General features: G+C 49.3%; 2 protein-coding genes across 3 annotated transcripts; one reads left to right on the plus strand and one right to left on the minus strand.

Annotated features, from left to right (window-relative positions):
* The first annotated feature begins 28,253 nt into the window (after window positions 1-28,253).
* On the plus strand, window positions 28,254-41,635 carry FABP6 (fatty acid binding protein 6). 2 transcript variants are annotated; one of them, XM_032403467.1, is made up of 5 exons: window positions 28,254-28,275; window positions 36,471-36,548; window positions 37,743-37,918; window positions 39,187-39,276; window positions 41,514-41,567. In XM_032403467.1, exons 2-5 carry the CDS (start codon window positions 36,482-36,484, stop codon window positions 41,565-41,567), a joined length of 387 nt encoding a protein of 128 aa, XP_032259358.1. In that variant the 5' UTR covers window positions 28,254-28,275; window positions 36,471-36,481. The 2 variants fall into 2 exon arrangements, with proteins under 2 accessions (XP_032259358.1, XP_032259357.1); XM_032403466.1 differs by lacking the exon at window positions 28,254-28,275 and having other exon boundaries at window positions 36,398-36,548; window positions 41,514-41,635.
* Window positions 41,636-49,097: 7,462 nt separating this feature from the next.
* Window positions 49,098-101,830, minus strand: CCNJL (cyclin J like). Its single transcript, XM_032403468.1, has 6 exons — window positions 101,730-101,830; window positions 101,224-101,338; window positions 74,997-75,210; window positions 54,424-54,726; window positions 52,715-52,874; window positions 49,098-51,229 (listed from the first exon to the last, which is right to left on the minus strand). Exons 2-6 carry the CDS (start codon window positions 101,287-101,289, stop codon window positions 50,806-50,808), a joined length of 1,167 nt encoding a protein of 388 aa, XP_032259359.1. The 5' UTR covers window positions 101,290-101,338; window positions 101,730-101,830; the 3' UTR covers window positions 49,098-50,805.
* Between the last annotated feature and the right edge of the window lie 34,555 nt (window positions 101,831-136,385).

Raw genomic sequence — 136,385 nt, forward strand, 5'->3', positions numbered from 1 at the left:
GCGGGAAGCCTGCTTCTCCTTCTCCCACTCCCCCTTCTTGTGTTCCCTCTCTCGCTGTGTCTCTCTCTGTCAAATAAATAAATAAAATCTTAAAAAAAAAGAAAATGCAAGGTACAGAACCGTGTGCCTAGTATGCTCATATTTCGAGTGGGGGAGAGGTGTTTTTATGTATATTTACACAAGCATCTATTGCTATCCAAATCTATTTGGTTTCTGAATTCAGATAATGAGGGTTCAGATAGCAGGGGATACTGCATTATTGGAATCTTTGACACTTGCATTTCATTTCAGATAGCAAATAGCAAGAGTTTGACAACAAATAGCTTACCCGAGAAGCTATCTGAATCCATTTGGCTCTTGAGTTAGAATAGTATTTGGCTACCCAGAGGAAATGCTGTGGATGTCTGTATCGGTATAGCTCTCATGTCCATGTATGTATGGCCTCTCCCGGGGAAGACACAAAGGAAGTGGATTAGTGGTTGCAACTAGGGAGGGTAATTCAGCCCTGGGGGAATGGGGTGGAAGGGAGACTTATTTTTCAGTTTATATATATATTGTGATGGTTTTAAAAGATGGCCCCAACATTCTTTGAGAGGTGGGGTCTGTGTCCCCTCCTGTTCAATCCCAGTGGGTTTATATCTGCTGAGACCAGTAAAGAATGGTGCAAGTGCCACCCCGTGACATCAAAGGTCAGGCAGCTATATCTGGTCCTCTTTGATTGCTTCCTCTGGGACATTCTTAGCCCCCAGCTACCCATGTTGGGAGAAGCCCAAGCCACAGGGAGAGGCCCCATGTGGGCGCTGTGGTCCACAGCCCCATCTGAGCTCCAGCTGAAAGCTCATATCAAATGCCAGCTACATGAGAAAGCCATCTGAGATGTTCAGCTCCTATCCAGCCTTCAAATGACTGCACCCCTGGCCACCGTGTGACCACGATGTCGCCATGCCAGAGACCCCAGGCGAAAACCACCCATCTGAACCAAGTCACACACACCGATGCAAGAGACAGTAATACCACATTGTTTTAAGCCATTAAGTGTGGGGTGGTTTGTGTGGGGGAGGCGATATTAACTGTAGCATATATATATATTATCATACATATTACTACTCAAAATTAAGAGTGTCTTCCTTGTAAACATACAAAGGATGAGCTAAATGTTTACCCCTCATAGGGAACTGCCACTGTCTCTGTGGCCAGACGAAAAAACTAAAGTGCCCATGGGTTCTTGGATTCCTTGTCCAAGATAACACAGCTCATAAGAGGCAGCCTTGGGACAGGAAACAAGGGGACCCACCAGCCCTAGGGCGCTCACTCCTGGGACCCTGCTCCCATCCCTTGCCCACTGTGGGCCTCACTTTCCTCAGGGAGGGGTTGGAATGGGGGAGGGGTGGAAAAGTCCAAGCCCAGTCCAAGCCTGGGGGGTAACACAAAGGGCCGAGCAGCATGGTGGGCTCTGTGGGAAGCTGCCTCTGCTCAGCTCTGGGAAAATCAGCCCAAAGTTGCCAGATCTTTGAATTTTGTAAGGGGAACTAGGAATCAGATTTTTATGTGCAATCTATTCCTGTTCCAATGTTGGCAACTAACTCTCTTTCTTTCTTTTTTTTTTTTAAACTGTGAAGACTGAAAAGCAAAACAAAAACAAAAGCCTGCCGATTTGCCTCTCTGGACTTAAAGATCTCTAAGGAATTTTCAGTTCAGACATCTTGACTTTCAGCAGAACCTCTCTGGGGAGAGAGTGCAAATCCCAATCCCAAGCGGCTCCTATCTGAGGAAGGAGAGGGAGTGGTGAAGCTGCAGATGCCCCAGCCTCTCCCACCACTCCCCTCCCCACAGGGGTGAGGAAGCAGGGGGTGCTGGGCAGCTGAGCCACAGGGCAGGCCAAGCACTGTGGGAGGGCAGCTGAGCCTGCTTGAATCCTCCCCACACACTGCCCGCCGTCCCAGAGCTGTCAGTCTGGGCACCAGGGGAGGCTGAATTTCAGTTGCAATGGGAAACCACCCCAGCCCCACACCAGCCTTTTCCCCACCTCTTCTGCTCACCCCACTGCTTTTCTTTTTTTTTTTTTTTTTTTTTTTTTTTTTTTTTTTTTTAAAGATTTTATTTATTTATTTGAGAGAGAGAGAATGAGAGACAGAGAGCATGAGAGGGAGGAGGGTCAGAGGGAGAAGCAGACTCCCTGCCGAGCAGGGAGCCCGATGCAGGACTCGATCCTGGGACTCCAGGATCATGACCTGAGCCGAAGGCAGTCGCTTAACCAACTGAGCCACCCAGGCGCCCTCACCCCACTGCTTTTCTAATGGGAACCCTGCCCCTGCCTCCTCTCCCAATCGACCCTCCTTAGCCGAGCCAGGGATTGATCCAGACCTTGGCTCTCTCTGCGGGCCTCCTCCCCGCCTCCCCCACCTCCCCAGTGCCTTCCATTCCCTCCTGAGCCTGAGGCCCATTCCATCTTCAGCTGACTTGTCTTCCTCAGATATAGCTTGGCAGAGCACGGCAGCGTGATTGATGAGCTCAGAAGCTCCGGCTGCCAGGCGGGTGGGCAGCCAGGCAGAGACACGGCTCTCACGAGAGAGCAGAGCTGTCCTGTAAGGCGGGGGGGAAGCCCACAGCTACGAGGATGCTACCCAGGGTGCCCCATTGCCCCGGCTGACATGGCAGCCGCGCTAGGCAGGGCAGAGAACCACGAGGGCCATTGGATACAGTACATAGCCCGCAACGATCCCTCGGTCATTGAGAGTGCTCCCTTCTTTCCCCGCTTCAAAACAGAGACCCGAGGAGTTAAAGATGGTGAGCTTCTGAAAGGGGGGCATGTCTGTCATTCAAGCATGCCACTCTGTCCAGGGGTTTATCATTTGCCCATTCATTCATTCATTCGTTCATTCTTACAACATGACGGTTTGCTATCGGGATCAGCACATCCTTGTAATTGCTAGTGTGGTCTTGGGGGCGGGCAGGGTGGTTTGAAGCCAGGCTCCATGACATCCTCGCTGCGTGACCTCAGGCAGGTCACTTCACCTCTCCAAGCTGCCGCTCCTCTCTAAGGGCTGCCACTGCGAGATTCAATCAGATCCTACGTGCAAAGTGCTTAGAACAGAGCCTGGCATATAAAAGAGATAAATAAATTCTTTCTTTCATCCAATACCCAAAAACTGAAGGCTTCTGATGTGCCAGGTTCTGGGGCCAGAGCAGTGAGTGAGGCAGATGACTTCCCTGTTCTCACGCCGCCCCCGTTTACCTTTGAGAGCGAGAAGACTGACCATAAACAAAGATCCTGCGGCAGGAACAAACCTTGGAATATGCAAGCATCAGGAGAGAGAGAGAGAGTGAGCAGTGTGGCTGAAAAGCGAAGGGGGAGTGTAGGCCAGGAGCTTGGACCCAGGCAAGGCCAGATCAGCACATACTTGTAGGCCGGGATAAAGATTTTATTTTAAGCACAGTGGGAAGTGACTGTGCTTTTGTTTTTGTTTTGCTTTTCAATCTGCACAGTTAAAAAAAAAAATTACTTGCCAACATTTTAAACAGGGGAGTGGTGTGATGGGGAAGCGAAGAGAGGGCAGCAGAGCTGCTCCCACGGTGGCCAGGGCCAGGGTGGTGGCCAGGGCCAGGGTGGCGGCCAGGGCAGACCTGGGATCTATTTCTCAGCAGATCCGGGAAGTAGAAGGGACAGGTCTTTTCCTGGATACCCAGGAGGAGAAAGATCGAAATCAAGCTGTCCGCGATGATTCCTGGGTATTTTGTTTGAGCTGCTGTTTGAATGGTGAAACTGTTAACTGAAATGGGGCCTACTGGAGAGACAGTGTTTGGCAGCTCTACGGATAAGAAGTATTTTGCTTCATGCAGTGAGTCAAAAATAAAGGGTACTGGGGCGCCTGGCTGGCTCAGTCGGTGGAGCGTGCAACTCTTGATCTCAGGGTTGTAAGTTTGAGTCCCATGTTGAGTGTAGATTACTTAAATATATATATATATTTAAGATATATATATCTTAAAAAAAAAAAAAAGAAAGATGGGCACCAGGGAGGTTCAGTCCATTAAGCATCCGACTCTTAATTTCAGCTCAGGTCACGATCTCACGGTTGTGAGATCAAGCCCCGTCTCTGGCTCCCACTCCTCGGGTCAGCTTGGAGTCTGCTTGAGATTCTCTCTCTCCCTCTGCCCCTCCCGCTAGCCCTCTCTCTATCAAAATAAATAAATAAGATCTTAAAAAAAATAAAAAGAGAGAGAATAAAGGGTCCAACACTGTATTACAGGAAGTGGTCTCTGTCCTTAGGAATTTGCGGTCTCTTGGCGGGGGGTGGGGTGGGGTGGGGCGGTGGTGGTCAGAGAAATAAGCAGGCAGTGACGATCCAGTGTGATGTGTGCTGTGATACGGAAAGAAAGGGGGAGCACCTACCCAAACGTGGGGGAGGAGTCTTGGCTTCCCCACGAAGGACCTCCATGCTGATCTGCTCCAGCCAGGCCTTCTCTCCAGCCTCCCCCTTGGCCTCCTCCCTTCCAATGCTCCAGCACACTGGCCTTTCCACTCTCTTTTTTTTTTTTTTTTAAAGATTTTATTTATTTATTTGAGAGAGAGAGAATGAGAGAGAGCACATGAGAGGGGGGAGGGTCAGAGGGAGAAGCAGACTCCCCGCCGAGCAGGGAGCCCGATGCGGGACTCGATCCAGGGACTCCAGGATCATGACCTGAGCCGAAGGCAGTCGCTTAACCAACTGAGCCACCCAGGCGCCCTGGCCTTTCCACTCTCTTAACAAGCAATTTGCCTTCCCGCCTCTGAGCTGTGCACGTGCTGTTGCCTCTTCCAAGAGTGCCCCCACCCCACCTTCTGTCTCAGCCCTGTTTCCGGCCCATCTCATGTTCATTGCGACTTAAATGATTGTATTTTATTTTCTTGTGAAATTGTTTAATTGGCTGTTCCCTCTCCTAAGAATCCGTGAGCTCTTGGAGGACAGAGACAGAGTGTGTGTTGTTCACTCCTGAATCCCAAATTCTTGGCACAGCCTGGCAGATGGTAAGTGCTCTAGAAGTTGGGGGGGGGGGGGGGGGGGGGGGGGGGGGGAGAGAGGAAGGAAGGGAGGGAGGGAGGAAGGGAGGAAAAGGGCAGGCAAGGCCTGAAAAATAAATTGAGTTAGACAGGCTAAGAGCAGGGGAGGTAAGACTATTCCAGGCATAGGGAATGGCTTGTGCAAAGGCTAGGAGGTGAGAGAACATGGTATCATCAGAAAACTTAAAGAAATGGAAAAAAAAAAAGAAGAAAGGGAGCCTGGGTGGTTCAGTCGTTAAGCATCTGCCTTCAGCTCGGGTCATGATCCCAGGGTCCTGGGATGGAGCCCCGCATTGGGCTCCCTGCTTGGCAGGAAGCCTGCTTCTCCCACTCCCACTCCCCCTGCTTGTGTTCCCTCTCTCTCTGTCGAAAAATAAAAATAAAATCTAAAAAAAAAAAAAGAAAGAAAGAAAGAATGAAAAGAAAGAAATGGAAGATCTTCAGCTCTCTGTACTTGCTCTGTGCCCTCAGCCTGGCAGACAGGAGGTCCTCAGGAAGCACGGAGGCCTCTCTGCCCTCCTCCATTTGCAAACAGAAAAGCTGTAGCAGAAAGCACAGGGCCTGGGAGCTCCTGGGGTAGGACGGTGCCTCCTTGGCACACCCCCGCTGCCCGTCCGCAGTGCCTGGCATAGACTGGCACATTGTAGGTGCTCCATAGCTTGTGGATGTTCAATGATGCTGGAAGGACATTCCCTCCTCAGCTGCGGAGTGACAGCACTGGGTAATTCCAGAATGTTAGCTTCAGCAAGGCACAACCTGTTATGGGTTACAAATGAGGAAACTGAGGCCCGGAGAGGGGAATGGATTTGTGCAAGCTCGTGCCGCCCGTCCGTGGCAGCGCTGGGATGAGAGTGCAGATGTCCTGACTGCTGGTTCAGAACGTCCTTCAGCCTGTCCCCACTTCCACCAAGCCACCTCCTTCCCTCTCGAGCCTCTGCCTTTCAAGATGTCAGAAACCAGCGGATTGGAGCCAACAGGAAATCCCTGAGTGCCTTTTACCAGGGGGAAGGCATTATGTTACAGGGAGGGCAGATGGGGCGACCCATTAGTGAGCTAACACTGAGTTCCTGTCGGTTCCATTAGTGCCTCCGATTAACCCGTTCGCACCCAGTGGAAGGAGGAAGCACCAGGGCCCCAGCGGGGATGAGTCACACAGTAAGGCGGCTCTCAGGAGGCTGAGGCAGCAGAGCTGCAGGGATGGCGGAAAAGGGGTCTCTCCTCTTTCCTTGGAAAGCGGGTTTCCTTAGAGAGGGTGCCAGCTAGTGTCAGGGATGACAAAGAGCAGGCGGGACTCAGAATCATGGCACTTCCGAGCTAGACGGAGCCAGCTGAGCTGACTTTGTACAGATGTGCAAACCGAATGGCAGAGAGGAGTCGGTCTCTAAGTCACTAACAGAGAACCCAGGTTCGTGCCCATCACACTGCATTACAGGACTCAGACGTGCTACATTGTTAGCTACGGCTAAAATACGGCCACCCGCTGTTGGGGCCCTGTGCTAACTGCTTTACATGATCCTATTTTATTCTCACATCAACCCTGGGAAGGAGGCACTATTCCCCCAATTCATATGGCAAGACTGAGGCTCAGACTGGTTAAGTCATCTGACCAAAGTCTCGCAGCTCATACACGGAAGAATCAGTATTTGGACCCAGGCAGCCTGCTCGTCAAATCCTTATCTTTGTCATTCTGCCATCCTGCGGAGCAGCAGAAATAGGCAGAACCACCATTTAATAAGTACTCTCTGCAGAGCCCTTCCCACTGGTCTTGCCTTTTGCTTTAACCACCTAGAGATGACACTATCATCCTACCTTCCAGGTGCAAACCCCCAGGCACAGTGAAGCCAAGGAGCCCGCCTAATGTCACCCGTACAAATACTGCCAGAAACAGGATGCAAACCGACTTATCTCACTCCAAAGCCAAGGCTCTGGGCCACTCCACTACATGAGTATGACAATCCCACCCTAGGACAACTGTGTAAACGTGCCTACCTCTATGCTTGGTATCTAAACGATCCTTCTACCTGTTCATCTATTCATTCACTCATTCAACAACTTTAATACTGAGTGGCTGCTCTGCTGGCCAGGCCTTTGTTTCCAAGCCCAATGGGATCCCAGCACTTCAGCTTACATTCTCCTCTGGGGACAGGACAGACAGACAAGCAATTCCACTAGGGGATGGATGAGCATTGGCTGTCACAGCATCATCTAGTCCTAGGGGACAGAGAAGGCCAAACTGAGTCACAGAGTCCAATTATGCATTTGTCCAGACAAAGAGAGCAAATGGGACCTGCCCAGCAGAGGCCGAGTGGTGTAAGACGGCTCCAATCCTCCATCCCAGCCCCAGCTGCGGCCAGAGCTTTAGCTCTGGTAGGGTAGGAAAAGCAAGGTAGAAGTGGAGATTCAAGAAGTAACTGGAACATGGACTTTATCCTCAAGACACTGGGGAACTGTTGCAGGATATTATGCATTTAGAAAGCTCAGGACCTGGAGGAAGGGCGCGGTGGGCTGGGGGCAAGTGCCTGGAGGTTGGCTTGGTGGAGTTGCCAAAGATAAGGAGGGCTTTGGTGCTGGATTAGATCTGTGAGGCCTGTTTCTGGCCGGGATGACAGGCAAATGGAGGCATGGGGGTGGGGGTGAAGAACAATGGATGAGAAGTATGGGGGAGAGTCAAATTCTGTGGACCTGTTGAGTATGAGATGCCTGAGGGGCATCCAGTCGGCTCTGTCCAGAGTCTGGCTGGAATTTCTAGCCTGGATTTTGGGTCTTCCTGGTCTTAAGGTTTAGCAGAGAACTAACTCCAGACCTTCTACCATGTTCCTCAATTTCCTCATCTGTAAAATGGGTAATAACATTATGTCATAGAGTTGTGAAGATTAGATGGATATATACAACTAATGCATATAGCACCTAACAGTCCGAGGCACACGGGGATTGCTTAATAAAAGTTAATTGAATAAATATATGAATGGATGGTTCTTTGGGCTGTGGCTGCAAGAAGTTATTTGGGAAGAAAGAGTTGATTTAAAAACTCAAGGAACATTTCCTCCCTCTTCCCTATGCAGGGCTGGGTTGGAGGGTCAGGGAGAAGTATACGAATGCAAATGTTAAGCCCATCTAGTTAGTATTTACTGAGAACCTATCTCCCAGTGGTCAGACAGAGCTGGGAAAGGAGACAGCCAACTTCACTTACCAGGTCAGGAAACAGACATCAAATACACTAGGTGATAAGTGTCATCAGGGAAATGTGAGAGAAGCTCGGGCTCCTATATAGGGAGGGGGCCTTGACTTTGCAGGGGTGCAGAGCTGGGGGAAGGGAACTGCTGAGCAAAGGCCCTAAGGCTGCAGGGGACTTGGTGTCCCTTATTCTGAAAATACTTCCAAAGTGCCTCATCTTGGCACTGAAAAGGTGACATTGAACCAAATGTGGGAGGTGAGGGAATGAGCTTCCCAGGCAGGGGAGACCACCAGTCAATGGCCCTGTGCAGGGAACGAGCACGTGGAAGGAACAGGGGGAAGGCAGGCCCGAGTGGCTGAGAGGACTAGCAGCAGATGAGTCAGAGAGGGGCTATGGTCTGAATGTGGCGGCCCCTCAAAATGCATATGTTGGGGCGCCTGGGTGGCTCAGTCGTTAAGCATCTGCCTTCGGCTCAGGTCATGATCCCAGGGTCCTGGGATTGAGCCCCGCATCGGGCTCCCTGCTCGGCAGGAAGCCTGCTTCTCCCTCTCCCACTCCCCCTGCTTGTGTTCCTGCTCTCGCTCTCTCTCTCTCTGTCAAATAAATAAATAAAATCTTTAAAAAAAAAAAAAAAATGCATAATGTTGAAATCCTGATCCCCGAGGTGCTGGCATTAGGAGGTGAGGCCTTTGGGAAGTGCTTAGGTCATGGGGCAGAGCCCTCATGAAGGACACTGGTGCCCTAATAAGGGGGCTCCAGAGAGATTCCTGGCCCCCTTCTGCCATGTGAAGACACAGAGACAGGCCTGTGACCCTGAAGAGGACCCTTCCCTGAGCATGCTGCCTCCTTGTTTGGACTTCCAGCCTCCTTTGAGAGAAATACATTTCTGTTGTTGATCAGCAGCCTAGTTTGTAGTATTTTGTTACAGCGGCCCTAACAGACTATGCTAAGAGGTCACAGGGCCCAGGTCATTAGGCCTAGCGGGCCACTGTAGGGACTTCCACTTGGAGGGAAATGGGAGACATGGCCCGGTTTGAGCAGGGGGCATGACAGTCTGACAGGGCACACTGGCTTCTGTGTGAATAGCCTGCCGGGCCCCGAGGAAGAAGCAGAGGATCAGCGATGAGGATATTGTGATCATCTAGGGGGCGAGTGTTCACACTTAGGGGACACAAGGACTCATTTGGAGTTGACAAGGACTCCTGAGAGGCTGGTTGTGGCCACAGAAGGGAGGAGAGGGCTCAAAATGATGCCTCATTTGGGCTTGAGCAACCGTGGTGTGAATGCCATTTACTGCAGTGGGGAAGACTGGGGGGCACAGGATTGGGGACATGGCAAGAGAATCCTATCAACACGAACAGAGCAGAGTCACTACAGTGAATACGTGTTAGCTTTGAGATGACCGCTAGACAGCCACGCGGAGGTGTCAAGTTAGTGGCTGGACCCCAGAGAAGTCAGAACTGAAGAAAGAAATGTGGGTGTGAGCCTATGGGTGCTAGCACAGCATAGGATGAGATCACCTAGATGCGCCTTGATTTAAGAAAGAGTTCAAGGACCACGCGTGAGGAGGGGGTGGGGGGCATGACACTCTGATGCCAAAGTAGAGGAGGACCGTGTTCAGGAGACTGAGGAGGTCAGCCAGTGAAGGACAAGGAAAACCAAGACATTTCTGTGGGAGAACAGAAGCGTTTCAAAAAAGCATTCCACGCAAGAGGAAGTACTACACGCAAAACCATACTAGTGGGGAGTCTGGGAAGGAGAACTGGGTGCCTGGGGATGGCACTGGAAAGAAGGGAGGAAGTGGCTGACAAAGACAATGGGTTGGAGGTCCGGATGAAATTGGAGAGATGCTGGAGGGAAGAGAAGGGAAAAGAAGGGAGAGGAGGTACCGGTTAAAGAGAATGAGCACCCCTAAAATTGTGATGCTGGTGATAGGAATTAAGGCCACCACCCTGGGAGGAAGGGGCTGAGGTGGGCGGAGGGGGACAGGAGTAAGGGAGATGTCTGACCAGTGAGAGTCACTTCTAAGAAGCTTGCAGGAGAGAATAATGTAGGGAGCAAGGGCAGGCTGCCCCAAGATGGGCCACTTTGCCATATTGGTGATTTTAAATAAAAGTTACTGAAGAGAAAGCCTGTGTAAGAAGGATACTCAGACCCTTCTCTGTCCCCCCGAGAGCAGGAAATAAATCTCCCACGTGAGAGGCGCCCTCCCTGTACCAGGTGGAGAGACAACCTTATCCAGAGTCGGGAAATTCTGAGCCCAGAAGGCTATATCAACAACCCCGATACTTTTTACTAATTTACTACACAGCCCAGATTCTGTTTAGCATTCCTTACCAACTGAAGTTCCCAAAGTTAAATTTTCTTTGCCTGTCGATGCGTTACAGATTTATCGTCTCTTTGTCTAAAAAGTATAAAAACTGCCTGCCTTGGTCATTTCTTTGGGTCTCAATTTCACTGCTGGGCCTCTGTGCACACGGTAATAAAACTGTGGTGGGTTTTTTTTTTTCTCCTGCCAATCTGTCCCATGTAAATTTAATTCTTAACCCGGCTGTTGGACCTTGAATGTTTCCTTCCCTATAGTGACAAGTGGGGTTGTGGGCCGCCTAGACTGGTGGTAGTAAGTCCACAGGAAGAAACGACTTTGGAAGGAGAGGGGAAGAGAAATGGGTGGCAAGGCTCCCCAAGGAGCAAGCCAGAGAGTGACCTTACCCCCTGCGCCCTGATCGACGGGAGTGTGTGGGAAAATTAACGGCTTCCCTTGAAGAGACTGTAAGGATGGGGTCCTGGGTGGGGTGGGGTGGGCAGGTTTCGGGGCAGGAGGGTGAAGGCGACATGCTGGGAAGAGGCTGAGTACCCAGCAGTTTGAAGACTGTGGCTCCAGAGGGCCCCAGGGAAGGGTGCTTGCGGAAGGCGGGAGATTTGGGTGAGATCAGGAGTTGTGCAGGGGCTTGGGGCAGCCAGGGTCCAGGTGACGGACGGTGGACGCCGTGGGAGGCTCGGGCTTGGGGAGCTGAAGGATCGAACAGTTGCACAAACGAACTCTGCAAGCAGCGGTTCTGAGCCACGCCCTTAATCAATGTTTGCTCTTCCGTTTCTTATTTCTGCGGGCTGCAACTGAAAGGAGCCTTCGAAACTCCCCCGGGGCGGCCCTCCCGGCTCCCCGCAGGGCACCGGGCTGGGGCGGGGCTGGGATCCCGGGAGCGGCGGGAGGCACCGCGCACCCAGGGCTGCCCCCCCCAGCCCCCCACCGCTCCTGCAGGGTCCGGCACCCGCGCTCCCCCGCCGCGCGCCGGTCCCGCCGCTTTCCGAGCCCGGGCAGCGGGGCGTGTCTACGTGCTTTGCAAAATAGAAAAATAGAAAGACAAAAGACGAAAGACAAAAGAAGGCTGGGTAAATCCCCGGGCCCAGGTAGCCGCAGGCTGAGCGCGGTCTCTCCTTAGGGCCGGGGCGCGCAGTGGAGGCTCTTCCGGCGGTCGCGCCGAGCAGGGAGCGGGGAGCGGCGGAGGCTGAGCCGCGGCGCCTCCCCTTTCCCGCCCGAGAAAGGCCTCCGGGGCTGCCCGCTCTCCCCGCCTTGCGCCCCGCAGCGCCCGGGGGCCCAAGCGCCGCCCACCCGAGCGCTGGCCCGCATCTCCCCGCGGGGAGGGAGGCGGCCCACCCACCCCGACCCTGGCTGCCAGCCACGTGCTCGGTGGCCTCGGGCAGGTTGCCTTGTGTCTCTGGGCCTCAGTTTTTCTCATCTAAAAAGAGGCGGCTGGACTCGATTTCTCCAAGGTCCCTCCAGGTTGGAGCGGTCTACCCAATGACCTGCCTTTTTCGGATTTGAAACTCTTCCTTCCCCGATGGCCTTCAAGTGGACCCTGGGTTATTTCGGATGGCATTTATCTTTTCTGCCTCCTTGGCGCGAGAACTGCCGAAGTACAGCTGTGCCTTCCAGTAGCGCTCTGCGCACTTTCTCTCCCCGCCCCACCTTCCTATAAAGAGCCAGAGTAAATATATTAGGCTCTCTAGGCCCTACCCTGTCACCATTACTCAACTCTGCCCTTGTAGCAAAAGCGGCCATTAAACAAATGAGTCAGGCTGTGTTCCCATAAGACCTTGTTAATGAGAGCTGAAATTTTAATTTTTTTATCATTCTCACATGTCAGCGAAACACCCACTTCAAATCTCAGCTCTGAGCATGCCACCAGTGACCTGTAAAATGGGAATATGTTTATGTCTTATCTCCTAGGCCTGAGATGATTAAATGAGATACATTTTACAGGTAAGGAAACTGAGGCTCAGAGCTGAGGGTTTTGGTTTTGTTTTTTAATTTTTTGTAATTTTTTTTTTTAAGATTTTATTTATTTGACAGAGACACAGGGGTAGAGGGAACACAAACAGGGGGAGTGGGAGAGGGAGAAGCAAGCTCCCCACTGAGCAGAGAGCCCGATGTGGGGCTCGATCCCAGGACCCTGAGATCATGACCTGAGCCAAAGGCAGATGCTTAACGACTGAGTCACCGAGGTGCCCCTGTTTTTTGTAATTCTAACACCCAATGTGGGGCTCAAACTCATGACCCTGAGAACACCAGTTGCATGCTCAGAGCTGAGATTTTAAGTGGGTGTTTTGTTGGCTTCCAGAGCCTCTATTCATCTTGTTTTCCTCTGAGCAAACACTTGGAGGTACTTAGTCTGGCTATGTGACCTTAGGACACCTTATTTTTCTGGACATCTGTAATCTCTTTGGTCAAGGTGTTGCAGGATTTTCCTCCGTTGGTGGCCACGGTTCTTGGTCACACCACTTCTAAGAATGAGAGGTAGACCAGACAGAGTGGTGGGCAGCAAAGCAAGGTTTATTGAGCAATAGCAAAGTGATAATACAGAGCTCCTGAAGAGGGAGAGGACGCAGAGGGGTTGCCACCGGACTTTCGAAGTCTAGGGCTTTTCACGGGCTTGTTGGTGGGCTGTTTCAATCTGATTAACTCTCCCTCTGCCTGTCATCCAATCAGATTTTTATCACCTATCTATCCTATGGGAAAGGGTGGAGGGCTCCTTCCAGGGCGGTGTAAAATCCTTTTAAAGGTAGTTTCCTCTTAGGGCAGGGGGTGGGCGTGGGGTGCTTGTCCCTGCCTGCCTTCCAATTATCCTTCATCAAAAGGGACAAGAATTAACATCCTCTATGTGCAACTGTCGTTTGTCGTCATTTTTCAGAAGAGAAAACCAAGGCTTGAAAAGGTTAAGTGAGGATTGAAGTTTGGGCCTATCTGACCCCCAAACCAAGCTCTTTCTAATGACAACAGTTTAAGTAACTGCTTGCACAGGCCCTAAATCCAGGAGCCCTCTAGGACTCCTCCCTTCCCTCAACCCACGTCCAACATATTGGCGACTTGTTTTCATTCATCCTTGAAAATATATCCCGAATCTTTGGGGCTGCTGTGATCTTTTAAAAGTTCAGATCAAGGGGCACCTGGGTGACTCAGTCGGTTAAGCGTCCAACTCTTGATTTTAGCTCAGGTCATGATCTCAGGGAGGTGAGATCGTCCGGCGTGGGGCTCCGCACTCAGCGGGGAGTCTGTTTGAGATTCTCTCTCTCCCTAAAATAAATCTTTTTTAAAAAGTTAAAAAAGACCAAATAAAAGTGCAGATCAAGTCCCGCCACACCCCTGCTTAAAAACTTGGAAGGTTTCCTCGTTGACTTGGAATAAAATGCAAAATCTTACATGGCCCACAGGGTGCTGAGCCTCCTAGTCCTTCCCTGTCTCTGCCCTGACCTCTCAGGCCCTCATTCCCTTCGCTCTGGCCTCAGGGGCTTTCTTTTTGTTCCTCTGACTCGCCAGGGTGCCGAGTGCCCTGCCCTCCCCTGACCTCTTGCCTTGCCCGCAGGTCTTCATAGGGGAGATGGCCCAGTGATACCTCCCCAGCAAGGCCTCCCTGACCACCCCCACCCCCACTTTATCACAAGCCTCGTGTTGTCCTCTTTCCGGCAGTCCTGCTATCTGATACTCTGCACACAGGGTCCCTCCCCCAGGGGAATGTAAACTCCAGTCCAGCAGGAGACTTGTTTGCTTGACCTCTCCTAAATCCCCAGTGCTTAGGCCGTATCTGACAAAGACTAGGTGCTCAACAAATATCTGATGAGCTAATAACTCATTGTCGCTGGATCTCTGGCCTCTCAGTGGGAGATCATGAACTTGCACCAGAACCATTCAAGAGAAACTGAGCCTGACCGTGTGCCTGGCCCCATGTTAGCCAGTGGGGCAACCACAAAGACCTGCCCAGTCCCAGGTGAGTGACTCCCTGGCTCCCTGGGCAGAGCGATGTGCACACACAGTAAGACCAGACACTGTATATATGCCCAGGTTCTGCTGAAAGCTGGGCTCAGAGGTAGCTGGAGATCATGCTGCATGGCTCCTGAATCCTACCAGAAATCCCCATACTCTCTCTGTCCCAGAGCTGGGCCTCTCACCCAGACTCCCTCTGCACTGCACCCCCAACCCTCCCTGGCTTTGATTCATTCTTTGGACCTCAGTTTCCACAACACTTCCACCAGGAGGCCTTCCTTGGCTCCTCAGACCCCACCTTGATGGTAGCCCGGTAGCAGGTCCCAGTCCCAGCACTTTGCATTGTCTGCCTGTTTCCCGGTCTACACCTCACACACACACCCTAGGGCTATCTGGTCCAGGGAAGCAGGGACCCTGACCAGCACCCAGTGTGGTGCCAAGCACAAAGCCGGAGCTCAAGAAGTATCTGTTTCCTGAATAAACAAATGCACAGATAGGGAATTTCTCGGGAAGGCAGAATTTCATCTTTCTGAGGCCAAGACAAGGGATGAGACCCAGAGCCCCTCCACCTAGCCACAGCCTATTCTCTGTGTTTGCAGTTGGCCCGGCCACCTCCCCATCCAGGGGCTCTAGCATCAAGCCCCAAACTGAGGCTTTCTCTTCTTCCTTTTTTTTTTTTTAAATAAACTTTACCCCCAACGTGGGGCTCAAACTCATGACCCCGAGATCAAGGGTCTCATGCTCCACTGACTGAGCCAGCCAGGTGCCCCATAAATATGATTTGTTTGTTTTGATTTACCAGGTTGTTGTTTTTTTTTAAAGTAAACTATGCCTAGCATGGGGCTTGAACTCATGATCCCAAGATCAAGTCGCATGCTCTACTACTGAGCCAACCAGGCGCCCCTTGATGCTTTCTCTTGTTAATTTTTTCTTGACAATAGGTCCACGATAGTATACATCTCAAGAGGTACAAAAGGGTATGCATGAGGTGTCTCCCCGCCTCTCCTCCCCGGAGGTCAGCTGCTGCTAGCCCTTCCCTGGGCTGTTCTCTTTGTGGTACGTGCCCCAGAGAGGCCTGCAGCCTGCATCTCCTGGCCTCTCTAGCCACAGAGGGAGAACATCACTGTTGGCATTAGTGGCCCGGCTCTGTAGCTGGGACCAGGCAGAGCGATGGAGGGGGTGAAGGCAGAGGGCCAGGATGATTCATCCCAGGCTCCAGGGCAGCTGGGGAACCCCCTGCAGAGAGAACAGACAGGGCTTGCTGTCTTGCATTACAAGGTCTCTGCTGGTCCTCCTGGCCAGACCCTCAGAGATGCCACCCGGCTTGACAAAGGGTGGGAAGAAGCCGAGGCCCTCAGGGGGAAGATCTCACTCCAGTGTGGGACCCGGAGGAGGAGGAGCATCCCCAGTTGGCCACCAAAGGGTAGTGAAGACAGGCAAAAAAACAAAACAAAACAAAACGCAGTGACAGCCCCTCTCTGCCCAAACATAGGACTCTAGGTCAATATTAGGTTAAGACAAATGTAGAAGCACCCAAAAAAGCAAACCTGCCCGGGTTCTGGGAAAGAGGCAGAGCTTCCTAACCCAGGGCGTGCTGGAGGCTCTCGGGGACCCCCATGTAGCCGTGCCTCCAGTCTGGGGCGGGACTATTCAACGCAGGAGTGACGGCTCCGTTTTTGAGTCACCACTGAATTGCAAGGAGTAGAGAGGGGCAAGGTATCATCTAGTAAAATTCAATGTCATATTTCCCATCTCTTAGAACAGGGACGGCAGATCCTCAGCGTTCACAGCTACCCCGCACCCCCTTCTGCTCCTCGTTAGTTAAGCACGACAAACAATGCATGTTCACAGTCAAGATGCCACCTGTTTGCCACCCCTGCCCTAGAGGTAGCTCGCCACAGCCCCACCAGCCCCACAAGTAGCCCCCAGGAATGTGTCCCTGTCTGCAGAGCACAACCTATGCCGCCCCCACAGTGGCCCAGGGTAGAGAGATGGCCTTGGAAATGGGGGGTGGGGCGGGGGGGCTTTGAGAATCGCCCAGGCTGCTTCAACCTAGGCAGTCCTGTTATCTCGTACACACTGGACTTCCCAGTAAGACTTCACTTGAAACAAGGTGTCGCATTGCTCGTAACAGTGACACACCCTGTGAAATCCCTTCCATTCGTGAGAGAGGGGCAGGCTTTGGAGTCTGATGAGCAGCTCGGCCTCTCACTCTCAGGTACACTGTGACCTTGGGCAAATACTACCACCTACCTCACGGTGTGGCTGAGAGCACTAAGGGAGATAATGGAGCCACTGTGCGGCCACATGGCCACCCCCCGATTCATGGCAGCGTGAGGACAGCGGGACCTCGGGGAAGAGGACAGCCTCTTCCATTTTTGATGGCGGTGAGCCCACGGAAGGTTCTCTTGCCTCTGTTGACATCTGGGGGCCAGATCATTCTTTGAGGTGGGGGCTGTCGTGTGCCTTGTAGGAGGTTTAACAGCATCCCTGGCTTCTACCCGCTAGATGCTGATCTCACTCCCTCCCCAGTTAGGATAACCAAAAATGCTTTCAGACGCTGCCAAATGGCCTGAGACAAAATTGCCTCTAGTTGGGAACCGCATCTTCTCTTGCCGCAAGAACCAGAAGGGTATTGCGGAGGCAGCAGGAGGATGGAATGTGGAGGGCAGCAAAGGCTGCCTCCCCCTCCTTGGAAAAGTCCACAGTCAGCGCCTCTCGCTCTGTCCCTGGAGACCCCTTGTTTCTGCTGGAGGCTTCCTTCTGATAAGGCTGCAGTAAACCGGGTGTGTGTGTGTGTGTGTGTGTGAGAGAGAGGGGTGGGGGGAGAGGAAGAGAGGGAGGAGAGCGAGAGAGGAAGGGGGTTGCAGAGAGAGGGACCCAGAGAGGAAAAAGAGAGAGCAGAGGAGGGAGAGAGAGAGAGCTATAGAAGGCTGAGAGCACCTCTGGTCCCCAGGTCCCTAGTCTCTGAACACACCCACCCACGATACAGCCCTGGGGGCCTCTGGCGGTGGAGTCTAAGGTCCTTTGCCCCTGCTGGAAGTGAAATGAGGGAGAGGACTCAGTAGGCCCCAGACCCCGGCTGGAAGGGGCATGGAGTGGGAGGGAAGGCACCCAGCCTGGTCTCGGCTCTCCCGGCCCCTCGCAGACAATCCTCCAGCGGGTCGTGTCAACAACCGCCCACCGCCCACTGTGCCTCTAAGATTCATCAGAACATGACTCTTCCCTGCCCCGTTGCAGAAACCACCTCTGTATCTCGAGACCTGGACTCACCTCCTAGCTGGCCTCCTTGCTTTCACCCTCATCCCTTCTATCCTTTATTCTCCACAAAGCAAAAGGCACGACCTATTAAAAATGCAAATTGGATCATGCTGTCCTCAGGCTCAAAGCCCTCCAGTGACCACCTCAGCCCTCGGAATCAAATCAAACCTTGGAGCATGTGTGGTTCTTGCCCTCACCCTGACCCCAGCTCTTCTTGTTCTTTTACCTCACTCTGCCCTTCCTTCTATTCCTGCCATATGCTGAGCGGGCCCCCCACCCCCACCCCCACCCCCACCCCCACCCCCACCCTTGTACAGCTGAACTTTTGCCACAATCCACAGTCCTGCGTCCTAAGCATTGAAGTGTATATACCGAGTGTTCCTACCAGGCCTTCCCTGCCCACCAGTGTGAAAATGACCTCTTTAGACATTGGCGCGTCACCCTGTTGCATAGTGTCCACAGCACTTTGACCTTGTCCCTTTGTTGTTTGCCTCTCCCAGCCTGGACTCTCGATTGCCAGAAGTCAGGGACCTTGCCTGTTGTTAGCTCCCACATCCCCAGGGCCCACATGTCTGTACATCGTAGGGGATCAAGAAGATTTATTGAATAGACAAGTGAATAAGTGGTAAGATGGTCTCAGGAGCCCCTTTCTACACTATGGCTCTGTGTCTCATTGCAGGCTTTGTCCTCCGGCTCAGCGGGGCTCACAGGCTGAGGCTGGTTCAGCCCCTGGTGATGGGGCAACAGATGCTCACCCAGGCAGCTCTGTGAAGGTGCAGAGACCACATGAGTGCAAATGCTAGGACATCCCCGGTTACAATGCGGAGGACACTTGAGAGATCTGTTACCCTTTCCTGTAACTCTGATGGACCAATCATGGCTTCAAGAGTCCCCTTCCTCCTTCTAACCGTCCCTTCGTGATTCTTTGTGTGAGTGCCTCATTGTTACTATGATTAAGCTGACTTTCCTCCGAGAAAGGACACTCCTGGGTGGAGTGGCAGGCCAGCCAGCCCCCCAGAGATGATAGTGGTCCGAAGGGTCAGCCCCTCTCCCCTGGGCCCAGACCCCCCCCAGACCCCCCCAGACCCCCGGGGTGCCTTCGCAGGCCAGGCTGCAGAGTGTGCCGCCAGAGGGCGCTCCAGGTCACGGCATCTGGGGCAGCCAGAGGCTTGGGGCAGGAGAGGGGAGCGGTGCTGCGGGGCGCTTTGCCGGCCTTAGCCCTGTGTCCTACCTGCTGCGGCTTCTCTGTTCCTACCCAGCTTCTCCCCATCCTTCACCTAAGCTCCTCTCCCTCATCTCCAGCAGCAAACCCACCGTGTACCCTGTTCTGTGGTAAGCCCTAGTGCAGACACCAGGGCGCTCACAGCCTCCACTGAACCGCAAAACCAGCCTGAAAAATAGGGAGACTGCTGAAGATTCAGGCCTTCCTGCGACAAGTGAACTTGACACGGTCTTCTCCGCGGAGGGGGGGCCACGTGCCCACCTGCTCTACCCCAACCAGTTCCTAAGCCCCTCACTGCACCAAGGCCACGTGACTTTGAGATGGAAGCCAAGGCCATGAAACACAGTGTTGTCTGGGATCAAATCCTGACTCTGTGATGTAAGGGCTGGACCACCTCGGGCGGGTTCCCTAACCTCTCTGAACTCAGCCTGCAGAAGTGCCAGCTCAGCACTCTGCCTGGAGGTGGCTGGTATCATTATGAAAGGGCTTGCCCGCAGCCCTTTGTCAAGCGGAGATGGGAGCCTTGAACCCAGAATCCCCATCTCTTAACTCTTAGGCCCCAGCACAGAGGGTGCTGCTGCCTTATCTTGGGGAGAGGTCTGTGTCACCAGCTGATGTCCTAGACCTTCCCCAAGTGCCTGTTTTCCCGCCCTGGGCTTCCCTGGGGATGGCTCCACCCTCCCTCCCGGCCTGGCTCCACCTGACCTCCCTTAAAACCCAGCACAGCGATGGAGCTGGGGGCTGGGGGAGGCGGGGAGGTGCTCTCAACCATGCTGGGGGGCAGTATGGACCCTCACAGGGGACGATCTGCCAGCTTCTAGCACATCCTCTGACCCAGCTGTTCTACTTCAGGGGACTTGATCCTACAGATATAATCTTACAGATGTGAAACAGATTAATGCACATTTTCCACTGCAGCTTTGTTATACCGAAAGGTTGGAAGTAACCTAAATGTTCCTTTAATAGGGGACTGCTCAAATACACTATGATGGAGCCCCAGAAGGAAATACCAGGCCACTGGAATAAAGCATGAGGACCTCTTTGGCACCAACATGGAACATTCTGCAAGTTATATTAAATTTAAAAATCAAAGTGTGACAGGCGAGGGGGAATATATAAACACATATAAGTGTATACGTATTTGTGTATATATGCATCATATTGCTCTGAAGGATACAGAAGAAACTGATCCTTCTGTTGGCTGGGCAGGGCACGGGGAGCAGAATGGCAGAGGGGCCGGGGTGTGGAGGCGGGATTTTCTTTGTAGCCCCTTTTCTTACTCTTGAATATTGAGACATAGGAATATATTACCTGCTCCAAAAATTATTTTTATTTTTATTTATTTATTTATTTTAAGTAGGCTCCATGCCAACATGGGGCTTGAACTCACGACCCTGTGACCAAGAGTCACATGCTTTACTGACTAAACCACCCAGGCGCCCCAGTTTTTAAGACTCTCCTTAATGAAAAGGAATTGGCCAAAGAAAAATGTACCTTCTCTCCCTTCCATCCCCCTCTTCTTCATTCCTGTTTGCTCTTTATAAGGTGTGACTTTAGGATGCCTCAACATCCTTTCCCTTACCTGTAAAAAGACCCACTGAGTCCTTGCTTCAGAGCTCACTGTGGCGACGGAGTAAAATTCCAGAGAGGACGCACAGGGACGGCACAAGGTAGCACTCGACCCATGCCTTTTCCTCCCTGCTCGCTGCCTCACCATCAGATTTTCTTTACTGGGAAATGTGCTGTGAAAGAGAAGCCAAGGGTTCAGCGAGCAGCCTTGACCTTGGGCTTCCCACTGTCTCTGAAATCCCTTCCTGAGGTTTACATCCCCAAAGGCAGGGCTGGGATAGGGGATCACGGAGCCAGTGGTTTTGCAGGTGGAAAACCTCCGGATCTCAGGGAAGCAAAAAAAAAAAAAAAAAAAAGGTAGAGGGTCTCCTCCTCCCTGCTAGCAGTGTGGCTTTAGGGGGTTATGGTAAAGGCTGAGTCTTCTGCCTGGCTTGGGACCCACAGCCTCCTAGTCCAGGATAAAATTCTAGTAATGATTGGATTGTTACCTGGGCCAGGATTTGCAGGCTCAGCGTGCCCACCCAGGAAGTCCACAGCCAGGGCAGGTCAACTCGTCAGCTTTGCCCACTGTGCACGCACACATACCTGTACCCACGTACGCTTCATGCATGCGCATTCCTCCACACGTTCCCACCCGCATGGACATACATGCACATAAACAGGCATGCGGGTAACACATGCACACGGACACAGACTCACACTCCTTCACGCCCACAGACAAAAACGCGCACACTCAGACACACCCACCTTCACATTCAGTACATACTTCTCCTGTTGCAGATCATTTCCAAAGACGGCTGCTGCGGATTCCTTTCTTCTCAGCATGTGCATGCTTTTCCGCCTATCAAATGGTAAATTCTCTCTCTCTCCTCTTGAATATTTGTGGTAGAGGTAACATTCTGAGATTTCTAAATCCAGACTTGAAGAGGATTGGCAGCCTTTGCCTCCTCCTTGTCGGAAGTCAGCTGCCCTGTAAGAAGTTCAGCCTTCCTGAGGCCAGCATGCCGTTAGGAAGCCCAAGCTCGTCATGTGAGAAGAGAGAGGAGCCACGCAGAGAAGCACTAGGTCAAACATGGGAGGGAAGCCTCCGCCTTCCAGCTCAGCCTAGTGACTAGTGGAACGTAGCTTTGTGAGTCACCACAGACAAGGCCATGTGGAGATGGCCACCCAGGCCTACGCTGCCCAAGTTCCTGACCCACAGAATCATGGCAGCTGATGCAGTTTTGTGTCGGGCTGGCCAGCAAACCCCGAGACGGCGAATGAAAAAGATTACTCCAGGCACCAAAGTAGGAGAAACGAGAGGGCCTGGGGACCAGACGCTCTAGTGGCAAAAGGCCTCGAGCCAAGCTCTGTCTCCGCTTTTATTGTGAGTTTAATCAATACACCACGTGCAAGGCAAGGAGTTGGTGAAGTACGTGACCACGACAGGTGCCTGTATTTACTCCCTAGATGAGAACCTTGAGCTGCAGTAAGAATCTGGCTGCTTTCAGCCAAGAAACTTCAAAGGAGGCCCAGCGTTCAGGGCGCTCCTCCTTTGCTCTTCAATTAGTCTCATCCAGGGAGGCATCTACAAGTCACGTTTTATCTGTCCGGGCACTGTGAATCCCCACAGTTTTGTTGTTTTAAGCCACTATGTTTTGGAATGGTTTGTTATGCAACAATAGGTAACTGAAACACGCATACATATTATATAGTCACCCATGTTCACACACACAATGGACACTTACAGACATGCTTGCATACACGCACACACACACCTTTGTAATAGACACTATTGACTGTCTACCCAACATCCATTCCCATTTGTCTTTTTTTTAACATTGTTTTTTATTTTATTTTTAAAAAGATTTTATTTATTTATTTGAGAGAGAGAGCACGAGCGGGGGGAGAGGCAGAAGGAGATGCAGACTCCCTGCTGAGCAGGGAGCCCAACACAGGGCTAGATCCCAGGACCCCAAGATCATGACCTGAGCCCAAGGCAGATGCTTAACCAACTGAGCCACCCACGCGCCCCTGTTTTTTTATTTTTTATCTTTAAAGATTTATTGTTTTTTATTTTTTAAAGTAATCTCTATACCCAACGTGGCACTCAAACTCACTACCCAGAGATAGAGACCGAAGCTCTACCAACTGAGCCCCAGGTGCCCCACCCATTAGTTGTCCTGACAGAACTCTGTCAAATGACTGATATTCCTCTAAGCAGCCCTGTGCTTTTTTTAAGATTTTTTTATTTGAGAGAGTGAGCAAGAAAGAGAGAGCACAAGGGGGAGAGGGGCAGAGGGAGAAGCAGACTCCTCACTGAGCAGGGAGCCCTAGGCGAGGCTGGATCCCAGGACCCTGAGATCATGACTGAGACAAAGGCAGCCACTTAGCTGACTGAGCCACCCAGACACCCCAGCCGTGTGCTTTAAAAAGCTAATTCCATCCGCAGCTCCAGGAAGGGGGTCCTGATTAGTTCAAGTGGAACTTGGTGGTCTCAGTCCTCTTAACAGAGATTGGTTTAGTTTTGACCATGTGACCAAGTTCTAGCCAATGAGACATGGGGGGAATAGGAAAGCTTCCTCCTTCTTAGGAAAGTCACCGCCAAAGCAGAGTTGCATTTATCTGTTACTGGATTCTTTGTGTCTGAGTGTGGGATTTGGAAATGCTGCAGTCACTTTGTGACCAGAAGGATACAGCCTCAAACATAGTCGAGAGGTGCAAAGAACAGGTTCTTAAAGATGTTTTGATCAATGCAATCAGTCAACTTGAGAGTCCTTTCCTTGTCTCTGGAACTCCAATTGTGTGAGATAATAACTTTATTGTTTGAGGGTTTTTATTTGCTTTATTTGTTTTTATTTGTAGTCTAGGCATCCAATTAATATCTCCCTTCCCTTCAGTAAACAAACACTCCCACATGCCTGTATACAAACAGATCCAGAGCTCTTCACAGAAACCACAGCTGAGCATATGTGCACTCTGCTTCATATGTATACCCAAGTACATAATAGTCCACGTGTATACATCCCTTCTACACAGGGAAAGCACACGTTCTCATACACACAGAGATACAGGGATACAGATATGTATATACATACACTTTCTCACACATGCGTGCGATCCCCCTTACAGTATAGTATCGCAGACACACATGCACCTGGGCAATGCACACTTGTACAGAGAGCCAAAGGGCACACATACGGGTCACACTGACATCGACATGAATTTACCCGTTCCTTCCCATGTCTGAACAGCCACGATGAACATACCCACAGCTCCAGGGGTCTGCTTAGATGCGAGCAGGGTGAGAGACCACAGGCAGAGGCCAACAGCACCTCACCCGAGACTGACAGAAAGTTCTGGAAAGAGTTAGGAAAGAGGGACTTGCAGACCAGAACACAGTGCAGGAAGCAGGAGGTCAATCCCAGGGTGGCTTAGGTGTGTATAGCAGCTCCCTGGTCATGGAGGCTAAACTAAACACAGCACCAAGGAAGGCCAGGATGAGTCTGTTTCCACCTCAAAGGGGAAAGAAAACTTTCGCCCACCACCCAGCACTTCCTTCCATATTGACACAAAACCTACTTGGCCCTCCAAGGAACTCTCTTTGTTTACTTCCTAGGCAAACAATCGAATTAGGTATTGCACAAAAGTGAGTTCTCACCATTTATGCCACTGGGCATGAGAGAGAGAGAGAGAGAAGTATGTGTAAAGGCAAGGTGGGAAATGGCAGAGTGAGTGTGGGCGGTTCCAGTGATAATGAGTTTGCAGCAGAGTGAGGGCACAACAGAAAATGAGGCTGGGGAGTTGGGCGAGGGCCACATCAGGCCCCTGGGTTTACCTTTAAACTCCCATGGCCCATCCACTGATCCTGACCCCTGGTGCCATGTGACTTTGCACTCAGACCTTCATCTTCCACCCATTGCTCTTCCCATGCCACTGACGAACGAGATACTGTGGGAGATAAGGTAGCAATAAGTACAGTTCTTTTCCGGCTTGTGTAGGAGGTGATTTGGGCTTTATTCTCTAAATTCCCTTTCTTTTGTATCGTCTCATAACCCAGAGCAGTTACCAAGAATATTCTGAAGTTTGCTTTTATTCTTTGACAATGTAAATTCATCTTTCAGAAATTTCATGTTCCTAAGTTTAAATAAAAAGCAATATCCAGGGGCATCTGGCCGGCTGGCTCGGTCAGTGGAGCGTGTGACTCTTGATCTTGGGGTTGTGAGTTCAGGCCCCACGTTGGGGGTAGAGATGATTTAAAAATAAAATCTTAAAAAAAAAAAGCAATTTCCCAAATAGGACATATACATATAGTGTATACAAATACATAGAGTAGATGCCGTTATGAATAAAATGTTCCTACGTGTGTTTATATGTGTATATCATAAGGGCTGAAAGGATATTTATACCAACTGTTACACAATAGTTATATCTGAGTGATAGGGTTACAGATGATCCTTATGTTCTTTAGACTTTTCTGCATTTTTCTGAATTTTAGGCAAATAGCATGGGTTACTTTTATCTCCAGGAGAAAATGATTTCAAACTTTAAAAAAAGTTTAATCTACATTTTAGCTAAAAGTATAAAGCTGGTTGTGAGAAACCGGGAGAAAATTTCAGGGAGAGGTGGGAAGAGAACTGAATCAGCTTGTGCTTGAGCGAATACTCCAGGTGTCTTCAGGGGGCCCGCCCTGGCAGCCCATCCCTCTGGACCAAGGCCAAACAGGTAAAGGGGTCATAGATACAGCTCCAACCTCAAGGGACATCTGATCTAGGGGGGAGATGTGAGTCACGTGTGCATGAGAAGCATGCCAGGCGGTAAAACGAGAGGTGAGCTGGAGAGAGAGCTCACCTGGGGGTCTGAGGATGCGGGTTCTGTTGCCACCACTCTGGCACCCAGTGACCTTGGGGAAGTGACTTCACCTCTGTGCACTTCAATCTTCTTATCTGTCAAAGGAGTTTAATGACGATAACTGGGATGCCGTGATGTTCAGATAAGATAGCCTATCTGTCACCCTCTGTGAACTCTGAGGTGTGGCATAGGGCACCTTCGACATGCAACCGTGCCTCCAAGGCAAAAATCCACCCCTATGGTGCAAATTCAGACCCAAGCAGTAGACAAGTGGACCATTTGGGGGCAGGGCTACCTTTGGATGGGCCTTAAAGACCCTCCCCCCGCTCCCCGCAGGCTGTAGCCTGCACAGCTCTGACATTACAGAATATGAAGTCAGGGAGGGCACTCTTGCCTCAGCTCAAAGACCTGCACAGCCGGTTCCTCGCACAGAGCATTATACCCCAAGCAGAAAAAAAAATAGGAGTAGCCACTGGTCGGCCTTCTCTGAATGTCCAATCCTTTTCATAATTTAACTGCCTGCTCCAGATAATTACTTTTCTCCTGCTTCTGAGCTTAGAGCAATAGTAGTTCGCAATAACTAGAGACTTAATAAGGCTAAATTATAATGAGCGTCCTGCGGAATTACACACCGCATTAACACCAAATGAGTTCGTTAGAAATTCATTAGGAGCTATTCCTGTGACTGCCATAGGCATTAATCACAGTTAGCCAGAGGCAGGAGACGGGGAGATGAATAATTGCACAGGGAACTGGATGAAGACCTTTTGGCACCTGACCTCTGGCCTGAAGCAATATTTTTTGAGGGTCATGGGCTGCTTTGGTTGTAAGTGTGGAGGTGAGGTTGCTTGGATGTTGTTGGATCTACCTCCTACACTTCCTCCTCCTCCTCCCTGGCCGTGGTCCCAGTCAGGATTAGACCGGCAGATGTGGGGGTGAGCAATCTTCTTTTCCAGTCCTAGGTAGCTAAGGAATCAGAGAGAGGACTTGCAGTTCTTGTAAGAACATGCATTCCCCTTTCTCTGTAAGAGCAGGTGCCGTCCCCTTTCTGAGTGCCTTTATGTATGGAGTTACCCAATCCTGCCTGGAGGGGGGTTTGATTGTTAGCCCCATTCTGCCAATGTGGTAGCCCCATTCTGCCAATGTGGAAACCCAAGCACGGAAATTAAGTCACCTGCCCAAGTGATACAGCCAACAGTTGGCCAAGCTGGGAATTTGAGTCTTAAGTGGAGTGCTGTAAGGATGGAGGATGGCTGAAGGTGATTAAACTCATCTTTCCTTCTTGCTCTCTGGTGCTATGTGCCATCTTGAGATCTGGTGGTTTAGCTTTTCCATCCTTTCTATGAGCTACCCGTACCCTCCCCAGAAATTCCTTTTTTGTTCGTTGATCACTAAGAATCAGTGTCTGTTACTTTATCTGCAGGAGCCCTGACTAATGCCTGAGTGGACCAACAAGTACTGGTTAAGTCCTTACTACAGGTCTTCCCTGGGTCAGCTGTTGTACAGATCACAGAGAGGCCTAAGGCAAACTTCCTGCCCTCCAGCTGCTTCAATCTCAGATAGAAACGCAACAGTAACAATTTTATCCTGTGCCCTCCTATGCAGGTTCTAAGCAGAAGCAAGCCTGACCAGGGTGGACTACAATGGGAGGAGAAAAAGGCTTCTTGGAGAACACAGCACATGAGCTGGGCAGGACCTTGGGGGAGAGGTCACTGTTGTGGACACTTTCTGGGCATCTGCCCATCCCACAGTCCCTTCTTCAAAAATTGTCCCTCTCCACCTGAGCAGTGGGCCCATTGGTGGGACGGAGTGTCTGCACCCTCATCTATGTTTAGAGAACTCCACACTGCATGGGTTCTGGTGGAAGGTGGGGTCCATTTCCTAATACAACGCTGCACAGGCCAGATACTCATATTCTCATCACCCAGTGGCAATGGGGTGTCTGCTCATGACTTCAGCTCAACCAATCAGACACTCCCACTGGGACATTTCCTCTGCAGCTGGGGAGGCACAAGAAGCAGGGGCAAGAGAATCCATTCCAGCGGCGCCTGGGTAGCTCAGTCGGTTAAGCGTCTGCCTTCGGTTCAGGTTGTGATCCCGGGGTTCTGGGATGGAGCCCGGAGTCTGGCTCTCTGCTCAGCGGGAAGCCTGCTTCTCCCTCTGCTTGCCGCTCTGCCGACTTGTGCTCTCTTTCTGCCAAATAAATAAAAATGTATTTTTTAAGATTTTATTTATTTATTTGACAGCCAGCCAGAGAGGGAACATAAACAAGGGGAGAGGGAACATAAACAAGGGGAGAGGGAGAAGCAGGCTTCCCGCCGGGCAGAGAGCCGGATGCGGGGCTCAATCCCAGGACACCAGCACCACGACCCCAGCCGAAGGCAGACGCTTAACGACTGAGCCACCCAGGCACCCCTAAAATCTTTTTTTTTTTTTTTAAAGAGAGAAACTCCATTCTGGCTGGGGGGACTGAGGGGGGCACACCCACTGCCCAGGGGAATGGTGGTTGCAAAGCCAGCGAGCCGTGTCGCCGTTGATAGGGGTGCAAACTGTCCAGTCCAGCAGATCCCAACAAAACCACTGCAGTGATGTCATTGCGACTGTGGTTCCAGCTGCTTATCCTCTCCTGTCCCGGCTTGTTTCCCAAGCCTGAAAGCTCTGTGATCTAATCTACATCTGTTCCGTAAGTTTATTTTCCGCTCACATCTGTTTTCATTGTTTGCACTAAAGACCCCTGCCTCCCTGCCCACAGATGATTGGACCAGGGCAGACACCTGACTCACAACAGACCAATCAGATTATGTCTCCCGACCCAGCTTCTGTTGGTCGCGCGGAAAGCCCGGGGGGGCCTGGGTGCAGGTGGGCAGGAGAGAAAGGACAGCAGGAAGCGAGAATCAAGTAGACACACAGAGAGAAGCTGCACCTGATGCCAGAGAGACTGGCTCCTGACGCTTTCCAGTTCCTGGTCCTAGTTCCTCGTGTCGCCTGACTCCATTTCCACCACTTGGGTTCCCCGAGTTGGCCCTGCATCCATACATTAAGATTGAACCATATGAAATTGTTGTTTTTAAAGGTCAAGAAGAGCAAATATTAGCAATTATGTATGGTTCAACCTAATACGTCCCCCCTTTTGGCCTAGCCTAGCTCAAGTGGGTTTCTTTATTTGCAACCTGAAGTGCTGTGTCTACAACAGTCAGACATTCCATCAACTCAGTAATAGAGCGGAACCGGCAGACACAGCAGAAACAGAAAATAAGGGTTTTCCTGTCTGCCGAATACTGTCTCCAGCGAGGAGGCTGCCCTGCAGACCGAAGGCTATAGGACTCCCCATCTCATCTCCAGTACCCTCTCTGAGGTCACTGTCCTGTGCTGGTTTGTCTGTTTATTTGAGAGAGAGGGAGTGAGCAGGGGGAGGGGCAGAGGGAGAGAATCCTCCCGCAGACTCCCCGCTGAGTGCGGAGCCCGTGTTGCTTTGCATCCCAGGGCCTTGAGATCATGACCTGAGCAGGAATCAAGAGGCAGCTGCTAAACCAACTGAGCCACCCAGGCACCACCTGTACTGGTTTATGACCCATGAATATCTTTTTTTTTTTTTAAAGATTTTATTTATTTTTTAAGTAATCTCAGCATCCACAGTGGGATTCGAATTTACAATCCCAAGATCAAGAATTGCTTGCTCTGCCCAGTGAGCCACCCAGGTGCCACTAAATTCCTATTTTAAAGGCTCAAAAATTTTTAGTAACTTATTCAAAGGTACACAACTGAAATTGAAGAGCGGGGATTTGACCCCAGGTCTTTGTGGGACTTAAACTCACATTTTTACTTCACTGATCTTTTTTTTTCTAAGATTTTATTTATTTATTTGACAGAGAGAGACACAGTGAGAGAGGGAACACAGGAGGGGGAGTGGGAGAGGGAGAAGCAGGCTTCCTGCTGAGCAGGGAGCCCGATGCGGGGCTCGATCCCAGGACCCCAGGATCATGACCTGAGCCGAAGGCAGACGCTTAACGACTAAGCCACCCAGGGGCCCCTTCACTGATCTTTTTAATAAATTCTCCTGGCCTTTCTGATCAGAGCTTATGTTACAAATTATAGACCAGATTAGTGGCCTTTCACTTTTGGGGAGGCCCCCTTGGAACACCTGATGAAAGCCATGGACCCACTCCAGAACATTCATAGATGTGTACAAAATGTTGCCTTCTGGCTTGGTTCACAGACCTCTATGAAGCTCACTTTCTGCCATAAATCTCATGACCCATGAACCTCTCCCAGAACCTCAGCCCCATCCCACCTGCTTCAAATAATACTATTCATATTAACTCATGGTCTTCAATAATGCTTTTGTTTTCTCCACATCATGGAGTCTCCCACTCATTTATGTACTTTTTCCTACCTAACCTAATTGTCCAACAATAAGGACTGGTTGGACAAGTTGTATCACAAAGTGATACATCCATACTGTGGATTATTATATGGTCACTAAAGTGATGGCTGGGGCTGGAGTGGACTTGGGTGGTGGGAAGTGATGAGGGAAGGACTGCTGAGTGTTCAAAACCTAGCTGAGGGACGACCATGATTTTGCTGTGGTGTCGCCCTCCCTTCCCCTGCACTGGGTCTTTTCTTCTGGTTGTAGTCAGCAGTCCTGGAGATGGGAGGTGGAAAGACAATTTGGGGGGCGGGTTTCAAGGATGGGGCCTAGGAAGCCAAAGTAACCAATGAACATTGAGGGTCCTGGTAGAGGAAGTGATGCATTGATGGGCTGGATAAGAAAGGAAGTGAGGCTAAAATTAGGGGGTGGAATGGGGCAAAGGGGATGATCTGGGAGGCTGGAGCTTCATTTATTGGGGTGGGGACTGTTTTCTTTTGCTGTGTATTGCTGCTCCCTAACACATAGCCTGGTGCTCAGGAAATGTATACTGAATGAAATAATTAACGAATGCATGGGTCATGACTCTGACATTAGAACCAAAGACTGACATTCTGCTTTCATCAGAGATCTGGCAGGATCCACAGTGGTGTTAAGCACCCTTCAGGTCAGAGAGAACTGAGTTCAGATCCAAGCGTCATCAACAACAAACTGTGTGACCTTGGACAAGTCATCTAACCTTTCTGAGCCTAGACTTTCTTTTCTGTAAATAGGGATAATAACAGCTCTTTGGGAAGTTCGCGGTGCCATGTGTCAAACACTCAGCATGGTGTCTGGCACTTTGAGATCACTCTCTAAGTACTGCAGGAGCAATAGTGATCTCCAAGAATCGGTTGGTTCTGGAGGCTGCATCCAAACTAAATTGCTGCATTTAGTTAGAAGACATGAGGGAAGGGACCCAAAGCCAGACTGTCATCTCTGCTTACCACCTGAGTGTGACACTTCTGAACCTCCATTTCTTCATCTATGTAGTGGGGGATAATATCAGGACCTATCTAACCAATTGGTTGGGAGAACTGAGTGCTAATTCCTGTAAAACATTTAGCACATTGCAGATTTGGAATAGATGTTGGCCCCTGAGATTCCTTATCAACTGAACTGGAGCAGCCAAGGGAGGAGGAGGCTTTGTTGAGGGCTGAAGACCAGAGGTTTGGGACATGTTAAGTTTGAGATGGCATAAGACGTGAGGTGGAGCTATTGGGTAGTCAGTTGGACATAAGTCTCCAGGGGAGGTCTGAGATGAGAAAACAGTTGGAGAGGCATCCGCATAGAGATGGTCTTTAAAGCCTTGGACAGGGTGAGCTCACCAGGGGAGTGAGCGCTCCGAGAACAGACAAGAATGAAGACCACACTCTGGGGCTTGTGACACTTAGCAAAGAGGGAGGTGATTGTGACTGCAAAGCTGGTGACCAGACACAGCAGTGTTGAAGCTACACAGCTGACCTGCCCTGGTGACATTTACCTAACACTCTTTTATCCACAGGCAACCCTCAGACGTATTGCAGGTTCCGTCCCAGACCACCACGAGTCAAGTGAAGTTTCCGGTTTCCTAGTGCATATAAAAGTTATGTTTACACTATGCTGTCGTCTACCAAGTGTGCAGTAGCGGCTGTCTGAAAAAACAACATTTTATTGCTAAAAATGCTAACCATCATCAGAGCTTCCAGTGAGTCATAATTACTGAACACAGCTCACCATCACAAATATAATGGTCATGAAAAAGTTTGAAATATTGCTAGACTTAATTACCAAAATGTGATACAGAGACACAAAGTGAACAAATGCTGTTGGAAAAATAGGACCAGGGTAGACTTGCTTGACACAGGGTTTTGTAAAAAAAAAAAAGCAGCATCTGCAAAGCAGAATAAAGCAAAGCACAACAAAATGAGGTACTCCAGGCCCTGTGAAAAATGCTTTACAGAAATTAACTTATTTATTTATTTGTTTGAGAGAGAGAGTACAAGCTGGGGGAGTGGCAGGCAGACGGGGGAGCAGGCTTCCCACTGAGCAGGGAGCCCGATGCGGGACTCGATCCCAGGACCCTGGGATCATGACCTGAGCCGAAGGCAGCCACTTAACTGACTGAGCCACCCAGGCGCCCAGAAATTAACTTATTTAATTAACTCATGAGAAAACAGAAACACAGGAAGATAAATGACTTGCCCAAGGTCACCCAGCCAGTGAGTGGCAGATCTGAGATTCAAACTCTGGCCTCCGGGTCTCAGAGTCTCCATCACTTCTGCTTCAAATTGTGGGTTAACAAAGTACTGACTGGGTGTTCCAAGGGAATGCTGAATTTCTTAGCCTCTGACTCCTGAGAGCAGAGCTAGGAAAATCATCAAGAAATAAATTGCCCTCAGAGATCCCATTTAGCCTTGACACTCTAGGATCAACCCCAAGTAGCATTTCAGATTTTTTGTTGAGGAAAGAAGAGGAAGGAGGTTTGGTTAAGGTATGTGTAACCCTGATCAATCACTTACTCCAGGTAAGGTGCTAGAAGGTCCTGGGGTGGGGAGGTTAGGAGGAGGGCTTCTCCTCCAACCGTGGACTAAAGCACCTGCATTTCTCACTCCCTAGGCTAGTTACTCTCAGAATAATGGTGGCTGATTTGAGGCTGGAGCCAGAGTCCAGGTGGGAAGTTGGGGTGGCCCAGGGGCATGCATTAGCCTTGGGGCTCCTCTTGATCTCCACCGGGGTAGAGTCGCTCTGTTAGTTCAATTGCCCCATAAAACCTCACTGTGATATGGAGGCAGTTTGAGTTCATTTACCCCTCTTGGAAGGTCCTCAATGAGTGCCTGAACAAACAGGTGGACCCCAGCTGAAGAGGGAAAGGGGCAGGGCATGGGTGGGAGGAGGGATGGAGGGTCAGATGCGCTCATAAACTCCAGTGAAGGGAAAAGGAGCGCCGCTGAGTCAGGCGTCCCGCTGCCAATGTCGTCCTGTCCCACACCCCCACCACACCTGTCCTGCCTTTGATGCTGACCTTGGATGAGTAGCTATTGAGGAGAAAACAGTTCTGACAACGCAGAAGGAAGTCAATGGGAAAGGAAGTTAAGTGGGGCCCCAGAGAGGCTGTCTGGTCCATCCTGCGGCTCTTTTCCACGTCCCCTGGCCTGGAGCTTCTCAGGGTAACTGCGGCACGAGCACTGGGAGCATAGCAAATGCAGATTCCAGGGCCCCACACCCAAGCCAGAACTTCTGGGGGTCAGAGCCCAGGAATTTCTATTTTTCACAAGCCTTCCTTTCTTGCAACCTCAGCAGCGTATGTTGAAGACCGTGCTGTAAAGAACACAACCTCAGGGCGCCTGGGTGGCTCAGTCGGTTAAGCGTCAGACTCTTGATTTCGGCTCAGGTCATGGTCTTGGGGTCCTGGGATTAAGCCCCTGCCCCATGCTCAGTGGGGAGTCTGCTTCTCTCCTTCTCCCCCTCTCTCTGCCCTTCCCCCCACCTCAAATCAATCAATCTTTAAAAACAAAATGTTCCAGATCCCATAACTTTGTGATTCCATCCTGGGGTTTTAGTTCAAGGAAATGCTTTCTAAAAAATCATATAAGGAAACTCACTGTGGTCTCACATTTAATGGGGTAAGCTGGGCCCCACCAAAGGTCCAACAGTAAACATTATACATCCATTTCTAATAATAAACATGGCAGCTTTATGGAAACATGGGACTGTGTTTTCAAACTAATGCTGAGCAAAGAGAGTGGAGTATTGCATTTACATAGTGATTATAGCTCTTATTTATCTGCCATAATTAGGGTCAGTGAGAAAGAAAACAAGGATGAGAGAGGAGACAGAAGAGCGAAAGAGGGAGGAAGAAAGTAGAAAAAAAATAACACTTACTGAGTTAGGGCGATGGGTTATGGAGGATTTTTGGAAATGTCTTTAAACGCTATTGACAGTTGTTGTGGTACTAAGTAGGAACTCCACACAGGGGCTCTGTGGCTTTGGGCAAGTTACTTCTCTGAAGCCCTGGTTCCTCCTTGGCAAAATGGGGAAAATGACTCTTACTTCATAGAATCTTTTTGAAGAATAAATGAGATAATGTGTGTAACACACTTAGCAGCATGCCCAGTGCATAATAAACACCTGATAAATGTTAGCTTAATTATAGCTGTTGTTCTGCCGTCATTAGCATCAGAGAGGGGAATCCTCACGTGCTCTAGGTAGGAGCGGACAGTGCTGGAGACCCTCGGACAGGCCGCAGAGTAACAGATGTAAACATAAATACAAAACCTCTTTGTTCCAGGGATTTCATGTCTAGAAATTCATCCTTAGTCAATAATCTGACATGTGTACTGAGGTGTGAAAGAGAAGGTTTATCTCAGCTTTCCAACCAGGGCCCAGCAGAATGGCTCCCGCGAAGAAGCGTGGCCGGAAGGGCCGTTCTGCCACCAACGAGGTAGTGACCAGAGAACATACCATCACCATTCACAAGCACATCCTAGCGTGAGTTTCAGGAAGCGTGCCCCTAGGGCACTCAAAGAGATCTGGAAATTTGCCATGAAAGAGATGGGAGCTCCAGATGTGTGTATTCACACCAGGTTCAACAAGACTGTCTGGGCCAAAGGAATAAGGAATGTTCCATTCCGTCTCCATGTGAGGTTGTCCAGAAAACACCGCGAGGATGAAGAATCACCAAACAAGCTCTATATGGTGGTTACCTAAGTACCTGTCACCACTTTTGAAAATCTATGGACAGTTAATGTAGATAAGAACTAATTGCTGATTGTAAAGGTCTAAGACTGAAAAAAAAAATGTTTATCTCAGAGTTATTTGTCATAGAAAAAGTTTAGAAAAATAACCTGAAGATCAAGTTATACTGTTACATAACATGTACATAATGTTTATATAACAATAGTTATGTAAATTACAGCATACAGACAATAGACTATGAACGTTCTGGAGCTATTAAAAGGGGTATGATTTACCTTTATGTCATGATACAGACATGTACCCATATCATTATATAAAAACGAGGTTACAGGGGTGCCTGGGAGGTTCAGTCGGTTAAGCATCTGCTTAATCATCAGGTTATAATCCTGGGGTCCTGGGATCGAGCCCCACACTGGGTTCCTTGCTCAGCGGGGAGTCTGCTTCTCCCTCTCCCTCTGCTTGCGGCTCCGATTGTGCTCTCTCTCAAAATAAATAAATAAAATTTAAAAAAAAACCCTCAGTTACAGAACAATATAGTCTCATTTATAGAAGAAGTATATGTATATGCTTTAAGTTTAGAAGGATAGACACAAACTATTAAGGGCCATCTCTGCCAAGTGACAGGACTGTTACTTGCTCTGAGTTATGAAATGTTAATATATATAACTTATCAGAAAACCCGTGATAATGATAATGATGATGAGGATGTGGGTGTGGGTATGTGTGTGTGTTTATGGTTTTTTAAAAAAATAAGACCCCTGGCAGGAGTAAAGAATTCCAAGACTGGAGACTGAACACTGGCAAAATGGGGCAAAGTGGGTTTCACCTGCTCAGAAATCACTCAGTCCCAGATCTGTGGTGAGTTCTGCTTTAGATAGAAATGATGAGGATTCAAAAAGAAAGAAAGAAATGATCGGGATTCACGAAGAGCTGATTCTGGAAAAGGAGACCGACTTGCAGAAATTTCCATAATTAATAATAAGAAAAAGGAGAGTCCTCAGTCTGATCCGGGGAGCAATCCCACAAGACAGGCGGGACAGGACCTGGATGTCTGGGGTCTGAACGCCCCCCCTCCTGGTTGTGAGCTTCGAACAACACACACTCCACCGAGCTCCTGGCCTGCGCCCGGCCTGTGGTGGGTCTTCAGTGCCCCTGGCAGCCCTGCTCCAAGCTGCCCCCTGGGCCCCCGGACTGCTGCTTCACTTGCTGGCATTATCCACACCCTGCTTCTGTCTCTTCTCCTTCAAGTGCTCTTTGCTGCAGTCAAACTCATTTTTCCTTCCATCATGACCCTTCCCACCTTCATCACACTGTTCCCTCATCCTAGAGTATTGTCTCCCTATATTCCCCGCCTTCTCCAACCTCTGTTTCTCTAAACATACAAGTCCTATGGTTCCTTCCAAACCAGCATCAAATGCCATCTCCTATGCAAAGATATCCCGGCCCCCAGCTGCCCCCCTGCTCCTTCTCTGTGCCCAGGCCACGCATCTGCATTTGTCTAGGAACTTGTCACATCCTGCCTGCACAAGGGTTCTCTGCAGGCCTGTGTTTCATCTCCGGACTAGACTGGAAGCTCTTTGGGGGGAGGGTGTATGTCTCATTCATCCGTGTGGCCTCGGGGCCAGCCCCGCATGCAGCAGGTGCTTGATGCGCTTTGGTCGACGAATGGGGGGGTGAACAAGTAAATAAGGGGTGAGGCGAGCATGGCTGGAGGACAGAGCAAGGACGAAGGGAGGGAGGGAGGGCAGAGGCGGCTGAGACCTCGGACGCTCTGGCATTGCCATCGCCCTTGCTGGGAGTGGCAAAGGGCCTGCAGCCAGCACTCCCCCAGGTGAATAACCTCAGGGCTCTGCTCCGCTGGGTCCTGCCCCCGTCATAAAACAGGCAACGCTTCCTCTTCAGGGCTGGAGGGGGAGGTGGAGTGACTTAGGGGCCGAGCCCCAGCGTGTGGCAGAGTTTATAAGCTGGGGCACCGGGCCCCTCAGCACCACAACCCTTCTTCCTCATCCCCCTGCCCTCCGGCCTCCGGCTCTCCCAGCAGCATGGCCTTCAGTGGCAAGTACGAGTTCGAGAGTGACAAGAATTACAACGAGTTCATGAAGAGCCTTGGTGAGTGAGTGCACGAGGTCCCCTTCCCTGGGCTAGTTTGTCACAGCCAGCTTGGGGCCACCAACCCAAACTCCTTGAGGCCCAGAGAAGCTGAGTTACTAGTCCAGAGTCACACAGCCAGTAGATGGTGAGGTGCAGGCTTGATTGGCTTATTCATTCATTCAAGACATATACTGAACACCTGCTATAGGTAAGGGCCAGCCCGACGTTCCTGATGGGGTGCCTCAGCATGATGTGCCCAAGGTCACACTGTAAATTAGGGGCAGAGATCATTAGCACCCAGGACCCAGTGATGAGATGATGAGTGGTGCCCGGGGAGAGATGACCAAGGGGTTACTATAGAGGCCAGGTTTGACAAGCCATGCACTCATTTGGCCATTCAACAAACGCGGGCCTCTTACTGCGCTAGGAACTGTGGGCCGAGATCAGTGATGCCGCTCCTCTTCACTGCTCCATTTGCAGCACCGATTGTGAGGAACCCATGGGACAGTGGCCCTGACAGTCCCGCAGAAATCTTGGGGCACGCTCTAAGTCGGAGGGAGTGCCATTGTCAAGAGTCAGAGGACGGCCCCGGGGGACCTGAGAGGCCCTGAGAGCAGGGGCCTTGGGGAGACAAGAGCCCTTCTGAGTCCATTATTGGGAGTGGCCCTGAAGGGACAGTGACTTGGCTTCACCTCCAACGGTCTCGTGTGGAATTGGAAGGGCTCCAGTGTCCGTGGTAGATCTGGTTCAGCTGTTAGCCTCCACGGAGGTGCTGGGAGGCCCCTTTCCTGCTCTGGGTCTTGCCTGCCTCATCTGTGAAACAGCAGTGTTCGAAGGCAGGCTCGCTGGTCCCATTCATCCTGGGGCTTGGTGAGCTTGGCCGCGTCCGTCGTGTTTGTGTTTTGGTGCTATCAGAATCAGAAGAGCAGCTAGTACTTAATGTCAGTTACATGCCAGGAGTTTTATGAGACACAACCACTTTAACTTCCTCCTCACAACAGCCTTGTGAAATGGGCCTTATTACCCCCATTTTGTTGATGGGAACACTGGGGCTCAGAGAGGTAGTGACGCATCCCAGCTCATGGTTCATGGTAGAACTGGGATTTGTGCTCCTAACCATCGGGCTAGCCAGCCACCAGGGAGGAAAGGCTTCTCCCAGAGCCACAGGTTGTAAGCAGCTCTTACATGCCGCTCTACTCGTCCCTGGGCCAGGGCTCCCCAGCGATGCTATCGAAAAGGGCCGAAACTTCAAGACTGTCACGGAGGTGCAGCAGGACGGGCAGAACTTCACCTGGTCCCAGCACTACCCGGACGGCCGCTCCATGACCAACAAGTTCACCATCGGCAAGGAGTGTGACATGGAGACCATGGGGGGCAAGAAGTTCAAGGTGAGAGGCCACTGGCCGCCCCGCCCTCCTTCCCCAAGCCTCTGGCTAACTTCTTGGTCTCAAGCATGTCCCCTGGGGCTGCACCCCAAGCTGAGGCTCAGTTCTAGAGTCCAGCCTCCAGCCTTAAGCGCTTGAGTTACTCAGCAAGTTAATCACTCCGGGTTCTTAATGCTACAGTCAATAACAGACACTGTAACGAAACTGTTAAAAATTGTTAACACTTGCACTTAATATATCCCAGACACCTGCTGAATACTTCACACATGTTACTGCAGTGAATCCTACGAAGTCGCAACAGTTACTATCCCATTTTACAGATGAGGGAGTTAGGCTGAGCCATGGGGTTCGGCGGCTTGCCGGGTCACACAGCACAGGCAGACCTCCACACCCAGGCAGCCTGGCTTCAGAGAGCATAACCATTTGCTCGGGCTGCCTTCCAGTGTAGCCTAGAGAAGCTCAGCCCTAGAATCGGACTCGCATGGGTTCGAAACTGCAATCTTACATAAGAAAGAAGTGAAAGGTGACTGTCCTCTCCTACCCAGCCTGTTCCCGCAGATCTTCCACCAATTCTGGGTCCCCTCTATCGCCCCCAGGCATGACCATGACTACTCTGCTCCTTAGGCTGCCACAGTAGAGAATAAGTGGTCCTAATGTTCATCTTCTGTCACTCGTGGATTTTAACAATTTAACAGTTTCTCAGGATCTTGTTCTGTGTCAGCACAGATCGATTTGTCTTATTGTTTTTATTGCTTGCACAGCATCTTTTAGTATGGAAATGCTATCATTCCTTTCACACTCCCTGCTCGATAGATATTGAAGTTACTTACCGGTGGAGAGTCCGGACGGCTATTTAGGTTGTTTACAGTTACAAACAATGCTGCAGTCCACATTCTGCATGACATCATCATCATCCTAACAATGAGGATCATAACCCAATCCACAGTTAACAAGGAGCACTCATCCTGGGCCGGGCACTGTTCTAAGCACTTTCCATATGTCCTAAGAAATCCTTCAATCCTCATAAGAACTCTCAAGGAGGTACAGTTACGACCCTCATTTTAGAGGTGAGAAAGCTGAGGCACAGCAAGGTTGAGTGACTTGTGCGTGTTGTCTGTACCTGTGGATCTATGTCATCTCGTATCTCCAAGGCCAGTTAAATCCCAGAGGGGACTGCTGTGGGGGCTGCGGGTAGCCCTTCCTCCCTCGGGGGCTGGCTTGCGTTTGGGGGCCTCTGCTGGCTCAGGTTCAGTGTTATGCTTCGCTTCCAGGCCACCGTGCACATGGAGGGTGGGAAGATTGCGGTGGAGTTCCCCAACTATCGCCAGACCTCGGAGATCGTGGGCGACAAGCTGGTGGAGGTGAGTGTCCTGCTGGTTCCTGGGACAATGATGAGGACACTTTCCTGCCTCCAGCCCTGGCTCTCGGGGCACTTCCCACGTGCCAGGCTCTGTGCTGAGCGCCTGGGGGACATCGTCTCGTTCGACCTTCACGATCACCTGCTAGGTAGGGCTTTTTCTCTGCATCTTCCAGGTGAGGACACTGAGGTGCTGGGAGCTGAGTGGTTAGCTGGAGGGCACCTAGCTTCTCTGAGAGTGCTGGGGACTGGCGCTCGGCAGGGACTCTGCCGCCTCAGGGGCCCAAGCGTGGAAGCCCCTGGGACCCTCCCCAGAGTTTAAATGAAGGGGGGAGTCCGGGTGGGCCCCGCAAGGGCAGCCACCATGCTGTTCCACCTCCCCAAGGGACTTCAGGCCCTTCCTGCTAGATCTTCTGATTTTTCAAGAGAAGCTGGAACTTTGCACTTCTCTGTGAAACCTCCAGACTACTAAATGCTGGCAGTGAATTAAACCTTTTAAAAAAGGCTGGCAGGGCTAACACACACATCTGCGGCTGGACCCTTCCCACACTTGGTGCTCTATAACCACAGATTGGAGGTGCTGCTCTCACTTCACATCCCTTCTGTTTCTTCCCCTGGGGCTCCAGAATTTTCCCCAGGTGAAAGAAATGGATGTGAAGTTAAAAGCAAAAAGTAGGCTCTTTCACACTTCATTCTCCCTTTGTGAGCCCATGTCCTGGGCCAGAGCTCCCTGGGGTCCAGTCTACCCTCCCCAAGGTTCTCCAGAAGGGAAGTGATGAGGGAGGTAGGGTTTGCCACCTCCTTGCTCCCCTCTTCTCCTCTCTCTCTCCCCCTCTTGTTTCCTTGTTTTCCTCATCCCAAACCCAGTCTAGAGGCCCAAGAGACTCAGTGACCTCCCATTATTCCCATTTTACAGAGAGGCCATTGAGGCTCAGAGAGAACAAGTCACTTGTCCAAAGCCCCACAGCTAGTTCGTGGTGGAGGCAGGTCCCACTGGCTGACTTCTAGACTAGGCTCTCTGCCAGCTCTGCCCAGGCCAGTGGGTCTTTAATTAAAAACAACAACAAACACACACACACACACACAAAACTAAAAATAAAGAGATGCACAGTATTTAAAAAATATATATATAAAAGAACAAAATTGACTATCCATTTTTTCCTGGATAGAAATTGACCTCTTAGAAAATCTGATAAAAGCTCTGGCCACATTTTTACATTAAATGTCAGCCAGTGGGTTCTGACTCCCAGAAGCAAAGCTCACGGCCTGTGAGGTGTGTGGGGAGCACCCAGGGTAGGAGAACCAGAAGCAGGTTTGTGCCCAACAGGAGGATCAATCTTCCCAAACTGAACAATCCTGTTTCCTGATGCCTAGAGGCTCCTGACCAGGGTTGTCAGAATCACCCTGGACACCTCTGTCCTTTTCCACCAACAGGGAGTGCATTAGGTGGGCATGCCTCCTCCCTCTCCAGGCCAACACCAGCACCCCTCGCCATGCTCTCATCATCACCTAGACCAAGGCCTAGCCTCCTCCCTGCTCGCAGCTCTCTCTCTACTCCATCTTGCTCCAGGTGCAAATCACACATCACTTCACACTGCCGCCCTTGACAGAACTGCTCACAAAGATGACATTTGCCACCCACCCACTTCCTGTGAGAAGGCTGCCTCCTCTGCTGGCTATCAGGACCAACTCACGATACTCGCATGCCCCCTGACAGTGGGTCTCGAGGCCCTCGAGCCCAGGACATAGGACAGCACCTTCACTGAACAGCACCCCCTGCCTGCCTTCCCCCGGGGCAGGGACTCTATCACCAAGCACAGGTGTCCCATAAATGCTGTGTGGTGCAGAGGCTGAGTGTGGCCTCTAGATCTTAAAGGGGTTACTTGACTCCTCTAGACTTCAGTGTTCTCATCTGTACAATGGGTACAACCCTACTGTGTCGTTGGGAGAATTAAATGGGGTAACACAAAGGAAGTGCCTGGAGTAGGTGAATTTCAGTGGACAGATGGAAGGTTACAATACGAAGAGCCACATCAGCCCTAACATCTGTTTAGCACTTTTGCCATACTGAGTCTACACAGGGGCTTGCATAACAAATTGGGAAACTGAGGCTCAGAGAACGGGTGCAACCTGCTCACTTCCGCTCAGGGCTGGGACTAGAGGCCTGTCTTCCCCCAGCTGTGCTCCATCTCACTTAGGGGTCCCTGCACTGACTCCCTCTGTTCTGGCTGCTTCTTTCAGATCTCCACCATCGGAGGCGTGACCTATGAGCGTGTGAGCAAGAGGCTGGCCTGAGCAACCAGGCATGGTTCTTGTGGGGGGTGGGGGCACAGAGCCACCAGGAAAGCTGGGATAAGAACAGACATTCTGGGGCACCTGGGTGGCTCAGTCGTTAAGTGTCTGCCTTCGGCTCAGGTCATGATCCCAGGGTCCTGGGATCGAGTCCCACATCGGGCTCCCTCCTTGGGGGGAAGCCTGCTTCTCCCTCTCCCACCCCTGCTGCTTGTGTTCCTGCTCTCGCTATCTCTGTCTCTGTCAAATAAATAAATAAAATCTTAAAAAAAAAAAAAAAGAACATTCTGTTTGTCCAAACCTCTTTGTCTTTGTTTTTATTTTCTGGTGTTTTGGGCAGTTTCTAGCTGGGTAGGGGTGGGAAAGGCCCAAGGATAGCTACACAGGCCAAACCTTGGCCCTGAGACCCCTGTGGGCTCTGCAACATGGCAGAGGGAGGCTTGAATGTGGACTGCAATACTCCCGGCCCCCTGGTGTTCGAGAAGCACGGTGGCCACATTTCCGTGCACCCTTGCCCCACCTTGCCACCCACCTCTCTGTGGGTAGAGACACAGGGCTCCTTTAACACACCGACTCTCATGTGGGCCACCGGACAGGTGTATCAGATGGTGGGTAGGAGGAGTGGCACTTCCAGGAGAGGGCCCTGCGGCTGGGCTCCAAGGCTGGCAGATGAAGGAGGAAGACAGGACTTGGCCAGAAAGGTGTTTTGGCATGGCCGTGGCTCTGCTGTTAATTGGCTGTGGAAGCATCCTTCTGGGCCTCAGTTTAACCACTGGTACAACAGGGGGCCAGGAGGACCAATGAGGGACTGAGGAGAAATGAGAGAGTATTATATGGCAAAGGGGCCATGGGAGTGACAAGAAGGACAAGAAGGGCCTGGGACGTCCCAATTTGGACAGCGATGCCTGGGAGAAACTGTGAGGGGCTTTGGCTGGCCGGGGAAGGTGGCTGGGAGGGTCATTCTGACCTCCTAATGGGTGCCTGGAGCCGAGTCCAGGATCCTGAGGCAGCCTTTGGGTAATCCCTGTGTGATTATTTGTCTCTCCAGGGCATGGGAGTGGGCGGGGTGGGGGGGGGGGGGGGGGGGGGGGGGGTGGCAGCTTGCTCCCTGGCTAGATAATCCCTAACCCAGAGCACCGAACAGTCCTTTTTTCCATTCTCCTTCCTCCTTGGCAAGGACCCCACCCTGCCTTCTTACCCCATATTTTTCTGTCTGACAATTCACTTATTTTTGCTGCAATGGAAACTTTAGACCACTTCTATATTTCAACATCATTTGCCATAAGTAGATGAAAACTATCAAAAAAGCCAAAGCTGAACAACAGCTAGATCCTATTGCCTGCCCAAAGCCCCGAGCCTGTGGCGTCCCTAAGTGAAGACAGAGATGTAACAGACACAGCAGCATTCAATGGGCCACACTGTCCTTGGCAAAACCAAAATTACTGCAAGGCTACTGAAAAGAGAACGTACTGCTATGAGAGCCGATTATCTAAATTACCTTGAATGCCCAAGTCCCAGATACGGGGCATTAGAAATAAGGTTTGCTCAGTGCCTTGCACAGGGTCTAGCACACAGCAGTGCTACCTGACCCAAGGCCCTTCCAGCCCGTGTAATGAACAACCTTTCACTGTCACAGGCCATCCTCAGCCTGAACAGGTGGCACGGGCCAGCTTACAGGCTGCTCCCTCCTGCCTCCTCCCACATTCTGCCCTGAAACTTGTTTATCTTCCCAAGAACAGCACTCAGCCTCCCCCCAACCCCCCACCAAGCCAGGACCCCGTGCATTCCATCGTTTTGCCAAGACTTATTGCTAATTAAGTGAACTAGGTAAGCATTAAATTAAACTAGCAGTGTTGCTGTTTCCCCTCCAGACTGAATAATTACTCATAATGAGCTTGGATAATAAGTCTCTAAATAACAGAGAGTTAACCATAATTAGGCTGAAAATTGAGAGATTGAGAGAAAGAGGGAGGAGGAGGAAGGGAGAGGAGAGAGAAGAGAGGAAAGGGGGAGGGGAGAGAGGGAGGCGGGGAGAGGGTGAAGGAGGAGGAGGGAGAGGAGAGGAGAGGAGAGAGACTGTTTTTACTTTGGCAACTGATTCAAGGACAAATTCAAATTGTTAGCAGGGGAGAAATTCTTAAGCCAGTCTTGTTATAGAGTCACAGACGCATAGAATAGCAGGACCTCGGAGCTCAACTAGTTTGAACTCTCTATTTCACAGATATGGAAACAGCGGCTCAGAGAGGGGAAGACATTTGCCCACGGTCACACGGCAGAGAGGGTCTCTGAGAATAATGTGGGTTTGGGTATCGCCACCTGATGGAGGCCACAGCTTCTCAGTCCAGCTTATGGGGGGTGGATGGAGTAAGGGGAGCTGGAGTAAAGCATCCATTTTGCTGGCATCTTGGCAGGGAGGCTTCCTCAGCTGGTAGAAGGGACAGGGGTTAAGAGCTTTGACGCTGAGGACACGTTGTTGCCAGGGTTTGAATCCCTCTTCCACTGCCTAGAAGCTGTGTCCCCTTGGGGTAAGTTCACCCATTCCTCTGAGCCAGTTTCCTCACCTGAAAGTGGGGATAATAATTGTACTTACCTAGAGAGCTGTGATGCTACAAGCTCACTAAATATTAGCAGCTGCCGCCATGACCAGCCACCATCACCTCCACCATCACCACCATCATTCTCAACCAGCGTGACGAGAGGGTTAGCTGCCTCCTTCACTGACTCAAGGCACGTGCCCAAGCTGCTGGCTTTCTGTGAGTCTTACCTTGTCCGTGTGTAAAATGGACCAAGAAGACCTTTCCTTCCTGGGTCACAAGGGAGTTGCAAGGATAAAGGGTAAAAACCCATGTCCACGGCTTCCTAGAAGTTAGAGGAGCTTCACCACTTTGCTGCATTGTTCGAGATGCTATAGTGACTCCCCACTCCACAGGCCTCAGTTCGGGGGCCCTGTACTCCAGGCTCTTCGTGACTTTCATCCTGACCCTTGCGAGTCATCTCTTTCACTCTGCAGGGCAACTGCTTGCCTCCCACCAAGCTCATCTGGCGAAAGCAGCGGCTTACCAAAGCATCTTTAAAGACCACCACTAGGTGGCGCTCCACCTCCCACCTGCCGCCCTGAGAACGCCAAAGTGGGCGTGTCTGCTGGGGGGCGGGGCGAAGGGCGGGCAGTGAGATCCTGAGTGATTGGGCTTTGGTGGCCGAGTGTATGTGTCATCTAGGGGTAACATGGCATTGGAGGCTACATGGGCTCCTCAGTCAGGCAGTTCTAAATTTGAAGCCAATTCCTACCAGTTGCGCATATTGAGACCTTGACGGAACCCCAGTGTCTTTGTCTGGAAAATGAGTGAGAGAGCATGAGCAAAGTGTCAAATACGGGCCCTGGAACATCGTTAAGTGCTCATTAAACAGTTATAAGGGCCTTTCTTGGAGGTTCTACTGGGGAGAACGGGCACACACAGCGTCAGAGCATTTAGAGCAGGGAGAAGGGTCCAAACCTGGCTGTGCATGAGCATCTCCTGAGGGTCCTCTTAAAAGAATAGCCCCGGCCCTACCACAGTCCTCCTGAACTGTACTCTTAGGGATGAAGACCAGCGACCTGTCACTGTGAAGTTCTCCCCGGCTAGCCACACATGACTTTGGAGACTATTTCGGGTCCCAATCCTCCCATTTTTGCAGAAAGCATGACTTCCTATATATCCTGCCCATTGTGTCCCTGGCCAGGGCAGCAGCCTGAAACACTGGTCAGAGCCGGCCCAGCAGAAGCCAGACCACTCGAGTTCTTCCTTAGAAGCTAGAGCTAGGTCAGAAGTGAAGCCCAGAGACTCTCCTGTGTCCCACTTATTTACACTCTTTCTCATAGAACTCATTGTTGAATAATGATACTGTACATTCCATGCTTAGTTATCATAAACCCAAGCTGATAGCCTTCCTACCTTATAAATGAGGAGACAGAGGCTGAGAGAGGAGAGCTGGCTTTTTCCAAGGTCATCTAGCTAAGAGCAGACAAACTCAGACCTTCCACCTTTGAAGCCCAATGCTCTTGCCTATATACTAGAAGTTTCACGCTTCCAGCCCAAGAACTATTCTGACTTACAATGTATTTTATTGGTCATCTATTGTGTTAAGAATTTTTTAAATTTAATTTTAAATTAAATGAAAAATTAGTAGGTTTCCTAGGAAAGACAGATTTCCAGTTGTTCTGGAAATCTGAAGGTTCAGCACTGCAGAGCTTACACCCCTGAAAGGTAATAATTGACCAGAGCTGAGGAGAAGTCGTATCCATTAGGGAGACACTGGTTTCAATGCAGTAGTCACCACGTCACGCTGTCTCAGTCACCCAGCTGGGTCCACTACGTTACCTGCCTGGTCCTGGTGGGCATCTGGACTTGAGACTCCTGTGAAATGCTATGGCCTTTCTGCTGAAATTCAAGTCACAAAGGTCTTCCCTGAGGAACAGAGAATGAGGTGAATGAGGGCTGGTAAGATTCTTTCCGAGGCTCGTGGGGCCAGGGACTGCCAGAGCCAGCCCAGAGGCAGGGTCCCTCCCAGGGGATGCTCTGGGGAAACCCCAAGTCTGGTCCCAGATCTCCACCTTCAGATGGGGTTCAGGGAACCCCTCCCACATCCGAGCCTGCTGGGGGCAGAGAGATGGAGCCGTAAATCACGTTAGCCTGGGGCAGATGTGCAAGAAGCCGTTTCTGTATTTCTGTCTGTTGGCGAGTGCGCTCCGAGAGCACGCCTGCCACGCTGTAAATCAGGAGTATGAATGCCTGGCAACCCTTTTCTTTTATGAACCCGTATCCATTATGCTGTCATGTCTTCCCCACCAGGTGAGCGAGGTGGCCAGCTGGGACCATCACAGAGCCTTTTACCCATTCAAAGCCCTTGACTGAGGTACTACAAAGCGGCGGGGCAGATTCAGACTGCCGGAGTTTGAGTTGTGGCTCCTGAGGTCCCCACTGCAAATAACCTCTCTATGCCCCCGTTCTCTGATCTGTACAAGCTAATAATAGTTCCTACATTATAGGGTTACTAGGATGATTATCAACAATAGGAGCAAATTCCTTAGCATAGCACTTTGTACACAGTAAATGCTCAATAAATGCCAACAGCTATGATTCATGCCACCCTCACCAAGTGGTAATATTCTTCATGTTCTACTGGGGGAAAGTAGCTGAGGGCACAAACATCAAAGCAAGTAAGCAAACTAACAAGATCATTTCAGATAGCTTTAACAGCTATGAAGAAAATAAAAAGAGTAATGAGTGACTAGGGTTCTTACAGAGACCTCTTTGGGAGGTAACACGTGTTGAGGCTTCTTAATCTTGCTATTTCAGTTATTTGGGGCTCGACAGTTCTTTTTTGGGGGGGCGTCCTGGGCTGTAGGATGTTCAGCAGCGTCCCCGGCCTCTTCCCGCTCTATGCCTGCCATCCCCCCACCCCAGTGGTGACAGACAAAAATGTCTCCAGACATTACCAAATGTCCTCTAGGGGGCAAGAATGAGCCCGGTTGAGAAACGAAGATAGAAAGGCGGAAGGGAGAGGAGCATACGGGTGACAGAACAGGTGGCTCTGGAGGGGTGGACTTTGAACCCCAAGGGCATGAGGAAGTGGAACCTTGACCCCAACCCTAATCCAGGCACTTATGATGTTAAACCTGAGGAAGCAGGCTGTCCCTGGAAAATGGATCTGCATGTCCCAAGCCTTCACATGGCTTGGCTGAAGAAATACTGCATAGAATAAAAAACAGCTAAGTATGGAACAAGGTCTACGTCTAGAACTCAGGTGGCTCAGAAATTCAGACTGGGATGTGGTTTCCTTACTCTGTCCTTTGGGCCGGAAACCAGGTCCTGCATGAAGTCCTCTGCTGGAACGTCAAAGAAAACACGCATCTGAGTCACCCGGAAGCCAGCTAAAAATGCAGACTCCCAGGCCCCACTCCTTTTGGGGAAGACTCCAGGTCATTGTGCAGCTTGCTCATGTTTGAAAATCTCTGGACTGAAATAGCTGTCAGCCCCGGAGGGCCTTTAAAGCCATCTCTGGGCTTTTTCAAGCTTTCTGAACTACTGCCCAGCATGGGCACGAACAAAATCTAACACAGAACACCCATGTGTGGGAGAAGTATGAGCAGATCCCTTGGGCTGAAGGAAGGCAGAAGCCCAGGGCCTCTGTGGCTGTTTCCCTCTTGAGCTCAAAACCACACAACTCAACCATCTCTACATTAACAGGCGGAGAAACCGAGGCCTAAAGACAGAGGGATAGTGAAGTGGGTGTTCTTGATAAATCCATGACTTGCCTTATCATCAAATCCCCCAAATCTAGAGCCTCCTGGCCTGCACATGGCAGATGGGGAGTACTGCCCCAGCTCCGGGGGCCGGACCTCAGCTTCATGCCCTGAACGTGTTTCTCCCCACACCTCCCTGTCCTCACTAAAGGCATCCACGTTTCGCAAGAACCACTCAGCTCCACACTACACCGTGTCCCCAGCATGGTTCTCCTGAAGGAACCCGGGAGAGTGGAGGGTGGGGCTCCTTTTCCTTTCAGGAAGAGTCTGACACTTTCCGTGATAGCTGACACCATATTCCATCGATTCTATGGTACACATATTTTTACTTTTTAACCCTCCTGAAATATTAATCAGCAGTCTCTCAAACCCTGTGCCCTGGTTTAGTTGGCAGGTTTTTCTTTAATTCTTCTTACTGGTACATAAAATAATGGTGCATCCTGAAGGAGAATTTATGTTTGGTTTTGACGTGCATTATGTCGCTTAATCCTCCTGAGACCCCTACGAGGCGTTATCACCCCCATTTCAACAGGTGAGAAGACTGAGGCCCAGAGCAGTTGAGTCAACTGCCTCCCAACAGCTAGTAAGTGGTTGTGGTGAATCGTATGTGGTAGCTTGGCGAGGCTGTGGCGCACGGTGGTTTAGTCAAACACCAGTCCAGATGTTGCCATGAAGGCATTTTGTAGATGCGATTAACATTGACGATCAGTAAGCCTTAAGTACAGGAGACTACTCTGTGTGTGTGTGTTGGGGGGATGTGGCGGGGGTCCTCATGCAGTCAGGTGAGGGCTCTAAGAGCAAAAACAGGTTCCCTGGAGAAGGAATTCTCCCCAAAGGCTGTCACAGAAGTCCTGAGTTTCTGGCTTGCCCTACAGATTTTGGACTCCATTGAAACATCAACTCTTACCTGCATTTCCAGCCTGCTGGCCTGCCCTCCAAATTCCTGACCTGTCAGCCCCAACTGTGTGAGCCAATTCCTTACAATCAATCTCTCTGGCTATGTATATAATGGGTGCTGTTTCTGTGGAGAGAGAACCTTGACCAACAGTGGGTACCAAGAGCTGGATGTTGAGCCTTACTCCTGCCATGGGTGTCCCCAGGGAGGCCCAGCGCCAACTTGGGGGGCAGCACCCAGCTCCACGGGGGCCAGTCTTGTGTTGCCCCCCCCCCCAACCGCAACCTCCCGGCAGGAGTGGAGACATCCCCGGGGTTGGCTGAGAGGACAAGGGCAGGAAGGGAACAGAGACCAAGAGCAGGTGATATGTTATGTTTATTGCAGGACGCCTTTTTCTGGGTGCTGGGCTGGCTGTGAGGTTCTACTGGGGGGCCCCTCACAAGCCCCAGTCCCAGAACAGACACATTAACTTGGAATCCAAACCAGTCTCACATAAATAGAAGGAGGTTGGCAAAGGAAAAAGAGAAAAGCAACAAACAAACATATAGTTTTTCCACACTCGTGGGACAAAGTGGCAGCAGCGCCTTATCCCCATCACCTCCTCTTCTGCTTCTATGCCGAAGCTTCCATTCACTCTGAAAATCACCTTCGGATCCAACTGAGCAGCACACAGCCACCTCCCTGCCAGTCCCCGAGCCAGTCTCCTGGACTGGCACATAAACCAAGAAAACCAAGATGGGTTCTTTTTAAAACGAACAAACAAAAAATGCTTCTGTGGTTCTTTGCACCTCCCAGTTCTGATGGGTGAACAATGTGTCCCCCTGACCCCGAACCAAAAAAAAAAAACAAAAAAAACAACAATGAGCACAAGCCACGAGTCAGAATAAAAACATATTGCACATGGTTACAAGAGTCTTCCTGAGAGCCCATTCGCTGCGGGGACCCAAATACTGGCTTTCGATCTAACCCATCGCTTGCCTGTCAGTGGTTGTGACATACCCACGTACGTGCCCCGCTCCCCAAATCCAGCTGGCATGAAGCCAATATTCCGCATGTTTAGCCTTCCCTGTGAGCCAAACTCAAAGCCAAGGCTGGGTTTAACCTCGCGCACCGTAAGCCCATGGTGGAGGGAGGTGGGGGTTGTTAGTTGTAAACCTTTGTCTACCCTTCAACCACCTTTTCCTCTGGGTGGTTGCTGAAGTTCTACAGGTGAACACAGCATCTAAGACGCAGAATCTTCTGGAACCGAGAGCCTGGAAAGTGGCTCTCCCCAACCATACGCTTTTGAATACGGAGCTCTGCTGTTACAAGCTGGGTTAGAACCTACAGCCCTTGCGTGGGATGGCAATCAACCTTTTTTTTCTCCTAAGGAATTTTCAAGTATCACAAAATCCCTGATACAGTATGTAAACAAGATATGTTACTGAACAGAAAGCTAGGTCACTTCGGGAAGCAGCAGCATGTGAAATATCTAAAAGGCCAAATAAGGTTTTAGGTCGGACAACAAAGGCATGGCAGCCACCCACCGTGCCTCGGGAGGCGGCGCCCAGGCTTAAACACACGCAGGCTCCTCCGTATGGAGCCGGGGAAGGAGCACCCGAGCCGGCCTCTGCTGGGGGTCCTGAGAAGACACCAGGCAGTCCCTTCTTGTTCAGTGTAGCTGCCACTGGCAAGGAATAAAGAAGTCTTTGATGCCAGACGCCAGACGTGCTCGCGGACTGGCGGCCTGCATCCTGTGTCCAGTCTCCTGGCCTCTCACCAGGTCTCTCTCAATCCACCGGGTCCCTCCTCCGGAGGATGGTGGCCGAGCCGTCCCCCTGAACCCCAGCTGCACATGTGGAAGACGTTTTCCAGAGGAATTCTCTCGGGGGAGGGATGTCATTGACCACTTTGCTCTGGGTCGGCTTTGTTTAAAAAGAACATGAACCCTCTGTGTTCAGAGTCCGCGAGGCTCTGCGGGGACGGCCTCCCCACTGCCTCACTCGGCTGAGCTCCCCTCATCTGTGTCCTCTTCCTCTGCCCAGGTGAGTTTCCAAGGCCTCCCTCTGTGGCCCGAAGGTGCCCTATCTGTCGAAACAGCCTGTGGGGAACACGTGGCTTCCGCTGAAGTAGCTGCTTCCGTAGGTGGTGGCGAGGCAGTGTGTGGGCTCAGCTGTGATGGCCATCTGCATGCTGAGGGGCGTGGGGAGGGACACGGGGCACACATCCAGGGGCTGGAGGGTGGGGTACAGGGTGTGGAGGGATGAGCCAGAGCCCGCTGAGAGCAGGCTCCCAGCGCGGTGGGCCTGCAGCGAGTCTCGATAGGCCAAGCAGAGGTCCTGCACGGGGGTCTGGAACTGGGCCAGGCCCGGCGTCGCCGGCTGGCTGAGGGTGGGGTAGGCGGGCGGCTGGAACAGCACTTGGGTGGGGGCGGGGGCTGTGCTGGGCACCATTGCCAAGGCCTGGCTCTTGACCGCGACAGCGTCCTTGAAGACGTTGTCATAAGCTCTGAAAGGAAAGGACCTGGGTGAGACTTGAGGTCAAAGTCCACAGCAGCAGACCCCTGAGTGTGCCCCTGAGTGGGATTCGAGATCTGTGTGCTGTGACCCCAGGGGCGCGCCCAGCCCATGCTCACTGTCTGTAGTGCTGCCCACCTCCCCCCCACCCCCACCGGCTCTCTTCTGACTAAACTCAGACCGCAGACCTTAGCCTGGGTCTGCTTCCTACGGAAACCCCTTCTGGCCCCTCGAGACTAGCCTCGCTGTCCCCCAGGCTGCTACACTGCCCATCTCAGCAGTCAACCCCCCAGCTGATAATTTCTGGGTTACCACCTGCCTCCTGGTGCCGAGTGCAAGCTCCAGGAGGGAGGGGTCCAGCACTTGATGAGCACAACCTCTGCTTTCGAGGCACCCCCAAACAGATCCCAAGCAAGCCGCCCCTGGGGCCTAAGTTTCACCTTCTGAAAAGGGAATCAACATGTTTATTTCCATCTAAAAAAAAAAAAAAAGAAAGCTTCCCATAAAGCTTTTTGAAATAACAAATCCATTAATCCGGTAGAGACTCAGGTTAAGACAGGAGCACAGGGAGGCTGTGGATCTGAGAAGGCGGCCATCCCAGAGCCACCACCCTGGTGAAGAGGCAGGGCTGGCGGCTAAGCATCTGGGGTCACCTATCTGCATTCACACCAGACCATATGCTCTGGCTTTGGGCACCTTCAACAAACACAGATTTTAAAACAAGGTCCAGGGAGCAGGGTGGACAGTTCAGAGCAACGAGACAGAGGCAGCTAGCTACCAGCAAAGCTTCCCGCATCAGGAGGCTGAGAGGCCGCTTTCCAGGGTCCGGCCCCGTGGTGAGTAGGGCCAGCATCTAGCAGGTGCTGCCACCTGTTGGGTGGAAGAGGGAAGGGGTGCAGCCAGCCTGGGGTTCTCTGTCCTCTCTGTCTCCTCCCTGCCGTCACCACTGAACACTTCCTCCTTCAATATCAGTTTCATGGTGTTGGGTCTATGTTGCCCTTATGCATCTTCTCTGATACACTCACCATGTCCTCCCCAGTATTCCCAGGGACCCATGCAAGGAGGCTGTGGCCTCTAATGTTAAGCCACTCTGGGCTGGGCTGGCTAAGAGGTCAACTTTGTGGCCATGTCTGAGAAAAGCAGCTTATCATGAGTGTAATCACTCAGTGTAATCATCCATAAGACTGACTGATACACCGGGCTCAGAGCAAACAGCCCAGACACTCAGAAGGGTGTGCACATAGCCTCTTTTCTCCAACCCCTTGACCTTAAAATTGCAAATCCAAAGCTACCCAAAATAGGAAGGACCACCTCTGCAAACCTCAATTCTATCAGGATTCACCATGGCCCACTTTATGGGAGACACTACCTGGGGGAACCACCACAACCCTCTGACTTTGAGAAACTGCCTGGGTGGGTCTCAAGAGCAAGTGCCTCGATATTCTGGAAACACGGAAAGATCAGGGGTGGAACTTACACCAGTAGGATTTCGATGCATGTGCTGAGATGTTCCAGGGTGTAATTTGAGATCCTCTGTAGGTCTCTGGTCCAGTAGGGAGAAAGCTGAAGGCAAATCCTGGAGGCCCCAACGCAGGCTGCAGCAACCACAGAAGGCTGGAATTTGTAGAAAATATGATCTGAAAGAGAATCAAAGAAGTCAGCATCATAGAGCCTCACTCTGGGGTCCCAGTGCCCCTCCTACCTTGTGCCTCCTGAGCAATGGCAGACAAATGATTCGGTTCAAGCCTGTTCATGGCTGCCATACACACACAGGATGAAAAATTAGAAACAGCGTGAAGTTCCGCTCCTGAATCTTAAACACCTTGGCTCTCAGTCTGGGATTTCTGGTGTCAGCCTAGAGTAATGATTTTCAAAATTTCACCCAGAGCTTCCAGGGGGCTGCCAGGGGTTCACTGAACGGCTACGAAGAGCATCACAAAACACGTGTCCTTTCTTTGGCTGTGAGGGGTGAATGACACACCACTGCAAAAGCTTCTGTTTCGGGCGGGACTACAGGCTACTTGCTAGTAGTAACAAGGCCTGGCCTACAGTAGGCACTCAATAAAAATCCGCTGAATGAGTGAGTGAGTGGTCATAAGCATTTGATGCTCGTAACTAAAACTAGCACTTGACTTAGGTTTACTGAAGAACCTTCCCCTCCCCCCCACTCAGCTTTACTGACATACGACTGGCAAATAAAAACTACACGTATTTGAGGTGTACATGTGATGTTTTGGTACATGTATACGGTGCGAAATGAATCTTAATGTCCTACTAAGATGTCTGGCACCGTGGGGAAACCAGCACTACTTATATGCAAAGGCAAACTTCAGATGCCCAGGATTTTCACGAATGACACTGGTGATCAGTGCATCATTGTTCTGTCTTACATTGCTTATCATTCCTGATAACTTCAACGTTTGCCAGTTAAAGTAGGGGTCAAGCAGAGTGGCATTATGGTTACGAGCGCGGGCACAGAACCACGCTCCTCAGATTCAAATTGTAGCAATGACCTTGGGTAAGTTACCTCACCTCTTGAGCATCCGTTGAGGAAACAGATTTGTAAAACAAGAATAACAGAAGTGATTTTCACGTGGAGTCATTGTGAAATTCCAATGACATCTTATAACTCAAAGCACTAAAATAAGGTGCCTGGTACACGGTAAATGCTCAATTAATGCTCGATATAACTGTTGATCTTGTTACTCAGGACCATTTTGGTTTGTGGTGGGTTATCAGGTGGTTGTATCAACAGTACTTCTGACCTGGTAGTCTACCTAATACCTGGATTTTAAGACAATGGGAAGAGTGGGATTCAAACAAAGGCCCCAAAGAGGGTAACTTTATTGCTAAACTTCATTACTGAAACATAACATGAGGACAGCTCTTCCGGATGACCTACTTGCAAATCTATCCTATTAGATCATTTGTAACGTTCCAGGTTACCGTAAGAAAAATTAGCAGGTGATCAGTAAGTTTGTAGGGGGCCAGCTGCCAGGATCTAAGCAGCTATTTGTCATTACATAGTATTGGTAACACGCTGGGAGAATCGCTGCCCCTTCCTTGTGTATCCCCTGCGAAGTGGGGGTGCTCTGGGTGGATAGACCCCGGTCAGGAAGGACTCTGTGGGCGGACATGCATCTGTGTGGGTGGGGAAGGGTAAGAGGTCCCGCCGTCGGGCCCCACCTTGCAGGGTGACCTCCAGGAAGTAGTGGGCGTACTCCTTGAGGCACTCTTTGGTCTTGCGGGGGCAGGCGGGGGGCCAGCTGTGGCAGTGGTGGTCCTTCTGGCTGACGGAGGCCAAGAGGTAGTAGTCCAGAAAATGGGCGGGCGTGGGCAGGCAGAGGTTCCAGCTGAAGGCCTCCAGGAGCAGCAGTTCTGTGTTGAGCAGCTCCTTCTTGGTGAGGGTGAAGTTCTGGCCACTCAGGATCCTTGTACTGTTTATCTGCTCCAGCTTGGGGACGTGGTCTTCCCTGTCCTCGAACTTACCTGCAGGAGAAGCAGAGGTTATTGGACGATGGCCCTTGCCTGTACCCAGGAGGTAAAGGCCCACCTTAAAGTGCCTGGACAGTGCGGGGAGGGAGGAAAGCCAAAAAGGCCCCACTGCCAAGGGACTAACAGCACACACTCTGGGTCTGACACACCAGAGCTTGGGTCCCCCAAGCCACCGCTTCCAGCTGTGTGATCGTGCACACGTGTCCTACCCTTTCTGTGCCTCAGTTCCCTCCTCTGTAAAATGGAACCTAAACCTCATCAAGTTTGTCAGAGACAATGAGAACATGCACACCCAATGTTCAGGCCAGCACATGGAACACGGGAGGCGCTCAACGGCACTTCGCCACAGCAGTGAGGGCCTGGGGAATAAGGGAGCCCTCTCTCCACCCCCGTCTGGCCCTCACTAGCTCAATCTCAGGACTGGTCAGGGGTCAGACAGCCAGAGTCAGAATGACCTTGCAAATTTGATCCTGTCCCCCCCTGCAATGGCTCCCCACTGCCCTCAGCATTGGGTTTAAACCCCGGCAATAGGTTTTTAGCTTGGATTCCCTCAGAAACCGTCTGCTTGGGAGGTGAGCCTAGGAAAGACCCGTAAGTGGGAGACGTGGGAGAAGACAGGAAAGGGAGGAAAGGCAAAAAGAGAACATTATCTTGAAGTTATCCGTACCCCTATGTTCACTGCAGTATTAATTACAATAGCCACAACAGGGAAATAACCCAAGTGTCCACTGGGGTATGAATGGGTAAAGAAAATGCGGTTATTTATATACAATAGAATAATATTCAGCCGTACGAAGAAGAAGGAAATCCTGCCATTTGTGACAACATGGATAAACCTTGAGGGTATTATGCTAAGTGAAATAAACCGGAAGAGAAAGACAAATACTGTATGATCTCACTTATATGTGGAATCTAAAAAAGCCAAACACATAGACACAAAGAACAGACTGGTGGTTACCAGAGGCAGGGGTGGGGGAAACTTGTGAAGGTGGTCAAAAAGTAAAAACTTCCAGGCGTGCATTGGTGGCTCAGTCAGCTAAGCGTCTGACTTCAGCTCAGGTCATTATCTCAGGGCCCTGGGATAGAGCCCAGCATCGGGCTCCCTGCTCAGCGGGGAGTCTGCTTCTCCCTCTCCTTCTGCCTCTCCCCCAGCCTGCGCTCTCATGCACACGTTCTCTCAAATAAATAATAAAATCTTTTTTAAAAAAAATTCTCATCACCAGAAAAAAAACTGTAACTATGTGAGGTGATGGATGTTAACTAAACTTACTGTGGTGATCATTTCACAATATGTACATATATCAAATGATTTTTATATACTTGAAACTAATACAATGATGGGCTCGCTTCGGAGGCACATATACTAAACTAATAAAACGTTGCATGTCAATTACATGTCAACGAAACTGGGTGTGTGTGTGGGTGACATTATGGACTTCCATCTTCCTCCCTTGGAGTGCCATGCTGGGACCGCCATGTAAGGAAGCAGGTCTAGCCTGTTGGTGGTGGAGAGGCCACAAGGAGGACAGAGGTACCCAGGCGACAGCCAGCACCAACTCTCAGACATGCGAATGAGACCATCCCGGACCTTCCAGCCCCGTCCCTCCAGCAGCTGGATGAATGAGCGCAGGTGAAACCAGCAGAGGAAACGCCGTGCGACCCACATCACTGCTGTTTACATCACCAAGTGTGGGCATGATTTGTTTGGCAGGAAGAGATAACTGCGATACATTCCTATCAATGGCGGTGGCGAAAAAGATGTGAAACCCCACCAACAGGTAAGTCACACGGCTCAGAAGGTACTGAAGGAACAACGAATACATACTGGAAGGTTCTGGAAATAAACAGCATGAAATAGAGCCGCACGGAGCTAGATAACAAACACAAATTAAACATGAGCCTCGATTATCCCACTCGAGGGTCAAGGGAACTGACTTACACCGCAATCCCTGGCAGTCAGCAATGGGGGAGAGCTCCAGGAGCGGCCTCCACGGTGGGAGGCTCTGCAGGTGCGGCGGCCACGGGCTTCCCAGCCTTAACCCACCTGGCCCTGTGGAAACCACACACACCTGGCTGTGGCCTCTGTCCCTGCAGTTCTCTGAAGGCCCCGCGCCCCCCTCGCCCACGAGCCTTCATCTACACAGCCCTCTGCCTGGGGCACCCTTCCCCTTCCCCTCTTCGCTCCGCCAACCTCTCCCTGTCCTTCACCCTCCAAGTTCCTGCCCCTTGGAAGCCTTCCCCCGACCACAGTCCCCGTCCCGCCTGACCTGCACATCACACGGTGAGTCCTGAGGCCTGGCCTCGGCGCCCAAGCTCACTGGGGGCAGAACGCTGCTGAGTGAGTGTCAGAAGAGACAGGGCGGCCAGCCGAGCTCAGAAAGCACGCGTCTGTCTGCGCCGACTGAAAGAACGACAAAGCATCCACACACCTGTGCACAACTGCGAGCTCGTGACCCAGTTCCCATCAGACTTTCACCCTTCTTAGGAGACGGAAGAAGTAACCACTTCAGGCTGCCTTACGGCGGATGCAATGCATTCCCCAGGCAGGCCTCCAAAATTGTCCCTGAGATCTTCTCAGCCAGCCGTAAAGAACCCACTAAGCGGGCAAAGATGGTGTGACATGAACCTCTGGTCCTTGCCGGGCAGGAGTGAGCAGGTAGAAATGTCCAGAAGAGCGAGGAGCGGAGACTGCTGGCCGAGCGGCCCCCACGCAGCTTACAGCAAGCCCAGACCCTCTCCGTCAGGACCGAAGCCTGGCGTGGCGCCACCTTCAGGGCACACACCTTCCCTTGTCTTGCGAGCAGGGCCAACTCCGGCAGGAACAGCAAGGTCAATGCTGCCCAAGGGGGAAGAGCCTCTTGTATGGCTGGAAATCCTGGGGTGGGGCCTGGCTGACGAGGCCTTGCCAGCCCCCCACACCCTCCCTGAGCAGGGGACCCCTCCTCCAGCTGGGCGTGCTCATCCCTTCACTCACCTTATCACGTGTCCTCTGGCGCTCGGTTCAGAGGCCACTGGATGTCATCAAGGCACTTCTCACGCTCAGGTCGCTTAATATCAACTATTAATATTAACGGCTAGCACCTGACCAATAGGTCATTAATAGGTCGAAGCCCATGAGGACAAGAACCACGTCTGACCCCCCTGCAGCTGGGCCCCCAGCTCCCAGCACCCTGCCTGGTACAGAGTAACTGCCCAATGAATATTTGTTGAAAGGATGAATGGTACTCTCTTGATAGCTGAATTTTAGGCCATTTGAATTGTTCTCTGATTATCTCTGATTACCTGCATTCCCTAATTTTTTCTCCAATGATCGTATCTTTGTGCAATTTAAAAAGAAAGATATTTTTGCAAAATTGTGAAGTTTTCCCTGAACCTTGTGCTGAGCGAAGCCAACACTGTTCACAGACACTCAGTGGATACAAGTGCTCTTTTCTTCCCCCAGAGCAGAGGGTGCCGTGGCGAAGGTCACAGCCCCGGGGGTGGCACTAAGACCCTAGCACAGCAATCTGTTCTGACCGGCAGATGGGCTCAATGCGATTAGTTTTCTCTCTGCCCTCAGAGCTTTTCAAACCTTTCAGACCTCTGCCTCTTCCCTAGTCACCAGGCCCAAGGGGATTACCCCCCAGTGGAAGGGGCCACGGGTTACTAAGCAATCTGAATTCACCTGCTCCCCAGGCTGGAGAAGCTTCTGTAGGCCAGGGCCAGGCAGGGTGGGGTCTGAATCCTCAAGGACTTTGCTCTGGACCTAACGGCTCTAAACGCCACAGGCCGCTTGTTTCCTATTTAGGAAGATGCCCCCGTGGAGATGAAAGGGCCACGAAGGATGGAAAATGTTTCTGGAGTGCCCAGCGCACAGAAAGGGACAGAGTCCTCCTGCTGGGCCGGGCACTGGGTCCTCCCAGGCAGGTTCTGTTCAGATCCCCCAAGGCTCGGAGAACTTCGCTCCACATCTAGGAGCGACCTTATAGCCCCAGCTCTTGGTTGCTGGCCGGCAGACCCCAGCTCAGCAACTATTCCCCAGCACAATACAGTTCGCAGCCAGAAAAGATTTTATGAGTTTCCTGGTGTTGCACGTGCCTGGCAGACACTTCCTCCCCTCCTCCCATGGCTGTGAGCGGCCAGCCCTTTGTCCCCGGTGCCGCCACCACCAAGTGCCGCCACTCAGCTGCTTACTCCTTATCGACAAACTGCATTGACACCAGATGCCTGGAAGTCTTCAGGCGGGTCCCCCGGGATGTGTGGGGGACAGAAGTCTGAGTCTTTCCAAAGCAGACCAGAGCCACAGACTCACAGACTCTGACTCCTTCAATGTACGTTTTATTTGGAAAACGTTCAAATCCACAGAAAAGATGAAATGATGTAAACAATGAACACAGATGATCCTTCGGCCAGATTCACCAACTGCTGACTTTGAGCCACATTTGTTGTGTGTGTGCATGTGTGTGTGTGTATACATACTGGTTTTGCGGGACCATTTCTAATTAAGTTGCAGACGTGACATGCCACCCCTAGACAGCGTCCATCCCTGAAGTCATTTTCCTACATAATCATAATGCTATTACCAATCCTAAGAACAACAGCATTAATGCAATAACATTTTCTTTTCTTTCCTTCCTTTTTTTTTTTGTAAGTAGGCTCCACACCCAACATGGAGCTTAAACACATGACCCTGAGATCAAGAGCTGCTCACTCCACCCACTGAGCCAGCTAGGCGCCCCTGCATTTTCTAATATTCAATCCACATTTGACTTTCCCCCAGGGGTCCCCAAAATGTCTTTTTTTTTTTTTTTAAAGATTTTATTTATTTATTTGACAGTCCAAATGTCTTTTATAACTTTTGTTTTTTTGGATCCAGATTCGACAAGGCTCACACACGGTGTCTGTTCTATCTCTCTAGTCCCATTCTTTGTTTTTCGAGACACTGACTCTGGATGAATCCACGCCCGTTTTCTTCTAAAATGTCCGATATTCTGGGGGTGCCTGGCTGGCTCAGTTGGTAAGGCATGCAATTCTTGATCTCAGGGTCATGAGTTCAAGCTCCACGTTGGGCGTAGAGCTTACTTAAAATATATATATATATATGCCCCATATTCTGGATTGTCTCCTCAGGATCAAACAGTTTGGGTAAGAAAACCACAGAAGCGATGTTTTGTCCTTCTTACCGGATCACATCAGGAGTTATATAACGTCAGTTTGTCCCGGCAAAAGCGATGCTACGTTTGATCGCTTGGTTAAGGTGGTGGTGACACCAGATCTCTCCATTCTAAAGGTACCATTTTCCTGTGAAATTAATAAGTAATCTGTGAGGTGACACCTTCAGACTCTGAATATCCTGTCTCCCAACAACCTTTAACTCAATGCTTTAGCATCCACGAATGAATCTTTCCTGAATAAACAAAACTACATTGGGGTTGAAATGAATTTTTAATAATTCTATCATTCTATCTACATTTTTCTTTCTGGATGTTCACACTGTCCCAAATTTGAGCAGGGGGAACCATATGGATCTACTTATAAGATTTAAGAAAAAAAATCCTAAAATTACTAAAGCACTCACCCCGGGTCTGGAGCTCAGGGAGAGGCGCGTGGGCCCTCAGTGCAGGGGGCAGTGGTGGGACCTCCAAATAATGCCCTTGAGGACCCTCTGCACACCCTCTGCACACTCCTGCTCCTCCCGGGGGCTGGTGCACAGACAACCTGGAGGGCCCCGGCCATTCCCAGCAGGTCACACAGTTATTGGACCGACGACCATAAGTCCAGCCAAGTGGCCCAACTCAACCACAGAGGCAAGACGCTGTCAATCCAGCAAGCCTCAGGAGGGACTCTCACAGGCCGGCTTTTTTTTTTTTCCCCATTTCTTTTTTTAATAGCATTTTTGTTTGTTGTGGTAAAATGCACATGACATAAAATTTAACATTTTAACCGTACAGTTCGGCGGCCTTCAGTACATTCACACGGTTGTGCAACCAATCACCAGCACTCCTTTCATCTTGCAAAACTGAAACTGTATCCCCATGAAACAGTAACTCACTGTCCCTGCTTCCCCCCTCTCCTGGTAACCACCATTCTATTTTCTGTCTCTATGAACTGACTCCTTCTAAAGCCTGGCTTTTCTTCTCCCACCCAAGGTCCTAGCGAACAAGCTTCAAGCAGGCCAAATAGGATTCCTGACTTTTCTGAATGAGGGCCAAGAGAAATAATATTTTTAATTGCTGAAAGAATGTTTTATTTTGGAAAAAGAGAGAAATGTTATAATGAACCCCCAAGAAGATATTACCCATCTCCAACAATCATCAACATTTAGATGACCTTTAGAAAAATTCCGAAACGAAAAGGTGCACATGCAGAGTAGAATTCTGTAAAAAGTCAGTGCGGCCCCGTCTGTGATGTCCAGGTCCACGGCTGCTCACACGCTACTAAGCAGGCTGCTTTACACCCTGCTCCCTGTGAAAACTCCCCCACCCTCAGTCCTCAGGCCCAGCAAGACGCCTGTCTATGGACTCATTCAGGGTTACCTGCTGCCCATTCAGGAGCTAGACCTAGGCTCTGATCTGAGGCCACAGATTCCTGGCCAAGGAGAACCAGGTTTTTTTTTTTTTTTTTTAAGATTTTATTTATTTATTTGACAGAGAGAGAGAGAGCACAAGCAGGGGGAGGGGCAGAGGGAGAAGGAAAAGCAGGCTTCCCGCTGAGCAAGGTGCCCGATGTGGATGTGGGGCTGGATCCCAGGACCCTGGGATCATGACCTGAGTGGAAGGCAGACACTTAACCAACTGAGCTACCCAGGCGCCCCAAGAAATGCAATGCTTTAAAAAAAAATTTTAAGTAGGCTCCACACCCAGCATGGAGCCCAAAGCAGGGCTTAAACTCAGGACCCTGGGCGCCTGGGTGGCTCAGTCGTTAAGCGTCTGCCTTCGGCTCAGGTCATGGTCCCAGGGTCCTGGGATCGAGTCCCGCATCGGGCTCCCTGCTCTGCGGAAGCCTGCTTCTCCCTCTCCCACTCCCCCTGCTTGTGTTCCTGCTCTCGCTATGTCTCTCTCTGTCAAAAAAATAAATAAAATCTTTAAAAAAAAAAAAAAAAAAAACTCAGGACCCTGAGATCAAGACCTGAGCTGAGATCAAGATTCAGACGCTTAACGGACTAAAGCACCCAGGCGCCCTGAAATGCAATGCTTTTAAAAAAACAGGCAAAGCTACTGTTCCCCAAGAAGGGCCACTCTCCTCTATTTTTAAAGTTTTCCCCCCTCTTGTCGTCTGAGAACAAGAACAAAATCAGATTAGGAACTGAGACCCCCATGGCTGCCCCACACCCCTCAGAAGCCCCTCTGTCCTGCTCTGTAAGGTGCTGATGTTAAGGGAGAGGGAGGGAAGCAGGTCTGGGGGATAGCTCCAGCGGCTTCACAGTCTTGCCTGGCCCTCTGGGTGGGCCGGACAGCTTCGGAGGTGATTGTGGGAAGGGCTAGGCAGCAGAGGTAGCGAGCGGGAGCCCAAGGGGAATGAGGAAGCTCTGGTGGGGAGCTTTCCCCTGTACCCAGGGGTGGAAGCATGGGCCCATGAGTTCCAGGCAGGGCCAGGCTGAATGCAGACCTTTCCGATGCTAATTCTTTCTTCCACAGATTCTTCCTTCTTCCGAAGACAGAGAAGTGGCCATCAGGAGGGGCAAATATTTAATGTGAGCTGAGTGTGTCTACTGAGGGCTGAGCATTCTGTGACCTGGGGAGCCCAGATTCTGGGGGAGGTCCTGACTGGAAACAGGTTTGGAATGCCCTTTCCAAAAGCCTCAATCAAGTTCAGGCTCAGGCTCCAGTTTTCCATCCTCGCCCCAGTAATATATATATATATATAACTTGTGGGATTTCGGGCCATCACCTGGAAACCCAGACCTCCAATGGTGGTAGGGAGGCTCAGGAGACAGCACCGGGCCTCGGGCACAGACAGCACCCCATAAACGGCAGCAGCTGCTGCTCTATGAGTTACGGAACACAGTATTTATCCTTTGCACCCAAACCTGGGATCTTCTAGAGTCCTGTTAGTTAGGTACAGATGAACCAAAGCTGGTAGCCAGCGCTGCCACACATTTTCTTACAGGCTCTGAAAAAGGGGTAGAAATAAGCTCAATAAAAGGTTCCCCTACCCCCTGCCGGGCTGCGCTGGACGCTAGAGTGGCTCCAGCTTCCTTCCCCTGGACTGTGACCTTGAACACCACGCTGGGGCTGGAGGTCCCAAGGTTCACGTAGAGGGAGGCAAAGGGGAGTTTGGGGTCCACAGCCTTTCCCGGATGGGTCCTCCCCACAGGGGTGGGACTTCCCCGGTCACCGAGCTGGTCAGCAAGAGGCAGAACGTGCGCGCACCAGGATGTGAGCTCCAGGGGCACCGGGACTCCCACGCTCGGGTCTGTGCTGCATGCTGGCTTCCGCCACAGCACCACGGGCATCAAGAAACACAGGCAGCCCCGGGGGGCGGGGGGTCTCCCTGTCGCCACATTCTCAGTGGTTCTGGTAACAAGCCTGGAGGCTGGGAGTGTCTCCCACTTGGAATCAGAAGCTCAGAAGGATTGAGTGAGTTGCTCCCATCACGCAGCTGGTCAGGGACAAAGGAAAATTGGAAATCTGGTTATCTGCTCCAGGAGGGCAGGGCTCACGTGTGTTTTGAGTCACAGAGCCCCTTCACCCAGCACGGCATTTGGCATAAACTCAATACAGATTTATTTGCTAAAATGATGAATAAATGGCTCCAAAGTCCAGAGCCTCTCAGAGTCACCAGGGTCCCTGCAATCCCAGAAAGTCTCCACAGCTGCCTGGGCGCATGGATTCCCACCAATGTGGGTACGAGCCCAGCTATGCCCCCTGCCCACCTAATGGCTCTGTTCTGCACACATACTCTCGTCGTCATCCTCCCCTCTGCTTATACTAGTTAGCACTTTAATCCCAGAGCCTTTCCAACAAAGATCTGTACGACAGCAAGACCTACTTTTTTTCTTCCAATGACAGGACTGAAGTGGAAGAGCATATCTCTAAGGGAATACTTTCTGTAATAAAGGACCACACCCCCACCCACCCACCCACACCAGCTTTTCCATTAAAAAATTTCTTTGGCTTTTTGTAGTTACTGGAGGCCAGAAGGGGGCTTCCTACTTGTCTCCCTAGGGGACACTGTTCGTACGTCCGGCAAGGAGTGTCTTTCTGAGGAGCCATGGGAGACAGATTTTGAGCAATGTGACGGAGAAGCCAGGAAAACTGCTCTGAGGACAACACCCTCTCAAAGGCCGTTTTACTTGGCGATGCAGCACAGAGGGCAGGATGATGACTGATGATGACACCCCCCAGGGTTCTACAAAGGCCCAGCCACTTGCTGGCTGTGAGGGCGAAGTCTCAACATCTTGGCCCCTGCGACTGGGACAACAGAAGTAGACCTGTGGCAAAGGGGGCGCGAGAGCTCAGCGTTCTGGAATGGTGCCCGGCGCCCCACCAACACTGGACCTTGCTCTTGCAGGTGCACTCCTGTCGATTCAGGGCCAACTGTGCAATTTCTGTCACAAGCACAATGGCAGCTTAGTTTCTGGACAGGATGTGATACGGGGAGAGAGACAGCCAGGGACGGGCACGAAACCCCTCCAGCTAAAGGCAGTGTGCTGGCACTCTTCCAGGAAGGGAGGAAGCTGTGAGGCCCACAGTGCAGGGGGAGGGGGTGCAGCAGGGAGCGCCCTCTCCCTCTCTGCCTTTGACCTGCTGCAGGGGTCTGGAGGTTGGGAAATGTCCTGGAGAAAAAGCCTCTGATCTCAGGGGCCAGCTGGGGAGACCTGGCGTGAAGGGGGACCTGGGACCTTCCCTGGGTGACTTTCATCCTTCCTCAGGACACAAAGAAAGGTCCTTACAGTGGCTGACAACCCCAGGGAGATGGCAGGAGGGGCAGCAATGTCGACAGTCCCTGTCCCCGAAGAGAACTCATCCCACACAGATATACCCCCTAGGCGCCGGGCCTCGGACACAGTGGAGCACAAAACAGATCAAGTCCCCGTCCACACACTGCCTTACAGTGCGTCCCTCCTCCCAGCGCCTGTCCCCTTCCTCCCTTAAAGCGGGCGGCTCCACCCATGGCGGCATCCCCAGTCTGGCCCAGAGTAGAGCTCAATGAATACTGGAAGAATGAAGGAATGAACGAACGAAGGAATGAATGAAAGTACATTTCCGGCAGGCTGAGCCAATTCCTGAGTCCAAGTTTGGAAACAGAGACAAGAGGTGAGGTTTCGGGTGGTTGTTTTCTTCAGGAAGAAATTGTAAAAAGGCCTCCCAGGTCAGAGGTGGCATCTGGCCAGCTGGGTCACACAGTGGCTTCCCCTCTGGCTGCGAGGACTTCCCCGTCTCAGAATGGAGCCGCTGGTGCAAGGACGTCACACGCCGGCCCCGGCAAATCCTGGGCTCCTTTGTGCTCCGCTTTACAAACTATTTCACTGACTACCTAAAAGCAGGGGCGGTGGGGGGGGGCCTTGTCAGGTGCACGGCTGGCATCTGGGGCCAGGGCTGAGCAAGGGCTCCCTGCGGGGGAAACAGAGTTCTCTCCGGTAACAGAGGTCACTGCTCTGCAGAATGCTTACTCCCAGCTCGCCAGGGGCTGCTCGGGACCAGGCCTGATGGGGCCTCGGCTGCAGGGAGAGCAGGGAGCCAGTCCTTCTGGACTGCAGGGCTAGAGGTGTGGACATCAGGGGTCCCGGCACCTCCGCTGGAGCAGGGGAAAGGAGGGGGAGAGGCCGCTTTGGCCACTCCTCTCAAGGTTAGAAGGGGAGCGGGCTTCCAGACACGAGACCTGGTCCTGCAGACCTGGTCCTCCCTGGGCCCCATCCACGTACCCTTGGGCAAGTCACCTAACTTAGTGGGCCTCGGCTTCCTCCTCTATCAAGTGGGGAAAATAATACTGCCTATTTTATAGGATTGTTCTGAGGATCAAATGAGTAAATCCATGCAAAGAACTCAAAGAACTGCCTGGCGTATAAACAACATATTAGCCATTCCCTGATCACTGGGGCCAGGATTTGCCCTCTACCCCCAAATTTTGATTACAGAAAAAAATAATGTAGTGAATTTATAAGTAATTTTTATTTTATTCTTTATTATTATTATTTTTTAAATTAAGTAGGCTCCACACCCAACGTGGGGCTCAGACTCACGACTCTGAGATCAATAGTTGTGTGTTCTACTGACTTAGCCAGCTAGGTGCTCCTTGTTTTGTTCTTTATAGTTTTCTCTATTTTCTAATTTTCTACAAGGAAGAAATATCACTCTCCCACTGAAGAAAAACAGTTTAAAAATCTCAGAAAATGACACTGAGGGGACCCTAGGAGCCAGAACCAGCAGAGTAACTGCCAAAGAAGGTTCCAGAACACGGGTCTGCCTTAGTCCAAGACTATCTCAGTGTGAATCTGCTTTACAAATGCCCACAAATCAGACTTTCCTAGAGGATTTCCAGGAACCCCAACATGTCAGTGACAAAGACGACACTTTTCCTGTCTAGACACTGAAATGCTTATAATTAAAATGAAGACTCAGGAGGCAGGGAGAGGCAACAGATACTCCCTTAAGACAATCTTGAAAATCCAGGCAAACACACCTAACATAAAAATCATCTCTAATCTCCCCACGCAAGGGTGTAACAGGCTGGGTCTGAAAGTCATTTTAAAACCAACCGAAGTTGCCCTGCTGGTAGTATCCCGAGTCGCGCTGATTAGGTGGGGTGTGCCCAGCGAAGGGCAGGCTGCTGGGACCAGGGCAGCAAACGTTCTCCACCACTTAGAACCTGAGTCTCTGAGGCAAGACAAGGAAGAGGTATAATCTGATAAACTCGGCGGTGGCTCTCCCGGGGGGAAGGGGTCCAATGAATAAGAACTCGCTAGCTCTGCCCTCTTCCCTTCAGCATTAACAGGAGAATGTGCATAACGCAATCCTGGATGTAACAGAGGACAGGGTACGGTAAGACACAATTCTTCACTCCAGAGAGGGTTCAAGGTTAAAGTAAATAAAAAGAAAGATGAACGCCTAGCTCCCAGCAGCCAAGCTGCAGATAAGTGTGAAGATCAGACAGGGTGCCTGATATCAATGTCTTGGTCATCCTCCCACTAAGATGTGGGCCAGCCTATTCTCCTGACAGTAAAGACACTTAGATTTTCTTAGAAGGGCCACTAGCTTACGCTGGGCAGGTGCCCGGAGCCCTGCTGGTAATCCCTGGCTTGAAGGCTGCTTCTTTGGGAGATGCCTCCAGACCATAAGCAACATGAGGACGGGGACTTGATCTGTTTTGTGCCCCCCCCCCATCTCCCAGGCTCAGCGCATGTAGGTACGTGTGTGTGGAATGAATTATCTTCAGTGACAAGGACTGTAGATGTTCCTTCTGTTTGCCACCACCTCCCCAGGTGTCCAGTAGAGGTCAAATGAATGTTTTTTTTGAGTGACTCACCCGTGGGGGTCAAGGACTCCTGAACACTGCATCTCCAACTAACCCATGCATCTTAAGATTCCTCCCTTATTCTCCCCAGCCACACACACACACACACACACACACACACACACACACACAACCCCCAAAACCCCACTTGGATCCCAGAACCCCAGGCCCTGGACCAACAGGCTTGAGCACTAGACTTGCTATAAAGCAAACTACACTTCTGAGTTTCTGGCCCAGCCAGCTTCCTGACCGACACGTCACCCAAAATCCTTTCCCTGAAAATAGCTCTAAGCCTGCCATTCTGCAGAGATGGGAACAGGAAATGGAAAATCACCATGGCCTCGCTCACTGCACTACAACATCAGAGCCCCGAGCCCGGATGTACTTGGTGTGGCCCTCATGAGACAGACCACTTTTTCCAGTCCGCCCCGTGCTGTGTGGCCACCACCAAAATGCCACTGATTAGAAGAGGCACCATTGATGTTGCAGCAGCTTTCTGGAGAAAATAATCAACGACTGTCATGTGAAGTGCACACATCGAACGCAAGACCCATCCCGATTTCTGAAATGGAAGGCCACGGCAGGGAGGAAATGGTAGTACTCCTCCTAGCCACCTTTTTTTAAGTTTTTTTTTTTTTTATTTTTAAATTTATTTTGTATTTCTTAAAAGATTTTATTTATTTATTTGAGAGAGAGAGCACAAGCAGGGGGAGCGGCAGAGGGAGAGGGAGAAGCAGGCTCTTTGCTGAGCAGGGAGCCCGATGCAGGGCTCGATCCCAGGACCCCGAGATCATGACCTGAGCCGAAGGCAGACGCTTAGCCCACTGAGCCACCCAGGAGCCCCTCTCCTAGCCCCCCTTACACAAATTACCTCCTGCATGGGGGCAGCCATATTTCTGTCCTTGCAGATCTGGGTTTAATCCTGTAAATAAATCTCATGCTTTGTCCAAAGTACACCCCTAAAAAAAGGCCACCTGGGAAAATGCCCCCTTCGCATCTGCTGGCTAAATTAGTGCCCTAGAGGCATCTCAAGCATTCTCAGTTTGGGGGATAGCTGGTGTGCTTAACTTCCCCAGGCCTTCCTTCACTCCTGTCTACCAGGAGGGATTAAGACTGCTTTCAAGTTTCCAGATCTCCAACAGACAGACCCCATCCTACCCCCTGCCCTGCTGTCAGAGAAGCTGCTTCTCAGAAGCAGCAGTTGCTAAGTAATCAAAGCAGGGGGGTGCGGAAAGGAAGGGATGCAGGGGTGACTGAAGGGGAGTGAAGGTGTTTTACTGGGAAAGAGATGGGCTGGGCCTCTCCTAGAATTTCCTGAGGTCCAGAGCTAAGCTCTAGACAGACAACGGCTTCTACCTGTACCTTCACTAAGAGACGAGGCTATTGATTTCTGACTTAAAGAGTCTTCAAATCAATTGGGTCTGGGAAACTCATTTCTCATCTGGGCATCCTGGACAGGACAAGTCAGAAAGGTGGGATGCAAATGCACTCCGGGCTGGGAGCACAGAAGAAAAGTCACAAGGAGACACCCATGGGGAGCCGGCATGGGGGAGGGACACTGCTCCTCGTTTATTTAGGTAGAGAAGCGTGGTTCCAAAGGCTCCCACAAATTAAGCTCAATTTAAGAAAAAAAGGGATCTCGTCATCTGTTGGTTAAAGCCTCTGCAAAGAAATTTAATGCTATCTATCAAAATCTTAAATGCACACAATGCACACACCTTTGACCAAAGCAATTGCATGGCGGGGCATTTTTCTCACAGACACACGTACATGGGCAAAGTTATAGGGAAAATGATAGTTGTTGTCATACTGTTTATTTACAGTAGTGAAAAAAATGGATGGCAATCTAAATGAGTCATCACAGAGACGGCAGTGTTTATGATACGGAGAACTCTGTAATCGATAAAGCGTAAGGCAAACCCTGCAGACTGACAGGAAAGATGTTCCCTGATGCACTACGAAGAAAGCATTTTTGGTATTAACCCACTTGTATAAACACACAGTTGATTCTGGTTATTCACAGAAGCTGTGTTCGATAAAGTCACTGGGGACACTGCCCTAGTAAACACAGAACCACGCTCCTAGGGGAAGTTCAGGGTTAGGTTCCTGTGAGCCTCTGGTCACGTTTTCATCAATCGATCAATACAGAACCTGTGTATTTCTGGTCAATATACTGTTGGATTCAATATCACCGAACTCAACAGCCAGCACGTTACAACTCACACCTGCACAAACCTTATCTAGCACACAGATTTCCTTTGTTTGGCACGTCACAGCCTTGTGTTCAGGAACGCTAGACAGCATGATGCTTGAGGGCCCTTTTATTTATTTATTTATTTATTTATTTTAAAAAGATCTACTTATTTATTTTAGAGGGGGGCAGGGAGGGGGAGAGAGGGAGAGCACATGAGCACTCGTGCAGGGGGAGGGCAGAGGAAGAGAGAGGAGAGAAGCAGACTCCTCGCTAAGGATGGAGCCAAGGGGGGCTCGATCCCACAACCCTGAGATCATGACCTGAGCTGAAATCAACAGTCGTACACTCAACTGACTGAGCCACCCAGGAGCCCCTTGAGGGCCGTTTTATTTTTTTTTATTTTTTAAAGATTTATTTATTTGACAGGGAGCACACAAGTAGGCAAAGCGGCAGGCAGATGGAGAGGGAGAAGCAGGCTCCCCACTGAGCAGGGAGCCCGACGGGGGACTCGATCCCAGGACCCTGGGATCATGACCTGAGCCAAAGGCAGATGCTCAACCCACTGAGCTACCCAGGTGGCCCTTGAGGGCCGTTTTAAACAGTAAAACCACCAACAAGCAGAAAAACGAGAAAATGTGGCACTAAACAGACTGAGAAAAAGACCCTTGTTTGTAAGTATGAGAGCTGAAAACAAGAAGGCAGACCGTTGCGTTGTTCGACCTCAGCTGGGAATGTGCACATGGGGTGACTGCACGTGTCCATGAATGACCACCAGAGTTCTGTGAATACCGATTTTGAGGTTACAAATAAATTTTAGTGGATAGGAAAATTTGCAAGTACAGAATCTTTTAATCGTGAGGGTTAACCCTATATCTCTATATGCACAGAACATTTCTAGAAAATACACCAGCTCAATTTTGGGAAAAGAAGAAAGTACTGCCAGAAGCTATCTTTGGCGAGTGGGATGGGCAACAGGTTTTTTACTTTATTCTTTGAATCTCACTGTTAAAATATCTGTAGGGGAGGGGCACCTGGGTGGCTCAGAAGGTTAAGCGTCTGACTCTTGGTTTCTGCTCGGGTCATGATCTCAGGGTCGTGGGAATAGAGCCCCGTGCTGAGTTCTGCGCTCAGTGTGTGGGGTCTGCTGGAGATTCTCTCTCCCTCTCCCTCTGCTCCTCCCCCTGCTCGTGTGCACGCTTTCTCTCTCTCTCAAATAATAAAGTCTTCAAAAAATAAAATAAAATAAAATAAAAACGTACAGTAGGAAAAGGAGCCTTTCTCCAGGTACGTGCAGCACTGCATGGCAGATTCAGTCTGGGCTAAAGGATCCAGCCCTGCATGGGGACCAGTGCCTTGCAGAAAGGCCACGTGACCACCCTCCTGCTTGATGCTTCCCTCTCCTGGGGAGGAGGATGAAAGCTGAGATGAAGGGTAGCAGAAGACTTGGCCTCACCTACAAAAACCTGAAAGTCAGAACTCTACCCCAAGAAACAGACTTGTCATCCTTAGCTTTTCCTGCCTTTCATGTACCAGAAGCAGTCAGCGAGGGGCAGGATGGGGCTCACGGTCCAGAAGAGAAACTATGATGGAATTGGGGTTATATATAGAGAGAGAAAAAAATGAAAAAGGGGGAAAAGAGGGGAATCCTGCAATTTTGTTTACTGGGCAGTTCATATGGGTGTAATCTAGGATTCATTTTTTTCTCCCTTGTAAATAAAAATAGATTTATTTTCCCAATTATGAAAACACATAAATAAGTCTGGGTCTGGAAGTATACACACTAAACTGTGGCAACAGGACTACAGGTTTTGGGAAACCAATTTTTTTTGTATACAAATTTTTTTTTAGCAATAAAAATGTATCTCATAATTTTTTTTTTTTTTTTTAATCGTCATAGTAATGTCTTACGTTGAAGGCCACGCTGCCCTAGCAAAAAGGCCACCCTGGTCATGCCTCTGGCCTTTCTGGTTTTCTTTCCCACCCTCTCTCCTTTTTAAAATTTTTTAGAGAGAGAGAGCACACATGGGAGGGGGAGGGGAGCAGAGGGAGAGAGAGAATCCCAAGCAGGCTCCACGCTCAGCGCGTAGCCCTGGCAGGGCTCCATCCCACGACCCTGAGATCATGACCTGGGCCGAAATCAAGAGTCAGACGCTTAACCGACTTAACCCAGGCGCCCCTCCCTCCCTATCCCCTGCCTCCGGCCGCTCCAGGCCCCGGGGCCAAGGACTCAACACCCGGTCATCTCTGAGCAGCAATAGCTGGGCTAAAGCAAAACTCTATAGAGTTTCCTTCAACAGTTCAGCACCGAAGAGCCCATTCCAACCAGCCATTCCACTCTTAGGTTTATACCTAAAAGAACTGAGAGCAGATGCTCTCACGAAGCCAGCAGTGAATGTTCACAGCAGCACCAATCCTCATGGCCAAAAGGCGGAAACCACCTGAATGTCCAACAACCGATAAAAGGACCAACAACTTGTGGCATATCCACACAACAGCCGTTAACAAGGAATGCCCTACTGACGTGTGCCACCACGTGGATGATCCTTGAAAACGGTAAGGGAAAGAAACCAGACACAAAAGCTCACATGCTGTGTCTCTTTCATACGAAATATCCGGAATAGGCAAATCCATAGAGACGGGAAACAGACGAGTGGTTGCCAGGGGCTGGGAGTGGGAAGGGGCGGGAAGCGGTTGCTTAATGGATACAAGAGTGCCTTTTGGGGTGATGAAAATGTTCTGGAACTAGAGGGAGGGGACGGTTGCACAACAGTGTGAATGTATTAAACACCATGAAGCTGTACGCTGTACATTGGTTAAAGTGGTAAATTTCACGTTGTGATATGAATTTTACCCCAATTAAAAATAAACAAAACCGTGAGCTGTGTGACCCTAGGCCAGTTGCTCAGCCTCTCTGAGCCTCTGGACTGGGCAGATGACAGCACAACCATGTAAGCTGGTTGGGAGGATTCCGCGTGATGTGACTGTTAAGTGCTCGGCGCAGGGCTGGGCGCACAGAGAGGGACCGGTCAGCAGCAAAGCTGCCCCCGCTGGGACGTCAGTAAAGGCATGCTGTCACAGCATGCTCACCTGGAAGGGGTGCGGTCTCCATGTTGTCAAGTTACCCTTTTAATTAAGCCCCTACAGCAACAACCACAAAAAGACAGGGGGAGGGAAGCTGTAGAAGACGAAGAAGAGAGCGGAGAGCGCGGCCCTACTATACTCCTATCTAGACTATATTTAGATTAGGATGCTCTCCTGTATGTATAGGAAATGCAGGTAACCCCGTCACAGGAAGCCCACGGGGTGGCTTTGCGCACGTCCGCCACGGAACAACCTCTAAGCTCCTGCTCTTTCCACCTCCTTCCACTGGCCTGTAGCCGAGGAGCCCCCGACCGACCCCTGATTTACGCATGGGGGCGTGGCGGCTGTATGGGGCTGAGAAGGTCCCATCTGTACCAAGGCCCTTATCTGGAAGCAGCTCTAAAACCTGAAGAACCGGAAGGTGGGGGCAAGAACTGTAGCTCTTACTGAGGAATTACTTGGTACTGAATTCGCAGAACTCAAAGCTTCCTGAGGCAAGGTGACCCCCCCTTGTGGCCGACAGTCAGCCTGGGGAGAGGGGAAGGAACAATGGATAGGATTTCAGGCTGTCATGGAAACTTTTCTTTCCTGAGGCCTCTGAGCATATGGCAGGTGTCCTGAAAACTCCGTTCCTGCCCCCCAGGCTGGTTGCTGCCCTCAGACTTGTGGGTGGGGGCGTCTGCCTCTCCGTCTGAAATGCCCCCTTCCCTTCCCTCCACCATGGCGGCAGCAGCACAAAGGAGTCTCCAGTGTGCGCCTCACGTCCCAGCTCCCCAGACAGACGCTGGGGGACAGCCTCCATGGCCCCATGGAAATCTAAGTCCCCTGCCCCCATGCGGCCTCAATGCAGCCCACAGATCACAGACAGCTGCGGGCCAAAGGCCACGGCGCAGACTCCTCCTGGGCTGCCTGAAACGCGATGCCCATTCTGCCCTCGGCTGAGGCTGATGGGGATGTCTTGTAAGCCCAAGATGGAAGAGAGCGGCATGTCGCTTTGGGACTTTGAAGTCACAGACAGGCGGGATTCCCACCCAGCAAGACTGCCTTCTCTGTAGAACACGGCAAATCCAGCTGGCCCAAGGTAGAGCAAATCACAAACTGGGAGGCTGTAAACTCAAAGCCCTGAAAGGGATTACAAATAACAGCAGGTGGATGGTGCCATGGCGGAAAACAATACAGAGTGTTTAAAACTCGAAAGCCATGCTTCTAGAACTGGGTGATTGTTCTAGAAGGGTTCACGGCAGCATGCCAAGAGCAGACAAAGCCACAGGAGAAAATGGGTACTATCTTCTTGAGGCACCCGTGGGACTCAAGGACTGGGGAGGGGCCGACATAATAAAACAGGACGATAACATATTGTGGAGGGGAATGTCAAATCTGACTGAATTCTAAGGAGAAAACACTAGATGTCAAGGAAAGGTCATGACCACAGCTGACCACTTTGCATATCACCCCTCTTTGGCAGGGCACCTTGGAGAAGCGCAGGGCCCAGCGCGGAAGGAACCCCTAGCTCCATTCATTCCTTTACTTCTCCAATATATATATATATATTTTTGATGTCTTATGATGTACTGGGCTCCCTACCCTCCTGAAACTCACTGTTTCGTAGGGGAGGTGGGTGTTAATTAAAAGTACACAATGCCATGGAAACGTGTATCAGGGATATCTCACCTGCCCAGGGCAGTGGGGGAAGGTTTCTCAGGGATGCAGGGCCCGAGTGACATTTAACGAGGACCACACAGGCGGGGTGGGGTAAGGAAGCTCGCCAGGCAGAAAAGACAGCATGTGCGAAGTTCTATGACAGCAGGGGGCTTGGCCGAAGATGCTTGAGGTCAGAGAGACAGGACCTTGACAGCTGATCCCTATCCTCAGACTGCTGGTAAACCAGGGCGCGATTCTAAGAGGCAGGATGGCAGGACAGAACCGCATTTTAAGCGCACGACTCGAGCAGCATAGTCATGCGGTCGTCTCTACCAAGGCAGACGGACGGATGGTCAAAGCCACGCTGCGTGTTTTGTGAGGCCTCGCTGGAAGATGCAAACCCTAGGAGGCCAGTGCTCAGGACTGGTGACCACACAGTGGGTCCTGCTAGGCCCCAATCAAGCAGTCCCATTTCTAAACAGCTCTAAGAACAGTGGTTGCTCAGGTTTCCCTTCTAGCACACTCTCAGAGGCCCAATGCCAGGAAGTAGGTGACACGGACTTCAGAGCACAGGTTTTGGCACCATGCCTTGCTGGGCTCAAATCTTGGCTGCTATCTACTAAGCTAGATGACCCAAGGCAAGCTTCTTAATCTCTGTGCGTCGGTAAAATGGGGGGGGACTACGGTATCCATCTCCTGGGGTCACTGTGTGGATTAAGATCAAGCCGCGAAAATCCTTATCGCTTAGCCTGGTACATTACAGACGCTAAAGAAAATGTTGATTATTATTACTACAGTTCGCTCTCAGCAAAGGACGGACACAGAAGACGTGCAAAGACCTCGGAAACATGAAATGACTCGGGAGCACCTGGGCTCCAGGGAGGGGGCGGCGTGAAGCGGTGAGTGCACATACTTGCGAGCAGGAGGCAGGAGACCGCCACGGTGTACAGCTGCTTGGAGGCGGTGATGTTATAGCGATCGAGGAAGTGGTCCAGCAGGTAGACGGCCAGGTGCCGGGCCGCGGGACAGAGCTGGCAGTGGCCGCTCAGCAGGCTCAGGATGTCAACAAAGAACCGGCGGCTCTTCAAGAGCGGGGAGTGGGCTCGGAAGGCCGGCAGCTTCAGCTCCTGGAGGACAGGCAGGACAGAAGGGGGTTGGGGGTCAGGGCCGCCTCCTGAGAGCCTCGGATCCCCCAGGGAAGCCGAGACACAGGGGCCCACCTGCTGGCTGGTTAGGGGCAGCGATTCCCTCCATACCCTGGCCGTTTTCCTTCAAGTCCCAGGATGGCAGCCCCCCCCACCCCGCCCACCGCCCCATTCCAGAAACTCCTGCACTGTCCTCCGTCTGCCCTCGGTGAGCACAGGCTCGTGATGTGCCAAGGATATGATGACAGAGGCAGGTGATGGAGATAACAGGCCCCCAAGATGCCAGTCCTTCCCTGGGGAAAGGATGAATATGTACAGGCCTGGAGGGTGGGGACCAGTGTCCAAATTCTGGTTGTACTACTCCACCAAGTTGTGCCGGCCTGGTCACCTGCCTTCACTTTTGTCACCTCCTCAACAGCTGAGGATTAGACGGAAAATGAATGTAAACGCCCAGCACACAGGCACCTCTCAGGGTCCCTGGCTTAATTCCCTCTGTGGGTGGGACGGTGAGAGATGACTTTAAAAAATACTTAATGTACAAAAAGCTGTTTAAAATAATAGTACAAAGAACTCCTAAAATACCCTTCCCCAGATTCCTTAGTTTTCATTTTTATCTGCTTGCACATACACATTTTTCTTCTAGAAGTAAATTCCAAACATACTTCCCCGCCAGGAGGCAACTTTTACTTTGTCATTCGGACACTGCCATGTTATCTGAATGTATTTCTCTGACACAAGAAAAGCCCACAAGAGAAATATCAAACCCACCAAGACTTTTATGACAGGAAAAATCTTCTTATATACCTACCCTATTGGCAATTTAACCAAAGTAGGCCAGACACGATTTATTTAGGAAATGCCGTAGCTACATTTTGTCAAGTGGAGAAACTAAAGAGAAGCAAAACTGAGGGAAAACGGGCAAGAAGGAGATGGCAGAAAAGGAACTGTGGGAGCTCACTCCTGGCAGGTTCACTGGGGGTGAGATTCAAACAAACTGGAGCCCCTGGGCGGTATACTGCCACTTTCTTAGCCCTGGGGCTCTACGCAGGTAGCAACAGTCCTGGGACAAGAGATATCTGTTCATTCATTCATTCAAGAGATACTTCTTTAAATGTTTATTTTTTAAAAGATTTTATTTATTTGACAGAGAGTGAGCAGGACAGAGTGTGTGTGTGAGCCAGAGGAGGGGCAGAGAAGCAGAATCCCCGCTGAGCGGAGAGCCCGGGGAGATGTGAGACCCTGGGATCATGACCTAAGCCAAAGGGAAGACACTTAACTGACTGAGCCACCTCGGCACCCTCATTCAAGATATATTAATTCATTCATTTGACTCAGTAAGTATCGAGTACCTTCTATATATCAGACATTATTCCAGGCACTGGAGATATAATCTAGAGTAAGATAGACACGGACCTAAAGGTAAGATTTTAAGACTCTTAGAAGAAAACAGAAGCAAATCTTTATGACGTAGGCAATGGTTTCTTTGATATGACACCAAAAGCAGAAGCAACAAAAGAAAAAAATACCTAAATTGGACTTCAAAATTTAAAACTTTCATGCTTCAAAAGACAACATTGAGAAAGTGAAAAGACAACCCACAGACTAGGAGAAAATGTTTGGAAATCATGCATCAGTAAGAGGCTGTATCCAGAATATATAAAGAACTCTTACAACTCAACAATAAAAAGACAACCCAATTTAAAAACGGGCAAAGGACTGAACAGATATAATTTCTGCAAAGATGACAGAAATGGCCAATAAGCACATGAAAAGATGTGCAACACTTAATCACTAGGGAAATGCAAATCAGAACCACCTTGAGATACCACCTCACACCCGTACAATGGCCATTATATAAACAAAAATCAGAAAATAAACCAGTGTTGGTGAGGATGTGAAGAAACTAAAAACATACGGCCACACAAAAACATGTATAGGAATGTTTCTCGCAGCATTATCCAACACGAGATAGGGAAACTGAAGGGACCCTAAGAAAAACTACTTTTTTTTCCTGCCTCTCTTCTTGCTAGGACCTATCCCCCACCCCACACCTTATGGTACAGTAACGTCCTCCTTGTAAAGGTCAAGGAGTTAATGATTTCTTTGGAGTCTTTCAGCACAACAGATAACATCTCAGGAGTGATGGGGCAGGATCATCATGAACGTTTTCCAAGACCAATGAGTCACCAAGACCCCTGGCTCCGGGCATAAGTGACTTACGGAGGACACCTAAATACTCCTCTTTGTTCCTGGATGCCTGAGAAGACACTGCATGAGACCACCATCCTCAATAAAAACCCCAGGCCCCAAGCAAAGAGGAGACTCACTCTTCTTTCCTTTCTGAGTCTTCCAGATGCTCTGTATCTGCTCTGTCTTCAACAAACTGCTCTCACTTCCTCTTGGCTCATGTTTGATTTCTATCCTGCGAGAAGCCCAGGACCCTCTTGGCTGGCCCTGCGGGACCTCCTCTGGGTCCTCGGACCCAGCTAGCTTGAATCAATAATAGCCTCCAAATGGAAACAACCCAAATGTGCATCAGCTGATGAATGGATAAAGAAAATGTAGTATATCCATACCACGCAATATTATTTGGCCATAAAGAAGAAAGAACATGAACATGACCCTTAAAAACATGCTATGCAAAGAAAAGCCAGTCATAAAAGGCCACATATTGTGAGGGTCCTATTTATATGAAATGTCCAGTATAGGCAAATCCATACAAACACATGAAGTACATTAGTGGCTGCTGGGAGCTAGGGGTGGGTGGAGGTTAACGGGGGGTAACTGCTAATGGATATGGGCTTTCTCTTTGGGATCATGAAAATATTCTGAAATTAGATAGTGTTGATGGTTGCACAACTCTGCATGCACTAAAGGCAACTGAATTGTATACTTGAAAAGGGTGAATTTTATGGCATATGAATTAGATCTCAATAAAGCTGTTGTAGGGGCGCCTGGGTGGCTCAGTTGGTTAAGCGACTGTCTTCGGCCCAGGTCATGATCCTGGAGTCCCAGGATCGAGTCCCGCATCGGGCTCCCTGCTCGGCAGGGAGTCTGCTTCTCCCTCTGACCCTCCTCCCTCTCATTCTCTCTGTCTCTCATTCTCTCTCTCAAATAAATAAATAAAATCTTTAAAAAAAAAAAAAAAAAGCTGTTGTAAAAAGAATAAGATGGACACATCACCCATTCTCACGGAGTTTATGGCCCAGTAAGAGAGAGCTAGAAATCAAATGATAAGGCAATCACACAAGTCCAAACTGTGATCAACACTACAAAGGAAAGCCAGGGGATCTCTTCCCGTCTGGCTCCTTCCCTCATAGAGACCCGAGGCCGGGACAGCTCTCTTGGTAACCCTAGAGTTTGGCTCATGGAAGGTGCTCCTAGGTGAGTAAGTTATTGCCTCTCCCTTATGTTTAGAAACTGAGAAAAGAAAAGAAACTGAGTTTGAAAAAGTCCTGAGACCCCAGGCTTTACTTAACCTGCAACAGACCTGAGACCACAAGACTTTCAACGTATCTTTTTTTTCAACCCTTCATTTTAAGTAATCTCTATGCCCAATGTGGGGCTCAAACTCACAACCCGGACATCAAGAGTCGAAAGGTCCACCAACCGAACCAGCCAGGCTCCCTAATTTTTTTGTTTGTTTAAATCATGGAAAAGATTTACCATTAGTTTAATTTCCTTAAAAAAAAGACTTGACTTCTTTGTGTATTATTCATCTTCGTTGATGAATTTATGTGGCCAACATGGGATTTCAAACTCCTTGAGGGCAGGGTTTGGGTCTGCTTTGGCTCCTCACTGTTTTGTCACCACCCTAGGATGATAGGGAACATCATCAGGTGCCCAATAACCAGTTGTGGAAGGAATGAAGGCAGGGAGGGGGAGAACCAGGGCAGAAGGAGGGACTGAACTGTAGTGGTGAGTAGCAAATGCCCTGAGCCCATCGGCATTAAGGAGCAGTCAGTGGGGACTTCAAGGAGGAGAGATGTATCCAGCCAAGATTTGGAAGGACATCTAGGAATTGACCTGTTGAAGATGCAGGAAGGAAGGAAGCTCAGCAGCAAAAACAGCACTTAGAAAGCTACACGTGTTCCGCCCAGGGAATCTGCAGCACTTGGAACAGACAGACAGGTAGGGTGTGCCTGGACAGAGCAGGTGGGGATGGGTGGGCACAGTCCCATCCTGTGTGCCATGCTAAGATATCTAGCCTGCCCTGAGGGCACCAGAGAACCACGGAAGGGCTCGGAGCTGGGCATCAAGATGGGCAGGATGGCCACACGTGAAGACCTCTCAGCCAGGCTCCTCCAGGACTGTGGCCAGACAGCTCCAACAGCAGCCTCCCTCTCACCCCCCAGCAGCCCCCACAAGCTTGCAGGCTACTTGGGTATTTCCTCTCAACCGAGGGCTAGGAGGCTCTTGACAAGAAGCAACGACAATCACAGATCTTTGCTTCCGTCGGCAGCCGCTGCTGGAAATCAGACAACTGACCCTTGGCAGCACGGCCCTCCTCGAGGCAGTTCAAAGTCCCAAAACACAACAAGGAAGAGATGCAAAGTCCTGACTTCCCTCCCTGCTCAACTCAGCCAAACTTAACGGCTTCTGGAATTTTCTCTTGGGTGAACTGGGAGAAGAGAGCTCAGAGCAACATACTGTAGGTCCTCCCTTGTATACTTTCCTGGGAAAAGGGTCCAGCGGCTTGAGCAGATTCTCAAAGGAAGCCATTCGTGCATAAAAGAGAAAAAGAAAAGAAAGAAAAAGCTATGGACCTTTGGAACAGGCAACAATACACGCCAAGGAGGAATTAGCAGATAGGGCTTCCCAGAAGAGGCTGGTGCCAAAAGCGGGCAGGATTCTGAAAGCTAGGCCTGTGAGGCTCTTTATCCCCACTTGTGCTCATTCCTCACATCCTGCTTTAAATGTCCTTTCCTGGGGCGCCCGGGTGGCTCCTTCGGTTAAACGTCTGCCTTCGGCTTGGGTCATGATCCTGGGGTCCTGGGATCGAGTCCTGAGTCGGGCTCCCTGCTCAGTGGGGAGCCCGCTTCTCCCTCTGCCTGCTGCTCCCCCTGCTTGTGCTCGCTCTCTGACAGATAAAATAAATAAAATCTTTTAAACTAACTAAATAAATAAATGTCCTTTCCTAAGAGAGGTTTCCTCTGACCCCTCACCATTCCAAATCAGGTCCCCCCTGGTTCTCAGAGCATGCTATTCTTCGTGGCCAAATATTTACTTATTTATGTGTCTTCCTGCTAAGCTCTTGCTCCTGAGGGTGGGGGCCAGGTCTGTCGGGCCTGTACCATTTGCCGGCGTCCAGGGCGTCCCTGGCCCAGAGGCAGCTGCTCTGCAACTATGGGCATGAGTTCAGAAGAACGAACAGTCAGGAAGAGGCAGGCGAAAACTTAAATGCACATTACTGTGGGGAAGACGCCGATCCGAAAAGGCTGTATATCATAGGATTCCAACTATATGACATTCTGGAAAAGGCAGAACTATGGAGAGGGTAAGAAGAGCAGTGGTTGCTGGGGGCTGGGGGGGTGAGGGACAGAACAGGCCAAGCACAGAGGGTTTTCAGGGCAACGAAACTACTCTGTATCATATTATGATGGTGGATACATGTCATTATACATTTGTCCAAACCCACAGGATGTACAACACCAAGACGGAACCCGAATGTGGACCATAAACTTTAAGTGACAATGGTGTGTCACTGAGGTTCACCGACTATAACAAATGTACCCCTCTGGTGGGGCCTGTGGGTATGGGGGAGGCTGTGCCTGTCTGGGGGCAGGTGGTACATGGAACACCTCTGCACCTTCTGCTCAATACTGCTGTGAACCTCACACTGCTCTAACCAATAGTCTTAAAAAAAAAGAATGAATACAGTAATACGCTTCCCTGCACCAAATACACTTCTCTCCCCACATATTGGGGAGCAGCCTGGCACAGACTACAGTCAGCAGCTCTGGGGTGGAATCCCAACTCCACTACTTATTAACCTTGGGCATGTGAGTTCTGAACCCCAGTGCCCTCATCCTAAAAAATGGGGGGGGCGGGCACACTGCCACAACTGTGAAGTATGTGGCACTTAACAGCAATCCGCAAGCTTTAGTGGCCTCTTCCTCAAGCTAGGCAATCAAACTTCAGATAAACGGAGCTTATCTGCCTCTGTGAAAAGCTCTTTGGACTCTCCAAGGAACCTGCTCTGTCGGGTGGAATGCAGCTTTCGACCTGAGGGTTTACAGCTGGGCCTGAGGGCCTCTGCAGGAAAGGAAACCAACCCGCCCATCCCAGGTCTTCCAGAGAACCCCCAAGCCAAGTGGAATCAGGGCTCTCAGCCTCAGCTTCTGGTGCCGAGAAGGGCGATTCCTTGGCAGATGAACAACAGTGTGGGACGCCAGCATGCCTCCCCTGTTTAGTTTGAGAGCCCAGCTGATTCCTTCCCTAACCCAATTAGGGGGGGAAGGCCTTCATTCCAAGGGCTTTGCTCTAAAGATCCGCATTCCTCCCCAAGCACTTTTGACCTAAGTCAGCTTAAAGGCCACGGCAGCCGGCAGCAGGGGTGCCTGAAGCCAGCCCCTCCTATCGAGGGGCCTGGATTCCAGAAACAAAAGAGCAGCCTGTGAGGGGCGGCCTGTAAAGCCCTCCCGGATCAGGCAGGCACTCGGCTGCCAGTGTGGGAGGAAAGGGGCAGGAACCGGGCCAGGCAGAGTGACCTTGCGCTCAGGAGGGCAGGGGCAACATCACTGTGGCCAGCAGATAGGGTGGGGGCAGGGCACAGATGAAGAGGGGCATCGGGACAGGCAGAGGCTTCCAGAAACTCTCCCTCCCAAGCCGCGGGCCCTCTATCCCCTGAGCCCAATAGGAGAGCACGTGTTCCTCAGCTACACCTAGAAATGAGCAGGCTGGGGCCAGGGACAGGTGGCCGTGAGGAGTTCAGGTGCGGGGGTGGAATCCACCTTACAAAAAACTGCCTCTGTTACCAAAATACTTTATTTTGGTTTTTAAAAATAGTAATAATGAAAAAAATAAAAATAGTAACAAAGAACAAGAAAAAACTTAGATATACAACAAAATGTTCACAGCGGTATCTTGGACGGCTCAGATCTTGTGTGATTTTTATTTTCATGCTTTCAACACTGGATTTTTAAAAAACACTCGAAGTAAAAAAAAAAAACCCAAACTCAGAATAGATTGGTGGTTGCCACAGGCGAGGGGGTGGGAGATGGGCGAAATGGGTGAAGACGGTCAAAAGGTACAAACTTATAAGTATAAAGTAAATAAATCCTGGAGATGTAATGTACAGCATGGTGACTACAGTTAGTAATTCTGTCTTGTACATTTGAAAGTTGCTAAGAGAGTCAATCTTAAAAGTCCTCATCACAAGAAAAAAAAGTAACTATGTTAAGTGACAAATGCTAACGACACTTATTGTGGTGATCATTTCCCAATATATACAAATATTCGATCCTTATGTTGTACACCTGAAACTAATATAATGTTACGTCAATAAAAGAAGATTGTAGGCGCCTGGGTGGCTTATTCGTTAAGCGTCTGCCTTCGGCTCGGGTCATGATCCCAGAGTCCTGGGATCAGCCCCGCATCGGGCTCCCTGCTCAGCTGGGAGTCTGCTTCTCCCTCTCCCACTCCCCCTGCTTGTGTTCCCTCTCTCGCCGTGTCTCTGTCAAATAAATAAAATCTTAAAAAAAAAAAAAAGATTGTTTCGAGGCTGAAAAGTACAGCATGGGGAATATAGTCAATATACTATAATAACGTTGTATGGTGACAGATGGTAACTATCATGGTGAGCATAGCTTAATGTACAGAACTGTCGAGTGACCATGTTGTACACCTGAAACCTAACATAACATATTGTATGTCCAACAACCTTTAAAAACAAATTAAAAAATAACTTCCAAAAAAAAGACTGAAATTAAAAAAAAACATTCAATGTGTAATCAGTTTGAATTCCAATTACTGTATTTCCAGTTTGAAAAGAAAAAGAGGGAGGGACTAGATACCCACTGTATTAAGGCCCAGCTCAAAATGTATCCCCAAGGATTCTCTGGCAATCCCACATCATGACTGTGAGAAAATCAGCCCTTTCATAAGAACATGCCCCATGCCAGCACTATGCTAAATATCCCACTTCGTCCTCACAAGATGCAACATCCCACCCAAGTCCAACCCACAAGTAGTGATCTTTTTCTTTTTCTTTCCTTTTTACTAGTTATAAATTATATATTCACTGACAAATTTTCAAAAGTAGAAAAAAATAACAAATATCACTTCTGATCCCTCGCGCAGAGAAGTCGTGTTAAGTTTTACATGGATTCTTCAGATGTTTTTCTCTGTGCAAACCTCCACAACAGGGGACCATAATCTGCAATTGTACCCCACTTCCCCTTCAAGATGGCACTGGAAACCATGTTTTCAATGGTCGCCGAGCGTTTCGTCATTGTGCGGTTGTGTCGTGACTCCATCAGACCCCCATTCTGGATGTTTGGGCCGTTTCTCTTCCTTGCGGTGTCCGTGCCGGTCCTTCCCTGGCCGCCCTCCCTGCCACAGCAGCCTGTCCCACACTGTGCAGTGGCTGTCGAATAAAGGGTTTGCTTGCTTATTAACTGTCCTCCTCCTTCCATCCTGCAGAATGTGACCTCTGTCAGAGAGAGGGAGTCCTCTTCCCTCCAGGTCTTAGATGTACCCCTGGTACCTGGCACACAGCAAGGGCTAATGAGTATCTGCTGAATGAGTGAATGAATGTTTGAATGAATGGAGTGTTTTTCGTGATGAACACAGATGTGACCTCAGCCAACACCAGCTGGGGGAATGCTTTCTCTGCCCGTGGCCATCCCTGCCTCACCCCAGTCTCCTTATCCAGCCCTGCATCCTTCCTTGGTAACCAATGGGGGTGTGGGGACTGCCCCCTGAGCGGGAAACTCTGCTATGACATGGGACACTTCTGTGACTAGAGGCACCATTCTGGGGAAAAGGAAGGTGGTACACGTTCGGAAAAGGCTGAGTCCTTTAATAACCACTCTGCTTGCTGACCAAGAGCTCTGTCTGGGGGTTCCAAAGCAGAAAGAGGATTATCTGAGAGGGACAGTGCTCTGAGAAAGGCCACGGACAAGTGAATCACAACGCATACAGGACCCAAACTGGGATGCATGCAGAGGGAGCAGGGCTGCCTGGACAGGCTTCTGAAGATTCCAGGCACGTGGCTCGCAGCCACTGCTCTCCCCTCCCCCAAAGGCACTGACCTCGGCAGAGGTGGCAAACACTCTACACCTGTGCTGGGCTCAGATGTGCCTGGGAGAATGGGTGAGGCCAGGCTGAAGTGCAGCTAAACAGGCCCGAGCCCACAGCCAGGACAGCTGGGCAGGGACCCTGGCCTGTCACTGCTGCAGGACAGATGGGGGAGAAAATTCAGCCTGTGTTCTTCACACACAGGCTCTGCCGGCATTTTGAGGCTAACCTCAGAGAAGTTTGAAGGTCACATGCGCTGTAAAAGTTCAGCCAGTCACCCCTGGTTTCTCCTATTAAGGGAGGAAGGGAAGTCTTCATTTTAACCCTTGGTGTCCTGCACTGAGTTGTTTTCTAATTGCCTTATGGTTTTACTTCTCAACATTAACCTACTCTTCCTTCAGATCTTAGCTTAAAAGTCACTTCTGAAAAGTGTTTCCTGGTCATGCCTCTATCAGATATTCCCCAAGCATCTAGAACTTTTCTCCAACCATCCATCCATCCATCTGTCCATCCGTCCTTCCACCCATTTACTTTTAGTGTCTTTCTTCACTCCTCGACTGTAAACATCACGAGGAAAGGGATGGGTTCATCTTGTTCAGCTCTGTGACCTCAATTCTTGACACAAAAAAGATACTTAATAATTAACAAAACATTCAAACTTGGACAAAGGCAAATACTTGAAATGAAAAGGTAAGTAAAAATGATCTGCTCCTGATCTTAGATTGAATGAAACGATCATAATGTGCAATTCCAAATGCTCTTGAAGACCAGAGAGGTGGTGTAAGATCCTAAGGATGCTGAATTCTAGGAGAAAGAGAAAGCTCTGTCCTTGCCTTAGGGTGGCACGTGCCTCAGTCTACCCAATAGCAGCAGAGGGTGAACACAAAGGAAGCAGGCAGTGTTTTACAGGGGACTGGGAACTTCAAGAATGATAAATTATGCACACTCCACACTCAGTCATTTCCAAGGCAGTGTTTCCCAATGTGTGTTCCGTGACATCCCAGACCCAAGGTTCACTCCCTGAAGAAGAGGGATCTGTGGGCCATACTATACACTGCATACTACTTTGTTCCTTCCTAAAAGCTCACTGGAAGCCCTGAAACATTTGTTCAGGGAAAAACTTAACATAGTTTTAGGAAACTCTAGGTTCAATCTGTTTATCCACAGATCACCATTACCACCATCCCTTTCGGGGCGGGGGCGGGGGTGGGGGGTGGCGGGCAGAGTAACAACATCCCAGAGAGCTCGTTCTGGGAGATGGTGCTTTAGGGTGCTGGCAGCTGCGCATGGGTGTGCTGGGGAAATTAAACCCCAACGCATCTGCAAGGTGAGACTCCGGAGAAAATTCCTGGCTCAACTCCCAATAAGTTGATGATGCTAAGCCGAGAGATTTACTGAAAAGCTCGCTGAGATCAAAAACCATTGCTTTCACGTGCAGAATTGCCCTGGTAAGAATTTCCCCACAGCCATGCCATTAGGAGCCTAGGAGCAGCACAAGAGGCTCCAGATGTCAGCTCACCCAGGCGGCCCTGGGTGCCCTGCCCTGCGGGGTCTAGGGACTCGGCTCCAAATTAAATCCCCCCCCACCAACCCTCCAACTGCCCCACCTCAGATATTATATACACATATCTTTTCTATATATTCTATAGAAACTCAACTCCTGATCCTCTGCAAACACCTGATTCCTCCTTGGAAGCCATCTACTGCTACTGAGTAGACTGAGGCACGTGCCACCCCAAGGCAAGGACAGAGCTTTCTCTTTCCCCCAGAATTCAGCATCCCCAGGCTTTTACACCTCCTCTCTGGTCTTCACAAGTATCTGGAATCACCCATTGTGATGAAGAGTTCTATACAACCTTCCATTTTATATACATGTGTTACATACATAATTTCAAATACATATGTATCTCATTTGCCAGATACTGTGTCCCATGCATTCTGTCCTCTCATCCTCCAATAAGCCCACAAGGTGGGGATTATCAGCATCCCAGTATTCCAGACGAGGACAGCTCAGAGAGGCGATGGAATTTGCTTAAGGTCACCTAGCTAATAAGTGATAGATCTGAATCTGGCCTTTCTGACTCCATGCTCATAACACGGTTTTGTGGCTTCCATGGGATAGTTTAGGTTTGTGTTTTCCTTCCAAAGTGATGTTATCTTTAACCGATTATAAGATATCTTATTACTATAGAAATTTTAGAAAACACAGATATGAATACAAAGAAAATTAAATTCACTAGCAATCCCACCACTGAGAGAGAAGTGTGAGCATGTACACAGTGTTGATTCTCTGCACACATGTGCCCCCCCACTTCTGTCTCTCATTGTGCTATCGCCCTACGGACAACTGTTAACTCCATCTGGGCTCTCCATCCCAGCCCTCACCCTGCCAAGGTGGGCCCAGTCAGTGGTACCACCCCAGGACTGGCCGGTACCCAGAAAACCGAGGCCACACTGCAGGTTAGTGGCAAATCCTGGACCTGGACATCAGAGGAACTGGCTGGGCCTGGGGTGTGATGCTGCGTTGAGTGTGACAACCACTTCATAAATGGCCAAGGTCAGAGCGGGGCTGAGGGGCTCTCCCACACTGGCCACTGACTGAAAACCACACTGGTCTCCTCTGTGCTTCCCGCCATGCTCATCCTCAGTGCTGCCAACCACTGCCTCCCTAGGGAGGCTGGGCCTCCAGGCACTGGGCCAGCTGGTTGGGAAACAGCTTGAGGGATCGTGTCTGCCTGAGAACAAAGGGTAGCAAGACAGGAAGAAACACCATGTGTAACCAAGGTGACCAACAGGAAGTGGAGACTTGCAAATTGAAAGGGAAAAAGAAAGGGGAGGGGGGTAGGCTGGTTCTTCAGAGGCCTCAGGAGTGCACACCACTGACCTGGGAGGACCTAGGAGGCCCTGTGAGGCCCGAGGATCACCCTCCTTCCCCTCTCTGCCCCAATTGCTTCATAAAGCCCTGGGAGGTATTTTCGGTAAAGAACCAACATCTCTGCAAGAAAACTATTTCAACACCCTCGAGAGGGTGGCTTGCGGCACACAGAGCCGGTGACATCCCCTCCTGCTGACCTCCGGCCTGTAGCTTCCTGCCAGCAGACAGAAAGGTCACGCCAAGCCACCGCATCTCTCACGGGCCCTCTGAACTCAGGAAAGGGTCAGCTCCGGACACACCGCCTCATTCCCAGGAGCCAGAGCCTCTGCCCTCCAGAGCAGACTGTGACAGGCCCGGCCACGGCTGCTGGGCACCCAGCTGTGGCCAAAGACATGTGTGCCCACCTCTCCGTGCTCCCTCTCCCACTCCGGCCCCCGGGACCTCCCAACACCCCCACAACACTCGTGGCCTTTTTATAAAATGTCCCCTAGGTTCGTTCTTCATTTCGGCAGCTTCCGGATATGACCACATCCCTCACACCTTCTCAACTGGGGGTGCCCCTCATTCTCCCACACCCTCCATTATCTAGGTGCAGGGGCAGTTCTCTGTAACAGGTCCAACCCTTGGATCTCTCTACCTTCCCTCCTGGGTCACCATTCCTAAGCGGTGGCCTCAACAGCTCTTCATGTGACACTTCCAGATCCTGTCCCCGATTTCCAGATTCCTTCTGATGGATCCTCCTGGGCACCCTGGCCCTACCAGCCTGAAACAGGTGAGCAGGGTGAGCACTACCACTAGTCCTGAGTCGCTCTGCTGGGACGCCATTCCCCCGCTGATCTACTGTCCAGGGTTTCTGCCACTGTGGTCAGCTGATCACAGGCATTGGGATCTTCTGAGAATTCACAGAAAAATGGAGGCTTCCCCCTGTACTGACTTGGATAACGTCTCCCCAAAATCCCTATCTACCCACAACCTCAGAATGTGACCTTTTTTGGGAAATAGGGTCTTTACAGATGTGATCAAGTGACGACAGGTTGTACTGGATTAGGGGGGGCTCATAACCAATGACTGGTGTCCCCATGAGGACAGAAAACAGAGACACACAGACATAGGGAGGAAAGACTAGGCAGAGACGGATACAGGAGGAAGACCAGGTGAATATGGAGACTGAGAAAGGACCAATGCAGCTACAAGCCAAGGAGCACCAAGGAAGAGGCAAGGAAGGATCCTCCCTGAGAACCTCTGGAAGGAGCACAGAGCTGCAGACACCTTGATTCTGAACTTCTAGCCTCCAGAACTGTGAGAGAATAAAATTCTACTGTTTCCAGTCTGAGGCAGCCCTCGTGGTCTACTGCATTCCCCATTTCCAGCCTTACTCTCTGAGACTTCCTGGGGACGCAGCTGGGCGCCCATCTGGGCTTTACGTGCGCTTCGTTTGAGCCTGACGCTTGACCACATGCTCCATGAAGGTAGAGAACTTGGTTGTGTTCACCACTTCTATTCCCAGCAGCTCGTAGTGCTTGGCTTGTGGCGGGCTTTAAAAAATATACGTTGAACCCAAGAATGAACGCGCACCGATGTTTAAGAACTGCCAGTGTCTTGGTCAGGACAATTAACTTGTCTTTTTTAAATTTTATTTATTCATGTGTCAGAGAGAGAGAGAGAGCACAAGCAGGGGGAGCGGCAGGCAGAGGAAGAAGCAGGCTCCCTGATGCGGGGCTCAATCCCAGGACCCTGGGCTCATGACCTGAGCTGAAGGCAGACGCTTAACCGACTGAGCCACCCAGGTGCCCCACCTTGTCTTTTTTTAAAGCAACAATAATAATCAATGAGATAATAATGAGATAATGTGCGCCAAGCATTTAACAGCGTCTGGCCTATTGTAGGCGCCCAATACACATCAACTCCCTTAAGTGAATGGAAGTATTTAGAGGAAACAGAAACTAGCACATGCTAGGAGGAGCTTTCTAAGAACCCCATGTTCACTGTGAAAAAAGCCAATCGTGCTCAGCAATGGAAAATTACTTTGTTCCAACTAGTAAGAAACTTGAAACCCTTCCCTCCTTTTGTTAACTGGTCCTTTGACTCTATTTCCTAAAACTCTCAAGTCTCCCCACTTTCTGCCCTAGTTCAGATGTCATTTCTTTGGATCACCACCAACGCTGAAGGCAGAGGTCTCCAAGGCCAAGGCCATTTCCCAGTGATCCAGCATTACGTCCTCCTAGTACTCCGCGTGCTCGCGGGACACGCGCACACCTCTGGGAGCCCCGCATCCCCAGAGCCAGTGCTCCTGGTCCCTCTCCTCCCCTCCCCTACTCACCAGACCGCCCTTGGCAGGTCCCCGAGTGGCCATCACGCACTGCCCTGGGCCCTGGGAGATGAACTTCGTCCACACCTCTCTCTGCCTAGCAAGCTTCTGCTTATCCTCTGAACCCAGCCCAAACCGCACCTCCTCTTTGAAGCTGTTCACACATCTCTAGGCAACGAGGTATCACCATCTGCACAGTAGTTAACAATGTGAGCTTTGGAGCCAGGTTGCCGCCTTCAAATCCTGGCTTTGCCGTTTTCTTAGCAGTATGGCCTTAGGTAAGTCATTTAACTACCTAAACTTAAGGATGTCTCACCTGTAAAATGGGGATAATTATAGTACACGCTAGAGGGGGTTGCCTGAGGACTTGGATCGTCAAGGGAAGGTTTGTCAAGCAAACACCCATTAATGTACAGTAATGTGGACTATCGTGCTTGAGTGCACACTCCCTGGCAGAGCCCCCCATAGGTCTACAGGTTATACTTGGGGCTCAGTGAGTGCTGGATAAAGAGGCTGTCTGCCAATGAGGCCACGGAGATGGTCCAAGGAAATAAGCCAGAATTCTGCCTTCCCCAGACTCACGGTGTAGAAAGGTTGCCTGTGGCCCCTAGGCTTCCTCCTTTCTCACCAGAATGCTAAAATCCCTTCCTCCCCAAACAGGCCTCCAGGGAAGTTCCCGACACCTGGGAAGATGTTCCTAGTGGTCTGACAAAAGTGCCCCCCAAAAGCACTTCATGGCCAATCTCAAAAGTAACCATGCAAAATAAACCCTGAAGTGTTAAGGGATAATGGGGTATGATGCCTGCAACTCGGTTCCAGAGAAAAAACGAATAAAGATGGAAGAAGAGAACGATAAGGTGCATGTGTTAAAATGTTCCCGATTGCTGTACCGTGCTGGCAACTCTTCTGTAAGTTTGGTATTATTTCAAAACAGAAAGTGAGCACAAAAGGAGAGACTACCAAGAGATATGAACTCAGAGCCAACAGCTTTATACCACTAGCCCCCGCATTCTCACGTCGCTCAAGGGCAAGTTTGTGTTGCACCATCACTGACTTCAAGGCTGGCTGCAATTCTCCTGCCTGTCCTAAGTCAGACTCTGGCCAGCAGATCGCATGGTTTTAAAGCCCAGCTCTCTCACTTAAGAGGGAAGCCCTGGCTGAGCATTTAAGCTCTCAGAGGCCCTTTCTCTACCAGCAGGATGGATTCCTGGGAGCCATGCTTACCTACCCCATAAGCCTGTTTCAACAGCGAAGTCCAGGAAGGCAACGTGTGGGCTGTAGGGCACGGACTCCAGATAAGGTGTCCGTGATGTGCAGCAGTCACTCTGCTGGAACTGAAGAGACACAGCCCCAGCCTGCCCTCACGGGCCTGCCCTTTACAGGGGTTAAGCCAGTTCTAAATCGAATATTCCCTTTAAGAACTGTATAATTACAAATCGTGCTAAGCGCTGAAGGAATAACATGGGGTGGTCTGAGAAGGTAACAAGGGGCCCAGGCCTGACCTTGTCTGGGAGTCAGGGAAGGCTTCTCTGAGGAGGTGATGTCTGAGCTGACAGCTCAACAGCAGGTTACAGCATATTAAAATCCCACAAGAGCAGGGAAGTATAGAAAACAAATTGTGAACCATGTACTCAAGTTAAATGATCCCATGAGGAAGTAACAGGCCAAATCAAGGGTAGGGGACATTTATCAGAACAAATGACCTGGTTTCTCCAAAAGGCAACATTATGGGAAAAAAAATGTTTTTAAGGGAACGGGGGCGGGCAGGGAGACCATCATGGAATAAAAAACTTAAGAGTAATTTTTTAAAAAAAGATTATTTTTGGGGGGTGGGTTGGGAGAGGGAGAGAGAATCCCAAGCAGACTCACCATTGAGTGCAGAGCCCAATGCGGGGGTTGATCCCACAACCCCGAGATCATGACCTGAGCCGAAATCAAGAGTCAGACGCTCAATCGACTGAGCCACCCAGGCGCCCCCAAGAGTAATTCTTTAAGAAATGTAATATGTGGACTTTATCTGGATAATGTTTTGAATAAACCAACTATTTTTGAAGCACATGGACAAACTAAACATGGACTGGACAACAATAAATATTAATGAATTGTTGTTAATTTTGTTAGGTGTGATAATGGCATAGTTGTTACATTAAAAAACAGTCTGTTAGCAGATATTTATAGGTAAAATGATATGCTGTCTGGGGAACAGATGAAATAGGTACTAAGCTCGGTGGAGGGTACATGGGATTCATTTTACTATTCTCTCTACTTTTGTGTATCTTTAAAAATCTCTATCATAAAAAGTTAAAACAAACTGAGGTACACTCCAGAGTCAGACATGCTCTGAGTTGTCTGGGTTTTTCACAATGACCAGAAAAATCGGCAGTCATTATGTGCCAAGCTGTCTTCCACAACATCACATCTAATGGGTCCCCCACAGCAAAACCAATTCCCTTCTGATGGGCATTTAGGTTCTTTCCAACTTTTCCTTACAGTCATTGAATCTAGTTCCTGGTGCTTCTCTTCTAATGACCCTCCCCTCCCATTCTTGTTCCCCCAGCCCACCCACCCAAGTCACTGGATGGTCATTTCTGGACTGAGTAGCTCGTGGTACCAGTGTGGTTGTCTGTAACCCAAAGAACGCCCAGGCTCTTGCCTCGCCTGCCCCTGTGACCTCCAAGGGAGCCAATGCCTCCGGACAATGCAAATCTGGAAGGATTCAGTTTCTAAGGAAGTGCCACCTGGGGTCGGGAGCAACACACCGAGGGGGCACTGGGAGTTTTCTGGCCAGGGCGGGAGATTACCTCAACAGCGCTCTCCCAGCCTGACATGCGTCCCAGGCCGGTTCCCTGCTGCAGATGGGGCTCCCCAGGTCCTGGGAGATATTCAGAGTTCCCTTCCCATTCCCCTCCAGCCTCCAGTGCTTTTCCCACCCTGGGTTCCCATCCCTTTCAAACACAGCCAGGAGACACCACTTTGACCTATCCAAAGAGCACTGATTTTTTTTTAAAAAAGCAATACCTTGGTCTTGCAAAGCTGTTGGGAAGCAGGCACTCTCCCACACCACTGGTGGAAGTGCAAACAGACGCAACCTTTTGGGAATTTATTAACTGGTGATAGGCAAAATTCTCAAAATTTTACCCTATGACCGACAATTTTATTTTAGGAATTTATTCTCACGGCCATATGCACAGACAAACTAGGATCACCACCATGGTGCAATTTATAATCAAACGGTCCACTAGAAATGCCTCAAAGGACAAGCAAGAAATGGATGAAAGAGTTGTGTTGTATACATAAACAAATGGAGTATTACTCAGCAGGAAAAAAATAAACTCCTCATAGACACAACAACACAGATGAATCTCACATTATGCTAAATAGAAAAAGGCAGACAGAAAACAGTACGTGCGGGTGACTCCATTTATATGAAACTCCAGGAAAGATAAATACAATCCACAAATAGCAGATCACTGCCTGGGGCTGGGAGCAGGACAGAGTGAGTGACTGAGAAGGGGCACAGGGGAGCTTTCTAGGTTGATGGCAGTGTTCTATGTCTTTTTTTTTTTAAGATTTTTTTTTCAAGCTTATTTATTTAAACAATCTCTGTACCTAATGTGGGGCTCGAACTCATGACTCGGAGATCAAGAGCCATGTGCTCTACCAACTGAGCTAGCTAGGTGCTCTGGCAATGTTCTATATCTTGAATATGGTGGTAGTTACATGAGTGCATACATTTATCAAAACTCACTGTGCACTGTAAACTGAATGCACACTTAAGATCTGTACATTGCACTATAGATTACAACTCAATTTTAAAAAATGAATAAGCAGCTCCACCTAAATATCCAACAAGGAGATGAGCCAACCAAATCCTGGTGTATCCACACAATAAAACATGATGCATGGCATTGTAGAAAAATAGTTAATGACATAAAGTTATTTTGTATATAGGGTTATGAAAGAAAAAAATTAAGTTACAGAACTATAGTATACTACAATGGCATTTTGTAAGATAAAATATATATTTTTAGATAAAAAATGGCCAAAAAGAAATATCCCATCCATTTATTCAATAAAAATTTATCCAGCATCTACTATATTCCTTCATAGTTACAATGAGCAGAAAAGACAAAAAAAACCCAAACCCTTCTGGTCACAGAACCCTTCTGTTCACTGGTTTCACAGAAAATATTTAAATTATTAAAAATACACATTAAAAAAATCAAATGGTACAAGAAAGTGTAAATTTTACTACACTTGTGTTAGAACACACACACATACGTGTGTTTGTTTATGCATAGAATAACTCTGGAAATATTGACAAGAAGCTGGGATCAGTGGTACCTTTTAGAAAGGGTAAATGGAATGGAACTAGGGGAATGGAACAGGGTGGAAGGAGGCCTATTCACTATCTACCACCGCCCCTTTTTAAAGATTTTATTTATTTGAGACAGAGAGTGTGACAGCGAGAGAGAGAATATGAGCAGGGGGATGGGAAGAGGGAGAGAGAAGCAGACTCCCTGCTGAGTAGGGCTTGATCCCAGGACCCCAGGATCATGACCTGAGCTGAAGACAGATGCTCAACCGACTGAGCCACCCAGGCGCCCCACTATCTACCCCTTTATATAGCTTAGTTTTTGTTACCATGTTCTCATATTACTTATTCTAAATTAGCACAATCGCTTGTTTCTAATTTTTTTTTGCTAGTGTCCAATAACCAGGAATTGGGTGCAGAAGAATGATACAGAAATGTGTGCATGATAAACTATGAAATGAACAGAGTGTTTCGACTCAAGATATTTTCCTTTTTTACTAAAAAAACAAAACACAGAAGACAAAATAAAAATGTATCATGATGACATGCACACAAAGGAAGAGAAGAACCTAACCCAAAATATCATTACTTCCAAGTGCTGGGACTGTAGGAGGAATTTTACTTTCTTCTGTTTGCTTGTATTTATTTTTGTAGTCTCCTAAACAAACACACAAGCAAAAAAAAAAAAAAAACCCAAAAACCCTACCCCACCCTGTGTGTGTGTGTGTTTGTGTGTGTGTGTACGTTTAATAACTTAAAAAAAACAAAAAGAGAGAAAACAGCAGACCCACAGTGTCACCTCTTTCTGCCAGGTGCTCAGATACACCAGAGAATCGTTGGCTACACTCCCTTTACCCAAGGGGCTGTGTGGTTTAGGAAGACAAAGAACAAGTCAAGGGTAGAGGCACGGGGCCAGATCAAAGCTTTAAACATCCTTCCCTCACTTGGCACAGGCTTCCCCAGTCAACTGGGGTACCCGCCAACCCCCTGCCCTCCCCCAAAATCCAGAGGCCCCAAAAGCTGACCGAGTACATCCATACCCATGTATTTTCTCCTGGGACACCCAGGAGGCAGGTGGGGGCGGGGATCACACCATCCTAATGTGCAGACGAAAGGAAGGCTCTAAAGCAATTTGCTTCATCCACAGGTAAGGTGCATGAGACCAAGTCTCAGGTGAGTGTTGTGGGCACACTGAGAGCTTCTGTTGTCTAAGACCAGAGGGGCTCATGAGAAAACACCCAATTCTGATTCAGTTTTGTCCCCAGCTCCCTTCAGAATACAGGTGGGGGTCCTGGAGTCAGGGAGTCTCAAAGCTGGATGCCACCATGATGACGTCTCATCCAGGCCCCCCACCCCATTTCTCAATCCGTCTTCCATCCTCTCTATACAACCCCAGGGGGCAGCCCCATCACCCGTGCCAACAGGACTGCAGGAAACGCTGCTTATACTAAAAGCCTCACCTTCCCCTCCAGGAAGGGCCCTGAGGGCCCGCAACTTAGGGTCTCCCTTGAAGACCACAACCATAAGGCAGCCCTGTCGGTGGATAAGGGTTTGTCAAAACCAGCTATTGGGGTCTGATAGGCTTAAATGACAGATTTCTGGAACTAAGCTGGGCAGACACGTCCTGTGGCCAGTATCTAGAACATTTTCTTATTGGTAGATCCAGTTTGGTCTCATGATTTGGGAAGAACTGTCCCCTGGGTGTGCAGAAACCCAAAAGGGGAGGAGAACAGAAAAACCAGTTAGGGCTCGATCCAGGCAAACTGGGAGCATGGACTTGGATCAACACTTTCTATAAAGAGTCAAATGGTCAGCCTTGCAGCGAGGAAGTTTAAGGAATTTAGGGAGAAGAGTGAGAAGAAAAAAACACTGATATTGGAAGAGACAAATAAAAGGATGTGAAAGCTTTGGAAGCCACTAGAAAATGATGTGGCTTTAACCCAGGGGCAGGGGACCGAGCTGGGGTGAGATTCTACCACCTCCAGCTGTCAGAGTTCGGGTAAGAGAAGGCCTGGAGGTGTCCCTCCCCTGCCCTGACAGGTTAGAACACCATCACGTCCACCCCAGGGACACACGACAGCGGAGGCCAAATCGCTTCAGGGTGAGAAGCACCACACACAGCTGAGGTGCCAGGACCAAATAAGGAAGGCCCTTCCAAAGCCCAGAGCAAGGCCAGAGCCTGGGACTGCTAGCTGCTCAGGGTGGTGTAAAGAAAACCCAACTTGGAGAGTCATCGTAACACGGACTGAAACCCAGGGCCTACAGTACCACGATGGTACAGCCTTGATGGTCCCCTGCCACAGATCTCCAATCTTCGTTAAAATGGATGTTTTTGCAAATGAATTTATGTTCAAGCTCTGATACAATGATCTCTTTGCTCTCAACAGTTACACCCTCTGAGTCTTGTAGTCTCCCATCTGTGTAACAAGGTCAATGCCAGCATTAGGGGTCAATGCATGGGGCGGGGGGCATGCTCGGCACACCGCCTGAAACAGTAAGTGCTCAATCAACAGTACCTGCCAACGTTATCATCACTAAATGTCATTTTTGTTGATGGTGTGTAGGAAGATCTTTGTATAAATTCAGTCACAAATCAGTAAAAATGTCCTCTATCAGTCTACTGGTTCAAGAAACGTGGTCTCACACAGGTAAAGTTCTCTGAGTGTGCAAAGAAAGGAAGCTTCAGGAAGGAGGCTGATTGCCCTGCAGATCTCGGCAGGCCAAGAAGACCTCCGAGATATCACATGACCCCGATCCTAGGATGAGGTGAACAGGATGAAGGAGGGAGCCTCTGACACGCAGGCTCCCCAGGGCCCCGGAAGATAAAGCTACCAGATCATGCCAAGTAGGGCTTATCAACATGGCTTTGGGAGGGTGGGGTCTTAAATTTTAAACTTATTTTAAAGCTATTTTTTTTTTTAAAGATTTTGTTTATTTATTTGACAGAGAGAGACACAGCGAGAAAGGGAACACAGGCAGGGGGAGTGGGAGAGGGAGAAGCAGGCTTCCCTTGGAGCAGGGAGCCCGATGCGGGGCTCGATCCCAGGACCCTGGGATCATGACCTGAGCCGAAGGCAGACGCTTAATGACTGAGCCACCCAGGCGCCCCATTTAAAGCTAATTTTAAACTTAAGGTGGGTTCCTCTTTTGGGGGAAAAAGAAAAGGTGGCTCTCAGTTTGTTTTTTTTTAAAGATTTTATTTATTTATTTGAGAGTGAGAGAGAGAGCACAAGCAGGGAGCCCAACGCGGGACTCGATCCCAGGACTTCAAGATCATGACCTGAGCCAAAGGCAGACGCTTAACCAACTGAGCCACCCAGGTGCCCCAGGTTTTAATGGGCTCTCAGCTTTAATCTGGATACTCATGGGGACATACACCTGGTAATGGGGAAATATCACCAACAGCCTCACTGTCGCCACTGGCCTGGTGAGGATCTGCTCCCCGCCTCATGTGCACTGAAGAAGTTCAAGGGCACAGGTGTTACAAACCTGACTCCCCCGTACTGGCTGGCAGCCCCACCCCCGGGAGGAAGTAGTTGAGAGAAAGGGATTCTAGGTCAGTTCCAGCAGAGGCAAGGCCAGGAAGGATGATGAAGGCAGCAATTTAAGGCTGAGCATGGGATAAAAGTAGCCTGAGAGAGAGACATTCCTCCAGAGTGATGTGGGCGGGAGAAAGGTTCCATTCTCCCCATCACAGTCAGGATGCTTTAGGCTAGCTGCTTAGAATTTGCTGACAGTGTCTAGCTGCTGGGTCCCAGGGACGTGACTTTTGGAAAACTGATGCCTTTCTCAGCCTCAACCCCCTACCATCCAATAGCCCAATGGGATAATGATGCCTTTCTTAATAAGGATTACCTGTCAGACTTAATGAAGCCTTCCGAGGGTAGTCACAAACCCCAAGCCTTACTCTGACCACACACTACATGAAAGTGACTGTTGGTTTCACATTCGGCCTCATATTTAACAATCATTAAGTGGAAAGGCACAATGCCTGTCACGTGACATGTCTCCCACAGTTCTCAGGTCCTCAGTCACTCCTAACATTCCTATAAAATCCCCCCCCGGTTACAGAAGAAGAAACTAAAGGAGATCATTCTTCTCACAACTCCGCTCAGATCAGAGAGGCTCTATTCTGGACCCTGACACCTGGCACTGAGTAAGACTGACACTGGCCGATTCTTGCAGAGCATACGTTCTAGCAGAGGGGAAAAGATCATCAACAGGAAATAAATCCAGATACTGGTGAATACTATAAAGAAAACAAAACAGGATGATATGATGGAGAGACACAGAGGAATAGTAACAGAGGAATGCAGACTTCAAATAGAGGGAGCAGCCAGTGCAAAGGCCCTGAGACGCAAAATAAGCTTGACTCATTCAAGGAAGAGAAAGGAGGTCAGTGTGGGAAGGAGTGGGAGACAAGGTAGGAGAGCAGGCCCAGGCCCAACTGTGTCGGGTCCTACAGGCAGAGGTAATTGTGAGTGCAATGGGAGGACACTGGAGGTCGTTAGGCAGGGAACTGACACGATCTAAGTTCTGGTGCTAGGGGGAAGAATGGACAACGGCGGCCAGGTTCAAAGTTTAGAGAGATTAAACACACGGCTTGGAGTCTGACCGCCGTAACTAGTCTGCATCCAACACCACAGTTCACTTCCAGTGTCACATTTTACACACGAATAGTATAACACTATTCTGGAATCACACATCTGACAAAGTGGGGCTCCCGTTATCTCTGTGGCTCCAGCCTTGCTTCCTGCATCAATCCAGGGAGCAGAACCACTCCTGGTTCAATGACTGACAATTCAACAGCACACATGCAAACATGCTCTGTGTTCATCTGGCAACATTTGACAAACAAGGAGGGTCGACTGTGTGCCAGACACTTGCAAAGTTGTCCTACAGGGTTAGAAATGTATTACTGGAATAGATGTTTACTAGAAAATTACTCTGGGGAAAATGAAAGGCCAGCCCTCATTCCTTAAGAAAGGTGAGGCTGGGCTGGATTCCCCCTAGTCCTCACTTTTCTCTGCACACTCTCCATAAAGCCAACTTGTCTTGAGGGGCATCTGCTTCTTTGAACAGAAAGAGGAAATAAAGCAGAAAAATAGTTAATATATTGGGAAGGCAGGACACTATAGCCAAAGGAACCTGAGATAAGACGCCGGGCATCACAGGGGACCCCGGGCATCAACCGCCGGGTGAGGTCTCTACTTCTAACCTGTAAAACCTGGGCCAACCTCCTCCCCGAGGTGGGCAGCCCGTAAGAAACTACCACGGATGGCACTGTGGTGTGGCTGAGGCACAGTCAGTGGGGGACTGCCTGCCCCTGCTGCCCTGAGTGGCTGGAACGCTTGGATAAAAGATGGGGGATTCTCAGGTACCTGAGCTCGTTCAGTTTCTACTGCTCTCAGAGAGCCTTCCCGCATGAAAGGGACAAATCAGGTCACAGTCATTGCTCCCGAGCTCTGAGCAGAACGGACAACACTCAAGCCTATGAGAACCAAGGAAGCCGAGTTTCCATGGCAGTTCGCTCTACTTCATTTAGCCACCACCCAGAAAAGAACCAAGCCTAGACTGACTGGTCTGCTTTCTAACTGAACACCAAGACCTAGATTCCTTCTCTAGATGACCAGAATGGGCTGCATGTTGGCCATTCTGCTCCCCCGGGAGAGGACCAAAGGAAGCAGAAAAGAGCTATGGCCTGAGAAACCAATGCAAGACAGAGGTAGACTAGTAGGCACAGGAAAATAACAATAATAATACGGTTGGAAGACAGCTACTACCTGATGAGGGGAAAAAAACCCTGAATAGCTGGTGACTTTTTAAGCAGAACTCCACAGACACTAGGTACAAATGCACTGGATGTGGGACCTGTCTGTGCAGGGACCCAAGTACCCCTCTAGGAAGGCCTCTCCCTCCCTGCATTGGGCTGAATAGTATCCACCCACGCCCCCAAATTCATGTCTACCTAGAATCTCTGAAGGTGACCCTATTTGGAAATAGGGTCTTTTCAGATGTAATTAGTTAAGATGAGACCATACTGGATTGAAGTAGAACTGGTGTTCTTATAAGGAGAGAAAACAAGACAGACACACAGATAGAACGCCCTGTGACAACCAACTCAAGAGTATGCATCTACAAGCCAAGGAACGCTAAGGATTAGGATGGCCCTGCCAACACCTTGATTTTAGACTTCTAGCCTCCAGAATTGTGAGAGAACACATTTCTTGTTTTAAGTCCCCTTGTCACAGCAGCCCTAGAAAACCAATACACAAGGGGCGCCTGGGTGGCTCAGTCGGTTAAGTGTCTGCCTTCTGCTCGGGTCATGATCATATGGTCCTCGGATCCAGCCCCGCATCAGGCTCCCTGTTCACATGGGAGCCTGCCTCTCCCTCTCCTCCTCCCCCTGCTCTCTCTCTCTCTCAAATAAATAAATAAATAAAATCTAAAAAAAAAAAAAAAAAAAAAGGAAGGAAAACCAATACACTCTATTTCACACCTGTTTCCCAAACCACCCTTCCCAGTCTCAGCCCAGAAGCAGGAGGCAAGACACACAGGCCATGCCACCAACCTTCTTGGAGGTTCTACCTTCTCAGTGCCCATCAGCACTTCTCTCTTTAAGGTGAGCAGAGTGAGTGTAGGGATCACATATCAGCCGCCCCCAGAGGCAAACTGGCAGGGGACAGGGGAGTGTTTGTTTTTCCCCACATCCTCCCAGTTTTGTAGCCTCTCACTTAGACTAGTTAAATTTTATTCAGTCCCATCCCAGAGATTTTTTTTTGAGGGGAGCATAACTATATATTCCGTGTACTTTCATTTACCTAACATTTCTTTATATCGAGTCACAACTTTTTCTATCTTAAACTGCTACATCGTTACAGTCAATGAGAATCAGCATCATTTATCCTATGCAGAACTTGCTAGATATACATTTTTAAATTTCACATTAAAATAAATGCACAATCTTTTCTTTAATGTACTATTTAAAATCATCTCAGGTATCAATACTATGGGAAATACAGCTTTAAGTAGTACAGTGACTATCTCCGTTTAGCTGTCTGGGTTCCTAATAAGTAAAACCAGTTAAAGCTCTCCCAACCTCCGGTGTCTCCCCCACGACACTCCGGGAGAAGGGTAAGGGCAGGAAGAAGGCAAAGCGCCGGGAGTTTCGAGTACCTACGCGGGACGACCAGAGGACATCGAATCGAGACCCAATTAAATGCCCAGCCCCACGACCGCGGCCGGGGAGGAACTGACCTTCTCGCGAAGGGTGCAGTGGACGTCCGAGGCGACGCGCCCTTCCCACCACGGCTCATCCATCATCGGGTATGCAGCGCAGCGATCCGACGCTACCGGGCTCTCAGGGCGCACCCTGCGTGGACACCGCAACTTGAGCAGCCGCAGCACGCCCCCCGGCTCCGACCCCCGGCACCCTTACCCTCGCTCGTCCCCGGCTGGGGCCCGAACGGGCGCCCCTTCCTGCCCTGCTCGGCGGAGCTGATGGTCGTCTCCGGTCCCGGCAAGGGTGCGGTGCCCCTCTGCCCTCTGCTCGCGGGAGCCGGGGCGACCTGGAGCTGTGCAACAGCTTGCCGAATTTTTATCTGTCTTTTTGCAAAAGTTGCAGAGAAAGTTGTCCACTCCGCTAGGTCGCCCGAGGCTGGGGCTCCGGCAGCGGCCACCGGCTCGCCGTCCCCAACTCCTCCCCCGCCGCCCAGCCTTTGTCCTGCTCCCACATCCTGCCCTAGAGCCGGGGCCAAACTCACGCATCCCTCTTCGGGCGTGGGGGGCTGCGGGCGCCAGGCCCCTATCAGAGCCGAGCCGGCGGTGCCCTCGGGTGCCTGCACGCGTCTGGGCGAACGAGCGGGGCGCTCCACGCTCTCGACGGCCGCTTCCGCAGCCCCGCTCGCCCCCGCCGCCGCCGCCGCAGCGCCCCTGTGTGCGCTCGGGTCCCGCCGCGGCTCGCAGCCTCCCGGCCGCCGGGGGCCTCCCTCCTTCGCTGGGGGAATTGGGGCCCGGGCGTCGCGCATGCGCCGCCGGCCCGCACCCCGCGGGGCGGGGGGCTGGGAATTGGAGTCTTTTCTTTCACCAGTGCTGGCTCCGCTTCCTGCCCGCCCTCCTCCCCCGCCTGGGTGGAAAAGCTTCCTCTCACCTTCGCGGAGACTCTGGGTGGCCTCCTGGGCGCCTCGCGGGCTTGCGCCGGGAGCGCAGGGACCGCAGCGCCACCTGCGCGCACCACGCGTGAAACGCGCGGGCAGGATGCCCCCAGAAAGTTCTGTCTCCCGCGTGCGCTGCTGTAGCCAATCTTACGTAGGTTTCACCTGTTTTTCCTTTCTTTCTTTCTTTTTTTTAAACTTGTCCTGCTATGGGGAGGTAGATTTCCAAACGGACAGTTCCCACGAAAGCTCGAGAAAAGCCACTCTTGGTTATCCACGAGTCCTTCATTCTAAAGGAGGATCAGTAAGTGAACTGGTATTTATTGTGTTCCCGCAGAGTGTAGATCTCCTCTTAGGTTAGAGGAAAACCCGTCTTTTGGAAGGGTCCGGTGGCTGGAAAGTATTGTCATTTTAATTCAGCTGATTGTTTTCGGAAAGGCACTCCCTTGAATCAGCTGGTCTATTGGCACATCAGTGGGCTGTCCTCTTGGCTGATTGGGTTTTTTTGTGGTACTTCTGGAGAGTCACAGATCTGTTTCCAATCCACCTACAAACTGGATGATTTTTGCCAAGTTCCTCACACGCTCTAAGCCTGGGAACCTTCTTGTATAAAATGGGAACAAAAATTGCAGCAGCCTGCTGGAGATATTGTATTATTAAATAAGATAATTCGTGTAAAAGAATAATCGCCATGTCAGGTGTACAAAGAACACTCAATAAATAGCCACGACTAAAGAGCCTTTAGTTTCTGACCGATTTCCTGCAAGCACATACCCACCTGGAAAAAAATTTTTAAGTCAGCTTTGATAAGCTTCAATTGGAGCTTAAAGAGCAGTTTTAATGTAATATATATATATATATATATACATACATACATACATATACTCTTGTAAAAGTGTAAAATACCTAGGAATAAACTTACTGTTAAGTGCAGGCTCTTAATGAAGAAATTACAAAAGTTGAAACATAATAAGAAAGGCTTGAAGAAATAGAAGGAGGTGAAAATACCAACTTTACTCAAATTAATTTTTTTTAAGTGGGCTCCATGCCCAGCGTGGAGCCAACTGTGGGGCTTGAACTCAGAACCTTGAAATGAAGGCCTGGGCTGAGATCATGAGTCTGATGCTCAAGCAACTGAACCACCCAGGCACCCCTCAAATTAGCTCTTTTAATAAAATTCTAATGATTGCAGATAGATAGGGGTGGGTGAGGGATGACACATAACACTTTTTCTAACACTCAAATGGAAGAATATCTGTGAGAAAACGTAAGCTTTTTATATTTTAAGCATGGAGGATAGACCTGCGTTACCAAATCTTAGAACATATTGCCAAGCTGTAATTATAATAGTGTGGTGTTGATACAACAATGGATGGATAAGCATCAGTGGGGTAATTGAAGCCTAGATACGTATACAAGATACTTAAATATTAACCTTAGGATCAATGTGGCATTTCACTTTTGTGGGAAAAAGGATAATTTCTTCAATAATTTAGGCTGGGGAAATTAGTTAATCGAAGGAAAAAACCCTAGAGATTTATTTATTTATTTATTTATTTAAAGATTTTTATATATTTATTTGACAGAGAGAGACACAGCGAGAGAGGGAACACAAGCAGGGGGAGTGGGAGAGGGAGAAGCAGGCTTTCCACTGAGCAGGGAGCCTGATGTGGGGCTCGATCCCAGGACCCTGGGATCATGACCTGAGCTGAAGGCAGACGCTTAGTGACTGAGCCACTCAGGTGCCCCTAGAGATTTATTTAAACCATCACCAAAATAAACATAACAACCTGTGAAATGACAAAACTAAAACAATTTAGTAACAAGTTTGATGTCCTTTATTCAAGGGAAGACAGTCCATGGATTGGGGGAATACAGTGCCTCACCAGCAGTGGAGTGGTCTTCCAGAGAGATTTTGGGCAAGAGCAAGTTCTACAGAATGTTAGAAAAGGTGATACAGAAGCAGGGCATGATTGGCTAGGTAGGAGGTTGGGGATTTCCTTATAAGGCTAGCAGGTCCTATTTTTCTAAGGTAAGGTAAACTAGCTAAAGCTAATTTGGAGATTCGTGATTGGTGTATGTTAGGTTTCCTTGCCAGGTGTTTCTAGAAAAGCACAGTCTGACTTAGGTTTAGATTTGTGATGTGAGACAGGTCACTAGGGTGGCTTCCATTTTATGGGTCCCTATCTATAAATTAGCTTTATCAAGCCCAAAGAACTACAAACAACAACAACAAAATTATAAGTCAATTAAGAGAAAACATAGGTGAATTATTTCAGAGGAGAAAGCCCAGATACAAAGCACAGGAAAAACCAAAGAATGAGTATATATATTTGAATGAATGTGCAAGACTTGAACATATCGAGTATCACCGAAAAGGCAAATGACAAATTGGAGAAAATGTTTTTAACAAATGTGACATAAGTTTGTCTTGCTATCTGGACCTCTTGTAAATCAATACTACATAAAACACTAACACCAAAATTCAGAAATGGATGAACAGGCACGCCATGAAAGAAGAAATTCAAATGGATTAGTATCATTTTGAAAATGTTCATACTCACTAGCAAAGACATACAAAAAAAAATTTTAGGGGCTCCTGGGTGGCTCAGTCGGTTAAGCATCTGCCTTTGGCTCAGGTCATGATCCCAGGGTCCTGGGATCGAGCCCTGCATCGGGCTCCCTGCTCAGTGGGTAGTCTGCTTCTCCCTTCCTCTGCCTCTTCCCCAGCTTGTGCGTGCTCACTCACTCACTCTCTCTCCCTCCCTCTCTCAAATAAATAAATAAAATCTTTTAAAAAAAATTAAAAAAAATTTTTTAGAAACAGTGTGGTACATCCTTGTTGAGGATTTTTAGCAACATTTTTTTTTTTTTTTAAGATTTTTTATTTATTTATTTGAGAGAGAGAGAATGAGAGAGAACAAGCACATGAGAGGGGGGAGGGTCAGAGGGAGAAGCAGACTCCCTGCCGAGCAGGGAGCCCGATGCGGGACTCGATCCCGGGACTCCAGGATCATGACCTGAGCCGAAGGCAGTCGCTTAACCAACTGAGCCACCCAGGCGCCCTTGTTGAGGATTTTTAAAAAACATAACACGTAAGGTTGACAAATATAAGTATTGTTGGGAATATAAATTAATACTATCTTACTAAAAGATATAACTCAAAAAAATTTAAATGTATCCTTTGATCTAACTATTCCACTCCTGGAAATTTATTTATTTATTTATTCAGTCATTTATTTATTTATTTATTGACTTTATTTATCTGTCAGAGAGAGAGAGAGCACAAGCAGGGGGAACGGCAGGCAGAGAGAGAAGCAGGCTCCCAGCTGAGCAAGGAGCCTGATGCGGGGCTCGATCCCAGGACCCTGGGATCATGATCTGAGCCGAAGGCAGACGATTTGCTGACTGAGCCACCCAGGCATCCCTGGAAATTTATTTAAAAAAAATAAGCAGATGAGTACAAAGGTTTCTTTAAGGGGTTTCATCACATTTTTTTTTATTATAGTGAACTATTAGAACAGGGACTGGTTAAGCACACACGCAAAAGAAACTGAAGACTATCCATAAAAGTATTAACTGTAATCAGAGTGGTAGGATTATGGGAAATTTTCTTTTACTTTTTATTCTAGGATATCTATATTTTCTAAGTTTTCTACAAGAAACATGCATTATTTTATAATCAGAAAAAAAGTCAATGCTTTTTTTTCTTTTTTTTAAGATTTTATTTGTTTATTTGAGAGAGAGAGAAAATGAGCTATGGAGTGGCAGAGGGAAAGCAGGAGAAGCAGACTCCACACTGAGCAAGGAGCCCCATGCGGGACTCAATCCCAAGATCCCAAGATCCCAAAATCATGGCCTGAGCCAAAGGCAGATGCTTAGCCAACTGAGCCACCCAGGCACCACATCAATGTTATTATTATTTTTTTTAAATCACTTACTTACTAGAGGGGCCTCCATCGAATAACAACTCAAAGTATTGTTTTGCTTTCTGTTGCTGTTGCTGTTCTTCATTCCTCATAGCAGTATTATCACGTCTCTGTGCAGGGTTCACCAAAGGAGGAAAGGCCTTTATAATTCACCAATTTGGACTCCTCTTTTCCTAAACTTCAGCTGTCTGTTATTGGGAGTTCTGATGGATGACAGAGGGAGGCAGAAACTTGGCTTTTCTCCAGGAGCGATTTTAAGAGGATTCTAAAAATCATGCATACTCTGCTGTCCTTTGTGTATCATTCTCAGGAGACTCTCGTTTTCCCAGTATCTCTGAAGAATAAAAATACATTGCACTGATGGTTTGGGTGGTGAGTCACTGTCCACAGGTAGAAATGACGTCAGTGCCCTTAGCAGCAGAAGCTTCCTCCCGTGACCAGCAAGGGAACTCTCCACACCACTACACCCCACCCAAGCCAAGAAGTATTCATTGGTTCACTCACTCACTCATTCATTCAAAACCAAACCTTTATCAAGTGCTCACTATGATGAGCCAGTTAACACCCTCCCACCCCCAGTCTCTGAGGCTCACAGGCTGGGAGCCAAAGATTCAGGGCAAGACCACCCCACCTACCTACAACTTGCCCATGTATAAAATCAGGAAAAAGAAAATTTCTCTGACCTTTCCCATCTTCCTCAGAGGACAAGTCAATCTAATATTATCAGATTCTCACTTTTTTTCTTTTTCTCTCCTTTTTCATAGGATACAAGCTCTCACACTACAAATATATATGGTGAAATGTATGTCTTCTCACCCTGGTCCCAGGGCTCATTCTCCTCCCCAAGGAAAACCGGTGCCTTAGGTTTCCTTCCAGAAGTGATCTGTGCATTTAATAACGTGGGCATTTCTGCTTTTTCCTTGTACGTGAATGACAGCATATGGTCCACATCCCTCTGCACCTTGTTATTTCCTTTTGGTTCCCCGGCTGTGGCCGCAGAGCCGCACCGTTACCCCGTGTCCCAGAGAATGGATCCATCGTGAGACGGGCAACCAGTCTTTTTCTGCTGGACATTTAGGTTGTTTCCAGCCCTTTGCTGCCATGACCACCCTGCGGTGGCAGGCGAGTCAGTGATACAAATTCTTCAAGCACTCAGCTTTTCAGGGGAAGATAAGCATATACTTTGAGTAACGTTTCCTTTGGGTCTTAATGGTTTGCTTTGCTTCGTTTAGGACCCAACTCATGAAGGCTGGCTCTGTTTATAGGGACAGAAGGAAGACATCTGGACCATAAACCTAGAGACATAAGCCTTGTTTACTTACCACTTTGGTCTTTAACCAGAAACCAAGCCAACGCTTTCAAACTGTTTCTAGCTGTGTGCTGTACATAGAAGGACGTTGGCCAAATCCTTTATGGTCCTTAACTAGAAATTCTTGAGATGCAACTCTACAGAGTAGGGCTGAGAGCCGGGCAGGAAGAAGAAAAAGGCAGCATTTTGCAAACAGAGCTCAAAACCTAGGACATTTGGAAAGCTGGCCCATATTACTTTTTTTAATTAAAAAAGAAAGGTAGAAGATCAAAAAATAAATCTCCCTCCCCCTGGGGGCCAGTTCACACGTGTATGACCTATGCAGTTGCACAGGCCTGCGCTCAGAAGGGCCTTGTGCTTGGTTTAATGCTCTCCCGTCACCACTGGCAATTCTTGAGTTTGATCTTCAAAGCGGTGTTTGTAAATGAAGTCTGAGGGGACAGTGGAGCATGCACACGAGCCAAGGAGCCTTGTCTGCTGGTCCTTGCCACCCTTCGCATATGATATTCTCCATGTCCCATGAGCACAGAATTCCAGTGGACCTACTAGGCATGGGAGTTCCTGGACACACCCCCGAGAGGCCATGCTTTCCACTTGAACTAGAACTTGCTCTGAACCCAGAAAGAAGGTATATCAGTTTCCTAGGGATGCTGTAACAAAGTACACATACTGGGTGGCTTAAAACAACAAAAATGTATTCTCTCTAGTTCTGGAGACTAGAAGTCTGAAATCAAGGTGTCAGCAAGGCCGTGCTCCCTCTGAGATGCTGGGTAGGATCTTCCCTTGCCTCCTCCTCGCTTCTGGTGGTGGCCATCCGTCCTTTGTGTCCCTTGTCCTGCAGCTGCGTAAATGCCATCTCCGCCCCCACCTTCATAGTTTTCTTAAAGGACACCAGTCAGGGATACAGGATTGAGACCCTACTGGGTCTTATCTTAACTCCATCTGGATTGACCCTATTTCCAAATAAGGTCACATTCTGACATATCGGGTGTTAGGATTTCAACATCTCTTGTTGGAGGGACACAGTTCAACCTATAACAGAAGGCAATAGCATTCTAAGACACATGAATGACCAAGGATCTCTCTCATATCCTTTCTTATTGGGGTTGCTTCCTTGTATTAGGCAACCACATATTATGACACCATTGAAAAGGAAAAGACAGGGCAACCCACGTTCCTTTTCCTTTTTGCCCTTCCTTAGTCATCAGTAAGCCAAAGGTAGGGTATTGATAAGATGGGCACACCTCAAGAAGTTCATTGCCGCGTTACTCACAATAGCCAAGCCATGGGAACAACCTAAATGTCTGTGGATGGGTGAATGGATAAAGAAATTGTAGTGTGCACGCACACACAATGGAATTTTATTCAGCCTTAAAAAAGGAGATGTTGCCGTATACAGCAACATGGATAAACCTGGAGGGCATTATGCAAAGTGAAGTGAGCCAGTTACAGAGGGTCAGATAACTACGCGGTATCATTTATATGTGCAATCTAAAAACGTCCAAGTCATAGAAGCAGAGAATAGGATAGTGGTTACCAGGAGCAGGGAGGTGGGGAAAATGGGAAGATGTTGGTCAAAGTGTACAAAGTTGCAGTTATGTAGGATGGATAAGTTCTAGAGATCTAAAGTACAGTACAATGATTGTAGTCAATACTCACTGTAGTGTATATTGGAAATTTGGCAAGAGAATAGATCTCAGGTGTTCTCACCACCAAAAAAAAAAAAAAGTAACTATGTAAGGAGATAAATATGTTAATTAGCTTGACTGCAGTAATCATTTCACTATGTGTATATACATATATATTAAAACATCATGTTGTACACCTTAAATAGATACAGTTTTTATTAAAAACAAAAACAAAACAGAACAAAAAAAGAAAACAAAAAAGTGAAATTAAGAACCATTGAGTTAACTTTCTGTAGCATTTCTACCATTATTGTAGGAACTAAATACCTGTGGACAAATGAGCTATCAAACATGAATTGTGTAGTTTCAGGGATCCTACATATGAGTTAAATACTCTTATTTTTGCATCAAAAGGTGACATTTCACAATATAAAGAGATGAATAGTAAAACTCATGTTAATATTTTAAATTTTTTTATTTAGAACATTAAATAGCAACTAAGAAAACCCATGACAAGTTGAGAGATGGCAGGAGAAAGGAGAAACCTTCATATTTTACTACCCTTAACAGCACATTTCTGCATTATGAACCCGGGGCCCCCTATTTTTATTTTGCACGGGGTCCTGCAAATTGTGTCACTTACCCAGCTCCCACCTCTGTCCCCTCTGAAGTCTACTCCAGAGGAAATCCACTGTTATGGTCTGAATGTTTGTGTCACCCCCAAATTTGTACATTGGTATTAGGAGGTGGGGTCTTTGGTGATTAGGTCATGAGGGTGGAGCCCTTATGAATGGATTAGAGACCCCAGGGAGCTCCCTAGCCCCTTCCACCATGTGAAGACACAGCAAGAAGGTGCTGGTTATGAATCAGGAAGAGGACTCAACAGAACTTGACCATACTGGGACCATCTTGATCTGTGTTCCCAGCCTCCAGAACTTGTGAGAATTAAATTCCTGTCATTTATAAGTGACCCAGTCTATGGTATTGTGTTTTAGTACCCCAAGTGGACTAAGACACCCATTTATGTCTTCTCCCAAAGATATTCTATGCTGTATTACTTAATCTGAACTCACCCCTCCCCCTCCATGGGCAACACTTGGGGAAAAATTTTCCCTCTTTCTCCTCAGTATTATTATTTACCCTCACACAGTGTAGGCTCCTTGAAGACAATAATCACGGTGCCTGATTTAAAGAAGGTGGTTGGGCACCTGGGTGATTTAGTCGAGTAAGTGTCTGCCTTTGGCTCAGGTCATGATCCAGGGTCCTGGGATTGAGCCCCCGGCGTAGGCCACCACCACTGGTGTTGGGCTCCCTGCTCAGCGGGAAGTCTGCTTCTCCCCCTCCCTTTGCCCCAACTTGTGCCCTCTCTCTCAAATAAATAAGTAAAATCTTTATAAAAAAATAAAGGCGTGGTCAATTCAGGTTTACTGAATTAGTATATAAATGAGGGACATAGAGATAGCCGAGCTAATGGGGCCTGAAGGAATCACCTGGCTGAGACTTCAGGTTGATGAGGAGTTACTGTCCCCATTTTTCACATGAGACCCAGAAAGTTCTGTGACTGTGGACATTTATGCTCTTTGAGCCTCATTATTCTTATTAGTAAAAGGCAAGAACTACTCTTTCCTTAAAACTGTCATGGCTGTGAAAAGAAGAAACACGAGGGAAAGTACAGACAGCTCACTAATATTTGTCATTCAGAATAGCAACAAACATGCTAGAACCTTCCTAGAATGTTGCTCTTCAGAGCCTGAAGCAAGCACTGTGTAAACTCACTGTAGGGACTTGATAAGCAGCCTTCTTCCCATGGGCTTCAGTTTCTCCTATCAAAGGAAGGGATGGAATGGGATGGGGGGGGGGGGGGGAGGCATAGAGCTAGGGGCATAATGAGATCAGGAAGACAATATTTAAGTGAAAGAAGCTTGCTGAGAAGAAAAGTCTCACAGCTCTCCCGGTCTACCTTTCCTGAACGCCCCCCGCCAACACACTTAGAAAGAGAGATGGGGATAGAGAAGTCTCTCTCTCTGTGAGGGTCAGGACGGAGGGCCAGGGAGGTGCAGGGAAGCAGTACAGAGTGGGGGGCTGCTGTGAAGCCAGAGCCTGTGGCACATCCAAAGCAAGAGGCCCCTTCAACACCCTCTGATTGTTCCAGCTCCAGAATTTGGGCGTGTCATTGCCAGACTGTGAGATACTGCTTAATTTTTAAAACACTGGCTTAAAAAAAAAAAAATGCCGTGTGGCCACACCCCACATCAGCCCTAGTTTGTGAGCTCTGGAATAGGTGTGTGGTAAGGAGCCTCCCAGACTGACTAGGAGTCTGTGGGGAACAATGGAGCAAGACCCTCAGAACAGCCCAGACTCCAGGAGGAGGAAATAAAAGCAGCCATTAACTTCAAAGCCCCTGAGCCTGCCAGACCGCTCCTCTGACAGACAATGAACAGGAAGGAAACTGAGACCGGGACAGTAAAAAGCAACCAGACGAGCTTGTTGGGGCCTGCAGGTGGGGCGTTCAAGGTGGGAAGGTCCTGACGGCCTGCAGCAGGGCGCCCGTAGGTCACCTTCTGTGAGGTGCTTCCAAAGCTTCCAGGTGGGCAGAGACCTGAGGGTGAAGGGCCAAGAATTAGGGTAGCAGCCACTCATCTGGGGAGCCTGAGGCTGTTGGGGTGGGGGACGGGAGGCTGGGCAATCTTCTATTTAAAATCTTTTTTGATGACAGAAGTATCACTCTCCTCCTAAGCGTGATAAAAATATTACTGAGATCCTAAACAACCCCACCCTCCTACCATACCAGGCAACCGTGTGATACCACATGGTATTCTGGGTATGGGGGGCAGGGTGCATAGAGACCGTGGGCAGCAAGGAAAACTAGGTCGGAGGCTCCAGGTGGCCGTGGTGGAGGAGGTGAGAAGAGGCCAGATTCTGAGCATATTTCGAAGTTAAGGCTAATAGGAGGTCCTGCTGAGGGACCAGATGTGGGGTGTGAAAGAGGGGAATCAGGAAGATCTCCAAGATTTTCGTTCTGAGCACCTGAAAACGGAAGTGTTCATCTACTGATACAAGGACCTTAATCCTATCACCAGGGACGTTTCCAAGGAACTGCCCTTCTCCCACCCTGGCCTCTCTGCCTCCGACAGCTCAGTCGGTAAGGCTGGGTTCTCAGTGACACTGCCTCAGACTTCAGTCTTTGGACTTGCTTCTTTCTAGTTGCTGCTCTCAGCCAGTTACTTAACCCCAGGTTCCTCGTTGGCAAAATGGAGATAATAAGATCACCTCCTTTATAGAGTTGTACGAAGATCAGGTGGTATAATGACTTGTGTGTACAGGGCACTGAATACGTGTGAGCCCAAATTACCGTGTTGTTAGTAAGTTGTAATCACATATATACATCGTTTTGTGTCCTGCTCTTCTAAGCCCCAAATATGAGCATTTTTCATGAGATACCTTAAAAAAATATCTTTCAAAAATATTTGTAATGGCTGCATAATACGCTATCATATGGATAAATCATTGTTTATTGAACCAGTCTTTTATTGCTGGATATTTTAAACTATGACTAAGAGCTATTGGTAACTCTTACATTGTTTCTGGTTTTTCTCTGGGTATTATAAACAACACTGAGTTAAAAATCCTAAAAACATACTTTCTTTATGCTTCTCCAATCATATCTTGAGGACACACTCCTAGAAGTGAAATTGCTGTGATAAAGGGTATGAACAGTTTTATGGCTTCTGAAATAGATTATAAGTTAACCTCCAGGAAGATTCTACCAAAACACATTCCTGTCAATACAATGTCAGAAAGTGACTGCTTCCCTGACCCCTCACCAAAACAAAGTCACCATTAACCAAACAAAACAAGGAGAGAAAAGTATATTAGATTTTCCCCCAAATTGATTTGAAATTGAATACATTGTTTTAGTTCACATTTCTCTGCTCTCCAATGAGGCTGGAATTTAAAAATGTGATTATCTGTCACTTGCATTTTTTCTGCAAACTGTCCTTTATCTCTCTTTCTGTTGGCATATTAGGTTTTGCTAAAGGACGAACTAGCTATATATTAAAACTAACAAGAATTAGTCTGTTGAATTTATTGCAAATATTTTTCCTGCTGTCTTTACTTTTTTTTATGTTGGATTTTTATAATTTACAGGACATGTATAGTCAAGCCTCTTTTCCCTGCCTGAGAGATAGGCTTCCAAAACATGTTGGCATACATGCTCAAAGGCCCTGGGAACCCAGGTGCAAGCCAACCTCTGCCCTAGCTTGATGTATGACCATAGGCAGGTGACATCTCTCAGATCATAGCTTCCCCATCTGTCAGGGGGGTGGGATGGGGCGGGGGTAGATGTGGTTAAACCTCTGAGCTCCCTCTCAGCTTTGGCATTCTATGATTCTAGGTTTAAAGCTAGAAATTTAGTTCTGAGCTCAGAGCGCCATGCAAGAAACCTTTACTGCCTGTCACAGCAGTCTCTGTCTTAGCTTGGGCTGCTATAACAAATTACCATAGACCGGGTGACTCAGACTGGGAGACATTTATTTCTCACGGCTCTGGAGGCTGGAAGTTTGACGTCAGGCTACCATCATGGTTGGGTTCTTGAGGAAGGTCCTCTTCCTGGTTTTTAGACAGTAGCTTTCTTTCTATATCCTCCCATGGCGGAGAGAGAAAGCTCTGATCCCTTCATCCCCTTATAAGAGCACCAATCCCATGTTGGGGGCTCCAACTCTATGACCTCATTCAAACCCAATTACTTCCCAAAGGCCCCACATTGGGGATTGGGACTTTAACATATGAATTTCCGGGGACGATACAAACATTCAGTCTATAGCGGTGTCTTTTTTTTTTTTTTAATCTGTAGCGGTGTCTTAATTGGTCTTCTATTTTTTGATCCCCCAGGCTCCAATCTTATTTTTTTTTTAAGATTTTATTTATTATTTGAGGGAGTGCATGAATTGGAGGAGGGGCAGAGGGAGAGGAACAAGCAGACTCCCGGCTGAGCAGGGAGCCCTTGGCTGGGAGGAAGGGCTCGATCCCAGGACCCTGAGATCATGACCTGAGCCGAAGGCAGACGCTTAACCCCTTAACCGACTGAGCCACCCAGGCGCCCCCAGACTCCAGTCTTAAGTAGGCCCTGCTAACACCAGCCTTCCCAGAGGGCAGTTGTGAGCACTGCTCAAGGTCTATAGACTGGACCCCATCTCCCTGGAGTCCTTGATCTCCTTCCGTGTTTTCCAGCCCTATCACCTGCTGCTCTCTGTCAAAATGAATATTTGTGGTTCTCTAAATACTTTTGCTCATACCATTGCCTTCGCTGGAATGTTCCCACAGTATAAATTGTACATTGAGAAATATTACCTAACTTTTTTTTTTTTTAAGTTTTTATTTAGGGGCGCCTGGGTGGCTCAGTTGGTTAAGCAACTGCCTTCGGCTCAGGTCATGATAAAGGAGTCCTGAGAGCGAGTCCCGCATCGGGCTCCCTGCTCAACAGGGAGTCTGCTTCTCCCTCTGACCCTCCCCCCTCTTGTGCTCTCTCTCTCTCAAATAAATAAATAAAATCTTTAAAAAAAAAAAAAAAAGATTTTATTTATTTGACAGAGAGAGACACAGTGAGACAGGGAACACAAGCAGGGGGAGGGGGAGAGGGAGAAGCAGGCTTCCCGCTGAGCAGGGAGCCCAATGTGGGGCTCGATCCCAGGACGCTGGGATCATGACCTGAGCCGAAGGCAGACGCTTAACGACTGAGCCACCCAGATGCCCCTTACCTAACTTTTAAACCCCAGTTAAGTACCACCTCCTCCTTAAAGCCTTTAGCAACTATTTCCTGAGGAAATTTTCCTTTTGAACTACTGTATTTTTTACACGCCACATGTATTATGATTGTTGATATCAGGTCTTACTTCCTGAACAGAAGTACACAAACTTCTAAGGCAATATGGCAAACCACTAAATTAGTGAGTGCAAACTGGAGGTCTATATCGTAGTTTTAGAATTGGGAAATTCACATAAAATCTCAATTCCATTTCCCTTGAAAAATTGGAAGATTTGGATTACAGTCCTACAAGGCAGGGGTCAGCAAACTACAGCCCAAGCACCAAATCTGGCCTGTCACTTGTTTTTATAAATAAAGTTTTATTGGAACACAGCCACACCCATTTGTTTATATAATTCTCTGTGGCTATTTTCATGCTACAGTGGCAGAGGTGAGTAGCCGCCCCAGAGATGATATGGCTCACAAAACCTATTTACTATCGGGTCTTTTACACAAAAGTTTTGCTGATCCCACTGTAAGGCACCAAGTGTGGGCCACCATAGATGCTGCCTTTATTTATTTATTTTTTTTTTTTAAGATTTTATTTATTTGACAGAGAGAGAGAGTACAAGTAGGCAGAGAGGCAGAGGGAGAGGGAGAAGCAGGCTCTCCACTGAGCAGGGAGCCCGATGTGGGGCTCGATCCCAGGACCCTGGGATCATGACCTAAGCCAAAGGCAGACGCTTAATGACTGAGCCACCCAGGCGCCCCTAGATGCCGCCTTTAAATGGAGCACTCTCCAGTTTCTGCCAGGAGAACCCCCCACTCACTCTTAGATCAAACTTGGCCAGTTGCAATTATTTATCTGACCCTCTCAGACTTTGAACCATTTGCATTTTTCATCCTTATTAATCCTCTAAATCACACCCTAACACAACATGAAAGCCATTAGTCAGATTTGCCTGGGTTGACATTCTGGCTGTACGACCAGTGAACCGAGTGGCTGAACTTGACTTTCCTCACCTAAAAATGCAGATAATGGGGCACCTGGCTGGCTCAGTCTGTAGAGCATGTGACTCTTGATGTCGGGGTTGTAAGGGTTGTGAGCCCAAGCCCCATGTTGGGCGTAGAGATTACTTTTAAAAAAATTTAAGGGGCACCTGGGTGGCTCAGTTGGTTAGGCATCTGACTTTGGCTCAGGTCATGGTCTCTGGGTCCTGGGATCAAGCCTAGTATGGCTCCCTGCTTAGTGGGGAGTCTGCTTGTCCCTCTCCCTCTGCCCCTCCCCCTGCTTTTGCATGTTCTCTCAAATAAATAAATAAAATCTTTTAAAAAATGTAAAAATGCAGATAACAATGGTAACTACCCCTGGATTGAAGAAAGGATGAATTAAATTCCTTCAACTAGTATTTACTGTACCAACTATTTTTCTGACACTGTGCTGGGCTCTTGGGATACAAGAGTGCACAGAAAGGACAGTCTCCACTCACTAAGAACTTACACTCTAGAGGGTAAAATGGGTCAGGCAGCAGACCCCCAGAGCCTGTGGTACAGCCCACTTCTGAGTTTAGTCACAGCTGTGTGGGGAATGGCTTACCGGCCTCTGGCTGCTAGAGTCTTCTCCAAGGCAGCCAGGCAGCCAGAACTAGACTGGCCCTCAGGTTAGCACAACCTGGAAGTCAGGGAAATAATGCCCCAAAGGCAGCCCTCAGCCAGTGGGGGATGGGAGCCAGTGGATCAAGGCTTCAGCCTCCCATCTTTCAGCAGAACAAGTCTGTGAGGTATTCCATATGCTTCCCGGAGGTCCTGGTGGGATCCCGCCCCTCCCCCTCCCTCAGTAGTAAGGCCAATGCGCTTACGCTGACTTCGCACCTTTCTGTCTCTCCCTGCATCCTTGTGCTCGCTGAGACAGCACGTGTACTCTCCCTGCATCCTCACCCTTGACTTCTGGCAACATCTTCCAAATAGCCTATCCACACCCAAAGCCTTGTCTCAGTCTCTGCTTTCAGGGAAATTCAAAGTAGCACAGACATTTTAAAAAAAGAAGAAAGAAAAAAATACAAGAGGTTAGTGAATACCACGCAGAGGGATTAAAGTAGTCATGAACAGAGTAAGTAATCAGAGGCCACACGGCATTGGGGTCATGGAAAGCCTCAGCTGAGACCTGAGGGACAAGAAGAACCCAGCCATGCGTGGTCTAGGGGAAGGAATAATCTGGGATGGAAGGAAGAGGTGGTGCAGACGCCCGAAGCAGGAGTGTGCTTGGTCTGTTACCGAAGAAGGTGAGTGAATGAGGAATTTAGTGGGTGAGGAAATGAGGTAGAGAGGAGGCCAGATGGTGAGGGACATCATAATCCAGGAACATTATCCTAAATGCCATGGATGGGTCACAGGAAGATTTTAAGCAAAGGAGTGACATGGGTTGATCAGCGGTTTTGTGAGAGAGTGGGTTGGTGGGGAGGGCGTGAAAACAGGACTCCCAGCCATGATGGTTGGTGCAGACCATGGCTTGGGCTAGTGTAGTAATAATGAGGATAGAGAAAAGTAGATTTGGGATATGTTTTGCAAAGAACAATGGCAAACATAAATAGGGCCTACTGTTTGCCAGACACTCTTTTAGCAACCCTCTATAAATTAACTCAATGTTCACAAAATCCCAGGAAGATGGGTACTAGTTTTAGCTCCATTTTACAGATAGGGAAACTGAGGCACAGAAAGATTGAGTAACTTGTCTAAGGTCACCTAGACCAGAGATTTGAACCAAGACCATCTGACTCCACAAGGTAGGCTCTAACCTTAGGTACCTAGTCGGCCTCACTAGAGCCCACTGAGGGATGGGATGTGAGGAGGAGGAAACTTGGAGGGAAGCGGGCCCCAGAGTTCCAGGCGTTCTGTTAGGACTGCCAGGCCCTCCAGCCTCCAGGCCCCCACTGCTGGTGAAGAGGGAGCTACTGACCTCTCTGTGCTCCAGGCAAGACCCCATCCCTCCCTCTCCCCAACACTCACAGCCTCACCGCCATCATGATCTGCCTTGTGGCCACATCAGGGACTAGAGCCGTCTCTAGCCCAGGCCTCCCCTCCCTCCCCCAGACTCAGATCCTCATGACAGCTTCTCCCCAATCCTCTCTCTATCTCCTGCAGTGCCCCCCCAGTCATGGGCAAAGCCCCCACATCCTCAGACTCCTCAGTGTCCCCTTCTTGCTATCATTCCTGGGCTGCACATTCAGATCCCTTCCAGGGCTTGAAAACACACCAAAGTCCAGGCACCTCATCGGATTAATGAAATTAAAACCTCGGATGGTGGGGTCCAGGGGCGGGTATGGGCTCCCGAGTCCCCAGCTGTTTCTGCTTTGCGCCTCGAGAACCACGGACATAGACCCTGGCTCTGCCAAGGGCTCAGCTTCCCCAGCTGCTCTCTCAAGTGATGGTGTTGCCATTCCTGCCTCTGCTCCATGGGCCTGGAGTGGGGGGCGCCTCCTCGCACCCCCTTGTCACTGCCAGGCCTTCCTCCATCGTCGCTCATAAAACCTTCTGGCTTTGAACCTCCTGTCATCAGAGTACAGCTCTTGCCACAGCTCCTTGTTGCAGTCACCGCCCGGCCTCCAGGTCACCGCCTCGTTGCTTGAAGATCTTAGCTCTTGGCTCACTGTCACTCTCTCTAACCAGGTCCTCTTTTAAGTCTTGGTGTTTTCAATGCCCAAGAAGACAGATGTAGTTTCCAAGACCCTCATTCCATGACCTTCCATCCTCCAGTCACCCTGTCTTCCAACCCACCTTGGCCACCCCTTGCTAGGGTCTCCCCCGATCCATAACCTCAACTTCCAGTTCACTCCCTCTAGGACTCAGACCCCAGTGATCCTCAAAGTCCTGGATCCTGCCACCTCTCCACTGTCTCACGTCCTCTCTTCTCACCTTGTCCATGTTCAGTTCCAAGGTCAATCAGTCAAACCATTTGACTGCATCTACCCTTAACCCAATTGCCTTTCTCATGATTTGTAGCATCCACTTGGCTAAATTTCAACCCCGGTGAAACCCACCTGCCTGCCCTGGGCCGGGTCCAGTGCAGCTGAGCGTGACTGGACACGAACAGAGCCACACTGATGGTCTTCAGTGAAGTCACCATCATTAAGCACAAGTGAGTGCTCCCTTCTGCCGGGCAAGCCCGCTGTACTGCGCCTGTCAAGTGGTTCTCAAAGGTGGTTCCTGGATGGCAGCGTCGGTTTTACTTGGGAGCTTGGAAGAAATGCAGTTCTCAGGCCCCACCCCAGACCTACTGAATCAGAAACTCTGGGGGGTAGGGCAGCCGTCTGCATTAGCGGCTGTCCAGGTGAGCCTGACATGCATGCTCAAGTTCGAGAACCAATGCTCTAGTCCATCTTTTCTCCCAGCCTCCACGATGACTATACTTTCTCTTCTTCCTGCAAAAGCCTGATACTTCCTCTCCCACCTCACATGCAGGGTGCTTCCTTATTCATTAAGAGCCAGAAGAAATCAGAGGAACTTCCACAACATACCTGTGCCCCTTCTTACTGCTCCCGTGCCCTCACCCCCTATCTGCTCGCTCTTAGTAAGGACGTACTGGGTGTCTGGGCTCCTGAGGCCACGGCCCAATTACTGCCCTGGGTTCAAGTCACTGCCAACTTTTGGCGGGATTTTGCCAAAATTTCTCAGCTAGTCTCCTTACATCAGCCCTTGCCCCACCACTTTGCCCTCCACACAGCAGCCAGAATCTTCTCATCACGAAGTGCAATTCACATCTCTCCTCTGCCCAAAACCTTCAGTGGCTCCCCATCTCACTCAGAGTAGAGGTCAACAGGGCTCTATATGATCTGCCCACCCCTCTGTTTCCCTCTTTGACCTCATGTCCCCAGCATCATACCCCCATCCCCCTACCTGCTACCACCACAACGGCCTCCTTGTTTTCCTTAGACATTCTGGGTATACTCCCATCTCAGGGTCTTTGCACTTGCTGTTCTTGTTCCCAGATATCTGGTCAGCTTTCCATATCCTTCAAGTCATTACTCAATGTTACCTTCTCAGGGAGCCACTCTTGGCCATCTCTTATAGTTTCAACTCCCAATTACTGACACTTTAATCTCTCCACTGCTTTATTTTTTTTTCTCCTAATATTTAGCATTAATAGACTGTATATTTGACTTTTTCCATCTTGTTTACTCTGTCTCCCCGGGTGCAATATGAAGTCGATGAGGACAGGATATTTTACACTTTTGTTCACTGTCTCCATGCCCAGCTGAGTGTTTGGTACAGAAAGTGAACTGATACCATCAATCTCTTTGAGTGTTCTCTTCTTCTTTTCCCTTTACCTAAAACCTGGCTCCTTTCTGAGAATGTCCTTCCACTCTAGCTCCCTTACATTGGATTTTTTTCCCCTTAGGTTGGATTTGTTTTCTGTTCCAATCCCCTTATACCAAGGGGCCTGAATGGGGGGGCAGGTGATCTCCTTGTGCCTCATTGCCACACTCAAACCATTCTCGCTCCCTCCTCCATAAACCCCCACTGCTTAGAAATTTGCATCAGCAAACTAGACCATCTTGTCCCAATATCCTGTGGCCCAAGGGCATTTCCCCTCATTCCTTGAAGACTTGAGGCCATGCCTCACTGTCACAATCCCGACCACCGCCTCATCATAATTTTTGCTCATTTCATTGATTTCATTATCGTGGGCCATTATTCAAGACCCGAGACTCTCAGTTCCTGAGATCTTCTCCAACGATCTTGTCTTCCACACTCAGCCCAGACCCTGACTTTGTTATTACTAATAACTGTAAACCATCCATTTCGGGCATCATACCTATAACCGCCCACCTGCCTTCCCAGCTCACCACTCTGGCCCCTCAACTCCAACAACCATTCCCTCCTGCTGGGCCCTCCATCCATTGATCCTCCACCTTTTCATTGTCCCATGCACCTGTTATCAGGCCCATACTTGCTTCGGCACACAGCAGATTCCACAGCTTATCATTAAACCCTTTTCTTGTCCAGATGCTCAACTCTGCTGCCCTTTCTCACTTCATGACTTCCACCTGGCAAAATTGCAGCCTTGCAGAGAATGCAAACTGTCATCTACTCTGCTCCTGGGCAACTAGATGTTGCAATAAAAAAACACAGAACCATGCTGAAGGCCTCACTTTAAAGATTTACTTATTTGAGGGGCGCCTGGGTGGCTCAGTCGTTAAGTGTCTGCCTTCGGCTCAGGTCATGATCCCAGGGTCCTGGGATCGAGCCCCGCATCGGGCTCCCTGCTCAGTGGGGGGCCTGCTTCTCCCTCTCCCACTCCCTTTGCTTGTGTTCCTTCTCTCGCTGTGTCTCTCTCTCTGTCAAATAAATAAATAAAATCTTAAAAAAAAAATAAAGATTTACTTATTTGAGAGAGAGGGAGAGAGAGCAAGCAGGGGGAAGGGCAAAGGGAAAGAATCTCAAGCAGACTCCCTGCTGTCACAGAGCCCGACATGGGGCTTGATCTCGCAACCCTGAGATCATGACCTGGGCCGAAGTCAAGAGTTGGATGCTTTAACTGACTGAGCCCCCCAGGCACCCCATGAAGGCCTCACTTTAAATTGATAATAAAAGCTACATGCATTCTGTTCTCTATGGGAAAGTACCATTATAAATGCTTTCCATAGAATAAGTCATTTAATCCTCATGAGAATTATTATCATCTGCATTTTCAAGATGAGAAAACTGAGGCACAGGAAGATTAAGGGACTGGCCCAGGATCACATAACCAAGTGGAAGAATTATAACAGAACCTGGGCAGTTCAGCTCAAGACCGCACACTCAGAACCACTACACTGGCCCAGCAATGACACCACATTTCAGTAGGCCAGGCCTTCTCAGACCAGACCAGACCAGGTGTCAGATCCACCTGGAGGGCTTGTTAAACAGAGAGGGCTGGCCCCACTCCCTGGGGTCCTGAATCCCTGATAAGAAGGAGTGGGCTGGATTGTTTGCGTTTCTCACAGTGCCCAGGTGAGGCTACTATGCTGGTCTGAAGACCCCTGTGAGGACCGTGGCCACCATTTCACACCTTATTTCAACCTCCAACGCCTTGTCCCAGCTTCACTCTTGACTGCTGACCCGGTCTCACGACCTCACTGGGAAAACAGGATCCATCAGAAGAGAACTTGCTCAAGCTCCCTGTCATTCCTCTTTACCTTTCTGCTGCCTTCCCTCCTGTTGTTACAGAGGAAATGTCTCCCTCCCTTTGCTATAGAAACATGCTACAACTTCTCCCATCTTAGGAAGAAATTATTTCAAATTTCCCTCTTTGCGACCTCTCCTGGCTCAACAAAATCTCTCTCAACAAAACTTCTCAAAATAGTCACTGCCTCTAATTATTCACCCAGCATCACTTTTTATGTTTTAGCATTTTTTTGTGATAAATTATCTTTAACACAATATGCCCTTTTAAACATTGTAAGTGTATGATCCAGCATTAATTACATCCACACTGTTGTGCAACCATCACCACTGTTTCCAAAGTTTTTCCTATGTAGAGGACATCCCAAAGACTCCACAAGAAAGCTCCTGGAGCTAAAGAACAGATTCAGCAAACGTGCAGCCTCCTGCTGTCTCTTGAATCTTCCCCAGCCATGTTTTACCTCTAATGGCTCCTCCTCCCAAATGGCTCTTTCCAAAATTTCCTCTGAGCTCCATCTTGCCAAAGCCGATGGTCAACACTTGGTCCTCATCTTACTTTTCCTGCTGCATCATCTGACATGGTTGATCTTGTCTTCCTTTTTGTAACAGTGTCTTCACTTGGTGCTGTAGACTGAATGTTTGTATCCCCCTCAAGTTCATATATTGAAACCTAATCCCCAATGTGATGGTATTTGGAGGTGGGGTCTTTGGGAGGTGATTAGGTCATGAGTGTGGAGCCCTCATGAACTTGAGATTAGTGCCCTTATGAAAGACACCCCAGAGAGCATCTTGCCCTTTCCACCATGTGAGGACACAGCAGGAAGATGGCTGTCTATGAACCACGAAGTGGGCTCTCTACAGACACTGAATCTGCTGGCACCTTGATCTTGGAGTTTCCAGGTTCCAGAACCATGAGATAAAAATTTATGTTGTTTATGACACACCCAATGTATGATACATGGTCACAGTAGTCTGAATGGACTAAGACACTTGGCTTCCAACATCATAGTCCCTTGGTTCTCTCCTGCCTCTATGGGAGACAGGCATTGTGACCACAGGTCAAAGAATGCCACCAGCCACCAGGAGCTAGAGGAGACAAAGAGCAGTTCCTCCCAGAGCCTTCTGAAAGAGCACAGCTCTGCTGACACTTAGTATTCAGACTTCTGGCCTCCAGAACTGTGAGAGAACCAACTTCTGTTCTCTTAAGCCACCAACTTTGTGGTAACTTGTTACAGCAGTCCTAGGAAACTAATAATGACGTCTAATAGACATCTCCAACTTGATGTGTCCAGAACAAAGTCTTCGGTTACTCCCTCCCCAACCCCTCACCCCCTGAACCTGCTCCTCCTACACTACCCTGCCCCCCTCAGGAAAGGGCAATTCTAGCCTTGAAGTTGCTCAGGCCAAACCCTTCTCTTTCTCACAACGTTCAAATCATCAGCAAACCCTGTTGGCTCTACCTTTAAAGACAGCACCAATGAGGTCACTTCTGACCTCCTTCCCTGCAACCCCCTGGGGCCAAGCCACAACCATCTCTTGCTTGGGTTTTTGCAATCATCTTCCCTCTCCCTGATTTCGTCCTTGCTCCTTACAGTCTGTTCTCAAAACAGTAACTGGAGTGATGCTGTTAAAATCTAGGTCAGACTTTGCCACTCCTCTGCTCAAAACCCTCCAATGGTCCTCCAGCTCACTCAACATAAAAGCCAAGTCTTTACAAGGTCCTACAAGGACCTACATGATCTGGGCCCCTGTAACCTCCATGTCACCACCCACTCTCCTCTCCTCCTCATAACTCAGCTCCTTGAACCAACTGTGCTGTTTCCCACCTCAGGAAATTTTCATTGAGAATGCTGGGGGTCTGGGAGGGAAGCTGATGGAATTGCTAGGCTATATTTTGTGTTATCTGAGATTTGAAGACATGAGGCCAAATGAAAAAGAAAATACTAAAGTGAGACCAATTGGCAGAGTTTTTTTCTCTTCAACATTCAGTTGGGAATAAGTGAATGGAGAAAGAAGAGGTTTGGGCATGGCCAGATCAAGATTTTGCTAGGGCAGAATAATAGGAAGAAAAGATAAGGACATTAAGGCCATTTGTGGAAGGGAGTGATTACACTGTTGGACCACGAAATCGAAGCTGGCTAGAAAGGAGCTAGCTTAGGGGACGTACAGGCTGCACTTACGACGAGACTCGGCACATTGTAAGGGCTCAGCGAGCAAGAGCCAACAGTACCCTAAATATTCATCCCAAGTACACTAAAACCTAAGAAAGACCTGGCAAAATTAACTGCAGTACTGTCCTCCACCCCAGTACTTGTGATTAAACCTCAATCCCTATAAATAAGAGATAGTTTGAAGATAGAACAATAAAATCCAAGACAAAGATGATAATTAACAAATATATATGTATCTTAGGCATAAATAAAGTATCTTTTTGAGTTCACCACAGCCAGAGTGAAAAGTCATCATTGCTTTCAACACTAAGAATTTATAATAAGCAGCATGCCAAAAACACATCTAAACACATCCTTCAATGTAAATACATAAAGCCTTGCTTACCCTGATGATATGGTGGTTTTCTCTTTGATGTATGCCTCATCTTACAAATCGTTACTGACTTGCTTTCAGTGAGACATTAATGCTGACAGAAAGTGCCTTCTCATCTGTTACCTGTATCTGCCAAGCAGCAAGCTGGGGTTGACTAACTGGAAACACCCAACCAAATGGATCAACTTTATCAATGTGTGCTGGGCGCCCAAGGCTGTGGCCTATTTTCCTTCAAGTTTCAATATTATTTAACAATTTGCCTAAGGAAAACATTTTATTTCTATGTTTGTACAGTTAGAGAGATGCTAATAAGTAGAATGTCAAAGTCACATGTATTTTAAAGGTTAAAGCATATAGCAATATTCAGGAGCTGGGCCATGGAGCGAAAAAATCAACAGATGGTAGCTGTGGTAGGAGGCTCCATCTGTCAGGCCAAGGTCCCACTTATTTAGGATTAAGATGAACCCTCCTTGTCAACACTGTGGTAGAGCGAATGCTCCCAACATTTTTGAGCTAAGCACCTAGGTGGATCGGGTTGCCAGTTACTAAAATGAGGGAACTGGGGCCAGGACCCATGGTTTTATGTTCAAGTCTCTGATTTTATGCTGCTTTCCGCCCCCCCCTGATTTTATACTTCTAAGTGTAGGAGCCTCAACTTTATTATCTGCAGAGTGGGGGTGATAACTCTGAATTTCCTCAATTCTAACATTCACTTTTTACATTTCTGGTGCTGAGAATATGTTTTAAAATGGACCCATTTGAAAAGGTAGTGCTTGCCTTTAAATGGAAAAAGTATAAAATGGAAGAAATTCTTTTTATTGGTGTTGATTTAAAAGGTAATGAAGCAGATAGGACCCAGCTCATGAGGTTGTTGTGAGGATTAAAGTAGTGGAAATGAGGCTCACGTTGGGTGTAGATATGATTACTTAAATATAAAAGCCATCCATTCATCCATCCATCCATCCATCCATCCATCCATCCATCCATCCATTAGTGGAAATGAGACGTTGTATGCTAGGCATTTAGGGGAATAGGGGTGTCTAGACCTGGGTTGAGGAGGTGGGAAGGAAGGGCAGCCGCAGCCCGCTAATGTCCCACTTCCCAGTCCACATGCTACGAGGATTTCATGTCACCTCAGCAGAGCCAAAGCCTGGCAGAGCACAAGAGAAAGGAGAGGGAAAACATCCCTTCCCTCCTCCGCGGGGTTATTTCTTATCTGTGATGTGTTGTAACTAGGTTCAAGGACATGCATTTCTCTAGCTGATTTCTACCCCACTCCCTTTTTTTGTTGATCACCCAGCCAGCACCCTGCTGGGGAACCTGGGACCTGCATTGATTTCTTGTTCACATGTACATCTTTTATGTAAAGCCTTTGTTCAAAACTCTCCAGGTGGCTCTCCATCTCCATGTAAAAGCCAATGTCAGGTCAGTGGTCCATGATGCCCTACAGGATCTGTGTCACCGTTATTTGTTTGACCCTCCGTTCCAGCCACAATGGATTCTTGGCCATACACACTGTGAATGCTACTGCCTCAGGCCTTTGCATGTGTTGTTCCCTCCTCCTGAAATGCTCCCCTCCCCCCCCAACACCCTCAGATATTCGCAGGCCACCTACTAAAAGGTCTTTACTCAAATGTCACCTTTGCAGTAACACCTTTTCTGAACACCTTACCAAAGATGGAACCCACCCCCCACCAACTTCCTATTTTCTCCTCCACGTTATTTTCTCTCCATAGTACTCAGGGACATCCAACATACCGCTGTGTCTATTTACCTAGTTTATTGCCTATCTCTCTACTAGAACAGAAGTCCGTGAAGGCAGGAATCTTTATTCTGTTTGTTGCTTTATCCCCAGTGTCCAGAACAGAGCTTGGCACATGTAAGTACTTAGCAAGTATTTATTTACATAAGTAATCTTTCTGTGTTTAGCATCCCCCTTCTTCAAGGTAGGACTATTGGGCCAAAGGGATGAGATGTTTTCTTTACGGTTCTTCCCAGCTGTTGCGTGTATCAGTGGTTTGTTCCTTTTTATCGCTGAGTAGTATTCCATGAGATGGAATTTGTTCAACCCTTCCCTCATTTTTTTTAAGATTTTATTTATTTATTTGAGAGAGAGAGAGAGCACAAGCAGGGAGGAAGGTCAGAGGGAGAGCGAGAAGCAGGCTCCCCGCTAAGCAGGGGGCCGGATGTGGGACTCAATCCCAGGACCCTGGGATCATGACCCTAGCTGAAGGCAGACACAAACTGACTGAGCCACTCAGGCACCCCTGCAATTTTGTACTTGTGAACCCAAATCTTCACTTCTCTGGGATAAACGCCAATGAGCTCAATTGCTGGCTTGTATGGTAGTTGCATGTTTACTTTTCAAAAGAAACTGCCAAACTGTTTTTCAGAGGGACTGTGCCATTTTACATCTCCACCAATTAAGTAAGAGTGATCATTTCTCTGCATCTTTGCCAGCATTTGGCATTGTCACTATTTTTTATTTTAGCCATTTTGATAGGTACTTAGTGATATTGTGGGTTTAATTTGCACTTCTCTAATAGCTAATGATCTTGAACACCATTTTTGTGTGTGTTTATTTGCCATCTGTTTATCTTTGGTGAAATATCTCTTCATGTCTTTGGCCCATGGTCTAATTGGATTGCTTGTTTTTTTACTATTGAGTTTTAAGAATTTCTTCAATATAGGGGTGCCTGGGTGGCTCAGTCGGTTAAGTGTCTGACTCTTGATTTTGGCTCAGCTCCTGATCTCAGGGTGGTAAGATGGAGCCCCGTGTCAGGCTTCATGCTCAGTGTGGAGTCTGCTTGTCCTTCCCCCTCCCTCTCTGCTCCTCCCTCAAATGAATAAATAAAATCTTCAAAAATAAAAAAAGACTATTTATTTGAGAGAGAGTGAGTGTGCGCACAAGCAGGGGGAGCGACAGGAGAGGGAGAAGCAGACTCCCCACTGAGCTGGGAGTCTGAGGCAGGGCTCGATCCCAGGACCCTGGAATCATGACCTGAGCCGAAGGCAGACGCTTAACCATCTGAGCCACCCAGGTGCCCCAAGTCTGCATTTTCACAAGCTCCTCAGGAACGTGAAGGTTTGAGAATTGCTGGGCAGAGATTTGTGGGATTTCAACAGGGATGTGACAGTAAATGTTTCACAACTGGCTCCAGATAAGGAAGGGCAATTTCTGTGGTAAAAATACAAACTTCGTAGCTGATTTCAAGCTACCTGGATTATACCACTGAACACAGAGGAAGAGAGGCTCAGAAGCACACCAATACGGGGCACCTGGGTGGCTCAGTTGGTTAAGTGACTGCCTTCGGCTCGGGTCATGATCCCGGAGTCCTGGGATCGAGTCCCACATCGGGCTCCCGGCTCAGCAGGGAGCCTGCTTCTCCCTCTGACCCTCTCCCCTCTCATGCTGTTTCTCTCTCTCTCTCTTCCTCTCAAATAAATAAATAAATAAAATCTTAAAAAAAAAAAAAAGAAGCACACCAATACGTATTTCCACACTTACATAGATGGAGTATAGATAATAATAAAATGTAGTAGGAGTTTGGAGTCTTAATGACCTTTGTTTTTTAGTGTAACTTATTTAATTTTACATCAAGAACTTCGGAAGTTCTAAGAGTTTACCCTACTGGTAAGCTAACAAGTTGTCAGTTTCACAGATGCCGACAGAAGACACGAGACTCCCAGGTCAGAGACAATGGCCTTTCTTACTCACAGCAGCTGCGGTAATCAGAGTGTCAGCATTATCTTGCACTGGTTCCCTAAGCCCCAATTCCCACGGTGTGGGGGGGAAGCAAAGTGGGCCAGCTGGTACTTGCACAAGCAGCAGGTTGAACACAGGAGAGGAAGCCTGAGCTTAGGGACCTGAATCTTTTTTTTCTGATAAGTTACCATCTTTTGCAATGCTCAGAGGTAGATTATTTTTATTATTCTGGATGATAAGCAAACCTGCCCTTTCTTCTGGAAGGAGACACTATACAAACAATGTTGAAAAGACAGCCGGGAATGAAGAGTCAGCGCCTCTACTTGTGAGACCAGCTAACATGAGAGAGACCCATGAAGAATTGGCTCCCAACGGTTTATATAATTTAATTTTAATAATGGCTGTGTTTAACTACCAGCTCACAAAATTCCTGAAAATTTAACAATAGGCCCTCTGAAGCCAGTACCAGTTGGCTCCAGCACACCACGGTATTTCGAGGAAGAAAAAAGGAAGGGCAAAGAGGGACAGATTCCCTCTAGGGTGATTTTGCCTTATTTCCAGCCTTCTGGGAAATGAGGCCCCATCACTGGAGGAAGCTGTTTTGATGGATTGTTTTCCAGAATGGTTATGATTATAATGAAAATTATAATAATGGCAATTAAAATAAAAATAACAACTATACTTTATTGCCTGTCAAGTACAGGTCATACATTTTTGGGGCTTTGATCTCACTTAATCTTCATGATGACCTTATGAAGTAAGAACTATCACTTATTGTCATTTAATAAATGAAAACACTGAGACTCATGGGGTGACGGAAAAATGTTGGGCTGAGATTGACCTTCTCTGGCAAACTCTAGTTCTGAGAAGTTGCAAATTCACAGTCCTAAAAGCAACTTTTCCACTCAGAACTCACTTCAGCTGGTATTATTTGCATCCCACCTGTCTTCTCGCTGCTCTTCACAGAAGCAGGGCTCTGCAGTGTAATGGCAGCAGGGGCCAAGAGTACAGATTTCTGGGGCGCCTAGGTGGCTCAGTTGGTTAAGCGGCTGCCTTCTGCTCAGGTCATGATGTAGGGTCCTGGGATAGAGCCCCACGGCGGGCTCCCTGCTCAGCGGCGGGCCTGCTTCTCCCTCTTCTCCCTGCCTGTGCGCTCTCTCGCTATCTCTGTCTCTCTCTCTTAAATAATTAAAAAAAAAAAAAAAAAGAGTACAGATTTCTGGTCTCTGCTCACCAGTGAGGTCCAATGTGACCTTGGGCAGATTGATTCAACTCTGCACCTCTGTTTCCTCATCTGTCAAATGGGCTGATGGTACTGCTCTGCCAATCTTACAGAGTTATCCTGAAAATCAAAGGTGCATCCAAATTGGCTGGGGTTGGAGTTTAGACGGCATGACTTTGTACCAGCCATACAATCTCTGGTCCTCTAAGTTTCTTATTTCTATTATGAGGGGGACACATGTGGTTGCCATGAGGCTGTCAGATTCTATGTCTGTAAATGAGATAATAGCTCCAGGAGAGCCTGAAAAAGCCAGAAAGCAGCCCACCAACATGAGGTAGTGGTTTTATTCTTTGCTGCCCCACCTCTCCCAGCCTCCCATGGTGTGCAGTCCCTGGGCTCAGAGAGGGTCAGGTGAGCATCTGTGACTTGAATCTTCAGACTGCCGTAGTGATGGTGGTTCCGGTGGCCTGGCCTCCCTGGGGGCAGATGAAGGCTCACCCCAGATGTTACAGAGGAGGCATGTGGGAGGAGCAAGGGGCTCAGGCATGGCCCGCCTCTGGGCCCCTCAACTCACAATCTGCTCTCATAGCTCTGCCAAGTGACCAGGCCTGGGTTTCAGGCCCAGAGTCGCCAAGGGAATGGCTGGAGGAGGGCATTCTAAGCCCAAGGATCAGCAAATGCGGGGCCTAGAGGCGGGGATGAACTTGGCAGGTTCAAGTGGTAGCAGAGCAGCCTGGCTAGAGTGAGGAGGGAGAAGGGGTCAAATACGCATCCAGGCAGCAACACTTCCAAGAAGCCAAGGAGCCCCAAGGGGGCAGGTGAGGGATGCTCCCCAGTTCTCTTTGCCACCCAGCCATCAGGCATGGTCACCCCTGACTTCTATCTAGTAGGCCTTGGCTTTGGAGGAATCCCCCTACCTTCCAAGCCTCTAGATGCTTTCAAAGGAGTGGATCAGTCCCCAGTAATGGGCCAACAGCCAGCAACACCCAGCTCTGGTCATGCCCACGTGGGCCTAGCTAACCATCTTTCTTCCTCTTCTCAGCTTGCCTATAGGCTGGGTCTGGGCCAGAGGGAAGGGGCCTGGCAGGGCTCAAGATGCAGCCTTGAGGACTTGGCTCTTGCTGTCCAGCCGTTACAGCCAATGCTGTGTTACCAAGGTCCCTCGGCCTCCATCTGTCAGTTCCAGAAACCCGTTCACCTTGGGAAAGAGGCTTCTGGCAGCACAACCAGTGGATCATAAAATTGTAGCCTGTCTGAGCCGGCAGGGGACTCGGAGGTCACTGGGTGCAGCCAGAGACACGGCTCTAAGCTGCAGCCTTGGAAATGGAACACCCGCGAGGGATCTCCCAGGCCGAGGGCAGGGGGTCTCCACCGGGCCGCACAATCTGTAAACCCACCTGGGGAGTTTACAAAAATTCCCAATGCCCAGGCTGATTGTAACAGAATCTCTCTGGGGAGAGGACTGGACTTTTTACCAGCCCACCCAGGCGATGCCGTCGTGCAACCAAGGTTGAGGACCAGGCCTGCGTTACTTGCAGCTTTCTGGGCTGTAGTCATTATAGCAGGGCCTCTGCCATCACCCAGACTTGGATCTGAGCTCCTGCTCTGCACTGTCTCCCGCTGAGTGACCACAACCCAACTACTGGGCCTCTGTTTCCTCATCTATAAAAAGTGCATCGTAGTAATACACCTGTCTTACATGTTATTCTCAAGGCCAAATGTATGAATCCATGATAAGCATACGGCACCGTGCTTCATTCTCCACACGAGGCGGATGAATGTGTTTATTGTTATTACTTTCCCCAAGTCAAGCATCCCATCAGAAGGCTGTTCTATAGGTTAATTTCACTTGTTCTTCTTCTGGCTGCAGGAGTGATCTTCTCAAAACCCAAGTTTGTTTCTATCACCCGCCCACTTAAAATCATTCTGTGGTTTTCCGTTATTCTCAGGGTCAAGACAGAAGTCTTCAGTTTGACCTACCAGCCTTCAAGATCTAGGCTCTGCCAGTCATCTTCTCATCTTACACCCTTTCCCCCCACGGCCTGGGGGAGGGGGCTTTTTTGATTGCCTCCCACTGCCATGCTTTCTCACACCACAGGACTTTTGCATGAGATGCTCCTCCCTGAAATGCCTTCTCCTCCCTGCTGCCCACAGCTAATTCACCCTGTAGCTCTCAGCTTTGGCTTCCTTCCACCAGTAAAGTTCTCCTTGACCTCTTATCAGGACAAATCCTCACTTCTCATGGCACCATGTCACGGCTGACATTTTACCTTTATTTGGTGGTCATTTGTCCAACATCTGTCACCTATGCTAGAGGCTGAGCTCCGGGAAGACAGAGACCATACCTGTGTTTTGCTCCTCCCAGTATTCCCAATGCCTAACTCAGTGCTTGGCACATAGTTGAGGGTCAGTAATTATTTATTGAATAAATTGACCAAAAATGGCCACAAGATAAAGTCCAACAGTTGTTCAAGTCTGCCTTCTAGAGCTTCTCAGAGCAGTCTGCACCCTTGACCTCAGGACCCCTTTGCAAGGGAAGCAGGCACCATCAGGACTCTACTCCCTCTCCCCTTTGTTTCTTGTAGAAGGTGGCTTTTCCAGACCCTCCACATCCTGCCCTGGGTAGGTTCTGCTTGAATGGTGCCTGAATGGGACAAAAACTAGGGGATGGGGAGCTTTTCAAGAGCGATTTGCCCATCCAGTTCTGCCAAGTAATGGGGCAGCTGAGAAGTGGTTCCAGATAATGCCCTTGTTAGCCTTTCACCTCCGAGGCCCTTGATCTCCATGTTAAGCTCATACTTAAATGAGTTTTATTCGATAAGGGAGCCCCAAGTGGAATGTGGACTTTTAAACCAGGAGGCCATTTTGGATCATTGTCAGCCTCAACTTGAGGACCACATGGGACAGGCGTGAATAGGTGTTGCTGACTGAAAAGGGCATCAGCGAAAATAAATCCCAGAGATGAAGGTGAACTCTTCCTTCTCATTTTTAATCAGGGCCAATCTGAGGGAAAATTATAAAGTAGATGAAGAATGTCTTTTAAAACAAACAATTTGCCCAGAGCTACCTTTGTGTCTTTGCTGAGAAATTTTTTTCTAGGCTTCTGTCTCTGAAGCAGGGAGAGGGGGAGGGGCCGGGCCAGGAAGTTCGTGGAGGTTATTAGGAGCTGCCAAGCCTGGCACTCCTCTCTGGCCCTCAGGCACTGTGGTTTAAGAGTTAGACCTTCCAACTCCTCTTCAGAGCTTTCGATTCACCTTCCATCCAGGCCTAAGGACAGTTGTGGGAGTGGCACCAAGAAAGGGGAAAATGAAGAAAAAGGAACTCCCCTCCCCCATTAAAGAGCAGAATTGGAGCCTTTCCTGTTTAGTGTTTCCCTTAGCCCCGGCCAGGGACTGGCAAAGCAGGCTGTGCTTTAGAATCAGCTGACGAGCTTGGTAACCCGCCAGATCCCCGCTCATCCCCCGCCCCCGCAGGCCCCACCAGGGAAACCGAGGGGCCAGAGAAGGTACAGCTGCCCCACCCCCTCCCACGCTCCCGCCCTGCCCTGGTGGGTTCTGACTCCTCACCTGACATGGGGACCCCTGCTGCCTTCCCTGGCCTTGCCCTGGCAAGAACACAGGAGCTGTCTGCTGGATCCATCATTAGACACCATCCTGCTTTTCGGGAGGGAAGTGTCAGGGGCCCAGCTCCAACCCCCCCAACACCACTCAGAAGTACTTCCAAATCAGGGCACTTCTCATTCCCTGACTCCCTTCCTCCCAGGGGATACACAGGTGGTGGGGAGGGTCTGGGGCTCACACGCCGGCCTGCTCACCCTCTGGATTCAGATGCTCTTCCAGGCCTAGCTAGCCCTGCACTCACCAGCTAGGTGACCTTGGCACTGACCTAAACTTTCTAAGGGCTCAAACTTCTCCATCTGTAAAGTGAGGCTGATGATCCTCATAGCTGCTCACAGGGGTGTCGAGAAGCTGAAAAGAGACAATGCGTGTAAAACCCAGCATAAGGCCAGTGTTAGATAAAGTGACTTGTCTTCCAGCTCAGGACACCTAGTGCCAGCAGTTGGCTGAAAGTTTTCAATGGAAGCGGAAGGCCAAATGTGGAAGACCAACCTTTGAGAACGTGCTGGCCTGATTCACCCGGCTGCTTTAATTTATGATTCAGGAACTTCAGGCTCTTCTCCAAGCTCTGCTTTGGAGACAGAAACAGATGTTTAGTGCCAAAATGGATTCTGGGGCCATCTGATCCAAACTTTCATGTTATAGATGGGAAAACTGAGGCCACGAGATGGGAAATGACTTGGCCAAAGGCACCCAAGGAGTCAAAGCAGAGCTAGGACTGGAACCTGGATTTCTTGTTTCCCAGGCAACTGCTGTATTTCCTGCACTAAACCAGCCGTCTCTGCAATTTTGAAAGTATGTGAAATCCTCTCACTGAAAGTGTTAGGAAGGCATGTGGCTCTTGTGTTTTTATTTTTTCTTTTCCCCAGTGTGCAAGGTCATGGCCGCATAACACCGTGGGCCAGAATCTCTCTCTCTCTCTCTCTCTCTCTCTCTCACTCTCTCTCGATCTCCCCCTCCTTTGGCTCTGAATCTAGATAACAGCCTGGAAACCAGAGCGGCTCTTCCAGCCTCTAACCCTGAGGCTTCGAGGTTTGTGTAGTAGACGTTCTCCCCCTAGTGGAATGAGTGAAGATGACAGGCAGGAAGTGAAGAAAAGAGAGGGACCCTGGGGTCTGATGCTGCCAGGATCTGGGGCCTCCCTCACCTCACCCTAATCACAGCATTGTCAGATCCCGTCTTTACTTAAAATTCTGATATTTTGTTCATCGTAGAGTTTTTTGTGTTTTGATACATTAAAATTTTTATATTTATTACTGAGGGTTTTGGCAGCCCCTTAAATTGTGTGCCCAAGGTGAGTGCCTCATTTGCCACCTGCCCCCAGCCATAGTCCTAATCCAGAAGTCAGCCCTGGAACACCCCGCAGATACATAACATGCAACCTCCCTCACTTGTCAGGTGAGCCATGAGACCCAGCCAGGACCAGGGCTGGCCTGTTTGGGCAGCATGGGTCTGGTGCTCTTTGCACCATAATAATCAGAGCTGCAGACTGTCCAGGCTTTCTCCAGAAGGGAATGGTGACAAAGACTCTCTCGTGGCCCAAATTCTAGCCACACTACTTCCAGCCCTCCTCTTGACTAGGCCTGTCCACATTGACCAATAAAGACTTGAACAAACATTACCATGGTTTTTAATAGCTCAGGGGCATGTCCCCAGGGTGACCATAAGTGCCCCCTTAAAGTGGCTGATTAAAAAAACTCAAGGCAGCCAAAAAAATGTATTGTTTGTTCCAGTCAACATCTGAAGATAGCGTCTCCCAGTCTCTGTGGGAGGGTAGGAGTCCAACTTGGATTAAGACCATTTAGCAGATGTAGGTGGGTTTCACGTGGACCAAGCCCTTCTCTGTTTTGTAGTTCTTTACTTCCCCGACTCCATAGAGCCCCTCATCCCTAGTCCCTCCACCCCCCTCTAAAATACCCAGTCACCTCTGTACAAATCGAAGTTGGGTTCAGTTCACCTTGGATGCTTTTCCCTATTCTAAGAGTATGTTAGTGATTAAAATCTGTCTTTACCACTTTAACGAGTGTCGGCTTTCTTTATCTTTGACAACGGCTGCCTTTCAAAGCATGTCCCTTATGAGAAAAGACCCTGGGTTCAAGGGCAATTTCACTGCAGAAAGATGCACCGGATTCTGGGTCTTCATCGATGCCTGTAAACGCGGAGGCCTAAAGACAGGCCCTGTTCACTGAGGCCCATCGCAAGCGCCCAGAGCCAGGAAGAGGGGCTGGTGCCGCCTCCCGGGAACCCCTTCCTTGCTGGGCCTCCAGCCTGCATCCTCAGCCTGAGGACTCCTGGTGACCCCCCCTAAGGAGGCAGCCTCCATCCTCACCATCAGCGGGCTACCAGAGTCTCTCTCAACAGTGTCACGGGTTCCTGCCCCACCTCTCACAAACCTAGTGCTCGTATCTCAGTCTCCAGCAGCCCTGGACCACATCTAAGGAAGACAACACCCCAGCTCTGGTGGTCTCTGCGAGGTCTCTGCCTCTGTCCACCCCATCCCCCACAAAGAGGGCTAAATATTCCCCCCCATCGTCTCCACGATCCTCCCTGAGGATTCCCTGGCAGGATGCCAAGCGCACATGGGTTTAGGTCAGGCCCAGAAGGGGCAACCACAGAGCTTTGGGCTCCTGCCCATCTTGCTCAGGCAGGATTTATTACTCAGACTACCAAGGGCTAAGTCAACTGCCTTCAAATGAGTAAATCCCTAGGGGAAGGAAGAGGAAGTGACTAAAGATGCTCCTAAAAAGTGTGTGTGTGTGTGTGTGTGTGTATGTGTTTTAATAAAGGAAAAGAAAAAAGAACTCTTCACAAAGATATCCTCAATCTCAGAAGTTGGCCCCTTCCTACAGGGGTGATGGGCAGGACCACAACCCACACACTAATCCACTTGGGCCCCACATCCCTTCCTGGGTTTCTTAAATCCATTCCAATCTCATACTTTTTGTGGCCCAGAGAGAATGGAGGTATTTTAAGTAAACCCCATTTTATTTATGGAGGGGGCTACCCATTTCTAGGACCACCATAGGCAGCCTTGCTGGACCTACCTTTCCAGCTAATGGTCAGTCAGAGCAGTCAGAAAGTTCTTTTCAGCAATTGATCTGTGAGGCCCTCTCAGCATCAGCCACTTTGTGCTGGCTTCCCATGTCCCTCAGATCCCTATACTCTGGAAACACCTGCGGTTGGGGGCAAGATTCATTTATATGCTACTCCTTCCCGCCATCTTAGAGCAGTGGTTCTCAGGCACGCTTGGGTATCCTGGTCTATCTCCTGTTGGAGAAGTGGGCCTGCAGGTGATTTGTAATGAATAATAAAGTGCTTAAGTGTGAGGTTAACTTACTCCTGCTTTGAGTGGATCCAAGGTCATCCCCATATTAATATCATGCTCACTGCTGCATTTCAATAAG

This window comes from Phoca vitulina, unplaced genomic scaffold, assembly GCF_004348235.1.
Source record: "Phoca vitulina isolate PV1807 unplaced genomic scaffold, GSC_HSeal_1.0 scaffold6, whole genome shotgun sequence".
Lineage (NCBI taxonomy): Eukaryota > Metazoa > Chordata > Mammalia > Carnivora > Phocidae > Phoca > Phoca vitulina.

Bases quoted from the DNA above. Each gene is read 5' to 3' on its own strand.
- CCNJL (XM_032403468.1), bottom strand. From the start codon at position 101,289: ATGATGGATGAGCCGTGGTGGGAAGGGCGCGTCGCCTCGGACGTCCAC. The intron at 54,727-74,996 runs GTATGTGCACTC...CTTCTCCTGCAG, and splicing joins CTCCTGCCTCCTGCTCGCAA to GTAAGTTCGAGGACAGGGAA. The intron at 51,230-52,714 runs GTAAGTTCCACC...CTTTCCTTTCAG, and splicing joins TGCATCGAAATCCTACTGGT to AGCTTATGACAACGTCTTCA.
- FABP6 (XM_032403467.1), top strand. From the start codon at position 36,482: ATGGCCTTCAGTGGCAAGTACGAGTTCGAGAGTGACAAGAATTACAAC. The intron at 37,919-39,186 runs GTGAGAGGCCAC...CTTCGCTTCCAG, and splicing joins TGGGGGGCAAGAAGTTCAAG to GCCACCGTGCACATGGAGGG. The intron at 39,277-41,513 runs GTGAGTGTCCTG...TGCTTCTTTCAG, and splicing joins TGGGCGACAAGCTGGTGGAG to ATCTCCACCATCGGAGGCGT.